Source organism: Odocoileus virginianus, chromosome 6 (assembly GCF_023699985.2).
Source record: "Odocoileus virginianus isolate 20LAN1187 ecotype Illinois chromosome 6, Ovbor_1.2, whole genome shotgun sequence".
Taxonomy (NCBI): domain Eukaryota; kingdom Metazoa; phylum Chordata; class Mammalia; order Artiodactyla; family Cervidae; genus Odocoileus; species Odocoileus virginianus.
In genome coordinates, this window is record NC_069679.1 from 39178637 (window position 1) to 39322815 (window position 144179).

Genomic DNA, 144179 nt, shown 5'->3' on the forward strand with positions numbered 1-144179 from the left:
GGGTGCCCACCCCCTGCCATATGCCCTTCTCATCAGCACCGACTCTGCTCTAGGCTCTCACTTTGCTCACTCCTGGTGGGTCGCTGCGAACAGACTAGCTGTAGGAGATACCCGGTTGCCCCGAGTTTACCAACGCCGCAGAAATGGATGCACCGCCCTCAGCGTTCCTCTATCTCTTCATCTCTTTCCTTCCCTCTTTCCTCTCCCTTTCTACCGTCATCCCTTCTTTATCAAACTCAGGTTTCAATTTCCACAGCAGTAGGGACATCAGATTTTAGGTCTGCAAACAAACTAGCTGCCTTCCCATCACTGCACAGTGTCTGGGATCCACAGGGCATTTCCTCATGTACCCTGCCGGCACAACCAAAAGAAAGGAAGGAAGGGATACGGGTAACAAAGCATTCAAACACCCTCACCCTCACGCAGGACCCGCACGCCTTAGCGGTGAGTGGTGGGCTATCAGAAGTGATGGACTGCGGAGAGGGGGGTAAATCATTAACTTGACCGATCATAGCATCCGTGTGGCTTTTAGGAAACTTCCGCTCTTACAACTGTGGTTGACATCATTCACCCCCCCCCCCCGCATCCCCACAGCCACCCTAGTAAACAACCCCTCACTCCCCCATATTTAATATTTTTACTAAGAAAAATATATTTAAAATAAGCAATAAATCTGCACTGCTATTTATCTCTTAAAGTACCTCCCCCCCTGCATCTTTTGGGTGAATCCTGAATCAGAAGGATTTAATTCCAAAAGGCTGATATGCAGGTGATTTTTTTCGGCGTGACAACCATTTGTTTATGGTGGCCATAGTGATTTGATTGGTGGAGTGGATGGCTTCCTTTAACTAAAGTAGGCTGCCTTTTCTTCCCGTGCAGACAGTTAAGAAAACCTCTCACTTCACCGCCGCCCCCAGCATTTTGGGTTCAAAGTCTTTAGCTGGTTCTCCCGAATACCCAAAGTTTGGGGGAAGTCGGTCTTCAGTTCTGTCCATTCTTCATTTATTTTTCTTTAATTGCAAAAAAAAGCTGTACATAAATAGGGTAAAATAGAGAACCGTAGAGAGTGGATCAGATCCTTCTTTTTTCTCCACATTTGTTACCCTTTTCAAAAGGACAGAGGGAGCCGCGGGCTTCCTAGGTTCCCCTCATCTTTGATAACGATTAGCAACTTAGGTTTTCCTTCGCGTCCGGATCCCCGCGACCTGTTGATGAGTGAGTCGCGGAGCGCACAGAGCTCCGCGCCAAAGTTGGTTATGTAAACTGCTTGTGTATTTCACATTATCATCGCGCTGTCTGGAGGCAATGTAGATTTTCTAAAGATCTAATGAATAAACAACCAGCAACTGCTGGCGGTGTAATTTACATTGTTAATGCCTACATGTGTATAATAAATATGCATTTGTATGTCTTCAAATAAACTCTTTTTAGTTTCTAACCTGTGGTGATTTTTTTTTTCCCCCAAGAAGACGGAGGGTGGAGGGAATCTCCTCTTTCCAAGGAATCTCACTTGTGTGGCTCTGGTTAAAAATGGCTCTGCCGTCTAGCTGAGAGTAGAGTCCCTCCTACCTGCCGAGGAAATCTCGGCTGGGTTGGGCCCTCGCACTGGACTCGACAAGGAAGGGACAATGTGCCCAGGAACTTAGCCGCGCGGTTTGGGGACAGTGGCGCTTTCTGTGGGAATAGGAGCCGGGAGAAAGGACAGCATCCACAGGATTCGGTATTCTCCCCCGAGCTATCGCCCTCCCCCAAAGATAAGTGCCAAAGACTTCTCATAGATCGCTATTTAGGTTGGGAGAGCTGGGTCTGCTGTGGCTTCGGCAACCTCAAGGAAAAGTTTCCGCCAATTTCGCTACAACCTTCCCCGACGCGCCTTTGTAGACCACTTTGCGGACAAGCCTGAGCGACAGACAGCAGGGAGAAAAGAAAGGGCGCTGATCCGGGTCGGGGTACTAGACTCTACTTCATCAGCCTCTTCCTCTAGCAGGGCAGGAACACGGACGCTCCTGGGAGCCAGTGCCTCCGAGCCGCCGGGTTTGGACGCAGCATAGCTGCTGTTTTCAGAAGTCGAACTCCCTCCCAGCGCGTCCCACGCCGCTTATTTCAGGCTGGGCGCCGACGTTTGATATCTCTCCCCTCCACCAACCAGGTGCCACTTTCTTAGCGCGCTCGAAGGCAAATGTCTCATCTTTTCCCGTCCTAGATCTGGAATACATTATTTTAATTAAGTCTATGGCGATTTACTTTCCTCTGAGATCTATTCCACGGTGCAATTAGGAACGTATTGGTGCTGGCTCATATGAATATTCAGGAGCGTGTCAATTAATTAGCAGACAGAGGAATCTCATTATGGTGCTCAAAACCCTTTTAGTGTTAAGCAGAATTAAGGGGGTATTTGGCAATGCGCTGGATTAGTGAATATTTTATTGTGCACTCATTTAACTTCATTATCATAGCACTTACACTACTCTCTGATTTTATTAATTAAATTGCTCGTTAATTTGCCCAAAAAGGATAGAAGTCTTAATGTGCCACCCAATAACTTGGACAGTAAACTTTGGCCCCGCTTGATCTTCGCTCTGGGTCAGAAGAGGACAGATGGCTGCTTGCACAGTCCGGGATGGAGGCGCGGTTCCTCTCTCCCTGCATCCGGCAGCTTCGGGGAGAGCAGGTTCTCCGGCTCCCCACACTCGGACAGCAGCCTGCATGTCTGGGGGGGAAGGCCCGCCACCGCAGAGCAACTTATTCGCTTTTTGGCTCCGGGACTGCCTTAGAAATAGTCTTCTTCTTACTCAAGCAAAAGAAAAAAGCCTTTCACCGGCTCCGGAGAGTGCGGGTGGACTGGCCACGGAGCCAATTTTCCAGGGACACAGGAAGCGTGCTGATGACCACGATCAGCGCTCCCAGGCTTCTCAGCCTCCGGCCCCTAAGGCGCGCTGTTTCCCAAAGGCTTGAGCAAAATGCACTTTGTGATGGCAACACCCGCGACGCCCCCTACAGGCCTGCAAAGCACAACACCCACACCCGTGGCTGCCTAAGGCCTCTTCTTGAGCACACTGCCCTCAACCCGGGCCACCCCTCAGGCTAGGCATCGTCTGGGTTCGCACCCATGTGCCGTTTATGCTCACCTGCACCTCCCCACCCATCCTGCCCCCAAAGGTTAGAAAGACAAATATTAAAATTACTTTCACAAAGGGAACTGCTAAAGAGATCCCAAATTAATATGCATGTAAAATTAATTAGTTGCATTTTATGACATCAAAATAAGTACCTGGGAAACAGAGCACCTTCTGGGCATTGGGAACATATGCTGGAATTAGAGTTAATTGACTAATTACATAAATTAGGCATTAATTTTGCAACACATCAAGTATAAAAGATATCTCAATTAATTGTGCATAAATTACCAGGTGAAACCGGGCGGGAGTCCGGCCAGGATCCGGGTTCCCGAACTCTCTACTATTTAGGGTCCCAAAGCTAGGCGGCGTGGCAGGCGCCCAGGTCGAGACTGGCTGGCGGTGGAGGAGAGACCGAGTCTGCGCCGGGAATCACAGCCCGCGCAGGCTGATGACTCCGGGCAATCGTTAATGTGAAGGAAACTCCCCCACTCATTAAAATCAATTACATGCAGTTAGATTGATCAGCTTTTGTCAGAAAGGAGCGAGGCAAACCCTTTTACTAACTTCCCTTCCCCAGCAAGTTCCCATCCTGCCACCCGTTTCTCCCCCATCTACCTTAGCTGGTTCTTAGCAATCTCAGGCCCTGGCCGAGTGAGTCCCACCATCCTGGTACTGTTTCTCTCGCTAAGGAGGTCAGTTTTTCTGGACTTAACGTCGGCTCTCGGCCACTTTCTATCGATCTGTTCTCTTGCTGGGCTGAACTGGACGCCAGGTTTCTCTTGGCGGTTCATATTCTTACAGGCTCACCACTACTCCTCACCCAGGAATACAACTTCAAGGAAAGATGCTAAGTGATTTGAATCTCTTCCGTTTGGAGGTGAGTGCAAATTAATCTACTAGTTGTAAAATGTAGGTAAATAACCCACTCGTTCTCCCAGAGGACTGGTCTGTGGGAGTCCTTAGCTTCCTCCCTCTCTCTGCTGGCCCCCCACCCCAGTGGTGTCTGTGACTTCTCTCCTCTCTCATGAGTGAAAGAACAGAATGGATACAGCATGAATGTTGAATTTAATTTTCCTGGGGCTCCTTTCTCCAAGGGGCGCTAGTGTGTCCAGGGGACACACTATTAATTATCCCACAAAACCCACCAAATAGAATATTTGCCCTTAAAACAGATTATTGTTGGGAAAATACTAATGATTTTGGCAGTAACTTTCCCCTATGTTTCCTACACATTTTAAGTAAACCAAAAAGAGGTGTCCTAAGGTAAAAGGGTTATTTGCGAAGAGGATCAAGTCATGCCCCTTCCGAACCCCAGTGAAACTGCAGCAAAGCTCATATGCCTTCCTTACATAAATTACACCCAATTATAACACAGTTTGATCCTGTTGATCTAATGGAATATTACTAATGGAGGGACAGATTTTTCAGCAACTTCTGAGCTGTCATCTTGTGCCCGGTGGTTTACGACAGTATCCAAAGTCACAGACCCAGCTCTCCGCCCGCCCCCCGAGATCCCCAAGTTGTAATCATTTTCTTCTTTTTGCCAAAGCAAACACAGTGAATGAAAGGAAATCCTGAGAAACACTTTATTGCCTGATTACATGTATCTTCATCAAGATGCCTGTGTGACATTTGTTAGAATATAATCCTGACTGCTGATGGGCTAAAGAAACCAGTGAATTCCTGAGTTTACAGAGACAAACATTCATCTTAATGTAGAGGTTTCCTGAGGTAGCCAGATGCTGAAGGTACTTGAGGGAGATGTTGACAAGTGGATAATTGTCAGCAGAACTAAAACAGACACTTTGTTTACAGTTGAGCATGATTAATTGAGAGTAAATAAAACAGCACTCTATAAAATCACTATCCAAGTTCAAAAAAAGCTGTATGTCTCTAGGAATAAAAGAAGTAGACTTATTGTACAAGAGCTAGTTTTGCCAGACCCTTGAAGCAGCAGCTGGCAGTGGTGTGGATCAGACATAGATATATGCTTTATTGCCTTCCAGCTGGTCTGTTTGCTTTTTTTTTTTTTTTAATCTTTTTTGCCAAATTTATAGAGCTGGATTAGAAATATTTTCTCCCTGATTAGCTGAGTTTTAATTTTCTCTTATTAGAAGAATATTCTTCCCCCCTCCATTTTCGCTTTAAAAGGTAATGCATTTAATGTGAAATAATTTTCAAAATGAGCCAGACATGATAAACTCTGATGCTGTCAAACAAGGCTGTTAAATGCCATTGTGATACTTCAGTTTGCAAGACAGCATTTCTATTCCCCATGGTTCTAATAAATTGCAGAGGCCAGACTCTAGTAAACATCTTAGGATTGTCCAACATAATAAATTTTAATGAAACAGGAAATAAGTCTTTTTTTCAAGGCACAATGTGACTTGTGTACACAAAGTATTTTGTTGGCCTCTATCCTGCTAGACTACAGGGTGACCAGGTCAATACCCTTTTAACAAACTTTCCTAATCACGTTTGTGCAGATTAGTGCTGCCTACATACCTGTCATTGACCTTGGATAGATACCTTGGATGGATTGATTTATGATAATCTATAAGCAGACATTCTATGCATTGTAATAAAATGCCCAGTGAAATTCAGAACAATAAGCCTAAAACAATTGTTTTAGATTACTGACAAGTCAGTTAAATTCAGTGCTCTTGTCCTACTGTAAGGATGGATATAGAAACACAAGGCAGGCAAATAAGGTGCAAACTGAGACTCTGTTTGGACTGCTGGGAGAGAACTTTCTCTTGGGACTTCTTGCAGTTAGAAACTGTAGGAACGTCTGAGACAAAAACAGAAGCAGAATTTGTGGAATGAAAGGATAGACAAGAGAGAGATAGAGGGGGAGTGGAGAGGAAAAGAGAAGACAAGAAGAAGGAAGGGCTAGAGGAAGAGGAAAAGAAAAAGAAAAGAGATGAAATCCTCTGTCTTCAAGTGAGCCTTCAACTTTTTGTGAATCAATACTTTTTCTTTTGTCTTAGGCCTGTTTGAGCTGTTGTGAAGGGGTCATCCCCAATGTGTGCGTTATGTGTTAGTCGCTCATTTGTGTTGGACTCTGGAACCCCATGGAATATAGCCTGCCAGGCTCCTCTGTTCATGGAATTTGCCAGGCAAGAATACTGGGATTCTTCAGGGAAGATCCCCTTCTCCAGAGATCTTCCCAACCCAGGGATTGAACTCAGGTCTCTTGCATTGCAGACAGATTGACCAATATACATTTTTTTTAAAAAGTCGTATTAATTTGATTTTTAAACTGAAGTATGTTCAATATCTTGTAATAACCTATAATGGAAAAGAATCTGAATATACATTTCCTCTTGTCATGAGGCCCACAGTAGCTTTCATGGTGAAAGTCTTGCTTATTCCTTCTATTTCTCCTAAGAGGAGCAACTCACATTGGTCCTTTACTCATGAAGGGCCACTTGGGTAGCTCTTGGGCTTTGGGTCCCAAGGAATTTCAGTTCTTTCCTTGGTGGACACTATAGCTTTGGTAATTACACACTTGGAATACTTTTCAGGGCTTCTAGAGCCTACCAGTCTTAGGATGAGTACCTAAAGTAATGTTTCTATCAGCATATCCCTAAGCCTTTAAGAAATATTAGAGGTCCTTCCTTCCTTCTTTCCATCTTTCCATCCATTCATCCTTCCTTCCATAATCATTTCTGAGGACTAATTCCATTGTAGGTCAGCTCTGATAAATTTACTTCGCTATAAATATTTCTTTCTTTTTCAAATTTTTATTTATTTGGCTATACTGGGTCTTAGCTGTGGCACATGAGATCTTCAGCCTCCTTCAGGGCCATAGAGGGTCTTCAGTTGAGGCATGTGGGATCTAGTTCCCTGACCAGGGATCAAACATGGGCCCCCTGCATTGGGAGTGTGGAGTCTTAGCCACTGAACCACCAGGGTAGTCCCTTCACTGTGAACTTCAATTGATGAAAGAAGATACATACTTAAGATTAGGCACCAACTTCTGAGATTGGAATATTTTTCATGTTGTAAATTCTTCATGATTTTGAAGTCTTTTAAAAAATAGATCCTTTCGTTTGTCCCTCACAGTAACCTGTAGAGGAATGAAAACTATGAGTGAAAGTGGCTGATAGCCACTGAGTGCTTTGTATTAGGCCATCAGTTCTGAAAGTGTAGTTATGAGGCCCTAGAGTTCTCTGAGAGCTGTACATGGGTTTCATGAGGTTCAGACAATCTTCACAGGAAAGCAAGATGTTATTTACCTTTTCTACTCTTGTCTTTTCACTCGTGTACAGTGGAGTTTTTCAGAAGCACCATAACATGATTTTTGAAATGGTTTGAATACAGAAACAGACATGAGAATCCTGTTGTCTTCTTTTAAGCGAGGCATTAAGCATATTTGCAAAACATGTAAAACACTAGCAGTCTTTTCATTTTTGTGGGGGGCGGTTTAGAAAGAATGGCTGTTTTTAAAATAAAATTCATTATTTATGCTATCATGTAATGACTTTATTATTATTGAGTTAATAAATAATATAAAATTATTCCCAGTTTTAATTTTTTTAGGTTTTGCTAACATTTTTTAAAATTCATTTTTATTAATAATTGGAGGATAAATGTTTTATAGTATTGTGTTGGCTTCCCTAGTTTTAGTTTTGTGTGTTTTCTTTAAAGATAATTTTATTTTTTATTTTTTTAAATTTTTGGCTGTGCTGGGTCTTCATTGCTGTGTGGGCTTTTCTCTAGTTGTGGAGAGCAGGGGCTACTCTATTGCATTGTGAGGGCGTCTCACTGCAGCGACTTCTCTTATGGAGCATGGACTCTAGGCATACGGGCTTAAGTAGTTGTGGCATGTGGGCTCACCTAGTTGTGGCTTCCCGGCTCTGGAGCACAGGCTCAATAGTTATGCCACGGGGCTTAGTTGCTTTGTGGCATGTGGGATCTTGCCTGATAAGGGATTGAACCCACATCTCCTGCATTGGCAGGCAGATTCTTTACCACTGAGCTACTAGGAAAGCCCTTTTAATTTTGGATGAAGTCAATGTTGTTGTTGTTATTCAGTTGGTAAGTCATGTCTGACTCTGCAACCCCATGGACTGCCGCACTCCAGGGTTCCCTATCCCTCACTATCTCCCGGACTTTGCTCAAACTCATGTCCATTGAGTCAGTGATGCTATCTAACCATTTCATCCCCTGTCGCCCTCTTCTCCCGCGCTCAATCTCTCTTAGCATCAGGATCTTTTCCAGTGAGTCGGCTGTTTGCATTACATGGCCAAAGTATTGGAATTTCAGCTTCAACCTCAATCCTTCTGATGAATATTCAGGGTTGATTTCCTATAGAATTGACTGGTTTGATCTCCTTGCTGTCTAAGGGACTCTCAAGAGTCTTATCCAACACCACAATTCAAAAGCATCAATTCTTCAGTGCTCAGTCTTCTTTATGGTCCAACTCTCACATACATACATGACTACCATAAAACCTATAACTGTGACTAGATGGACCTTTGTCAGCAAAGTGATGTCTCTGCTTTTTAATGTGCTGTATAGTTTTGTCACAGCTTTTCTTCCAAGGAGCAAGCGTTTTCTAATTTTATAAAGTCAATATCTGTGTAGATAAACTCTGATAGACAAATGCCTCAGGGGTAGGTTCTCCTTTCACCTTATTCCAGAAATAAGGAAACAAAGGTTGGGAGAGAGCTTAGGAAACCAAGAGGTTCCCCAATGTTAGGTGTGATGGGAAATTCTCTGCTTCCAGAGTTTGAGATCTGACTTCTACTTTATAATTGAAGTTGGAGTGTTCCTGTTCATTGTTGAAAATGGTAGGACCTGGAGAAGTTATATGATTTGCCTAAGCTCACCCAGTCAGAAACAGAGCTAGAGCTTTAACAGATTCTTGCCACTGTAGCCATTCAGTATACCTTTTATGGTCCATTCATTGATGTGCTAAGAAGCTGACTCTTGGTGGGGAAAAATCTTCATTTGTAGTATTCACCAATTTCTACAGTGCAAAGACTCCCACCATGACTGATATCAAGCCATAACTTGATAATAGTTGAGAGGAGATGAGCATACCCAGCTTTGGTGAACTGGTAAAAGCTGGCTCAGGTATACCACCACCTCCATCCTGTCTCCCATATCATTTTGCCCTTTTTCTTTGAAAGTATTTCTAGGTTACCTGGTGGCAACCATGGTGTGGTAAGTAATTCCCTGATCTTGAGCTCAAAAGACGTGGCTTAAAATCCCAATTCTGATACTTACCAGCAGAGTAAGCTTTGGCAAGTGACTTCATCTCTCAGACTCAGTTTCTGCTTGTAAAACAGGGGCAATAATATTGGCCCTGACTATTTCACTGTGTGTGTCTGTGTGAGTGAGTGAGTGCATGTGCATGCATCCATGTGTCTTGTACAAGAAATGCATTCGTTTATATGAAATCACTTTGTGAAATGCAAAATGTTATAGAAGTGTAAGACATGGTGACTGAGTTGACCTGTCCCTTGTTATCTGTGCCTGGTTTGTATTCTTCCTCTGGGACTTCATCACCAGGTTCTTTATCCCTGATCACAATTGATGGTTTTCATCTTGTGCTCCTATAATACTTTGTCCACACCTCTGTTTTGTCACCCATATATCAGCTTATAATTACTTTTAAGTCTGCCTGTCACCAAAAGAGTAAAATAGTTACATTCTCAGAATCTAGAGCAGTGCTGGTCAATAGAAATATAATGTAAACCACATATGTAAGTTTGAATGTTCTAGTAGCAACATTTTAAAAAGCAAAAAGAAACAGGTAAACTTAATTCACTAATGTATTTTATTTTAACCTACTATAGCAAATATAATTTCTGTGTGAGATTAATATTATATAAAAATTATTAACATAATATTCTACTTTTTTTATACTAAGTCTTTGGAATCCAGGTTTTATTTTACACTTAACAATGTATCTCAGTTCAGACTAACCACATTCCTAGTGCTCAGGAACCACACGTGGCTAGTGGCTACTGTACTGGACAACACACCTTAGTGTTAGTCTCTTTGGGTTCAAATTCCAGTTTTGCGTTTACTCAGTTTCCTTTTTGTGAAAAGGAATGAATAATGCAACCTACGCCACAGGGTTGTCGAAAGAATTAAATAAGTTAATATATACAAGTAGCATTTAGTGTAAAATATGTACACCATAAATGTTAAAAATGATAGTTTTATTTTTAGCCTACAAGATTGCTAAAGATAAAACTGCATTTTATTCATATTCTCATTTTCCCAAACCTAAAATTGTACCTGATATATGATCGGCTGTCTGTTTTGGGCAGTTGAATGATAACTGGCTTCTCCAAATGACATCAAAACTTCAAATAAAATCCTGGACTTTGTAAGCAATTGCAACACAGCATTATCTGCTGATGGTGGTGGTATTTGGGGGAAATATCATTTGCAGAAGTATGTAATAATAGTCAGCTTCTATATGACGTAATTATCATAAAATTCACCCATTTAAAAGTGTATAGTTCAGTGAACTTTGACAAATATGAGTCAATCAACATACAGAGTATTTCCAACACCTCCAGAATTTCCTTGTGCTTCTTTGCAGCCAGTTCTCTCCCCCAAGCCTTGGCAACCATTGATTTGCTTTCCATTACTATAACTTTGCCTTTTTAAAATTTTTATTTATTTTTGGCTGTGCTGGGTCCTCACTGGTGCACACAGTCTTTCTCTGGTTATGGAGAGCAGGGGCTACTCTCGAATTGCATTGCATGTTTGCATGGGCTTTTCCCTGCAGTGTTTTCTCTTGTTGCAGAGCACAGGCTCTGTGGTACCTGGGCTTCAGTGGTTGTAACACGCAGCCTCAGTGTTTGTGGTTCCCAGGCTCTAGAGCATCGTCTCAGTAACTGTGGTGCCAGGCATAGTTGCCCCAAGGCATGTGAGATCTTCCCAGACCAGGGATCCAACCCATGTCTCCTGCATTGACAGGCAGATTCTTCACCGCTGAGCCACCAGGGGAGCCACCCAGCTTTGCCTTTTTAGAATTTCATATAAATAATATCAGAAAATGTGGAGTCTCTTGTGTCTGGCTTCATTTGCTTCATTTAATGGTTAGGGATCATCTGTGTTATTGCATGTATATGGAGTTCATTCATTCTTATTGCTGAGTCATATTTCATTGTACAGATATACTGCAATTTTGTTATCCATTCTTCTGTTAGTGAATATTTGAGTTGGTTCCAGTTTTTTGCCTTTATTTTAACAGGATCTTTCACAGTGCAGAAGTTTTTTTTTTTTTTTTTTTTCATTTATTTTTATTAGTTGGAGGCTAATTCCTTTACAATATTGTAGTGGTTTTTGCCATACATTGACATGAATCAGCCATGGATTTACAAGTGTTCCCCATCCTGATCCCCCCTCCTGCCTCTCTCCCCATCCCACCCCTCTGGGTCTTCACAATGTACCAGCCCTGAGCACTTGTCTCATGCATCCAACCTGGGCTGGTGATCTGTTTCACACTTGATAGTATACTTGTTTCAATGCTCTTCTCTCAGAACATCCCCCCCTCGCCTTCTCCCACAGAGTCCAAAAGTCTGTTCTGTACATCTGTGTCTCTTTTTCTGTTTTGCATATAGGGTTATCATTACCATCTTTCTAAATTCCATATATATGTGTTAGTATACTGTATTGGTGTTTATCTTTCTGGCTTACTTCACTCTGTATAATGGGCTCCAATTTCATCCATCTCATTAGAACTGATTCAAATGTATTCTTTTTAATGGCTGAGTAAGATTCCATGGTGTATATGTATCATAGCTTCCTTATCCATTTGTCTGCTGATGGGCATCTAGGTTGCTTCCATGTCCTGGCTATTATAAACAGTGCTTCGATGAACATTGGGGTGCACGTGTCTCTTTCAGATCTGGTTTCCTTAGTGTGTATGTCCAGGAGTGGGATTGCTGGGTCATATGGCAGTTCTATTTCTAGTTTTTTAAGAAATCTCCACACTGTTCTCCATAGTGGCTGTACTAGTTTGCATTCCCACCAACAGTGTAAGAGGGTTCCCTTTTCTCCACACCCTCTCCAGCATTTATTGCTTGTAGACTTTTGGATAGCAGCCATCCTGACTGGCATGTAATAGTACCTCATTGTGGTTTTGATTTGCATTTCTCTGATAATGAGTGATGTTGAGCATCTTTTCATGTGTTTTTTAGCCATCTGTATGTCTTCCTTGGAGAAATGTCTGTTTAGTTCTTTGGCCCATTTTTTGATTGGGTCATTTATTTTTCTGGAATTGAGCTGCAGGAGTTGCTTGTATATTTTTGAGATTAATCCTTTGTCTGTTGCTTCGTTTGCTATTATTCTCTCCCAATCTGTGGGCTGTCTTTTCACCTTGCTTATAGTTTCCTTTGTTGTGCAAAAGCTTTTAAGTTTCATTAGGTCCCATTTGTTTATTTTTGCTTTTATTTCCAATATTCTGGGAGGTGGGTCATAGAGGATCCTGCTGTGATTCATGTCGGAGAGTGTTTTGCCTATGTTCTCCTCTAGGAGTTTTATAGTTTCTGGTCTTACATTTAGATCTTTAATCCATTTTGAGTTTATTTTTGTGTATGGTGTTAGAAAGTGTTCTAGTTTCATTCTTTTACAAGTGGTTGACCAGTTTTCCCAGCACCACTTGTTAAAGAGGTTGTCTTTTTTCCATTGTATATCCTTGCTGCCTTTGTCGAAGATAAGGTGTCCATAGGTACGTGGATTTATCTTTAGGCTTTCTCTTTTGTTCCATTGATCTATATTTCTGTCTTTGTGCCAGTACCACGCTGTCTTGATGACTGTGGCTTTGTAGTAGAGTCTGAAGTCAGGAAGGTTGATTCCTCCAGTTCTATTCTTCTTTCTCAAGATTGCTTTGGCTCTTTGAGGTTTTTTTGTATTTCCATACAAATTGTGAAATTATTTGTTCTAGTTCTGTGAAAAATACCGTTTGTAGATTGATAGGGATTGCATTGAATCTATACATTGCTTTGGGTAGTATACTGATTTTCACAATATTAATTTTTCCAATCCATGAACATGGTATATTTCTCCATCTGTTTGTGTTCTCTTTGGTATCTTTCATCAGTGTTTTATAGTTTTCTATATAGGTCTTTCATTTCTTTAGGTAGATATACTCCTAATTATTTTATTCTTTTTGTTGCAATGGTGAATGGTATTGTTTCCTTAATTTCTCTTTCTGTTTTCTCATTGTTAGTATATAGGAATGCAAGGGATTTCTGTGTGTTAATTTTATATCCTGCAACTTTACTATATTCATTGATTAGCTCTAGTAATTTTCTGGTAGCGTCTTTAGGGTTTTCTATGTAGAGGATCACATTGTTTAGAGCAGAAGTTTTTAATTTTAAAATGCATCTTTCCAATTTTTATTTCATGGATCATACTCTTGGTGTTGTATCTAAAAATGTAATCTGCTAAACCTAAGGTCACCTAGATCTTCTCCTGTGTTATCTTCTATAAGTTTAATAGGCTTTTATTTTACATAGGTTCATGATTCATTTTGAATTAATTTTTGTGAAAGATTTAGTGTCTGTATCTAGACTGATTTTTTTTTTTTTTTTTTTTTGCACATGGATGTCCAGTTGTTCTGGCATCATGTATTGAAAAGACTATCCTGTCTCCATTAAATTGCCTTTGGAGAAGGCTCCCTTGTCAGTGTTTATTTCTGGGCTTCCTTTTCTGTTCCACATATCTAGATCACAGAACTCCCACATTTTTTTGATTACTATAGTTTTACAATAATCTTGAGGTGTCAGGCCTTCAAATGTCATTTTTCTTTTTCAAAATTGTTTTGGCTTTCCTAGATCCTTTATGTTTCCAAATAAATTTTTAGAATTAGTCTGTCAAAATCTACAATGATCTGCTAGGATTTTGAATGAGATTTTATTGAAATATCAGTTTGGGGGAGACTTAACATCTTAACAGTATTAAATTTTCCCATCTAGAAACTTGGTGTCTCACTGTATTTTTTACATGTTCTTTAACTTTACTCGACAATATTTGGTAGCTTTCAGTGAACAGTGTCTTGCATATTTTAATAAATTTATTGCTAAGAAATTTTTGTTTTTTATTCTAAGTGATATTTAAATTTCCAGTTGTTTGTTGACAGTATATAGATAGACAATAATAGATCTATATTTACCATATAATCTGCAGTCTTGCTAAACTCATACATTATTTCTGGTTGCTTTTATATAGATTTCTTAGATTTTTCTATGTCTACCATCATGTCATCTATGAATTAAGGCAGTTTTATTTCCTCCTTTCCAATCACTATGATTTTTATTTCATTTTCTTTCCTTATTGAACCATCTAGGACCCCCAGTAAAGTGTTGAAATGTGAGAGTGAACATCCTCATTTTGTTCCTAATCTTATGGGGAAAAGACTCAACTTTTCACCATTAGGTATGATACTTGTTGTAGGTTTTTCATAGATGCTTTTTATGAAATTAAAGAGGTTCCCTTCTATTTCTAGTCTTCTGAGACTTTAAAAAAAATCATGAGTGGAGGGCTTCCCCAATAGCTCAGTGGTAAAAAAATCAGCCTGCCAATGAAGGCAACATGGGTTTGATCCCTTATCCGGGAGGATTCCATGTGCCTCAGAGCAGGTAAGCCTGTGTGGCACAACTATCGAGCCTGTGCTCTGGAACCTAGGCGCTGCAACTACTGAGCCCATGTGCCCTAGAACTTGTGCTCTGCAACAAGAGAAGCCACTACAATGAGAAGCCTGCGCACTGCAACTAGAGAGCAGCCTCCAGTTGCTGTAATTGGATAAAGCTCGTGTGCGGTAACAGACAGCCATCGCAGCAAAATTAAATAAATAAATAAAAATTATTTTAAAAAATCATGAATGAAGAGCAAACTGTATCAAATTCTTTGCATCTATGAGATGATCATACAGTTTTCCTGTCAATATGGTGAGTATACTCACTAGATCCAATTTGATGAAGGAATTTGTAGTTTTATTACCTTTTTTTTTTTTGGCTTGAGGATCAGAGTAATGATGATCTCATAAGATGATCTAGGATACAGTCCCTTCTCTTATATTTTATGGATGAGTCTGCATAGGATTAATATTTCTTCCTTAAATGCTTGATAGAATTCACCAGTGAAGCCATCTGGGTCTGGAGGGTTTTGTGTGTGTGTGGAACAGTTGCTATCTAAAATTAAAGTGTCTTTATTGGATACCATACTATTGAGGTTAATCTATAATGGGGCTTTGATAGTTTGTGTATGTAAAGAAATTTGTCATTTCACCTGAATTAACTAATTTGTTACTATAAAGCTAGTCATAATATTTCTTTGAGCAAACTCCAGGAGATGGTGAAGGACAGTGAAGTCTGGGATGCTGCAGTCTATGGGGTCTCAAAGAGTTGGACACAACTGAGCGACTGAATAACAGCAACAGTATTTCCTTATTATTTTAGTCTTCTCTCACTTTTTTTCTTGATCAGTCTGGTTAGAGGTTTATCAATTTTATTGATAGTTTCAAAGAATCAGCCTCTGGTTTCATTGATCTCTGTTGTTTCTCTGTTTTCTATTTAACTGATTTCTGCTCTGATTTCATTATTTCCTTCCTCCAGCTTCTAGTATATTTAATTCATTTAAAAATATTTTCTTTTTTTAATTGAAGGTGGAAACTTATATTATTAAACTAAGACCCTTTTTTTCCCCTAGTATAGGTGTTTAATGCTATCAGTATACTTTGAAGATTGCTTCGTTTTCATCTGTAACCTTGATATATTTTCATTTTCATTCAGTTCAAAATATTTTCACTTTCCTTGTGATTTCTTCTTTGATTCATGTGTTATTTAGAAGGGTATTATTTAACTTTTAATTATTTGGGTATTTCAAGATTTAAAAACTGATTTCTAGTTTAGTTGTCAGAAACAATACTTTATATGCTTTTAATCCTATTACATGTCTGAGACTTTTTTTTTTCCCCTTTGGTCCATGCTGCACTGCTTGTGAGATCTTAGTTCCCTTTTTAGGGATTGAATCTGAGCTCTCAGCAGAGGAAGCACCAAGTCCTAATCACTGGACTGCCCCTGGAATTCCCCACATTTACTGAGACTTTTTAATAGCATGGCATATGATTTATTCTGCTGAATGTTCCAAGTATACTTGAAATTCTGTTATTGAATGGAGTATTCCATTAGTGTCCATTAGGTCAAGCTGACAGAGAGTGTGCTTCAAGTCTTTGTATTCTTACTGTGGTTTTCTGTTTACTCATTCTATGGGCTATTGAGAGAGGAGTATTGAAGTTTCTAACTAAAATTGTGGATTTGTCTATTTTTACTTTTAGTATTTTTAGCCTTTGGTTTCATGTATTTTGAATTTCTGTTTTACTTGCATATGTTGATATATTAGTATTGTACATTCTTGATCAGTTAATCTTTTCATCTATGAAATGTCCATTTTTATCCCTTGCTTATTCCTTGTTTGAAATCTGTTATTTGATGTTAATATAGCCACATTAGCTTTATTCCGATTAGAATTAGTGTGGTACCTTTTCCCAACCTTTTGCTTTTTAAGCTATTTGTGTCATTATATTTAAAGTGGATTTCTTGTAGACAGTATATAATTGTCTTGCATTTTAATCTAATTTCACAATTGCTGCCTTTTAATTGGAGTATTTAGACCATTTACATTTATATTTATATGGCTGGACAGAAAGTTACTGTCTTGCTCTTTGCTTTTTTGGTTGTGTTTTGTTTTTCTTTGTTCCATGTGTTCATTATTCCTTTTCTCCCTCTTTATTGTCTTCTTTTTGAATGTTTTTATGCCATTCCCTTCTCCAGGGGATCTTCCCAAACCAGGGCTTGAACCCAGGTCTCCCACATTGCAGGTGGATTCTTAACCAGCTGAGCCACAAGGGAAGCCCAAGAATACTGGAGTGGGTAGCCTTTTCCTTTGCCAGCAGATCTTCCCAACCCAGGAATCGAACTGGGGTCTCCTGCATTGCATGCAGATTCTTTACCAACTGAGCTATCAGGGAAGCCCTTTTATTGTCTTCTTTTTGAATGTTTTTATGATTCCATCTTATCTCTACTATTAGCTTACTGTCTATACTATTTCTTTATTTACATCTTTTTTGTGTGTGCTTGCTTGTGAAATATAGGATTTCAATTTATCAAAGTATACTGGCAAGTATTGTATTATTTCACATGTAAAACGAACAATATACTTCTATTGCCTTTCCTCTAGTATTTTGTACTAATGTTATAATACATTTTATTTCTACATGTGCCCTGAACCCGGCAATGCATTGTTATTGTTTTTGCTTAAAACAGGCAATTATTGTCAAGGAGATTGAAAAATGAGAACAAACATCTTATGCTTACCTGAATATATACCTCATTACTCTTCATTACTTTGTGTCTATCTGGAATAATTTTCCTCCTTCTTGAAGAACTTCCTTTAACATTTGTTATAGTGCAGGTCTGCTGGTGGCAAATTCTCTCAATTCATTTTTGCCCAAGAAAATACTTACTTTAACTTAAATTTTGAGTGATGTTTTCAGTAGGTATAGAATTCTAGAGTATCAAGTTTTTTTTCTTTCAGTGTATTAAAATTTTTGTTCTATTGTCTTCTAATTTGCATGATTTCTTATGATAAGTCTATGATAGTTCTCATTTTTGCTCCTCTATGGGTTCTTTTATTTTCTCTCTGGTTGCTTTTAAGATTTCATCACTGGTTTCAGTAATTGGATTTTTGTGTGCTATGTTATGCTTTTATATGTGTGTGTTTATTCTGATTGGACTTCATTGAGCTCTTTGGATTTATGAGTTTATATTTTAGTCACATTTGGAAAAATTTTCACCATTATTCAGCAAATATTTTTTTTAATTCCTGACCCTGCTTCCTTCTGAAACTCTAGTTTTATTTTGTTAGATTGTTTGATATTATCTCACAGATCACTGATTTTTATCAGTCATTTTTTTCCCCTTAGCCTCATTTTAGATTAATATATTTAAGTTCCTGATTATTTTTTCTGTAGTGTCTAGTGTACCATTAATAATATATAGTACCTTTTCATTTCTGATGTTATGTTTCTCATGTTTAGAAGTTTCATTTGAGGTGTTGTTTTTAGCTTTTATATTGTAATTAATCATTTCTATCTTCCCTGGATCTGTTTTTATTGAAGAATTTTTATTCTGATTATGGTTATTTTTTTAATGTCAGGTAATTTTTGATAGGATGCCAGTCATTGCAAATTTTAAGTTGTTGAGTGCTGAAAGACATTTGAAAGAGTATTGGACAGAATGAAGTTATTTGAATCAGTTTGGTCCTTCTCAGTCTTGATTTTAAGCCTTATTATGACTGGTTCAGAGCAGCTTTTATATACTGTAGGGCTCTTTTAGTCCCACTACTAAGGTGTGACACTTCAGAGAGCTCAACATGATGCTCTATATATTACAGGGTTCCTCCACTTTACTTAGTGAGAAAGGAAATAATTCCTAACTCTGAGTGAGCCCCAGTAATTGTTCTGCTTACTGTTTTCCAGTAATTCTTCTCCTGTCTTCCTGAATATACCTTTACTCAGCTAAAGTCTCCAGGAGACAGACTCTTTTGCAGATTTCCAGTAATCTAGCCTGTGAAATCTAGATATCTAAAATAGCCTAGATGTTTTCCCAAACTCCAGTTTGTGTTACCTTAGTGCAAGAATGCTGCTGGACGTTGTTTAGATTCTTTCTCCTTGTGTTGTGGCCTAGAAACTGCTTTTAGACAGTATGCTGGAAGAATACTCCTCATTTGTTTTTCTGTTGCTCAAAGACCATAGTCTTCCTCTTTCTGAAACAATGATTTTTTGCAAGGATATCTAGTTGCTTAGAGTGGGAAGACAGTTCTCACGGCAGTAATTTTTTCATGGGGAAAATTGAAGTCTGTCCTTAGAATAAAATTTATTGTGAAAGAAAGAGTTTTGTTGAGTAGAATATCCACTTTTCTAGGGAGGTAATTAAAAGGTTTTGTTTTTCCATTTTGAAAAGTTACAAAGTCCTTAAGTTTAAGATCAACTGAGAGTCTCCAATTTTCAATATTCTTGGAGCAAGAAGAATATCAGTCTTTTATTTTTCTTATAGAATCTCATTTCTTGCAATACAAAATCATGTTTTAAAAATCAAGATTTATAAAGTTATTGTAAGGAAATACGTAGTATTGAAATGCTTGAAGAAAATGTCCTGTCTTCCTGCTCACTTAAACTTTTATTACATTTTTCTCTTTAGTTATCATTTGGAGTTTAAGAATTGTACAAGTGACCACTTATAAGGCCATTGATACTATTTGATCACTTAAAAATTTTTAAATGATAAACCATCAGTGATTTCATATAAAATGTTAATTAGTCTTTTATCAATATCAAAATTTAGCATATAATGAGAATACGAATATCTGTTTGTGACTAGTATCAGAATGTGTTCTTCCCACTTCAATAGAGAACATTCAATACCTCTTAGGGGTAAAATTCTATTCTTGTAAACTCTCTCTAAATAGGCTGTAAACATTTGTGATTTTCTTTTCTTGAATTAGCCTAATCCTTTGTAATAAATTGAGGTTTTATGTTTTGCAGAGCTTTTGAAGACTAACTTAAGAGTCAAGAGTTTGAGGAATGAGAAACATATTAAATTAAATGTGTTCAAATATTTCCTTCCTCTTATGTGTTAAGTACGTGGCGGAAATAATTACTTTCATTCTCTTTTACCAGAGAGAAAAACTTTTCCATATATATTTCATTAGCCCTAAATAAGAGTAAGTTTTCCTAAAATAGCTATTATATCTTATATAGCTTATACATTTGTTGACATCATAACTTGGTAATTCTTCTATTGTATTATGTATTCCTTTATTATGTCATATTTTTTTACAACCTGATAATTAAGCATGGCATCATCAGCAGAGACAATGACCATGATTATGAAATTCCAAAGCAGTTATAGGAAGGGCTGGTTAGATTCCTTATAATGCTGTGTTGGGTCTTTATTCTTTTTTGAATTTTGCTGGTCACTACCATGTTTTGGGCTGTTGAACTGCCTATGCCTTCCTGGCCTGATTTTTGCTTCTAAACTGTCAAAATAATATAATTAAATATCTATACTAAGGGCTGAACTTTGAAAAATTTGTATATTTTTAGTTTCATTTTATTTACAGGTAGTTTATGCCATGTTATAAGTGCATTTCAGGGTTTGTACATTACTTACAGGAATAACCGCAGAGTCTGCCCCTTTTATATAACTGTATATTTAACAATAAAAAGAAAATCATAATGTCATAATGCCTGTGATTCCTTTGGTGTTCTCCATTATCAGTTAGAAAATAAACTAGATTTTCTAATTCCCCAGTTCCTTGGGGACTTATTTAAAAAGCAACCTGAATTTTTACCTTCATGCAAAAACATTGCATTGTTTACAAGATGAATATTAAAATAATACAATTAGAATGAAAAGTGTTTTCCTTTGGGGTTCTCTTGAGAAAGAGAGAGAGACAGACAGACACCTTGGGATATAGCAGGGAACATATTAATATCTGCAAAGCTGATTGGTATTAATGCATTCTGCTAATCAAGTTTATTTTCTTTATTGACTGAAGTTAACATTGATCCTTTAATTTGCAAATACTACAGTTCTAAAAATTATATTTCTGAGTTGATTGCTGGTGGTTATGCTACATGGTGTCATTGTAAGCTCGCTGCAAAATAGATTATTTACACTCACTCTAGAAGAGGAAATTATCCCTAGCATATCTTTCTTGCAAAATTAGTAGAAATGCTGGTTGTTATTAAACCTGATCAGCTGGTATCACAGCAGGAGTACTTGTGAAAAAATTACTTAATATCTCTTTGTTTACAGTCTTCACTGAGGTGAATATATTTAATGTGATTATTCAACTGCTAACCAGCTCCTGATGTTAACTATTGCTGTGTAAAGAAGTTGCATTGTTAACAAAACCTGTACCACACCAAAGGTTTTTATTTTCCTTTTTCTAAGAATTATACATTGTGTATATATCTAGAAAAGAAGTCTTAATGAAGAGGTTTTGTACTGATTAAGCCCAAAGGTGTTATTACACAGAGGAAATTTGATCTTTCTTGCATCTTCAGAAAGGGTAACATTGTGTAGAACTAAAAAAGGGATTACTTAATCAGCCATTGGTTTATAAGCCAATATGGGAACAGTTCACTTTATGATTGCCTCAGTATCCCGATTGAAGAAGCAATTAAACCTTAATGGGACCACTGTGGATTTAGTAAATAGATTGAAACAGACAAATAAAAATAGTGACTAATCTACAAAATTCTATTCTATTCTTGTTATAGAAAAAAATTACTCCAAATCAGAAATGGGCAAAATATGTAAGTATAGTGTGCTTAGACATTCATGTGGTGCCTGTTGATTTCACGTGGGGTCATGCAAATGTACGAGTGGACTTTTATTTTGAGTCTCTTCAGTTGGCTCAACAGTTTAGTTTTCTAGTTATATTTATGTTTCACTGTATCCTTCAAACAGCTCCCAGAATGAATATATTTCATGTCTTGAATCATTAGACCAGTCTTGAAACTGCATTCTCTTTTTCTACATAAATATTCCTATATAACTGGTTGGCTAACAAGATCACTTGGTCATCCAGGATACCTCTCATCCAAGGTCTGTTAATTTTTCTTAGCTCTGATACATGACTTCAAACTGGAAATGAATCTTTTAAAAAATCCATTGCTCCCCAAGCATCACTCTAAGGAACAGAAAGTAGCTGGGTTGGCTATTATTTAGGGATTTGGAAAAGCAGCTTAATGATATTCATATTAGAAATGATAAACCTGGAGAGTTATAACTTCTCTCTCCAATATGTTTTTAGGCTTAAGCTTTGTTAACTCAACACTTTTTTGTTTTTTTTAATTTATTTAGCTATGCTAGACCTTCACTGCAGCTTGTGAGTGTCTTAGTTTCAGCACGTAGGATCTAATTCCCTGACCAGGGATCAAATCTGGGCCCCCCTGTGTTGGGAGCATGGAATCTTACCCACTGGACCACCAGGTAAGTCCCTCAACTCTTATTTCGATGGGAGAACTTGTGCTGTTTTGAATTGTAATTTGTAATTGAATTCTTCAATAAAAAATTATTATTAGAGCAACTCACTATTATATAATAATTTTTTAGTTACTCATATTTTTTTTCTTTGGGGATTGGAAGTGGTATATGTTTTTGTTCACACCAAATTCCTATACCCAGCACAATTTCCAACACATTGTGGGTGCTGAACAAGTCTTTGTTGGGCAGGTAAATATCAGCTTCCTCTGCCTCCTGTTGTTGCCATGCCCTTGTTATACCTGTGTAATCACATGAGCTCCAGGTGTCACACCGTTGTGCCCAACATTCTACCCTGAAAATATCATTTAAAGTCCAACCGGGAAAGAGGAGGCACTCTATTTAAATCAGAGGGAATTTACTGCAGGAACCTTTTTCACAGGTGCCAGAAGAAGCTTAAAAGGAGGATGGGGAAGGTAACCCAGAAGTTAGTAACAGCAGGAACCCACACACCGAGACTGGAGGGATAAAAGGAGGAGGTGGAAATGTCTCAGCTCAGGGCCTAGGAATGCCTAATGGAACCAGAAACCACAAAGGATACTGACTTTAAGGGGGCAGAGCAACCACTCTTGGGGAGGCACCAGAGGCAGAGAAGGGAGAAATACTCTTGCTTCTCGCTTCTTTGGGGCCTGTCATTGCTTAGTGGAAAACCCTGCAGAACAGCAGCTGACCTGGGAGCATAGGCTGCCCGTGATTCCTTCACACCCATGACTCCAAAGCATAGCAGGGAAGGATGAGGAATGAATCTAAGAACAAGAAGGCCATGATGTGATCCACTCCCAAGGGGAGTTGCTTTAGGAATAATGCCAGTTTTGTGCATTCTATCTCCCACTTACATGTCCCTCTGTGCTAGGTACTCTTTCTAGTTAACTTCTACCCCAGAAAAACTTCACAACACCTTTTCATCCTAAGAGACACCTTTCTGGAGAAACTGACAACTCAAGATTGAGCAGCTAGCCTATGTTTTATACTCTGCTTGCCCAGCCCAGTAGAGATGAATCCAGTCCAGTTGACCTTGCCTCAGAGCACATCCACCCGCCTCCCAGATCATATCAAGAGCCAGAGGGAGATCCACCCAGGTTGAGGGTGGAGAGACAGATGTGACCTTGATGACGTAGGCCAATGTCCAAGACTTTAGTGATGTGATTAAGACAGCCTCTGCATGACCACAATTCTAGGCTTATACTTTTCAATGATGACTTTTTTTCCTTTGGTCCCTCACAGTTATTTTGTGATTCATAAGTGAGAACTTAACTTGTGTTGTAAAATAAGGACAAGATAAAATTAGGATATATTATTATTATCATCATTTATAATAACTTTCACTGAGCATCTTCTTTGATCTCTATGATAATTCCATGACACTAAATCAGAATGTCTTGCCTTCAGCATTATTGACATTTTCACTTCAGTATTCTTGCCTTGAGAACCCCATGAACAGTATGAAAAACCAAAAAGATATGATACTGAAAGATGAACTCACCAGGTCAGTAGGTGCCCAATAGGCTACTGGAGAAGAGTGGAGAAATAACTCCAGAAAGATTAAAGAGACAGAGCCAAAGCGAAAACAATACCCAGTTGTGGATGTGACTGGTGATGGAAGTAAAGACCGATGCTGTGAAGAACAATATTGCATAGGAACCTGGAATGTTAGGTCCTTGATTCAAGGTAAATAAGGAGTGGTCAAACAGGAGATGGCAAGAGTGAACATTGACATTTTAGGAATCAGTGAACTAAAATGGACTGAAATGGGTGTATTTAACTCAGATGACCATTATATCTACTACTGTGGGCAAGAATCCCTTAGAAGAAATGCAGTAGCCCTCGCAGTCAACAAAAGAGTCCGAAATGAAGTATTTGGGTGCAATTTCAGAAACGACACAGTGATCTCTGTTTGTTTCCAAGGCAAGCTATTCAATACCACAGTAATCCAAGTCTATGCCCCAACCAGTAATGCTGAAGAAGCTAAAGTTGAATGGTTCTTTGAAGACCTACAAAACCTTCTAAAACTAACACCCAAAAAAGATGTCCTTTTCATCATAGGGGCCTAGAATGCAAAAGTAGGAAGTCAGGAGATACCTGGAGTAACAGGCAAGTTTCACCTTGGAGTACAAAATGAAGCAGGGCAAAGGTTAACAGAGTTTTGCCAAGAGAACACACTGGTCATAGCAAACGCCCTCTTCCAACAACACAAGAGACAACTTTATACATGGACATCACCAGATGGTCAATACCGAAATCGGATTGATTATATTCTTTGCAACCAAAGATGGAGAAGCTCTATACAGTCAGTAAAAACAAGACCAGGAGCTGACTGTGGCTTGGATCATGAACTCCTTATTGCCAAATTCATACTTCAATTAAAGAAAGTATGGAAAACTACTAGACCATTCAGGTATGACCTGTATCAAATCCCTTACGATTATACAGTGGAAGTGACAAATAGATTCAAGAGATTAGATCTGACAGAGTACCTGAAGAACTATGGACAGAGGTTCATGACATTGTATAGGAGGCAGTGATCAAGACCATCCCTGAGAGAAAGAATGCAAAAAGGCAAAATGGTTATGTGAGGAGGTCTTACAAATATCTGAGAAAAGAAGAGATGTTAAAGGCAAAGGAGAAAAAGAAAAATAGACCAATTTGATTGCAGAGTTTCAAAGAATAGCAAGGAGAGATAAGAAAGCCTCCCTCAGTGATCAGTGCAAAGAAACAAAGGAAAACAATATAATGGGAAAGACTAGAATTCTCTTCAAGAAAATTAGAGATACCAAAGGAACATTCCATACAAAGATGGGCACAATAAGGGACAGAAATGGTATGGACCTAACAGAAGCAGAAGATATTAAGAACAGGAGTCTAGAATACACAGAAGAGCTATACATAAAAGATCTTCATGACCCAGATAACCATGATGGTGTGATCACTCACCCAGAACCAGACATCCTGGAATGCGAAGTCAAGTGGGCCCGAGGAAGCATCACTACCAGCAAAGCTAGTGGAGGTGATGGAATTTCAGATGAGCTATCTCAAATCCTAAAAGATGATGCTGTGAAAGTGCTACACCCAATATGCCAGCAAATTTGGAAAACTCAGCAGTGACCATAGGACTGGAAAAGGTCAGTTTTCATTCCAATCTCAAAGAAAGGCAATGCCAAAGAATGTTCAAACTACCACACAATTGTGCTCATCTCATACACTAGCAAAGTAATGCTCAAAATTCTCTAAGCCAGGCTTCAAGAGTACATGATCCATGAACTTCCAGATATTCAAGCTGGATTTAGAAAAGACAGAGGAACCAGAGATTAAATTGCCAACATTTGTTGGATCATCGAAAAAGCAAGAGAGTTCCAGAAAACATCTACTTCTGTTTTATTGACTGTGCCAAAGCCTTTGACTGTGTACATCACAACAAACTGTGGAAAATTCTTCAAGAGATGGGAATACTAGACCACCTTACCTGCCTCCTGAGAAATCTGTATGCAGGTCAAGAAGCAACAGTTAGAACCCAACATGGAACAACAGAGTTGTTCCAGATTGGGAAAGGAGTACGTCAAGGCTGTGTATATTGTCACCCTGCTTATTTAACTTATATGCAGAGAACATCTTGTGAAATGCCAGGCTGGATGAAGCACAAGCTGGAATCAAGATTGCCAGAAGAAATGTCAATAACCTCAGATATGCAGATGACACCACCCTTATGGTAGAAAGCAAAGAAGAACTAAAGAGCCTCTTGATGAAAGTGAAAGATGAGAGTGAAAAAGCTGACTTAAAACACATGAAAAGATGCTCAACATCACTCATTATCAGAGAAATGCAAATCAAAACCACAATGAGGTACCATTACACGCCAGTCAGGATGGCTGCTATCCAAAAGTCTACAAGCAATAAATGCTGGAGAGGGTGTGGAGAAAAGGGAACCCTCTTACACTGTTGGTGGGAATGCAAATTAGTACAGCCACTATGGAAAACAGTGTGGAGATTTCTTAACAAGCTGGAAATAGAACTGCCATATGACCCAGCAATCCCACTTCTGGGCATACACACCAAGGAAACCAGATCTGAAAGAGCCACATGCACCCCAATGTTCATCGCAGCACTGTTTATAATAGCCAGGACATGGAAGCAACCCAGATGCCCATCAGCAGACAAATGGATGAGGAAGCTGTGGTACATATACACCATGGAATACTACTCAGCCATTAAAAAGAATTCATTTGAATCAGTTCTAATGAGATGGATGAAACTGGAGCCCATTATACAGAGCGAAGTAAACTCAACATTCAAAAAACAAAGATCGTGGCATCTAGTCCCATCACTTCATGGCAAATAGATAGGGAAACAAAGGAAACAGTGGCTGACTTTATTTTTTTGGGCTCCAAAATCACTGCAGTTGGTGACTGCAACCATGAAATTAAAAGACACTTGCTTCTTGGAAGAAAAGCTAAGACCAAGCTAGACAGCATATTAAAAAGCAGAGTCATTACTTTGCCAGCAAATGTCCGTCTAGTCAAAGGTATGGTTTTTCCAGTAGTCATGTATGGATGTAAGAGTTGGACTATAAAGAAAGCTGAGTGCCGAAGAATTGATGCTTTTGAACTGTGGTGTTGGAGAAGACTCTTAAGAGTCCCTTGGTCTGCAAGGAGATCAAACCCGTTCATCCTAAAGGAAATCAGTCCTGAATGTTCATTGGAAGGACTGATGCTGAAGCTGAAACTCCAATACTTTGGCCACCTGATGCAACAAACTGACTCATTGGAAAAGACCCTGATGCTGGGAAAGATTGAAGGCAGGAGGAGAAAGGGACAACAAAGGATGAGATGGTTGGATGGCATCACCAACTTGGTGGGCAAGAGTTTGAGCAGGCTCTGGGAGCTGGACAGATGGACAGGGAAACCTGGCGTGCTCAGTCCATGGGGCTGCAAAGAGTGGGACACAACTGAGGAACTGAACTAACTAATTATTATCATCGTTTTAGCATCTTTCAGTGAGCATCTGCTTTGATCTCTATGATAACTCCATGATGCTAAAGCAGAATGTCTTACCCTCAGCATTATTGCCATTTTGGGCTGGACTGTTTTTTGTTGTGGGGGTTGTCTTGTACCTCATAAAACTCTTAACATCCCTGCCTCTATCCACTAGAAACCATTAGCACTCCTTTCTCTCAACTTGTGACAACTAAAAACGTCTCCCCGATATTGCCACATGTCCCCTGGGATATGGAAATCATTCCTGATTAAGAATCACTGTGTCAAAAAACAAAAAAAAAAACAAAAGAATCACTGTGTCAGGGGTATACAATTGTTGTGATCCCATTTTACAGGTAAAGAAAATAAAAGTCAGTGATGTTAAGGGAGCATTCCAGGTTTTCCATTATCTTATATTTTAAATTAAAAGACATGTTTGTTTTTATTTATTTACTTATTTGCCTAACACGGGATCTTTTGTTGTGGCATGCAAACTCTTAGTTGCAGTATGTGGGATCTTGTTCCCTGACCAGGGGTGGGACCCAGGCGCCCAGGCATTGGGAGTGTGGAATCTTAGCCACTGGACCCCCAAGGAAGTCCCTTAAATTTTTATATAAACTTTAAGTCAAATATTAGTGGGAACTTTGGAGGATAAGGAAATTTGCTGATCTGAGTGAGTGAGTGAGTGAGTGAAGTCGCTCAGTTGTGTCTGACTCTTTACAACCCCATGGACTGTAGCCTACTAGGCTCCTCTGTCCATGGGATTTTCCAGGCAAGAATACTGGAGTGGGTTGCTGTTTCCTTCTCCAGGAGATCTTCCCGACCCAGAGATTGAACCAGGTCTCCCACATTGTAGGCAGACACTTTGCCATCTGAGCCACCAGGGAAGTTGCTGATCTGGGACAAAGTTAAAACTGAGATTCAAAAAGAAAAGGCACTAAGTGTACAATTTTGAAATCCACATCCAGGCCCTAGAAATTGAAGAGAGAATCTTGAATTTTGATAACTGAAAGGTTGTGGGATATTATCCTAATAGTTATACATTGTAACAAATTGAGAGTCAGGACTATTGGGGATAACCCTGGAATTTGCTTAGCAGGAAAAATAGCATAAGTGACTTTCCATCTGGCTTTGACTTAATGATTAAATTATTTAAATTTTTTCCTGCATTTAAAATCTTTGGTTTCTTCAAGATAAGAGCACCTTAATTCCCTTCATCACATCTGTCTGCTCATTAACGTATACGTTTTCCTCTTAATCAGCAGTTGGCTACCAGATGAAGTTTAGATAAATGGATGTCAGCTTACCTTACAGTTGTTTTATGATAGGGTTTGGATGGAAGAGTTACAGCAGATACTCGCAATAAGAAGAGGCTGCACTCCCTCTCTGTGGTTCATTGAGCCCATATGGATCAGAACAGCTGGAAGGATGGATTTGCTACCTGAGGCCACCAGTAGTGTTGCCAACCGTGACTCCCACTTGCTGACCCTTGTATAATGCATTGCAGTTGAAGGAATGGTGATCATTCCTTTCTAGTTTGTGATGGATGTGTTATTTAAAACTGATGGTCTTGTAAACCATTGGTGAGTTTCCATGTCTCACAGATGTGAACAAGCCAGATAGTCAATAAATAATGCCATGTTCTAGAGGAACATGGCATTCAGGCTAAATTGTCCTGAGAATAAGCAGGTGGGAAGGTAACTTAGACCTGGTTTGGAAAGGCTTCTAGAAAGAAAATGGTTTCTGACTGTTTCGTTATAAACAAACATGCTTCCTTAGGGTCTGTGTTTTAAGATTGCTTTATCTGAGTTGCTTGATCCCTAGGTCAGCTCCTGAGAGCACCTGCATTACCTTGAATGCTTATCTATGCCAAGCTGAGCTTGAGAGGACAAAGCTTTACTGATTTAGATATACCTACTCAGGCTGGGGTGGTGGGTCCAACTTCTTAAGAGGTGAATTGCTTTGATTGTGTAACATCCTGTGAGCCATCCATAAAGAGTTGTCTGGAAGCACTGTCATGGTTGACACCATTAAACTTTTATATATCATCTGCATAATTCCTCTGCCACTGAGTTTCTACTTCCCTAGCATTCTTCCTATTTCAACTTGGCTTTCCAAGTACCCCTGTCTCCAAGTAGAGTATAGGGCACACAAACCAATGGGAGTGCCTTAGTCATGTCCTAGTCAATATATATGTCAGGCATCTTTTTCATTATACAAATTAATAAATTGGCATCAAGCTGGAAAATTAATGAAATCAGTTAAGGAGCTTCCATATCTAGAAAGAGGTTGGATCTAGTCCTTGTATTCTGGCTATATTTATCTGTGAAGTAAAATGAAGCACCAGAGTGGTTTTAGCATTTCACCAGACATTCTTTATTTAAAATATTTATTTATTTATTTGGCTGTGTCAAGTCTTGCTGGATGCAGGATCTTGGTTGCTTCATGCAGGATCTTTCATTGCTTCATGCAGGATCTTTCATTGCAGTGCATGAACTTTCTAGTTGCAGCATGTGGGCTCCAGTGGTAGTTTTAGTGCCCGGGCTTATTTGCTCCATGGCATGTGGGAACGAAGTTAGACCTGACCTGCGTTAGAAGGTGAATTCCTAAGTGCTGAACCACTAGGGAAGTCCCATCAGACATCCTTTAACATATTTTTCTAATAGTTGTGTGGAGTTTTTTCTCTCCAAGGAGCTGCTGAATTTCCTCTAGGCAGTAACTTTTTTTTTCTTTCTTTGTTTTTTTTTTTTTTTAACTATTTTTATATATACTGTAGTACAGTACAGTATAGTACAGTGGTGGAAACATGCTTAACCTTCACTTAAAACTTATTGCTTGTTTTCTGGCTCCACTAACACTATTAATTCACCGAAGTAGAGAGATATTTGGTAAAGATGGGAAACAGTTTGTTACAAGTACACTGAAGTGCTATGGAATGATGAGTTAGTTGATTGCCAGAATTATACAGTGGTGTCACCTGTGGTAAATCCATTACTGTGTAAGCCATGATGCCTTTTTCTGAAGGAGCATTTATTGTGTGTTCTGTCTATGTGTGTGCCTTAGAGAGCCAGGTAGAGGCTACTAATATATTGGCTTTATATAAAGAAAGGAAAATTCTAAATGTATCAGGAGGGAGGGTAATTGAATAGACTGGAAATACACTTATGATCTGCACTTCCTTTGTCATATGTGACTATTGCACTTCTTCACTAAACACAGGAACTAAAACACTGAAGAGATCTGCAGAAAGGATTTTTTGGAATAATTCTGACCTAGATGCTAGAGTGGATATCTCACAGCTTTAAAATATGGGAGTGGAGAAGGCTGTTTTAAATAGGATATTCCCAATTAAAGAATAAATTACCGTTGGTTAAAATCTATATCTATCCCCAGTTTTTCTGGTTATTAATATAGGTTAATGATACAATACTGAATTTGCTTTAAGTTGCTTTGAATCTGGGGGTGTTTATGTCCTTGCTTGACTTTGAAACACTGTTTTAGTCTTTCTGGTACCTCTGAGCTGTCTTAGACAAGATGCTCACTTGTCTGTACTGCTGAAATTTCCAGGATACTTCTTGGGTACCCTCACCGTATCAGTCTCTTAGGGCTGCTCCAACAAGTTTTCACAAACTTTGTGGCTTAAAACAACAGAAATTGACTTCCTCACAGTTCTGGAGGCCAAAAGTCTGCGGTCTGTATCACTGGGCTGAAGTCTCTGTCTCAGTGGGGCAGCACTCCCTCCAGAGGCTCTAGTGGGGAATCTTTCCTTTGCCTGTCCCAGCTTCTTGTGGCTGCTGAATTTTTGGCTCATGATATGTCTTTCTATTCTGCCTCCTTGGACAGAGAGGCTCAAATCTCCCTCTGCTTCCCTCTTGTAAGGATACATATAACTGCATTTAGAGCCCACCTGTATCATCCAGGATAATCTCCTCGTGCCATGATCTTTAATCACATCAACAAAGGTTTTGTTTTGTTTTTAATTTTATTTTTGCCATATAAGGAAACATCCATAGATTCCAGGGATTAGGATGTGGATATAGAGGATTATTCAGTCTACTTGAGTTATTTATTGATTAGTATATAGCACTTTAGTTTAACAATCATTTTCCCTTAGTATTTATAAGATGTTTTCCCCATTGTCAGACATCCCATGTTACATATAAGGAGTCCAATGCCATTTTAATGATCATTCTTTAGTAAGTAATCTTGCCCCAAACACACTTGTATGTACTAGAAACTTTAAGTGTTCTCCTTCTATTGTCAAATGTCACAAATTTCTCCAGAATTTATATAAACTATGTTATGAGTCCTTCCCATATTTCTAGAAAATATGTAGCATGTCCTTTTTATCTAACCACTTAAATCTTTCTTCACTTCAGGAAAATATTCTCTTTATTATTTGTTTCCCTCCATCTTTTCTGTTAGCTCTATTTAGGACTTTTATTAGATAGATTTTTGGGTCACTAAAACTATTATCTGTGACTTAATTTTTCTTTAAACTTTTTATCCTTTTATTTTTGCTTTGCATTTTGCAAAAAAAAAAAATCCTCAACTCAAGGTTCTAGTTTTGTATATGGAACTTTAGTCATGTCATTTCTTATATTCATCACTTCTATTTGGATTAATTTTTATTTTGGTTCTTGTTTCAATTCCTAGGAACTCTGAATACTTTTAAAAAATAGTAGCCTGTTATAGTTTTATGGTTCTCTTTTCTTGAATCTCGCTGAAGATTTTAACTATGCTTTTAAAAATTCTCTACTTTTTCCTGCATGATGTTATGTTAACATAAGGATAGGTTGAGTTCATTCTGTACTATTGTAAATTCATATGATGAGAACGTCTCTGTGTCTCCCATACTTAACTACATCAAGCTCAGCCCTTTTGGGAGATGTGTTCAGCTTCAGGTGAATACAGTTGCTCGACTTCTGCAAAATACTATGAGTCTAAGATTACTCACAGAAAGAGTGTATTGAAATGGACAATTGCCAGCTTACTGAGAGCTAATCTTTCCCGTTAGGTTGTTAGCCTTATGAAAAGTGATTGCATTTTATCCAATGCTGTATCTGCACCACTTAGCTCAGTTCTGGCCATTACTGTTGCTTAATCAATATTTATTAAATAAAAGAATGAACAGATATATGATATTCCAAGTTTGGCATAGGTTATCACTTGACTTGTATTGAAGGTAGAATCTAAAGAAAATGAGGTGTTTGGGGAAGAATATTTTATTCCATACATCATCATTTATTGTCTCATATATAGTTGGATTGAAATAAAAATATAGCCAGAACCCATCTTTTATATTTTTTAATTTATTTTAAAAATGTTTAAAAGCTCACGTATAGTTGATTTATAATATTGTGTTAATTTCTGCTGTCCAGCTAAGTGATTCAGTTATACATATATACATTCTTTTTCATATTCTTTTCCATTATGATTTATCATAGGATATTGAATATAGTTTCCTGTGTTATAAAGTAGAACCTTGTTGTTTATCCATTCTATATATAATATTTTGCAGAACCCATCTATGAGACAGAACCTATCTTACAGAGGGTTTCCTGAACACTTGAGAATGGCCACAATCAATAAAGAGTACTTTCCCTGACTATCCGTTCTCCTCGCTGTAAGAAGGAGGACAGGTTACTTGAATGCCCCTCATGTTCCCATGACTTTGTTGGAGCTGTTGCTTTTTCCACCAAGACCCTTTTCCTGCCCCATCCAGCCTTCCCTGACTCCTTCAAACCACATTGCTCTCTCCATCTTGTGCTTCTGTAGGACTTGTGTGTGTATCACACTATTTAGTACTTCAGTTTTATTGAACAAATATTTATTGTCTCTGTACTTGGCTTTGAGCTAGGTTCCAAAGGTTATACAAAGATGAAAAAACTCATAGTCCTGTTTTCAAAGAACCTTCGATCTGGTAGGGAATGTGGTATATAATAAGAAGCTGTACTAAAACTCAATAGGACCAGAAGCATGGAAGTAGTAAAACAATATATATAGGAAGTTCAGGGTGAGGAGAAATGATACCTTTCTGGTGTGTAGCTTTGGCATTGGCCTTGGAAGTTGAATGGGTTTTTGTCAGAAGGTAATGGAGGAGGAAAAGAGAAGATAGGAAGAAGAGATATGTATAAAATGCTCAGTTAAACTGTAAAAGACAGAAAAAGAGTGGAATACAAAAATGAGAACCAAGTAAAAAGTGTTAGTCGCTCAGTCATATCTGACTCTTCTGTGACCCCATGGACTGTAGCCCACCAGGCTCCTCTGTCCATGGGATTTTCCAGGCAAGAATACTGGAGTGGGTTGCATTCCCTTCTCCAGGGGATCTTCCCAACCCAGGGATCAAACCTGGGTCTCCTGTATTGCAGGCTAATTCCTTACTGGCTGAGCTACCAGGGAAGCCAAGAGTGAGGATAATAAATATGATAGCTATCAATCCAAGTATACCAGTAATCACTTGGAACATCAGAAGTATAAACGCACCAATTAAAACATAGGAATCAGAGTGAATCAAAAAACAAGACCCAACTATATGTTATCTATAAGAAACCCGCTTTCATCTAAGACTCTTAAAGACTTAAAAGTAAATGGATAGGGAAATACACATGCATAGGAAGACTCTATTGTCAATATGTCAGTTCTTCTGAACTTGATCTATAGACTCAGTACAATCCAGATAAAAATCTCAGCAAGTTATTTTGTGGTTATTGACAAAGACATTATAAAACTTATATGGAGAGGCAAAAATACCAAGAATAATTGGCACTGTATTTAAGGATAAGAGCAGTTAGAGGACCAATACACCTGACTTGTAGACTTAATATAAAGTTATAGTTATTAAGGCAGTGTGGTACTAGTGAAAGAAGGGACAAGGAGATCAATGGAATAGAATAGATAGCCCACAAAGAGACTCAGATGAATATAGTCAACTGTTCACTGACAAAGGAGCAAAGCCAATATAATGAAGGAAAGATGGTTTTTACACAAATGGTGCTGAAACAATTAGACATCATGAGAAAAATTAAAAAAAAATCTGGACACAGGCCTTATACCATTAAAAAAATTATATCAAAATTGATTATAGATCTAAATGTAAAATTATAAAACACCTATAGGATAACATGGGAGAAAATCTAGATGACCTTGAGGTTGGTGATGACTTTTTAGATTAAACACCAAAGGCATTATCCATGAAAGAAAAAAAAAAATTATTAGCAATCCTGAGACTTCCCATCCAGGAACATACTTTCTCTCTCCTGTTATTTAGTTCTTCTTTAATTTCTGTCAGCAGTGTTTTGTGGTTTTTAACAAACAGATCTTACACATATTCGTTAAATTTATCTCTTAAGTATGTAATGAATGTTTTGGTGCCAGAGTAAATGGCCTATTTTTTAAAATGTCAATTTTAAATTGTTTATAGCTATTATACAGAGTGCAAATAGCTTTTTTATATTGACCATGTACTCTGTGACCTTGATAAACTCTATTGTTAGTTCTACTAACATTTTGTACTTCTAGTATTATGTGTGTAATGTTGCATAACAAACTAGCCCTAAACTTAAGTGGCTTGAAACAACATTTATCATCTTAAAAGTTTTTTGAGCCAGGAATCTGGAGGTGGTTTAGCTGCATCTTCTGGCTCTGGGTCTCTCACAAGACTAAAATCAAGGTGTTGGCCAAGGCTACCATCATCTCAAGGCTCAGATGGAGTAGAATCTGCCCATACAATGCTGAGCAGAAATGGTAAGAATAGACATCCTTGAGTTTTCACTGATCGTAAGGGTTAAGAATTCAGCTCATCACCATTAAGTGTAACATTAGCAGTAGGATTTTTTGAAGATCCCCTTTATCAGCTTAAGGTTTGATTAAACATGTTGGAAAGCTAAGTACTAAGAGTAAATTTTTTAAAAGTCATATTTTATATGAAACTAAATAAAAGCTCAGTCTTTTTTTTCCTAAAACCTATGAGGTCTGTTATGTTTAAGAATTGAAAATTTTCAGAGTTTAGAATGATAATTTAGTTCATGTACTATTTATTACTTAAAAACTCCTTGGGGACTGAGCAATACCTCATAATCAAAGGCATAATTATTTTCATAGAAAATCATGAATGCTCACTCTGTGTGGGATAAACAGAATCTTTAATAGTCTCCTGTCAGTTCAAGTCAAGTTTTCTCATTAAATGAGCTTCAATCACATCAAGTTTTGCTACCAAAGGAATACTGATAATACTGTTCATAGCTCTTTTTCTTGGATTTTAGAATTTCAGAAAAGAGATTAAGGACATATAATAATGGCAATAATAAATAGACTTCCCTGGTGGCTCAGTGGCAAAAGAATCTGCCTGCCAATGCAGGATATGCAGGTTCAATCCATGGGTCGAGAAGATCCCCCAGAGAAGGAAATGGCACCCCACTCTTAACCTGGAAGAGTTATTCCAGTTATTCTTAACCTGGAAATCCCATGGACAGAGGTCCCTAGTGGGCTACAGTCCATAGTATTGCAAAGAGTTGGGCATGACTTAACAACAATAATAAATAGAGATGAGAGGGAAAGTTTAAATGGAAGTCAAAGCATGCTAGATGCCTTGCCTTAGGAGAAGACGTTGGTAGAAAAGTAATCCTAAAGCACCCAACCTGAGAGGCAGAGTGACAGAGAAGTCTCAGTTGAAATAGACATCTGTCTTAATTGACTGAAGTTGCATTACTTTAACTTTTTAAGTTTTCAAAAGCATATGACTCTGTGAACACATTGCTAAGGCCCCTCCTTAAATCTTGGGAAAAGGTCTGTACAAGAGAGAGGCCCTGAAGCTTAGACTTCATGAACTTCTCATGGTAAATTTGACAAGGAAACAACATTGCTAAAGGGACAGTTCAGAGTCTGATTCTGTCTCCTCCATCAACAATTACCTGTACCTTCCAATAGAACCCCCCCATGTGAACTTTATTTATTTATATAAAAAGAAGACCATGCTGTACATATGATGGTAGACCTGCTTTTCTCCATTCAAAGTGTATTGAGCACAGTTTTCCCTCTATTTTATTTATAAGCTACCCAGAATTTCATCCTATGAAATTTATCTGTAATTTAAACTAACTTGTTTATGATAGTTTATTCTTATTGCAGGGAACATTTTTTATAAATGTATCTGCACACGTAATGTATTTCTGTAAGAGAAATACCTAGAAGAGATTGCTGTGTCAAAAAGAGCTTATGGTTAAAATTTTGATAGATTCCTCCAAATTGACTGTCCTTAAAGGTTTATATTCATACACTTTCTAATAAGACTATGTGAATGTCATTTTCCTTACTCCAGGCCCACGCTGGGTACGATCATTCTACATCATCTTCAACTCTGATATGATATCAGCTATCAGATACTATATCTATAATGAAGTATCATTGTTTTGATTTGCATTTATCATTTTCTAAAAGTAATTTTTATTGGACCATAGTTGCTTTATAATGTTGTATTGGTTTCTGCCGTATAGCAAAGTAAATCAGTTGTATGTTTACATATATCCCCCTTTTTGGATTTCTGTTCCCGTTTAGGTCACCACAAAGCATTTAGTAGAGTTCCTTGTGCTTTACAGTAGATTCTCATTGGTTATCTGTTTTATACATAGTGTCAATAGTGTATACACATCAGTCCCAATCTCCCGATTCATCCCACCCACTTCCCTTCCCTCTTTGTAGCCACACATTTGTTCTCTATATCTGTGTCTGTTTCTGCTTTGCAAATAAGATCATCTGTACCATTTTTCTAATTTCCACATATAAGCATTAATACATGATATTTGCTTTTCTCTTTCTGACTTACTTCATTCTATATGACCGTCTCTTGGTCCATCCACATTTCTGCAAATGGCACAATTCCATTAGTTTTCATAGTTGAATAATATTCTGTTATATATATGTACCACATCTTCTTTATTCACGCTCTGTTGATGGCCATTTAGGTTGTTCCCATGTTCTGGCTATTTTAAATAGTGCTACAGTGAACATTGGGGTGCGTGTATCTTTTTGAATTGAATTGTGGTTTTTCTTAGTGGTAGCATTGCTGGGTCATATGGTCCATTTATCATTAGTAAGACTGAGCATATCTATTTGTATTAATAGTTTTTTCCTCTGTCATTGTCTGTTTTTTCTATATGTTTCATTTTGTTTACCAAGCCTGACGTATTATTAATTGATTTGTAAAATTAATTATTGTTAACTTGTAAAAGACCTTGTTATTGCTATTACTATTTTTTCTTTGTCTTATATTTTGCAGCATTTCCCTCAGTCTTGTCAGTTCCCTTTTGGTTTCAGATAGAGCTGGTTACCATGTGTGTTTCAGGTGAAACAATTTAAGCCTTCACTTTCTCATGTACTAAAAAGGAGCAATATCAGTTATCAGTGTGATGTTAGTTTTGTGTGTCAACTTGACTGATCATAGAGTCCAGGCATTTGGTCAAAAATTATTCTGGGTGTTTTTGTGAGAGTGTTTTTAGACAAGATTAACATTTGTATGGGTAAACCAAGTAAAGCAGATTGCCGTCCCTAATGTAGGTGAAAGTGAAAGTTGCTCAGTCATGTCAGACTGTTTGTGACCCCATGGACTATACAGTATATGAAATTCTCCAGGCCAGAATACTGGAGTGGGTAGTTCCCTTCTCCAGAGGATCTTCCCAACAGAGGGATTGAACCCAGGTCTCCTTTCTTCATAGCTCAGTTGGTAAAGAATCTGCCTGCGATGCAGGAGACCCTGGTTCGATTCCTAGGTTGGGAAGATCCCCTGGAGAATGGATAGGCTACCCACTCCAGTATTCTTGGGCTTCCCCTGTGGCTCAGCTGGTAATGAATCTGCCTGCAATGTGGGAGACCTGGTTTCGATCCCTGGGTTGGGAAGATCCCCTGGAGAAGGGAAAGGCTACCCACTCCAGTATTCTGGCCTGGAGAATTCCATGGACTAAGTTTATGGGGTCGCAAAGATTCGACACAACTGAGCAACTTTCATCTTCACCTTCACTTCACCTCCCTCATTGCAGGCGGATTCTTTACTGGCGGAGCTACCAGGGAAGCCCAGTGTAGTTGGGCCTTGTCCAATTCATTGAAGACTTGTTTAGAACAAAAAGGCTGACAAAGAGGGAATCCTCCTACCTGACTGATGTGCTGAAACATTGTTTTTTTCCCCCTGACCTTCAGACCTTGACGGAAACATCAGCTTTTCTTGGATCTTAAACCTGCCGGCCTTTGGACTGGAACTTCCACCATTGGTGGTCTTGGTTCTCAGACCTTTGGACTGGGACTAGAACTACCCATCAATTCTCCTGGGTCTGCAGCTTGCCTTCTGCAGATCTTGGAACTTCTTAGCCTCCATAGTTACTTGAACCAATTCCTTACAATAAATCCTTTTATTGTACACACATATGTCCCTCCCCTCCAACTCTATTGGCTTAGTTTCTCTGGAGAACCCTCATACGGTCATCTACCTTACAGTACTATTGGGAAGACAGAAGGCAATATATGTGAAGAGTTAGCTTAATTTCTGTCACATAGTAAGTACTGAATAAATATTATGTGTAGTTAATTTTATTTGAATTATTTTTGCCATTCAGAAATTTTACAAAGTCACATATATCAATCCTTTCCTTTATGACTTTATGAAATTTTTTTTCAAAAAAAATTGTTTTCCACTGATATTTGTCAAATGCCTCTACTTTTTGTGTTCAAGAGATAATCCATCTGGAAATTTATTTTTATGTATGTTTAATTTGGAATTTAATGTTTTCCTTCAAGTGGATAGCACACTATTTATTTATTATGATCTATTCTTTCAGTGTTCTCTAAAAGCACCAATGTCAAAAAGTCCTTTAGGTTTTCAAGGGGAAAACATTTCTGTTATCAAGATTAGAGATTGTATATTTTTATATAAACAAAAGCATACTCCAAATAAGCTCTTTTATGTTTCTTGTCCTGACAACCCACAGGGAAAGAAAACATATTTTTCTTTTTTCACACAACTGCCTATGTAAAATGCAAGATGTTAAATCTGATTGGTGTCTTAAAAGCCATTTAGTAGTTAAACATAATCCAAGCAAACAAAGACAGGGGAAAGATATTGATTTTGTGTCACACAAATGTAGGTGAAACATCTAAGCCTTGAATAATGCTCCCAGGGCACTTTTCGATGTGATCAGGCAAAGCTGGAGAACACCTCGTATTTAATGATGTGAGAACTCGTTTCTCTACAAGGTCAGTGGTATGTGCTTAACCTTTAGGCGCTTGGATGGCCAGCTGCCCCACTGGTTTATGGAGTGGAGGCCGACATGATTGCGGATTTAGGGCAGTGATGACTTGATCTTGCAAGTGCTCGATACTCTTACCCAGACACGGTGAACAAATCCATCTCAGTGGCTGTAGCCTGTACTTTTCTGAGCTGTCCATGCCTATCTCTCATTTCTGACTTTCCTCCTGAGATGAAAGGAACACAGCTGCCTTTGGAAAATAGGACTTCTCTCATCATCATGAGGAAAAAAAAAAAACTTCATTTTGATTCAGCCTCTAAGATCTTAAACAGCCTCTAAAAGGCAAAAACAATATCCACATGACTCTGGATCAACACTGCTTTTTATTTCTCATTTTGGCATAAGTTTTCACTTTGTGCATTCACTGTTTTCCTGAGTTGTTCTTAGAATGCCAATCCTTTGAGATTCTGCTAGGAAGGAAAGAGGGAGGAAAATAAGGCAGGGAGGTGTTAAGCTGGCTGAGGTTAGTCATGTTTGGGGTATAGATACTCTCTTTTTGGAGACTCACAGTACACATCAGCAATTAAAATTCAGCCCCATCAGTTAAGAAATGTGCTTGATTTAAAACCTAGGATTTTTCGATTCATATTTGAACCCACAACCTATGTTTTAAAAACATGTAACATCTATTCTCTTATTTGGTAAATGCTCCTTTTTGGTATATTGCTTTAAAATTGTTGTAAAACAGAACTGTATCACTGAATATTCTTTTTTAAATATTTACTTATTTAGCTGCACTGGGTCTTAGCTGTGGCACTTGGGATCTTCAATCTTTGTTGTGGCAGGTGGGCATTTAGTTGTGGCATATGAACTCTTAGTTATGGCATATGGGATCTAGTTCCCTGACCATGAGTCAGATCCAGGCCCCCTTGCATTGGGAGCACAGAGTCTTGGCCACTGGACCATCAGAGAAGTCCCTATTGAATGCTATCATTAATTTCTATCAAAAGCCAAGAGGTGACTTCTGATGGAAGGAACAAACCAACCATAAAACATCATCAAAATATCAGGGATGATTTCCAATCTTCATATTAAAGCTCAATGTCCCACCTGTATCCTTATGCGTTTAATGCTGTCCTGTATATCTTTTGAAGAAGTTAGTCAGGCTAATGAAATATTCAACTCTGGAGCAGATGGGAACCTAACCAAGGCGTCTGAACAGCTCCTTCTTTCTCAGACAAGCAGATGAAGATCTAGATAAGCTGAGAAGGTAGGCAGAAAAAGAGATTTGTGAGGACATCTGGACACTAAATCTGCTTTCCTTCAGTTCTCTCTGGTTTGTCCTTTTCTTTATGACAGCTTAATTCTCAAACCAGAGTCCTCTGCAGTTAGGGGCCACACCCATTTACAACAATGTTGGAGATACTTTTCCTGAGAAGTGTGAAAAAACAACTTTCCCACCTCCCGAGTGGTCTAGTCTGTCTGAGATGAGACCTTTAGATTTTCCCAGGCTGGTGTCCCCAACAGAGTGACTGATGCCCAGAAGAGAAATTCATGAGCCCTAATCATCCATCTCTGACAAGCGCAACTGTTTCATAGAACAAAAAGTCTTTTTTAGTATCTAGTGATGTGATCATACTACTTTTCTTCTTTAATTTGTTGATGTCATGACTTACATTGAAAGACTTCCTGATTCTAAATTATCCTTATATTTCCAGAGTAAACCCTGTTTGGTCATAGAGCACTGTTTTCATATACTGCCAATTTCCCTTTGCCAGTACTTGATTTAAGTCTTTGCATTTAAATTCCTGACTGAGATCAGGCTACAGTTTGCTATTTTTATAACATTTCTGTCAGCTTTGGGAATTAAAGCCGTGTTGAAATCAACATGAATTAGGGCACTTTCCAACTTTTTATTATGGTCTGAGTTATTTCAAATTATAAAGGAATTATCTGTGTTCCTTCAAAATGAGATAGAACTCAGCTGTGAAACTCTTTAGTTCTGGTTCTTTTAAAAATAGATTCACAATCATTTTTATACCTTCTGTAACTGGTGGCTTTCCAGGTTGCTCAAACAGTGAAAAAATTGCCTGCCATGTAGAAGATCTGGGCTCGGTCCCTGGTTGGGAAGAGCCCCTGGAGAAGGAAATGGCAACCCACTCCAGTATACTTGCCTAGAGAATCCCATGGACAGAGGAGCCTAGTGGGCTACAGTCCATGGGGTTGCAAAGAGTTGGATATGACTGAACAACTAATATACACACACATGATGACTAGTCTATTCAAGTTTTGTCCTGTTTTGTAATTTCTTTTACAAACTTTAAAAAATAACTTTATTGAGGTATAATTTACACGTCACAAAATTCAACTGCTTTTAGTAATATGTAGTTTCAGAGTGTACAATTCTGTAATGTTTAGTAATATAGATCAACTTAAATCACGTGTATGTTTCTCAGAGATATCCATCTCCTCCAGGTTTTTACTTCCAGAGAATTGCTCGTAATATTTTCTTATAATTATACACCTCTGGAAATGTTGGCTTTCAGATGAACATGCCGCTATGAGAGAAAAAAGAAGGAAATGATGATGCCTGCTGCTGCTGCTAAGTCGCTTCAGTCGTGTCTGACTCTGTGCGACCCCATAGACGGCAGCCCACCAGGCTCCGCAGTCCCTGGGATTCTCCAGGCAAGAACACTGGAGTGGGTTGCCATTTCTCCAGAAGCAGTCAATAAACTAGGGGGGGACCATATTTACTGAAAGAGCTGAGCAATTTTTAAGCCAGGACCTATTAAGTGCAATTTTTTAATATTCCTCACAAGAAGTGTTTTCTGGCTGGTAAGAGAGCTTAAGTACTTAAGTTCCTTGGATCAGAGCTGAGACTGAGAAGTTTCAGACAAGGAAGCCAAAGCCACAATATCTGGCACTTTCTGTTTCTTAGTGGTTTTTTAATTGGCCACTTCCCTTCAGTTTAAAAGTTTTAAAATAACACAGTGTGTTTTTACTACTTTATAGGGGGAAATTTCACTGTAGGTGTAACCATTTGTCAAACACTGTTTAACACCAAGAATCCACTAAAGTGAATCTTCCACCTTAAAATCAAACTTGTATATAAAATGTGTAATACCACTAAGTTGTAGAATAATTATTCATATGGGTATGTTGCATACAATGTAGGATGAACCAAAGCAAATATGAATTTATGCCTTATTTTGAAAATCAATTTTATTGACATATAATTTACAGAGTAAAATTCATCCTTTCCAGTTATAGAGTTTAATGAGTTTTTGTAAATATGTTTAGTTTTGTTACCACCATCATAAAGATATAAAATATTTTTATCATCTCCAAATTTTTCCTCATACCTCTTTCTCGTCATTCCTCTTTCCCATCTCACAGTCCCTGGCAATCACTAATCTGATTTCTGTCTCTTAAGTTTGACCTTTTCAAGATTACTATGTAAATAGAATCATATATTATAAAAATACAGATTTAAACACTTAATTTAGGTTTTGATTTGGAATTTGAAAACTTCTGTACACCCTAAACTTTAAGAATTTAGAACTGGAGGCACTGAATCATAAATTTAATTTTTAAGAACATAATAGTACCCTCTAAATTATTGGTTATTAAAAGTATATTTTCTAAATTATTGGTTTTAAAAAATATTCTTATTTTATTCTTATAAATGTTCTTATTCTTAGAGTTGTCTCATCTGTTCTTCAGCCACATTATCTGAATTTAGAGAGGTCAAATTTAGAGAGAATAATCTTAGAAAATCAGTATGGTTGATATCCTCAGGAAAAGAAAAAACCTTGGAGGTCAATCCTAAAGAAAATCTTGATAGATTGCTTTTATCTGATTTGGAAAAACAATTTTGGAAAGAAAATAAAAGATTTTGATGAAAAAACAAATAGAAGCATATAGTATAATATCTTTTGTGCCCGGCATCACAGTATTTCTGAGATTCGTTTATGTCATTGCATGCATCAATTCTTTCCTTTTCATCACTCAATACTGTGCTGTGGTTTGGAGGTACCACATTTTGTTATCCATTCACCCTTTAAAAGGTATTTAAAGTGTTTCCAGCCTGTGGCAACTATGTGTAAAGCTGCTTTAAACAGGGTTTTGTGTGCATTTGTGTTTGCATTTCTCTTGGGCAAATACCTAGGAGTGGGATTGCTGGGTTGTGTGCTAAATGTGTGTTTAACTTTATGAAAAACCACCAACCAATATTCCAAGTGACTAACTTAGCATTTTGCATTTCCACCCATTGTGTAAGAGAGTTGGAATTTCTCCATGTCCTCACGAACCCCTTATAGTTTTAAGGCTTGTTAATGCTTGCCCATTCTGGCATGTATGTAGTGGTATCTCATTGTGTCTTAATTTGTATTTTCTAATGATTCATGCATTTATTTGTCATCACATCTTGTCTTTTGTGAGATAACTGTTCAAATTTTTGCTCATTAAAAACCTGACTTGTTTTCTTATTATTGAGTTCTAAGTGTTCTTTATATATTCTGGGTAAAATCTCTTATCAGATATTTGTTTTGCAAATATTTTTTCTCAGTCTGTAACTTGTCATTTTATCTTCATAACTGTGTCTTTAGAAGAGCAAAGTTTTTAATTTTGATAAAGCATAATTTATCAATCTTTTATCCTGTATGGTTTGTCCTTCTTGTGTTCTAACTAAGAAATCTTTACCTAAACTAAGATACTATTCTTCTAGAAGTTTTATAGTTTTAGGTTTTACATACACGTCTATGAGTCTACATGTCTATGAGTCATCTCAGGTTTGTTTTATATACAATAAGAAGGAAAGATCAAGGTTCAATTTGTGTTATTCAGTTGCATTGTTTTAGCACCGTTGTTGAAAAAACTTTCACCATTGAATTACTGTGGCTTCTTTGTTGATTATCAATTACCATATTTCTTTTCGTAGTTTCTATTCTATTCTATTCATCTACATGTCTATGCATGCATGCATGCTAAGTCGCTTCAGTTGTGTCTGGATTCATTGTGACCCTGTGGGCTGTAGACCACCAGGCTCCTCTGTCCATGGGATTCTATGGGCCAGAATACCAGAGTGGGTTGCCATTTTCTCCTCTCTGGGATCTTCTCTACCCAGGGACCGAACCTGCATCTCTTATGTCTCTTGCATTGGCAGGAGGGTTCTTTAACCACTAGCGCCACCCCCCTACATGTCTATACCTATCTCAATATTACATCACCTTCATTATTGTAGTTTTAGAGTAAGTTCTGAGATCAATTAATGCAAGTATTCCAATTCTGTTCTTTTCAAATTGTTTGGAGTATTCTCAATCCTCTATTTTTCCATATAAATTTTAGAATCAGCTTGTCAGTTTCTACCAAGAAGCCTACTGATACTTTGACTGGGATTTTGTGGATTATAAAGATCAATTTGGAGAGAATTAAGAGCTTAACAATATTGAGTCATCCAATTTATGGACACACTACAACTCTATTTAGGCATTTTTTCATTTCTCTTATTGCTGTTTAGTAGTTTCCAACATGCAGCTCTTGCATTTATATTGTGAAATTTATCCCTGTTTATTTTTAATGCTACTATAAATAGTATTTAAAAATTTTTTAAAATTTCTAATTGTTCATTGTTAGTGTATAGAAATAGTTGATTTTTGAATATTGACTTGTCTCCTGTGAGCTTACTAAGCTTACTTATTCTAATCGTTTTTTTAGTAGTATCCCAATGTTTTTTTGAACAAGTTTATATCAAAATACAATTGTGATCTTGGAAGTGGGGGCTATTTATTTTTTGTCTGATACATATGGGCAACTGATTATAGAGTGATAGATTTTTGTAAACCCTACAATGTGTATATGGATTTTGAAGCTGACTATGAAATTCCTGGAGATCAAGAAGGGAGTGGACTTCAGTCAGTAGGCTACAGAGAGGGATGGTGGGGGGAAGAATTTGGGGAACTTCCAGGAAAGATTTAAGACGCACTGGTATCTCCTGATTGTCAATATGGGACCGTATGCCTTATACTAGTGTTTTATAAATTGAGTTCTGGGATGGTCACATTCTTTTCCTTCTCAGTAAAAATTCCATGGTCAAATAAATTTGGGGAAAAAAAATTCCTCCTCTTCGAATTTTACGGTGTCTGTTAGTGTATGAAAGGCTGTGAGAAAACCTGGAATCAAGATCCATGTTTACACAGCTTTGTTTAATCCAACATTCCCCAAACTCATTTGACCACGGAACCCTTATTTAGTATAAACCCTCCTAATTATCCAAAAGCTCTTTAGCTCATGCTCTGCAGAATACACTCAGGAAAATGCTGCCATGAATAATCCTATGATCTCTTTCTCACCTTCAGTGTGAGAACAATATTCACATAAGGTTGTTAAGTAAGAAGTAGCTGATTGCTACAAAATGCTCTGAGCTATAGAATGTACTTAGAATTCTATAATGGAGAGCGGTTTATGTTTTTGATGTGTTCATTTCCTTCTGTTTTGACTTAGAAGTGATGGGCAAATATTCTCCCAACATTTGGTATGGAATTAAGCCAAGAGAATGATTCTCCCCCACACTACAGTATTGTTTGGTCTTTCCTCATGTTTTCCTTTGCTTGTACTTCTGTTTTTCTTGTTTTGCTCTGATTTGTTGTAACACTGAGCCATCAAACTGTAAAAAGGTTTTCTTCATGAGGCATTCTGCCACCTGCTTATGTGCTTTGTGTAGTGATCAGGGCAATAGGAGAAAAATAGATACTGTACATCTTTCAGAGAGAATTATTTTCTAATGATTGACAGCCTGCAATTAAACCAGCAATAAAATAAACAACATTTGAAGTTTTTAGTGTGAAGCACCTTGTATTACAATTGATCATATTTGAGACAACAGCTGATATCAGGATTTACCTAGATCCTTGATGTGAAGTTGTAGTTTTTAAGGAAAGTGCAGCTGGAAACCTGCTCCAAATTGCCTGCCTCTGTAATTAAAAGTATAAATGTTTCAAGTCGAATTCATCCTATTAGTAAGATTTTAGGAAACAAAAAGTTAATTTATTCACATTCGATATGGTCTGTAAATGCCACCATTATATGCCTTCCACTGGCCTTTGATTAGCTATGGATTAATAAAACTTTTATACCTCCTTTGTCAGCCTCATTTTGAACTCTGTTTTTGCATACTGTTACTATTAAATAAATGAATTAGTGTCCAGAAATGTGTCATGCATATTACCTAGCAGCAGGAAGCATAATACAGTGGTCAGCTCCCCAGGAGCGTTATAAATCCTAATGCGCTCGGTAACCTGCTCACGAGGACCTATTAAAAGCGTGGTGATTTAGTGGAGCTGTATTTGTGCTTAACAATGGAATTTTAGTTAATTCAAAACAATGTAAATCATCTCCAATTACAGTATTTGAATATTCACAGTTGCTTTACAAGTACACCTATGGTTGCTAAGTTAAAAAAAAAAAAACAACCACAAAATCCAGTTTTTTAAAAAAGCATTGTTACTCCACTCTTGCCTGGAGTAACATTCAGGCAGGTTTTAGTAGCTTATGTTAGAAGTAGCCCACCCTGGAGAACAGTGTTTATCCGGCACAGCTTACTATCTCGTAGCCACAGCAGTTTAGGGCATCCAAAAACGTGGCAAGCAAGGGAAGCAGCGGGAGCAGGGGGCGATGCTGTTGTACCTGAAAAGCTCAGGTGAGCGCTGTAATTGTGCTGGTGAGATGCTGTCGCTGCCTGTGTTCCTGGAGGCAGCTGCGGGCTTTTGTGCCGCTGCTGTTATCAAAGTCATTTCAGAGCCGTGTCAGTAGATTCTTGATACTAGAAGTGCTGCGGCATCCCTGTGGGTATAGCACAGACCAGAGAGGATCCTCGGGTTTGAAACAGGCTCTTTTATGCTCAAGGTCTCAGAGAGCCTTTCTGGGAAATAATGATTAGCTGTCCGGCTGGCAGCAACCATTTTTGGCGTTACAGGCCCTTGGCACTCTGTCAGAATCAGCTTGGACCTCTGCATCGGAGAGGGGACCAGCCCACTCACCCTCCTTTCCACAGTTTTTCCCAAGAGGTGACAGGAAGGGAGTTAATGAGGAATAGGGTGAACTTTATTGAAGGAGTTTATTCTGTGTCTTGTGGATCTAGCCATTTAGGGACATAGCACAACTTTTCTGGACTTCCAAAGAAATCCGGGATGAATTTAGCGCTTCTCTTTGGTGAAAAACAAAACCTGAAATGAATGCTGTTAGATATTTTTTCATAGTTTGCCAGTGGGCACAGTCCATTTTGTATACTATTGTCATTATTTGCAATTTCACCATCAGTTTTAGTCAGTGATAGGGAGGATTAACTTTGCCATCAACAAGCCTGGATTCAAAACTTGGTTCTGTCTCTTATAAGCTGGATGCCCTTGGGTGAGTTGCGTCTCCTCGCTGAACCTCAGTTTACCCATCCCAGGATATAGGCTTCTGTGCAGATGTGTTGCTTCAGGTGTAGAGTGTAGATTAAAAGAAGAGATGTACATAAAATACTCACAGGATAGTTATTGCTGTTTTTATTGCAGATTCGTAAGGTATATGATTGTGTTGTGGAAACATGGGCTGCATTAGAGGTATATGTCTGAGCAAGGTGTTTCTTGCCTTGATTTTGTGTGACAATCATAATTTTATCCTGACTTTGTTTATTCTCTCCCTCCATCCATTCATCTGTCCATCTAGCCATCCAAATGTCCATCCTCCACCCATCCAATCAGCAATACATATGTAAGGTTAAAAAAAACAAACTTAAAAGACTACCAAACAGGAAGTCTCTTCTCACCTGTTTCGCAGATCCTCTGCTCTTATCTGCAGAAATGACGACAGTTACTAACTTCCTCTTTGTCCTTCCAAAGGTATTGCCCATACAGGCACATAGAGCATACTCCAGAAGCTGCAACATCCAGAAAATTTGCAGTGTATCTTGTGAGCTTTCCATATTAGTACATCTCATCTGTCCCCATTTTCCATAATATTGGATGGTATTTTATACTGTGGGTGTATCTTTTTTAAGCTTTTAAAAAATATATTTTTTATTTATTTATTCATGGCTGCATTGGGTCTTTGTTGCTGTGCCCCAGCTTTCTCTAGTTGCTCCTCAGCATGTGGAATCTTCCTAGACCATGGATAGAACCCATGTCCCCTGCATTGGCAGGCGGATTCTTAACCACTGGACCACCAGGGAAGTCCTTATGGATGTATCTTAATTTATTTAGACAGTCCTCTGTGATGGGCTCATCAGTTGCTTTTATTTATTTATTTTTTTTTCTTCCATTTATTTTTATTTGTTGGAGGCTAATTACTTTACAACATTGCAGTGGTTTTTGTCATACATTGAAATGAATTAGCCATGGATTTACATGTATTCCCCATCCCGGTCCCCCCTCCCACCTCCCTCTCCACCCCATCCCTCTGGGTCTTCCCAGTGCACCAGGCCCTGAGCACTTGTCTCATGCATCCAACCTGGGCTGGTGATCTGTTTCACCCTAGATATACATGTTTCAATGCTGTTCTCTTGAAACATCCCGCCCTCGCCTTCTCCCACAGAGTCCACAAGTCTGTTCTATACATCTGAGTCTCTTTTTCTTTTTTTTGCATATAAGGTTATCATTACCATCTTTCTAAATTCCATATATATGTGTTAGTATACTGTAATGGTCTTTATCTTTCTGGCTTACTTCGCTCTGTATACTGGGTTCCAGTTTCACCCATCTCATTAGAACTGATTCAAATGAATTCTTTTTAATGGCTGAGTAATATTCCATGGTGTATATGTACCACAGCTTCCTCATCCATTCGTCTGCTGATGGGCATCTAGGTTGCTTCCATGACCTGGCTATTATAAACAGTGCTGCGATGAACATTGGGGTGCACGTGTCTCCTTCGGATCTGGTTTCCTCAGTGTGTATGCCTAGAAGTGGTGTTGCTGGGTCATATGGCAGATCTATTTCTAGCTTTTTAAGGAATCTCCACACTGTTTTCCATAGTGGCTGTACTAATTTGCATTCCCACCAACAGTGTAAGAGGGTTCCCTTTTCTCCACACCCTCTCCAGCATTTATTGCTTGTAGACTTTTGGATAGCAGCCATCCTGACTGGCGTGTAATGGTACCTCATTGTGGTTTTGATTTGCATTTCTCTGATAATGAGTTCATCAGTTGCTTTTAATCCTTGGCGTTTACATACAGTGCTGCAGAGAATTTCCTTCTGTGCACACCTCTGCAAACAGAGATGAATATGGCTGCAGGATATTCTTACAGCAATAGGATCAATTCCTGGAGGTGGATTTTCTGAGTCTGATTTTTGTAGAAGTTGTGAAATTGCCCTAAAAAACTGTGCACATCTACCCACCCTCCAATAATATGAGAATGCCAGTTTCCCCACACCCTTGCTGTTTTGTGTTGACTTTTAATGTAATTTAAAACCTCAATAGTATTTTGAAGCTTTGTGCAATAGTCTGACCATGTTAATTTGCATCTTTATGAATTATTGACTCTGTCCAGAACCTATATATCTACACAATAAAGTGCAGGAGTCATATGTTAAATAAGTAGAAATAAATAGAACCATATACTTTTAAAAATACAGGAACCTTTGAAGTGGTTTGATCCAGCAGAAGAAAACCAGGACTTTTGGTGCTCAAGTGACTTCTTTAAAGTCACACATTTAATGACATTTATGGCAGGTGGAGGGGGCCTTGGTTCCCCTAATTCAGGCCCATTCCTTTTTTTTTTATCATGTCACACTGTTCCCAGTGTGTGAATATCCTTATGCAACATGGACCAGACTGCTCCCCCACATGTGTAATACTAATCCTGGTCTCATTCAGAAGCAGTTGTGATGAAATGGGAAGAATGCTGAATTCAAAGTCCATGACCTATATGTTATAGCTGAGTAATATTCCCTTTTATATATATGTATCACATTTTCTTTATCCACTCATCTGTCGACAGACATTTCCTTGCTTCCAAGTCCTGGCTATTGTAAATAGCCAATGAACATGTGCTGCAATGAAAATTGGGGTACATGTGTTTTTTAGAATTGTGGTTTTCTCAGGGTATGTGCCCAGTAGTGGGGTTGCTGGGTCATATGGTAGATGACCTCCTCATATAGAAGAGGAGAGGGAGGCTCAAGAGGGAGAGGATTTATGTATAATTATGCCTGATTTGGTCAAAGCTATGGTTTTTCCAGTAGTCATATATGGATGTGAGAGCTGGACCATAAAGAAGGCTGAGCACCAAAGAATTGATGCTTTCGAACTGTGGTGCTGGAGAAGACTCTTGAGAGACCCTTGGATAGCAAGGAGATCAAACCAGTCAATCCTAAAGGAAATTAACCCTGAATATTCATTGGAAGGACTAATGCTGAAGCTGAAGCTCCATTACTTTGGCCACCTGATGCAAAGAGCTGACTCATTGGGAAAAGAACCTTATGCTAGGAAAGATTGAGGGCAAGAGGAGAAGGGGGCGACAGAGGATGGGATGGTTGGATGACATCACTGACTCAATGACATGAGTTTGAGCAGACTCAGGGAGATAGTGAAGGACAGAGAAGCCCGGCATGCTGCAGTTCATAGAATCTCAAAGAGTTGGACTCGACTAAGTGACTGAACAACAGCTACAACAATGGCTGATTTGTGTTTCTGTACAGCAGAAACCAATACACCATTGTAAAAATTAAGAAACAAACAAAAAAAATCCAGGTTCAGATCCAGCTTTGTCATGTATTGGTTATGTCTTTGGACAAGTTTCCTAACCTTTCAAGGTATCAGAATTCTCATCCATAGAACAGTGGTGGTGCTGTCTGTTCCATGATACCTGTAGGGGGTGCTTTGCTGAGTGTGCTGGCAAAAATAGATGTTCACTTTTTTATTTTCTAACTGTTCATTTGCATAAGCAATTAGTAACATTTTCATATTACATTAGAATGATTGCCAAACCATTGCTTGTACTTTTGGGTTTTTAATTCTAAAATGATATTCATCAGTTCAGTTCGGTTCAGTTGCTTAGTCATGTCCGACTCTTTGCAACCCCATGAACCACAGCACTCCAGGCCTCCCTGTCCATCACCAAATCCCGGAGTCCACCCAAACCCATTTCCATTGAGTTGGTGATGCCATCCAACCATCTCATCCTCTGTCATCCCCTTCTCCTCCTGCCCTCTATCTTTCCCAACATCAGGGTCTTTTCAAATGAGTCAGCTCTTCGCATCAGGTGGCCAAAGTATTGGAGTTTCAGCTTCAAAATCAGTCCTACCAATGAACACCCAGGACTGATCTCCTTTAGGATGGACTGGTTGGATCTCCTTGCAGTCCAAGGGACTCTCAAGAGTCTTCTCCAACACTGTAGTTCAAAAGCATCAATTCTTTGGTGCTCAGCTTCCTTTATATTCCAACTCTCACATCCATACATGACCACTGGAAAAACCATAGCCTTGAAGATGGAACTTCGTTGACAAAGTAATGTCTATGCTTTTTAATATGCTGTCTAGGTTGGTCATAACTTTCCTTGCAAGGAGTAAGCAAGCGTCTTTTAATTTCATGGCTGCAGTCACCATCTGCAGTGATTTTGGAGCCCCCCAAAATCACGTCAGCCACTGTTTCCCCATCTATTTGCCACAAAGTGATGGTACCGGATGCCATGATCTTAGTTTTCTGAATGTTAAGCTTTAAGCCAACTTTTTAACTCTCCTCCACTTTCATCAAGAGGCTCTTTAGTTCTTCACTTTCTGCCATAAGGGTGGTGTCATCTGCATATCTGAGGTTACTGATATTTCTCCCGGCAATCTTGATTCCAGCTTGTGCTTCCTCCAGCCCAGCATTTCTCATGATGTACTCTGCATATAAGTTAAATAAACAGGGTGACAATATACAGCCTTGACATACTCCTTTTCCTATTTGGAACCAGTCTGTTTTGTTCCATGTCCAGTTCTAACTGTTGCTTCCTGACTTGCATACAGGTTTCTTAAGAGGCAGGTCAGGTGATCTGGTATTCCCATCTCTTTCAGAATTTTCCCCAGTTGATTGTGATCCACACAGTCAAAGGCTTCGGCATAGTCAATAAAGCAGAAATAGATGTTTTTCTGGAACTCTCTTGCTTTTTTGATGGTCCAGTGGATGTTGGCAATTTGATCTCTTATTCCTCTGCCTTTAAAATATTTCATCAAACATAGATTAAAAAGCAAAGGCATCCATGACAAGGCACCCGTGACATCCACCTTCTTTTACTGATGGTAGTGGGGGATGTGGAAGAAGGGATACCTGATTTTCAGTATTAGTAGCAACCTATTTCTAAGATGTTCATTTTGCTTATGAATGGCCAATAGTTAGTATCCCTCATTGGCATCTCAGAGAAGGAAAATCTAGTGAATTTCCCATTGCTCCTTCATTAGGCAGTGGAGTGATAAGGAAGTAATCCCCAGTATTACCCATTCTGACTATGGGATTTGAAATAATTGTATTATTTGAAAAGTTACCCCAGCCCCACCAAATATTTAAGAACTCACATGTGAGTAGGTTATACAGCCCTGGACTTGGGCTGAAAGAGGAAGGGAGAGGTCAGTAGTAAGAAGCAAGGGTTCTAGTGAGACCACTGCCACTGGATAGCCATGTGATCACTCAATAAATCATTTATCCTTTCAGGGTTTTACTGTCTTCCTTGATAAATTGATCAGACTACTGTTGTATTGCCTTATATTCAAGGTACTCCTGATCAAGTCTAACAATACCTATGATTTATCAGCTGCAAGCTAGCCACAGGCCATCTTTGGTCTTCGATTATTATCATCATCCCTGGAATCACCCCTTCTTTACTGGTAAAGAACTGGGAACAGAGGGCAGAGATGTACTTTGTCTGAATGCACACTGTCAGTCAGTGGCAGAGGTGATGGTTGCACTCCAGGTATTTTCTTTTTTAAAAAATTATTTATTTGGCTGTGCCAGAGTTCATTACTGCATGGGCTTTTCTCTAGTTGTGGGCAAGAGTGGGGACCACTCTGTAGTTGTGGTGCACTGGCTTCTCATTGCAGCAGCTTCTCTTTTTGCGGAGCATAGGCTCTAGAGCGTTCGGTCTTCTCTAGTTGTGGCGTGTGGGCTCGGTAGTTATCCCTCTTGGGCTCTAGAGCACAGGTTCAGTAGTTGTGGCACAAGGGCTTAGTTGTCCCTCGGCATGTGGGATCTTCCAGGACCAGGGATCAAATCCATGTCTCCTCCATTGGCAAGCAGATTCTTTGCCACCATTCGACTCACCAGGGAAGCACCCCAGCCCCAACCACCCAGGTCTTTTCTGTCTCAAAGAGTGTGTGCTTAACTACAGTGTCCTGCCTCTGGGGGCCACTCTGTGGGGTAGAAAAAGCATCATGCCTGTTCTGCAATCATCTGATGCTCTCAGAGAGATGGTGGGTGGGCATTCCTGGCTGTCTCACTGTAGAGGATTGAGCGAGAGAAAGTCAGGGAAGGTGCTGTGCAGACTGTCTTTTCTTACAGAGATGAGTTTATTAATTGGGCTGTTGCAGATAGGCCGTGCTGATGTGTAGAATCTCAGACACTGCACGGTATAATAATAATGCTGCAAGAACAATTGGTTGAAAAGGAGCTATTTTGCTTAAACAATGCTAAGCAACAGTTTTTATTGTGTTTTTAATATTAATATACTGGATTTGGGGGGCTTTCCCGATGGCTCAGTAGTAAAAGAATCCGCTTGCCAGTGCAGGAGACATAAGAGACACAGGTTGGATCCCTGGGTCGGGAAGATCCCCTGGAGAAGGAAATGGCAACACACTCCGGTATTCTGGAGAATGCCATGAACAAAAGAGCCTGGCATGCTACAGACCATGAGGTCTCAAAGAGTCAGATACGACTGAGCATGCACACGCTGGAGTTTTTGGACATATCATGAACAGCCATAGGTGATTATAACTGTAAACACTGTACTGTTTTATGTTTCAGATTGCAAATGACTGTGTGCAGAAATTAATATGCATATTCACACATGTATATACATTTGCACGTTTATATACACATTCACATTAATATACATCTATCTATAACATGTACATATGTCTATACATATGTATATATAAATGAGCACACATATAAGACCTTTGGTATTTTTCTTCCTTAAACCTTTTTTATAATTCCTTAGGTAGAAAGAACAGGAATGAATGTGCTAATGCTTAAAAATAAAATGGTAGGGAGATATTAAGGTAGTAATTTGCCACCTCAAAAATTTTAAAAAAGATCAAGTTACTTTTTATTCATGAAAACAACTCATTCATTCAACAAATGCACTACTAAATTCAGTAGTTCTAGCTTACCTTTCTAATAATTCTATTTTCTAATCAGAATGTAAACTGGAAAGATGTGCAGTATCTCAAGGCTATATCATATATTTAAAATGTATTTTAAAAATTTTATTTTGTTTTTAACTGGAGGATAATTACTGCACAATATTGCAGTGGTTTCTGCCACACTCAACATGAATCAGCCATCTGTACACATACGACCCCTCCCTCTCACCTCCCTTTCCATCCCACCCCTCACAGAGTACTGGCTTTGGGTTCCCTGTGTCATACAACAAATTCCTGCTGGCCAACTATTTTACATACGGTAGTGTATATGTTTCAGTGCTACTCATCCCATCTTCTCCCTCTCCTAGTGTGTCCAAAAATCTGTTCTCTAATGCATATATATGGAATCTAAAGCATATGCTTTTAATCAAACACTTGGAAATTTGGAAAATTCATTATCTGACCTTTCACTGATAACTGCTGTTTACGTTGGTTTATTTTTTCCAGTTTTTTTCCCAGTGTATTGTGATCATCTCAACACTAGAAACTTGGTGAGGATTCAAGGAGGATGAATTGTATATCAAATGCCAAGTCAAGGGGAAATAAGGGAGAGTCCTGGAAAGAGTTGACTGAGTCTTGCTGTTGTACATGAAACAACAGGAAACCAAATGCATTAGTAAAATCTACACACAGTCATTTTTCTGTGAGAATTCTTGGTTCTTGGAAACCTAGAACATTTCAGAATCCCCATGAAACCAATAAATAATTAAGCATGACCTCTCTTCTGAGCTCCAAGCCATTAACAAGGTATCCCAACTTGTCATTTCACTTAATAGTATGTCCACTCTGAACCCTTGCTCACTGCCCTGACTCCTAACCCCAAGAAGTCCCCCAGTCTCCCATATCACTTACTGACACCTTCACCCTCCTGCTTCTTAGACCAGAAACCTAGGAGTCATTCTTGCACCCTTCCTCTTTTTCATTTCTCCATCCAATCATTTTGTCATTTCTACACCCAATTCCCTCTCAAATATGTCCACTTGCCTTCATCTCCGTGGCCACAGCTCTAGTCCTAGCCAGGGTCATGTTTTGAACCACAGAGACACTCACTCACTGACCTCCCTGCTTCATCCTTAGCTCAACCTTCAATCCATATTCATTCTTTCCCATATTCTTTTCCATTGTAGCTATTCCAAGACATTGAATACGGTTCCCTGTGCCATACAGTAGGTCCTTGTTGTGTATGTTTTGTATATAGTAGTGTATATATGTTGATCCCAAACTCCTAATTTATCCTTCCCCCCATCCCCCCTCTGGTAACCATGTATTTGTTTTCCATGTCTGTGAGTCTGTTTCTGTTTTATAAATAAGTTCATTTATATAATTTTTTAAGATCCCACCTGTAAGTGATATCATACGATATTTGTCTTTTCTCTATCTGACTTCGCTTTGCATAATAATCTCTAGGTTCATCCATGTTGCTGCAAATGGCATTATTTCATTACTTTTTGTGGCTGAGTAATAGTCTATTATATATGTATATACCACAAATGCTTTATCCATTCATCTGCTGATGGACACTTAGGTTGCTTCCATGTCTTGGCTATTGTAAATACTGATGCTATGAAGTGCATTGAGGTGCATGTATCTTTTCAAATTAGTTCTCATCTTTTCTGGATATATGCCCCAGAGTGGGATTGCTGAATCCTATGGTAACTCTATTTTTAGTGCCTTTAAAAATTTTTTTTATTGAAATATAGTTGGTTTACAATATTGTGTTAATTTCTGCTGTATAGTACAATGACTCAGTTATACATGTACTTTTTCATATTCTTTTCCACTGTGGTTTATCACAGGATGTTGAACATAGTTCCCCATGATATACAGTAGGACTTTATTATTTATCCATCCTATATATACTAGTTTGTATCTCCTGATCCCAAATTCCCAGTTCTTCCCTACCCTTCCCCTTCCTCCTTGGCAACAAGAAATCTGTTTTCTATGTCTGTGCATCTGTTTCTGTTTCATAGATATGTTAACTTGTGTCCTATTTTAGATTCCACGTGTAAATGTTATCATATGGTATTTATCTTTCTCTTTCTAGCTCAGTTCTCTTAGTATGATAATCTCTAGGTTCATCCATGTTGCTGCAAATGGCATCATTTCATTCTATTTTATGGCTGAATAATATTCCTGTGTGTGTGAGTGTGTGTAATACATCTTCTTTATCCATCCATCTGTTGATGGATCCCAAGGGTGTTTCCTATATCTTGGCTATTGTAAATAGTGCTGCTATGAACATTAGGGTGCATGTATCTTTTTGAATTCTCATATTTTCTGGATACATGCCCTGGAGTGAGATTGCTGGGTCATATGGTAACTCTATTTTTAGCTTTTGAAATAACTTCCATAATGTTTTCCATAGTGGCCCTACCTACTTACTTAACTGGCAACAGTGTAAGAGGGTTTGTTCCCTTTTCTCTTCATGCTCTCCATTTATTTGTAGAATTTTTGACGATGGCCATTCTGACAGGGGTCTTCCCAAGTGGCACCAGTGGTAAAGAACCTGCCTGCTGGTACAGGAGACCTAAGAAATGCAGGTTTGATCCCTGTGTTGGGAAGATCCCCTGGAGGATAGCATGGCAGCTCTCTCCGGTATTCTTGCCTGGAGAATCTCATGGACAGAGGGGCCTAGCAGACTATAGTCCATAGGGTCACAAAGAGTCAGACCTAACTGAAGCAACTTAGTATGCACGTATTCTGACTGGTGTAAGGTGATACCTCATTGTAGTTTGGCTTTCATTTCTCTAATAATTAGCAGTGTTGAGCATCTTTTCATGTGCCTATTGGTCATCTGTATGTCTTCTTTGGAGAAATGTTTATTTATGCCTTCTGCTCATGTTTTGATGGGTTGTTTGCTTTTATGATATTGAGCTGTATGAGCCGCCCATATATTTTGGAAATTAATCCCTTGTTGGCTGCGTTGTTTGCAAACAGTTTCTCCCATTCTGTTAGCTGTTTTTTCATCTTGTTTATGGTTTTCTTTGCTGTGCAAAAGCTTTTAAGTTTAATTAGGTCCCATTTGTATATTTTTATTTTTTCCCCATTACTCAGCTGTATCCAAAAACATATTGCTGTGATTTATGTCAGAGTGTTCTGCCTATGTTTTCCTTTGGGAGTTTTATAGTATTCTGTCTTACATTTAGGTCTTTAATGAATTTTGGGTTTATTTTTGTATATGATGTTTTTAGAGAATGTTCTAGTTTTTTCTACATGTCTAGTTCCCTCAACACCGCTTACTGAAGAAACTGTTCTTCATTGTGTTGTCTTGCCTCTTTCACTGTAGGTTAATTAACCAAATGTATGGGTTCATTTCTGGGCTTTCTATCCTGTTGCATTGATCTATGTGTCTGCTTTTGTGTCAGTACCATACATTTCTGATTATTGTAGCTTTGTAGGATAGTCTGAAGTCAGCAAGTGTGATACCTCTGGTTCCATTCTTCCTTCTCACATTGTTTTGACTCTTTGGGGGTCTTTTGAGTTTCCATACAAATTTTAAAATTATTTGTTTTAATTCTGTGAAAATGCCACTGGTAATTTGATAGAGATTGCATTGAACCTGTAGAATGCCTTAGGTATATAATAATTTTAACAATATCAATTCTTTCAACCCAAGAACATGGTATATCTTTCCATCTGTTTGTGTCATTGTTTATTTCTTCCATCAGTGCCTAAGAGTTTCCCAAGTACAAGTCTTTTGCCTCCTTAGGTATATCTATTCCTAGGTATTTTATTACTTTTGATGCAATGGTAAATCGTATTGTTTCCTTAGTTTCTTTTTCTTATATTTTGTTGTTTGTATATAGGAATGCAATAGGTTTCTGTATATTTGTATCCTGCCACTTTACCAAATTCAGTGATGAGCTCTAGTAATTTTCTGGTGACATCTTTAGGATTGTCTATTTATAGTGTGTACAGAGAAAACAATCTGTAAACAATGACAGCTTCGTATCTTCCTTTCCATTGTAATTTAACTATACTTCAATTAAAACAAACAAACAAACACAGTCCATGATCGAAAAACAATCTGACGTCTTCAGTGTGGGCTCCAAGGCCACTCACTCACTCTCCTGGCCTCCACCCCTTCTTTGATTTTATCCTCCTCACTTTTTCATTCACTTGGTTGCAGACTCACTCTCCTTTCTTTAGTTCATTGAACTTGGCAAGTCCTCTCTCCTCATGGTCTTTGCAGATGCTGCTTCTTAATACTTTAATCTCCTGCCCTGTGACCCAGCTCATTCCTATTGATGTTTTGGATGTCACTGTATATGTCTCTTGCTCAGAGACCTTCCCTGAACCTCCATTCAAAACAAAGATTCCCCTTAAACCTTCTTTTATATAATCCTGTAATAGCCTTTATAGCTGTCATGATAATTTATTATTATATACTTTTTACACAATCTTTGTACCAGGTTGTAAGTTCCCTGAGGACAGGGATTGTGTCTATCTTACTCATTGCTTCATCCCCAGAAGCATACTGCCTGGTATATAGTAGAACTCAAGTATTCATTGGTCAGATGAGTGAATGAATATTTTATTCCTTTGTTGCTTCTCTCTGGGATTAAAAAGGATTTTCACAAATATGGAAAGTAGAGGAAAGAAGTTTCCAGCCATTTTTCTCCCAAATTTTCCTCTCAGTGGGCTCTACTTGTCTTAAAGAGAGACTTGCCACTGTGTGTTATCTCTGATTGACAAATTTCCTTTGAAAACTACCACGTTCCCATCTACTTGTCTACACCAGTGCTTTTTTTCAAGGCCCACCCAATCCTACTTCCTTGCTGCCTAGTAACTTATTATATTCTTTTTTTGATCTCCGTGGCACTTATGACCTAACTCAAAACAATGATGTAGCATAAAGGACCAGCTAACCCAAAGTCTCTTAGAGATAATACATAATCCCTAAGCAATACTCCTTTAAAAGATTTTATTATTGGTTAATATACTCAGCAGGTATTTATTCAACATGTGGTATATACTAGGAACCATGCTCTACAAAGAGATACACCAGTGAACCAAAACTGACAGAGCTCCTATGATGTTCGTGGTCCAGCATTACTTGAACAACTGAAAAAAGGCAATTTTCATTTTGCCATGGCCCATTGGCACCTCCCAAGACTTACTGTGGAACCTGTACCAGACCAGGAAGACATTACATATAACTTTTATAAGGCCATGAAATATTCTAACATGTTCTTCCAAGAATATCAACAGTAGTGCCATGTAGCTTTCTAGGCTTCCGAGCTCCAATTGCTATTGGGAATATTAACCACCTGTAGCTGTTGCTTGTTCACCAGCCCATGTCCCTTGGTCTGTCTGGTTTCAGCACGACTATGACAGACGGTTTCATACACCATCGAAGGTGCTGTAGAGTTTCTGCTCAGTATTCTCTGATGAGCAGAAGGCCACTCATTCACACCCAAGTGGAATCCAAAGTGTGTGTGCACCCACGTGCACATGTGTGTTGGGGGATCAGAGCTTAGCACTCTGGAAGGTACTTCTCTGTTAGTGCGGGTCACCTGTCAGTGGGTAAATGTCTCAGCCTCCCATTTCGGATGGTACATCTCTGAGGTGTTCTTCCATGTACCTCTGAACCTCTCCAGTGGCATGGAGCCCAGTTGCCTCAGCATTTCAGCACATGGACACACCCACTGTCTCTTCTCTCTTCCCTGTCTCACCTCTCAGACTCCTTGCACTCGAGTCCTTTTCCCATGGTTTTCTTTAAAGGGCACATCCCAAAACTTTGGATTGCCCTCACATAGAGAAAACTCAGCAAAAATAACTAAATTTATGATAGTTAATTGCTTCATTATTATTTCTTCTGTTAGAAGTAAAATAATATTTCTTCTGTTAGAAGTGAAAAAAAATCAACTCAGCCAGATTTTTTGCACATCTTCTCAGTTCTGGGGAAAATAAGATATATAAGATAAATGTGATAATTATCATACTAAGTGAAGTGAGTCAGACCGACATATATGATATCACTTATATGCAGAATCTAAAAAAAAATGATACAGATGAACTCATTTAGAAAACAGACTCACAGAGTTAGAGAATGAACTTATGGTTACCAGGAGGGAAGGGTGGGGAGGAGGGATAGATTGGGAGCTTGGGGTTGACATGTACACACTGCTCTATATAGAATAAATAGCCAACAAGCTTCTGCTCAATATTCTGTAATAATAGTAACAGGGAAAAGAATTTGAAAAAGAATAGATACATGTATAACTGAATCACTCTGCTGTACACTGGAAACTAACAAAACATTTGTTAGTCAACTATGTTCAAATATTAAGTAAAAATTAAGAAATAAGGTAAATGTAGTGCCTGCTCTCAAGGAACATACCATCTATCAGAAGGATCATTTTACAGAACAAAAATTTTGGTTAAGGACCTTCATTATTCCCCTTCTCCAACCTACATGCACCTCTAAAGGAATATATGACCTTATATGTTGTTCAGTCACTCAGTCGTGTCAAGCTCTTTGTGACCCCATGAGCTGCAGCATGCTAGGCTTCCTTGTCCTTCACTATCTCCCAGAGCTTGCTCAAATTCATGTCCATTTATTCAGTGATACCATCCAACTATCTCATCTGTCGTCCCCTGTCTCCTCCTGCCCTCAGTCTTTCCCAGCATCAGGGTCTTCACCAATGATTCTGCTCTTCAAATCAGGTGGCCAAAGTATTGGAACTTCAGGTTCAGCATCAGTCCTTCAAATGAATATTCAAGGTTGACTTCCTTTAGGATTTGATCTCCTTGCAGTTCAAGGGACTCTCAGGAGACATCTTCAACACCAAGTTCAAAAGCATTAATTCTTCAGTGCTCAGTCTTCTTTATGGTCCAACTCTCACATCCATATATGACTACTGGAAAAACCATAGTTTTGACTATACACGCCTTTATAGGCAAAGTGATGTCTCTGCTTTTTATTGTGCTATCTAGGTTTGTCAGAGCTTTTCTTCCAAGGAGTAACCATTTTTTAATTTCATGACAGCAGTCACTGTCTGCAATGATTTTGGAGCCCTAGAAGATAAAGTCTGTCACTGTTTCTGTTGTTTTCCCATCTATTTGGCATGAAGTGATGGGACTGGATGCCATGATCTTAGTTTTTTGAATGTTTAGTTTTAAGCCAGCTCTTTTGCTCATCTTTCACCTTCATCAAGAGGCTCTTTAGTTCCTCTTTGCTTTCTACCATAAGGGTGGTATCATTTGCAGATCTGAGATTATTGATATTTCTCCTGGCAATCTTGATTCCAGCTTGAGCTTCATCCAGTCTGGCATTTTCCATGATGTACTCTGCATGTAAGTTAAATAAGCAAGGTGACAATATATAGCCCTTGACATACCCCTTTTCCAATTTTGAACCAGTTCATTGTTCCATGTCTGGTTCTAAATGTTGCTTCTTGACTTGCATACAGGTTTCTCGGGAGGCAGGTATATATGATTCCATGTAAAACTGTACAAATTGTACCTGATGCAAAATTTGGTGTGACCCCCATTCTCCCTTTGCTGTAGCCTAGATTCTCAATGATTCAAGTGACAAAAACTCAATCCAAAGTAGCTTGAGGCAAAAGGCAATGTATAGGCTGGAGTAGCTGGGAAGTAAAGAGGTGTGCTGGCTTCAGGCCTGGGTCTATCTCGAATCTCAATGATGCTGTCAGGGTTTTGTCTCTCTTTTGATTCTTCTGGGTTGGCTTTACTCTCAGGTCCCTTGGAATGAGAGAAAAAAAAATGCCTCCCTGCAGGTCTTAGCTTGTGTATGTGTGTGCAGTTGCTAAGTTGTGTCCAACTCTTTGTGACCTCATGGACGAGAGCCTGCCAGGCTCCTCTGTCCATTGGATCTTCCAGACAAGAATACTGGAGCAGGTTGCCATGCCCTCCTCCAGGAGATCTTCCCCACCCCAGATCGAATCCACATCTCTTATATCTCCTGCATTAGCAGACCGATTCTTTACCACTGAGCCACCTGGGAAGTCCTAGGTCTTGGCTCACCCAGTGCTTTTATCTCATAACCCAACAAAGAAGACCCCGTCTCTTTCCCAAGGTCCATATTAAAAAGCCTCTTGGAGAGTATCAGTTCTTGCTTGGATTATGTACATAGCCCTGAAACAGTCATGGTGGCTGAGGGGCTGGGGAACCCTGGCAGGACTGAGTCACAAGCCCATTCACTGGCTGGGAACAGGTGGTAAACGTCCCCCCAGAGAAACAGCAGCTCTATTACTAGGAGCAAAATAGCCACAGCAGGCTGGGACACTAAAACTAAGCATAATTCTTTAGAGATCCCCAGGCTAGGATGAATATTTTCTTCTAGGAGTAGGGTAGTGGATATCCCATCAAAGTGAGATTCTTGGTTGGAGAGCAGACGTTTATTTGGATTTACCAAAATCAAAAAGGAGACTGCCTCAATGACAGTTTCTGGGGCTCTGGTTGTTGTTTCTATGGATGCCCAGCTTAGCTGGGTCCTGCACCCCATCTGACTGGAGGGCACTTAAAGGGTGAATGGGATGTCCAAGTTTTTCTTAATAAGGTCATCCATGGCTGGAACCACTGGAGAAACTCTCCATCTGAGGAGGGCAGAAGAGGGAGCAGTAAGACCTTCATTCTTAGGCTTGTTTTAGAGATCAGGAAATACCCTCTCCTATCTTCTATTGAGTCAGGGGCAAGAGCAGCTTTCCCAACCCTACAAAATGTTGAGACATAGAGGGAAGAACTGGCAGTTCATGCCTTGTATCAGCTGCTAGAAGAGCAGCTGCGAGAAGCTTCTACCAAGGCTGTCTGCATGTAGTCTGTACATCTTCATTCTGGATGCTACTGGTTGGGAAACTTCAGGGCTTCGACAGCCTAGCAGTGGGTTGACTGCCGCAGGAGGCTGATTTCCCCACTGGCCCATCTCATAGCAATACATGTGCATCCTCAACTCCAGATGGGCCAAGCTGACGTCTCTCTTTGATCCTTGCCATGTACATTTTTGGATTGGTGGCGCCCATAACACCGGGTCCATATTCATTTTCAGACCAGAGCCTATTCCATGATCAGTAGGCAGTGATGTGTATTCTGTCAGTCTTGCACTGGCCTTTTTTCCTCATTCTAATTCTGTTGGTAGCTCTCCCTGCTGTATGTAATTACACATCCTCCTGGTGATCCAGATTTGAAGACCTCACTAGTTGAATCCTATAGTGTCAACTTCTTTTCTTTCTCTACTTTCCTCTCTCCCTTAGCTTATAATTAGCCATTTTTCTTTTTAATTTTGAAGTCCATTTATTTGAAATTCTTCAGTGAGTTAGTTCTATGGGAGTTACTCTCAGTTACAAACTGAAGACTAATTGCCCCGTGACCATTGTTGCTCTAAGATGCTCCCATCACAATCACTTCCAAATTAAGTCTCACCTCTTATTTAACACTAAGTTAAGGATTTAACATGAGCCATGATTTGTAGTAGGAAATGCAGCAGTTGTTGAACTGTGGTCACAACTATATAATTCTTTTTTCTTTCCATTTGAATTCTGGGTTACTTTTAAAATCTAGAAGCAAAACTTGTTCAATGGAGACAGCATAGATTTTGCTTTTATTGTGAACAGTTTATCAAACAAAATTAAAATTTTTTATTAATATTGCCAGTCTTACTCCCAAAAAATTTCTGAAAAATTTAAATCACCCATCTCACTCCCTGTTAACACCATTTTTAGTATTGTCTTAATGTATTTTCTTATTCAGTCAGTCTCTCTATTTGAGTAGAGGGTTGAGGAGGACAGATTTTGACTGTTGATCAGAGTGGGTTCCATGATCTCTTGTATTTTGAGCTTATGTCCAACCACTGTCACTCTGACAATAAGGTGACAAGCAGTAAGATGGAGAGAGCTAATTGTGAACGAACCTGGCAGTACAGAGATATAAAGGTGGTGGCCGCAAGAGGCTGTAAGGCAGTGGCTGGAACGAAGAGGCCATGGTTAAAGAAAGAGGAGCTGTTAAAGCAAATGACATACCAAATGGTGAACCAAGGATTGGTCCCCTTGCACACGTTATCGTCAGGATGCTTCCAACAAGGGGCTATAGAGGTACTTCTACAAGTTTGACCCAAACTTGAGTTGAAATTTGAACTTTGAGTGAAGAATACACTTTCTTTCTTCTAGCAAAATAAGCCCATATGAATTTTAAGTGTAAATTAATAACCTAAAGCCTTTTTATAAAGGGTTCTTTGGGGCCTTAGCCACATGATATAAAAAGCATCCAGTTGGCATCCCCCAAAAGGACGCGTAGGACTAAGCTCACTTGGCTGCTGCAGGGACATACCCTCTGGTTACAGCACAGACACCATCTCAAGACAGACTGGCCTTAAAAACAGTTATCAGATGCCAAGGGAAAACCAAAAGCAAATGGACTAAGGAAATGCAAGAAACGTAATTGCATCCAACTTCTCAGGTACAGGTTTTAGGTCTGACAAAAGCTGCATCTTAGCCAAGCCCCCACCCCAGGCTCTCTCCCTTGTGACCTCGCTGGCGCCAGGACAAGATAGGCATCATCTTGTCCTGTCATTACAGGACCTCCTGGGGATTCTGGCCTCTTCTTTGCTGAACTCCAAAGACTTCACTTCAACATTTCAGTTCACTTGGTCCCAAATATTCCTCTGAAGGACTCTTCTCATCCACAGGCAATTGGAGTTCTGTAATGACAGGCAAAGAAGGGTCTTATGTTCCCAGCTCAGATGCGTACCTATGGGTACCTCCCTGAGAATTTTGACTCAAGTTGGATTCCCTCCTTGGAGAAAATTAATTCAGAGGTAGAAATGGAAGCGTAATTTCCCTGACCTGCCAGCACACTCAGAGCCAATCCTCGCCCTGAAATGGATATGACTAATATAACAAATAATAAACAGAACTTCTCCCATCTGTCTGCTGACCACCTTCGGCATTACTGGAAAATGTGCTTGCCCATTTAATCGCAAAACAAAACTTTATTTCTCTATTGTAATCACGACTCTTTGGGTATAGATTATTTGGAAACTATAGAAAAGTAGAAAGAAGTGGGGAAATTTTCACCTAGAGAAATTTGACACCTAGAGAGAAATACTGTCAACATTTTGGTACATTGATTTGCAGTGTTTTTCCTCTAATATAATAGGCATGGCATATCTTATGCAATTTTAATTTAACATTGTAATATATATTTCCTCTTATTACTATAAATTTATGAATATATTTAATATAACTGTTATATTTATACAATATAATAATTAGCACACACTAATGATTAATACTATATATAGCATTACTTATATAAATCTATACTTATACATATATTTACAAATAGAAGTGTATAAATATGTTTAATATATTTACAAATATATTTAATGAATGAATAATTCATTGGATAGACAATATTTACTTAACCAGAAAGAACCAAAGTAAAGAAATGCATTTCCAGTTTTCCCTGTTATTACAAATGCTGAAACTAACACCTCTGTGCATAGACATTTTTAGGTATTAAGTTTCTATACGCTATGTTCCCAGAAGGAGAATAACTGGTTCAAAGGTTATAAACCTCTTCAGAGCTTTCATTGATCATTGCCAAAGTTTCTTGCCCTTTTTCAAGGAACAGTGTTTTGTGACAGTCTCAAGGACTCTTATTGATTCAAGGGAAAGGATATACCCCTCAGCTGATTTTTAAAAAAAAATAGAATTAAAGTTTTTTACATAATAGACGGCCCTCATGCAAAAATGCAGCCTGCTTCATTCATTCCTGAAGGCAAATTAACATCCAGCCAGTCTACCAAGGACATGCTTGTGTGATTTCAAGATTCCCCCAGTTATCTTCCAAATGTTAGAAACAGTGATTTAAAAAATTTCTCAGTGTACATTAATAATACTTTTTTTGGTAACTCTCCTACATAATTGGAGAATAGGCCTTTTCTTAAACAATCCTTTAATATGTATATAAAATATATACACAACAGATTTAAACTCAGTGAAAATGCTTGTCATTTGTCTTTTTTTATTGGAATATAATTGCTTTACATTGTTGTGTTAGTTTCTGGTTATACAATAGCATGAATTATGTATCTTGGATGAAGCAGTTTAATTTCTCCCTTTTGAACACACACACAATTTTAATTTACATTTCCTTTAGACAGGATGGGTGATGTCACCCGCTATTACTACAGATATAAAGGTTCTTCTCCCCTTTGTAATGTTATACACTGATGAATGGAAGCATAGGAATTTGCTAACAAATGACTATACCTGCTGCTTGGCACTCTTTCCCCCTCCTTCTGCCTCCCAGATAGACATTTCTTGCCTATCCAAAGCCATCTGAATTCCAAGTTCAAAGAATCTTTGTTAGATGGCCAGTTTGTTCCCAAGAGCATTAAAGCAGTTATAAAAAGAGACATATTTCATGTGTGGTGGCATCATGCCAGTCTGATACTGCAAACGTTGCTTTTGAGAATGCTTGCCAGTATGCCAGCCAAGGCACAGCAGGTGCAGGAGTGGGGGACTGTGGTTTAATGCATATTCACAATGTGTCCTAATCTCCTGTGAGGAGTACTGCATGCCCATTGGATAGTATGTGTCCCTGTTAATAGCACGGTGGGCAACTCCAAGGGAGACAAACATACTAAAATATTGTAATCAAATTCCCAGGGCATGGTTTTCCTAGCTCAGCACTTAGAGATTTCCCTTTGGAACTGTTATCCACATGAAAGTCTTCAAATCAAAAATACTGTACTAGATGAGGAAGTGGTTACAGATAGACCTGTAGGCATTCCAGAAGTGTATCTATGTTGTGTGTGTGTGTGTCCATATTTTTGTACACACTCACATGCACCACACATGAGACAGAGAAAAATAAAGCAATGCTGTGCCTACCGTCTGTGCATGCAAGCAGAAGAAATGGTCCATTCCAAGGTTAGACTTCTCTTAAAGCTCTTTTAGCTTGGGTCCTGATCATATGCGTAAATAGGCTTTTCACCAAGTGGATGACTAATTCATTCATCTTGATTGATAATTAGAACCGACAAAGAACAGATCAACACAAATCACAAGGGCAAAAACATCTGGGACTCAGTTTAATGAGAATTCCCCCAAACCTCTTTAGTGATAATTGCATTGCAAGCACCAAATAGCTTTCACAGTTGTTTTTGCAAATGATACAAATTAGCACCCCAAATCTGAAAAGTATACTGACTGGAAAAACGTTGGGGAATTTAGCAGGGTCCTCAGTAACTTGGCCAAATATATGTATTAACTTGGATACACTCTGGCAAATAAATTTGGGGCTTCTTGCTGCAAAATGTTAAGACTTCCAAATCCTACTGCTATTTGCACTTGGAACTCCCAGGTGGGCAAGTTCATCTATGAGGCAGTTTTCTCCTTTCCCCACAGAAGCCTTTACCAATCTCACACAAATACCTTGAGAATTTTAAAATTTCTGAGATGCTCAAAATCTGCCATTTAAATCTTTTTCCTTATTAGAAAATGTAGATACTACACAAACAATTTGAAGATTTTATGGGTACTTAGTTACCTTAGAAGTCAAGGAAATCTGTAATAAAATGTAACAATTACATATCTTATTAGGTCTAAACATACTTAGTGAAATAATGAGAAGAGATTTTTCAAATCTCTTGTTTTGGTGTATTTTCTTCTTCCAGCTCTTGTTTTGGTTTATTTTCTTCTTCCAGCACCTCTGTGTGAACCCAGCAAAAAGCCAAGAGTAGGTGCTCATTGTGCAAATTCTGCCAGGGGAAGTTTCAGACAAATTCATTATGCCAAGCTGGAGCAGGAAGGTTTCATTGGAAAAAAAAAAAGTTGTCATCAAATGTGGAGTGATGAAAGAATGATGCCTTTCTCACTGCATAAAATGTTCCATCTCTCCTTTTGCTTAGCCCTGTCTTCTTTTTCAAGACTTTACTGACAGCCACATACCAGGAAGGCTGGGTGTTCCAACATGAACCACATTTGCTTATACTACTCTTTTGCACTCAGCCCATTTTAACTCTACTTTTTCCTTTGTGCCTCCTATGCTTAAAAGGTGCTCAATACGTGTGTCTTACTGCAGCAGCCCCCAACCTTTTAGGCACCAAGGACTGATTTTGTGAAAGACAGTTTTTCCATGGAGGGAGGGGGGATGGTTTCAGGATGATTCTCATAAGGTGGCCACAACCTAGATCCGTCATAGGCGCAGTTCATCACAGTAGGGTTTGCACTCCTGTGAGAATCTAACGCTGCCTCTGATCTGACAGGAGGTGGAGCTGAGGTGGCAATGCCAGGGATAGAGAGCTGGGGAGTGGCGGTAAATACGGATGAAGCTCTGCTCACTTGCCTGCCGCTCACCTCTGCTATGCAGCCTGGTTCCTAACAAGCCATGACTGGTACTAGTCCATAGGCTGGGGGTTAGGGACCCCTGTGTTAACAGAACCCCACCTTTTTGAATCTCTATCCTTTGTCCAAAGCATTTCTACATGCATTTTACCCATGTGGAAAAGCTCCCAGGTCATCAAGGTGGGAGCATTTGATGGAGCAATGGGAGCATTCACTTGCTGTGAAACCACTGAACAGAAAAAATGTTGCAGCTCAGAGATATTGAATGACCTCCCCCAAAGTCATGCACCCACTAAGATGCAGTTAGAACTTCCAAGCAAGCTTCCATGGTTGCTGGAATGATACAGATTAAATCAGAATCATTTAAAAACAAAAACAAGGCTCTTCCTGTCTCTTGGACGTTTCCAGCCGTATTAATGAAAAGATTTGAGACGAATACATTTTAGGCTCCTCATCTTTTACCTCTGGGGAATTTGTAGAAAATTAAGCTCCTACTGAAACATAGTAATCAAGCCCCACTGGTGATGGTCCCGACCGCCTTGTCAGGAATAGTGAGAAATGAGTACTAAATACCCACAGTGTATATCTGCAAAACCTTCCAAGAGCCTTAGGGACTGAGTCATTTTACAGAATAGGAGCAGACAAATCACGTTGTAATTTTCAATCAATCCCCTCTCCCACAATCATAGTAATTTGCTTCAAGTGAAACTGAGTTACAGTAAAAATAATTTAGAACAATATTCAACAGGGAAAATGCCATTTAAAGGGTATATGAATATTAAAGATCGCTGGAATGGGAGGGAGGGTTTCCCTGGTGGCTCAGATGGTAAAGAATCCGCCTGCAATGTGGGAGACCTGAGTTCAATCCCTGGGTTGGGAAGATCCCCTGGAGGAGGGTGTGGCAACCCACTTCAGTATTCTTGCCTGGAGAATCCCCATGGACAGAGGACCTGCCCAGCTGCAGTCCATAGGGTCACAAAGAGTCAGACACAACTGAGCAACTAAGCGCAGTCCTGATTCTGCCCTAAAGACTCTTAAGGAGGCAGTTAGGACCTCGCATTTGTAGAGAAGTCTCTGGCTCTTTTTTTCCTTCTTCATTACCTGCTGAACCCCATATCTAATTCCTTGTTGGTCTAATGTCTTTTGGATCTAGTATATGAAGTGACTTCTGTAAGCAAGGAATAGTCATTTTAAAATCGATACGAAATTGTAAATGACAGGTTATGAAATGGACTTTAAAGTGGCTTTGTTGGAAATAATATCTCTACTAACTCTCAGTAGCCACCTGTCCCATAATAACAGAACAGGGATGGGGAGATCCTGGCCACATCAGCTGCCACTTGATTTTGTGAAGCCTGTGAATTAAGGTCGGAACCTTAAGTGGTTGAAAAAAATCAAGAGTATTTCATGACATGTGAAAATTATATGAAATCCAAATGTTAGTAGCCGTAAAGAGTTTTAGAATAGAACAAAAATCCCAAACTAGATGGAAGCATTCCTCGAGCAGTATGAAGGCTTATAGACCTGATAAATGGATACTTTACAGATAAACTCAACATTTTGTTTGGGACAACAAATGACCACACCCTTTTTCTAAGCTGGTAAACAGATTTTTTTTTCAATGTTAATGCAGTTATTCACAAACTACTTCCTTGCTCCTGCTCCTAGCCCCCTATCTCAGCATTCATTACACTGTAAAAATTGTTAACTAGGTGGCCCAGTTTGGGTATTTAATCATATTGTTGTCTTTTCCCTTCACAATTTGATACCTTATTTGTAGCACCACTTTCCTAACACAGTTTTTAATCCAAGTGAAACATTTTGGTTAGTAGCACAACTAATGGAATCCCCAAATACTCAAATAATAATTACATTAAAATGTATATATCAAGCAAAAGTGTGGAAAATTCCAAAGAGATGGCATTAATAGTGGCTCAGTAATGAGAAGCAATCTGGGGAAATACAGTCTACAAACAATTACCTTCCCACCTAGTTCCTCCTTCATTTACAATATAATGGGGATTTTATTTTGGGGGGCTTTGAAAAATTTTTTGGCCGTGCTGTGTAGCACATTGTGGGATCTTATTTCCCTGACCAGAGATGGAGCCCATACCCCCCTGCACTGGGAGCATGGAGTCTTAACCACTGAACTGCCAGAAAAGTCCCCACGGAGAGATTTTTAAATGGAAAGACTGTCTTATTCAACTGGGAATCTACTGAATTTAGCACTTTGAATGAATTTATTTGGGGGCATTTAAAGGGAATTTTTATCTTGTCAAATTCAGTGTGTTAAAAAACTAGTAAAAAGTGAAGAAATAATTTGCAGCACACAGTGTGTGCTACATCTTCAGAATTCCATGTTGTGAATATAAGTAGACATGTTTGCTTTAAGGAGTCAATTACTATATTAAAATTTGTTTCAGGAAAGGTTTAAAATATCCCTTAGTGAGCAAGGCTTGAAATATTAAAAATAACGTGAAATTAAAATCTGGACAACTGTCGATACTAGGGTTATTTGAGCCAGCTCATTTTAAAAGGGAAATGACAAATAATTCCATTTATAATCGTCTTCAAAACGTAACCACTGTATGGTGTTAGAATTGGTTAAGAAGGAGCAGGGAAGCGGGGTGTCTCTTAGTTTGGTCAATTTTGTAATTACAACAGCACATTTCCAAAACATTCCCTAGAACCTTCACAGGCCTTTCTCTTGAAAACTTAAAACTGCTGTATTTCATGACAAAATCCTGTATGTGTGGGTTTTTATTATTAACTCTAGGTTTGAATTAGAATTCCCTATCTTACAGCTTGGAGCTAAACTCTGTTTACAAAACAGTATTTACACTTGACTAATTTTGCAGATCAAACTAATTAAATCAATTAAACTGGTGATTAACCAAATGAAGGCTGATTGCAAAAATTAGTGGGTTTATTTTGGAGGACTGGAAGTAAGCTAATTACTGCAGTGATTACTTGAACCTGGAGTACTCTAAATGTGGTATAAATTGAAACCTCATAGTGAATTAGACTGGGAATTCATTACAGTTTAAAGCACTGTTAATACTATTCAGTCTGTTTCTCCTTGGGGAAAATTTCCTCTTTCTGTGTTTCATATATGATAAACAACCACTTGGGTTATGTGCTTTTTGTGGTGGAATCCAGTAAAATGGGGGACACTGAAGAAAAGGTATTTACTTTAGAATGATATTCAGCAGTGCCTTTCAAACTTGAACGTGCATTTGAATCACTTGAGGATATTCTGCAAGGAGGATTATGATTCAGTATGTTGGGGTGCAGTTGGGGGTTGAAAAAGTAACATGGGGGCATGAAGTGGGAGATGTGAGTTTATGCGCCTGTATGTATATGGGTAGATGAATACACATGACATCTAGGATTTGCCTATCAGGTTCTCAGGTGATGTTGATGCTGCAGCTTCTTGGACCACACTTTGAAACAATAAGTGCATACACTGAAATGGACATATGAACTGTCAGGCTTAGATTTGATGCTTCAGGATGCAATATGGACCAAGCTATCATTGTATTCCTTGCTGATGGCAACTGTCTCACTCTTTCTGGAGATGCCTGAGCATCATCTGATTTCAGGAATGGCCACTCCTGATGGGTCCTCATCGAGTGGTTTTTCTCATGATCTTCTCATGCCAGCTTGTTAGTAACAGTATTTATGTGCATGCATAACACACTCTACTAATTGGTTTTTAAAGCATATCATTTTAACAAAATGTGAACACAGCTGAGTGTGTGGTCTACATTTTGCTGATTTAAATATCACTGAGCTTTCAGTTCTCTGTTTTACCTTAGTTTTAGGTTTATGAGATGATATTTACAATAATAAAAGAACGACTTGAGTTCTTTTAAAGAAGCAGTTAAATCTAAGAGAGAGATGTTGGTTTTATGCAAAATTTAAAAGGAAGCAAGCAGCTTCCTTTTGCAGCCCAACTGGAGGATAGGCATGTCTTTGTTTCCAGTGTTGCATCTACTTGTGATATTGGGGGGAAAAGTTAATTTTCTCAGTTAATCAATGAACCTGTCTTGACATTTGGTTTCCTGCATGTTGTAAGTTCATAGCAAGAAACACCTTATCTCTATAGGAAACCGCACAACCTTTAGCGATGACTATTATTCATTGCCACTTGATAAGGACTGTCCCCTGTGTGCCAGGAGCTAGAGAGTGCAAACTTGAATAAATTAAGACCACAGACTGTGTTTTAATAAGGACAGAGCTCTCTGAAAGGGAAGGCACATCTGAAGAGTCTCCATCTGGTGAGAGAACAACAGTTAAATGACTATAAGAAACAGTTCTATGTTAGGAACAGATTGTTCAGGGCTTTGATAAATTGCCCCAGTGTTAATTAGAAACACTTTTGGTTGCAACTCTTGTTGAAATGCCTCTTAGATATTTTTTGTATTACAGTCTTGTGAAAATACTTGATATTTTTCCTGATGCTTGAGATATGTGCAACCTGCCTACTTCTTAGTCCCATTGTGAACTAGCATCTCATCTTGGAACCTGTGGGTGGAGATGAAGAAGATGTAGGAGATTGAGCTGAGTCTTTATAGATCCTGGGGAAAAATGGAAAATGAATGTGTTAGTTGCTCAGTTGTGTCCAATTCTTTATAACCCCATGGTCTGTAGGCCTCCAAGCTCCTCTGTCCATGGGATTCTCCAGGCAGGAATACTGGAGCAGGTAGCCATTCCTTTCTCCAGGGGATCTTCCTGACCCAGGGATCAAAGAAAGATCTTATGCATTGCAGGTAAAGATGGCTCTTTACCATCTGAGTTACTAGGGAAGCCTGTAGATCCCAGGGACATGGCTTTAAACACTAAACACTTACTTGATATAAGCTTATCTGAGTGGCATCTTTCTTGTAAAACTTAAGTGTAGTAAACAAAAACTATAGGCTGAAATTCTTAGTTGAGTAAAGTTTTTATGTTGGCAAACTTTGTAGATTTTGTCAAATTGAATTAAAAATGTTAATTGAATTAATTGAAGATGTTTGGTATAAAAATAGAAGGGTTTTCTTGTCTTATTTAACAAAGATCATCAGAATATTTCCATTAGTTACCAATTGATAGTCTAAAGAAATACTAATTATGGAAGATGGTAAAAGCAAATAATCAGTAGAGAGACTGTGTAAGGACACTTGCCTCAGTGAACTTACCAAGTTCATGCATGTTTGGATGTTGTCTACTGACCTGGAGTGGATCTAGCTCTGGGTAAAAGATGACAATAACTGAAAAAATTGCATGCACACTGGTATCCAGGTGTGACTGTACATAGTCTCCTACATACACATGCGAATTCTGATATCTGTTGTAAGATCAGGAAGTAAGTTTATTTTATAATAAATGTCAGTCTGTTTAGGCTGTTATAACAAAATACCAGAGACCGGGTGACTTACAAAAAATATGCCTTAGTTTCTCACAATTCTTGAAGCTGGAAAATCCAGATTTAGGCACCAGCAGATCCTGTGTGTGGTGAGAGCCCCCTTGCTCTTTGACGGCTGCCTTTTTATGCTGTGACTTCACGTATTGGAAGGGGCAAGGGCTTTCTCCTCCCACTTTGATCGGGGCACTAACCCCATTTGTGAGGACTCTGCTTTCCTGACCTAATCTCCTCCCGAAGGCCCCACCTCCTAATACCATCACCTTGAGGGTTTGGATTTCAACACATGAAATTGGAGGTGAAGACACAGCAAGAAGTCTAACTAGTTGCCTAGAGGTGAGACTGCACACACATATCTGCCCGGTGCATCCATCCCCTGTAGGAGAAACTAAGAGAGTCCCCATATGAGGAGCCGCTGATGTCAAAGAGACCTTCTCAGCGCTCTTAGTGCTGAGTAGGAGGTACTCGTACCTCACCAAGGAGGGCTTCCCTATGCCTTCCATGGATGGGCACTGTCCCTCCAGGATTCTTCTTTTTAAAATGTCCTATGGTTTTTCTAATCCCTTCTCTATATCCCTCTTCCTCCTAACAGAATGCAATGATATTGATTTCGTATGATTTATGGAATTATATGGAGTTGGAAATGGCAACCCATTCCAGTATTCTTGCCTGGAGAATCCCATGGACAGAGGAGCTTGGAGGCCTACGGACCATGGGGTTGTAAAGAATTGGACACAAGTGAGAGACTAACACTTTCACTTTCCTTTTCTTTTCACTTTCCTACAGTCCGTGGGGTCATGAAGAGTCACATGTGACTGAGCAACTAAGCGTATAGAATTATAACCCCATCTCTGGTCCAGCTTTAAGAAATGCATCCCAGATACCTTGACTGAATTTTGGAACTTCCTAAACCCAGGCTCCTTGTTAGGTGCCACAGCTAGTCACACATTATGTACAGACTTTGCTTTCAAGCCCTCGAAGAAGCAGTTTCCTCTTTGTCATCTCTGTGTGTGATCCCACAAGTAAAGGCACTTTTAATGATTCACATGTGAAGTCAGGGGTTGGAGAACTTTTCCCAGTGTAGTTCATTTATTTTAGTATTTTTGCCTATGCGGGTCTTCATTGCTGCTTGGCTCTTCTCTAGTTGCAGGGAGCAGAGGCTACTCTCTAGTTGCAGTGCGCCAGCTTCTCACTGCGCTGGCTTCTCTCATTGCAGAGCACAGGCTCTAAGGTGTGCAGGTTTCTGTAGATGCAGCACATGGGCTCAACAGTTGTGGCTCTCCAGTTCTAGACCATAGGCTTGGTAGTTTTGATACTCAGTCCTTGTCGCCTAGTGGCATGTGGAATCTTCCTGGACCAGGGATCAAACCCATGTCCCCTGCATTAGCAGGTGGATTCTTAACCGCTAGACCGCCAGGGAAGTCCCTGCTAGTGTAATTTTATCTTCCCTTTTCTATCTCTTATTAAAAGGGCATCACATAGCTTGTTGGAATTACGGATTTCTCTGCATATGTCTAACAGATGTTGTGGCATGAGAAGTGTCCAGTTGTGGAGATGTGATTCCCATGTCATTTTACAGAGTGCGTGTTGCCTTTGTGGAGTTACTCACCAATGTCTATTACTCTTGTCTTTCTTGCGGACATAAACTCAAGTTTATTTAGGTGTCTGCTTTTCAGGGAACGTGACCACAGTTCAAGCATAAATCCTGTTTAAGCTAACCCAAGCTTTGTAATGTCATTTTCATTGCCAGTGATTAGTTGAGAGGAAGGCATGTGGCTGAGTTCTAGCCACTACAAACCTAGTGGAAATCTGCTTTGGGCTTTCAGAAATGATGCCTTGTCTTACAAAGAGACATGAGGAAGAACTGGCCCACTTCTTCCTGCAGAAGTCATCCTGTATCTGCTGGCCCACGAAGGGAGCCAAAATGAGGGCAAAGTTGACATGTTGCTATTAGCAGAGGGAAAAGATGGAGAGGAGCTGGGTTCTTCCTTACAGCCCCGAGTTGCTGGTGGAGCTACTGCACTCAGAACTTCCTCATCAGTAATGCATTTCCTTTTTTATTAAGCCATTTGAGGTAGGATCTCTGTTAGGTTTAGCTAAAAGCAACACAAAATTTTTCTTTCTGTGTTTGTACTGGATGAGCATTGGGACTTTTAACTTTCCTACTCTATTCCATTTCTCTTTCTCAGACAACTAAGTGACTTCAGTAAATGAATCCAAGGCTTTGTAGATACACAGAACATACCAGAATTCTCTTAGTTAGAGTCAGCCAAGACGATCCTTAGCCAAGATGCATGTGGGCATGTTCAGTCATGTCCTACTCTTTGAGACCCTAGGGATTGTAGCCCATTGGGCTCCTCTGTCCATGGGGTTTTCCAGACAAGAATACTGGAGTATTGAAAAACCTTTCCCCAAAGCTTCTTGTTGATTCACAATTCCTGGGAAAACTTTTCTCGTGAAATATGAGTAGACTGAGCCACTGATCCCGTGTCAGTCCTCTGGTGCAAAAATTTCAGGCGAAGGATAAATTTATTTCAGCTAGTCACAGACTCTCACCTTTACTGCCCCAGTTTGGAATTATTTAATAAAAAGCCTATAAGATTTCAACCAAGTTATTTTTCCATACCTGTGAACTTTTGCTGGGGGTGGCATTCAAAATGTTAAGCCAACTTGCATTTGATTATATGATTATTTCAGAAAGTATACACTCAGGTATTGAGTCACTAGTATAGGCTGTTAACACAAAACAAGTAAATAACACAATGTAAATTGGAGAGAAATGGGTGTATCCATAGGTTAAAATACAAGGAAACTTGTAACCTATTAATGAAATGTACAGTAACCTACAGTGGAAGTATTTAATATTAAAGAATGAAAGATAAAGACCAATACAGTATAATAACACATATATATGGAACTTAGAAAGATGGTAACGATAACCCTATATGCAAAACAGAAAAAGAGACACAGATGTACAGAACAGACTTTTGGACTCTGTGGGAGAAGGCGAGGGTGGGATGTTTCGAGAGAACAGCATCGAAACATGTATATTATCTATGGTGAAACAGATCACCAGCCCAGGTTGGATGCATGAGACAAGTGCTCGGGCCTGGTACACTGGGAAGACCCAGAGGGATCAGGTAGAGAGGGAGGTGGGAGGGGGGATCGGGATGGGGAATACACGTAAATCCATGGCTGATTCATGTCAATGTATGACAAAATCCACTACAATATTGTAAAGTAATTAGCCTCCAACTAATAAAAATAAATGGAGAAAAAAAAAAAAAAGAATGACGTCTCCTTTAACCTGGCAGTAGGAAGGATGCTCTTCTGAGTATTCTTTGGGGATCTGATTTACATAGGATAATCAATACATTGGCCCAACTTGCAGTGAAAGGGATTAATTTATATTTTAATATTGTATGGTTTCAGGTGTGAAAAGAAGCAGAGAGAAATCCTCTTTCTTTGGGACCTTGAGGAATTCTGACGTGAGCTTTTGAAAGATTTCATGTAAGAGCTTTCCCACAGAGGTGTTCGTGAAACAGTATTGAGCACCTGATAAGAGAGAGGCATCAGGCATCCTGTAAGGTGCTGGGGAGTTTGTGAAAATGAGTCAGACTTAGATTCTGTTCCCAAGAGGAGCTTTGGTAAGACATTAACTTAAGACAGTGACAGAGAAAAAGAAAAGTGACTCCAAGATTTGGCATCTGGAGAACTGTGAGGAGAGTGATGCTGCAAAGAAAATGGAAAAACAAGGAAGGGATTCTCCTGTTAAATGAGCTTAGATTTCAGGGTGTCTAGTCTCAGCTATTGTAGGAAAGGTGTGTAGAGATGTTTCTCGTTAACTGGATATTATCACTCCATTGGAATTCCCAATTCTATGTAGTACTTTGATTCCATTTACTTTGACACATTTTCTCTGCATTAATAACAGGGCCATCCTTAACAGGCAATGCCACCTCTGCTCAATGGACATGAGTTTGAGTAAGTTCCGAGAGTTGGTGATGGACAGGGAAGCCTGGCCTGCTGCAGTCCATGGGGTCGCAAGAGAGTCAGACACGACTGAGCGACTGAACTGAACCGAACCGATCCTTAACAGGCAAGCCGTTTAGTTTGGAAAGTTCTTGTGATTACATACTGATAACATCTTAGAAGTGTGGAGGGGGTGCTTTTCAAATCAAAACTGGAAAGGAAACACCCAGCAGATCATATTGCTTGCCGTTTGTCTGGGCCAGTCCTGAACACAACATTGGGAAGTGCAGCCCAGAAGAAAGAGCACAGTCTAGGGAAGTAGAAGGGGTGAGTTCTGTTTCCGACAGTGACCCCTGAACGGGCCATTTTCTTCACTCTGTAAAGATAGATTTAGCAAGTTAACACCAAAGACTCTTTCCGTGACTTCTGTAATATCCTGGGATATTGTTCACACCATAGTTCTATATTGCCCTTGCCACTCACCTCCTCATATGTATTTAGTCACTCAGTCATGTCCAACTCTTTGCAATCCCATGGACTGTAGACCACCAGGCTCCTCTGTCCATGGAATTCTCCAGGCAAGAATACTAGACTGGGTTGCCATGCCCTCCTCCAGGGGATCTTCCCAACCCAGGGATTAAACCCATGTCTCCCACATTGTAGGTGGACTCTTTACTATCCGAGCCACCTGGGAAGCCTCCTCAGAGGTGCTTAATAAAAAATCTGTATAACTGTTTAGTGTCCTAGAGCATAGTCATTATTTTCACATTTATCCCTTTCTGAACCCAGGTTGGTGCACTATTGATGAGGGAATTTGGGTACATAAAGACTTAGTGGCTTGTACCCCAATTTTCTCATCAATAATGAGGTGTATATTAGAGCCAGGACACGCACCAGCAGAACCCAGGGCCCCTCTCTCTCCCGTTACCTAGCTCCCTCACACACACGCACAAATTCCCCACCACAACCACCCCACAGGCTTTAGACTCAGGTTGGCCCACTCTTGAGTGGACCTTTTGTGGAGGAGGGGAGGGGGAGTTGCTCACTGAGCCAGCTTGCAGGATCTTAGTCCCCAGCCAGGGATTGAACCCAGGACCACAACACTGACCGCGCTGAGTTCAAGCCACTGGATGTCCAGGAAATTCCCTTGAGTGTATTTTAATAGGGGGCTTTTATAAAGATGTTACTAGACTTTTGGATTACAAATAGAAAGCTTTTTTAAAAACTTATTCCTTTTGAAGTAATTTTCTGTTTACAGAAATGTTGCAAAGATATACCCAGCTTTTCCTAGGGTTAACATCTTACATAACCATGGTTCATTTGTCAAAACTAAGAAAGTAACGTTGGCACAGTGTTATGAACTAGTCTACAGACTTGGTTTGGATTTTACCGGTTCAAAATCTTAATGAGCAAATTATTCTGATAGTGAAGCAGCCACAGGCTTGACAAGAGAGGGAGGTCTGGTGATGAGAAAATCAGTGGCCAATTCCAAATAGTGAGGTGTGTAAACTACACACCAAACAACAGACTAAAGAGACTTTTCAGATCCTGTCTTTTATGGACAAGATACAATCACCATCCATCATTTTTTAAGTGCAACCCTTTCCTGGAAGATATTGCAGTATTATTCAAAATGTGCCAAAGTGGGCAGGAGATCCCAAGAGTAATTGTGAGTTATGAGGTCATGGGGACCTCATTGCAAACTATTTGCAAAACTTAATTGGGGTAATAAATAAACTAAGCATGTAAATTAGATTGAAGGCTACAGTGTGAATTAGAAGGCGGCCATTAGCTTGTATAGTCAAAATGCCTTCTTCCTGTTCGGAATATTTGCTGAGTTGAACTAGTAATCGAGGAAGCATTAATATCCTAAAATTTCACAATGAAAATAACTTGGAAATAAAACCATTTAATGAGGTCCTTTCTGGGCAAGATATGAACTCTATTTTTTTATAATTAGATATTTTGGCCCTTTTCAAATAGAAGATGGTCTGGCGTTCATATTTGAGTCCACTTGCCTTTCTCCCCGCACCCCAGGGTGTGGATTCATCTTAACCAGGGTTCTTCAAAGCAAATGCAGAAGAAGAAAAAGAAAGCCCAAAAGGAATGAACTAAGGAAGCCACTCGAAATTGTTAGAAACAAACAGATCTACAGGCTGAAATGGGACTGTCCCTCTCTTTCTTTTTTAAGCCAGGTGATTAAAAATAACTTCACATCTGATATTCCTTTCTCACATATCTGAAGAATGAATAAAGGGGCCTTTTGCAGGTAAATATAAATATAAAAAAGAAGAGACACCAAGCGCCCAAACACTGCATCTAATAATCCAGCCCAAGTCAAGCCTTGCAGCAGCTTTTTTTTTCTTCAAGCAGTTGATTGAATGAATACAAATGCCTCTCTGTTGTCACTTGGGATGCCACTTGATATATCCCATTTTCTAGACTCTAATTATTCCATTTGTAGACATGAATGCCATTTAGATGTGAGCTAATTCAGCATGGTAACTCAATTAGATTTGTACCGACTTGGATTTATGAAACATCAATGGGTTCTTGGTGAGACCAATGGGACTGCAGGCGATTCATCCCGAAGTCTCACCGACACAGCCTCTCAGGAGCTCAATTAAACACGCCAGCCACGAGGATGTTTTTTAGCTGGAATGTCTCACAATTAAAATAAAAGAGATTTCTGTGTTCCTCGGCACGCATGGCCCAGCAGAACAGAAAGACCTGTGATAACACAGGCTGAAGTTTTCCTTTGGGTTGTATATTATCCACATGAAAGGAGGTGCTTTTGCTCCGCTGGGCTTCAGAGCACCTGCATGGCTGCACTCTGCATGTATGGCCTCAGTGGTTGACCCATGTGGCAAAGATTGTAGAGCTTCATCACACCTCACATTCAAGGGCACTCAATAAATGTTGGTTGAACTAAATTGCTAAGTTCGTCTTAGAGCCTGTATCTGCATCTTGGTTCTGAGAGAGAGGCAGACACCGAATACCAAATTAGATTTGTAAAAATATGTGAAATCGCAAAGTAATAAAAAATGTTGCTGTCTATAGTTTTAACACGAGATGTGGCCCATGGTCAGAAGATGAGGGTGAAGATTGGAAATCAGGACTATCCCCTTGTAAAAAATACTCTTTTCAGTGAAATGATTGTACTATATGACTCAGGTTTAGGAATTCAGGCAAGGCCCTGCGTGTCACCTGCCTTGTGCCTGGCAGATTTGCCACTCAGTGTCCTCCTCACCAAGGAGATGTTTCATGATTAAAGGCTTTTTCTAGTTCTCAATGCAGGGCCCGGCACAGAGGGCAACCTTGGAAATATCGTGTGAATTAATGAAATAATGTAATAGATGTGAACTCATTTCATCAATGATGTAGAACTTCAGTAATGTCTGTTGTCATTTTCCTAAATCAAGTCATGGATAAGAGAGACAATTTCATTTGTTTTTTCCAAGACCTGGATGAAGGAAATATCATGGGGAAAGAATTTCCATCTCATTGTGTCTCCCCCTCTCAATTTAATACCCTGATGTTTATTTCTATTGTGAGATTATTAGATAGAATAGTAGTAGTAGTAATGCTTAGTTAAGTAGTGTAAATCACGTTTGCCTTGCATGTCATAAATTTCAAAATGCATATCCTGTGACGTTTTATCCTGATAACACTCTTGCAGAACAGGCATTATTACCTATTTTATAATTGACAAAACTGGTCAAGAGAGGTTGTATGAATTACTTAAGGCCACACAGCTCAATCCCAGTGAAACTGGTATTGCAACCTATCTTTTCCTGTTAAATCTTTCTCCAGTGGGATAGCAGAAAGAGCATGGGTTACATCAGAAAACTGTTACTGTTGTACTTTCTCGTTCTGTCATTTTGAATCTTCTAAGCAGTGATAGAAAGATACATTTTGCCTTATCACATGATGAATCTGAGTGGCATTCTTGAATTTGATTTGGGTAAAGGTTCCAAAATTTGATCCTTAAAACTAATCCTTGAGTGTGTCTGATGGTACTGGCATAGGAAGGCATGTGGGATCTTAGCTCCCCGACCAGAGATTGAACCTGCACCGCCTGCATTGGAAGGTGAAGTCTTAACCACTCTACCGCTAGGCAAGTCCCGGGGAAATTTATTGAAAATACTGATTTCAGAACCTTTCCCTACCTGCAAGATTCTGATTCCACACTCTCAGGTATTACTCAGAAATCTGTCCTTGTTGCAAGTACCAGATACTGGTGGTCCTAATACCATATTTTGAAAAACAAGGGCAGTGGGATGAAGACATTGCCAGCAGTTCTCAACCTTTGCTAATATCAAAATTGTCTACCAGATCAGCATTTTCAGGGAGGAGGCTGGCAAAGTACATGCTGACATTGCTCCCTGGGTGTTTCTGATGTCCCCTGAGGTGCCTCTCAGTCTTTCCTGTATAGATGAATCGGGGATTTTCTTAAGCCGCAGGTTCTGATTTGGCAGGGTTAAGGTAGGGCCTGAAATTCTGCATGTCTAACCCGGTCTCCGGTGCTACTGCTGCTGCTTCTGGTCATGGGCCGCACTTTCAGCAGCGAGACACTGAAGGCTGCGAACCACCTGGTATTCTGTTTGCATATTTTAAGATTGTGCCCTTCCGCATGCACAGCGAGCATAAAAGGACCCTGTTTCTAATAGGATCTGTGTTTGCTAATATTTCTCACTTTGTCCTGGGCTATGCAGAGTTCATCTTCAAAAGGCTCAGAGAGATCACAGTCTAGTTCCTAAAGATATTGGTGCACACATCTCCACATTTTCCACTTAACTAAACTTCCAGGCTTTGGGTCTTATTTAGACTCCGGAAAAACAAAGGAAAGTGATCAGGATCCTTTAGAGAGCTCACCCTCAGGGTGACCAACTGTCCTGATTTGCCCAGAACTGTCCTGGTTCAAGCACTGGAAGTGTGACCCTAGCAGCCACACTTTCTGGAGGAAAGAAGACTGATAATACCAATAGCTTTAACAAAAGTTCGCAAGTACAGGTAGGAAACCAGCTAATTCAGCCTGAGGGCTCAGGAAAAGACAGGTTAGAGAGGGCCTCTTGGAGGCTTCACCGGGTTGGGGGCTGAAGATGAAAGAGGAGGGGGCACTGAAGGGAAGGATTATGCAGAAGTACAGAGATACATGGGGAGGCGGAAGTCCCCTAGCTTCTCAGAGCCCTCGTCTGTTCTGAATGTCTTAATTCGATATAGTGAAAAATTCTTCCTGCTGCATAAAGCTCTTTGGGGAAAGAAGAAGGCCCCATCCTGCAGCTATGGGAACATTCTTCTTTTCTCATAGTCAGTTCTTTTGTTATTTTAGCAAATGAATAATTTTCATGATTCATTCATGGATATTTTTCTCTGGCCATATTTCTTGGCCTGGTTTTGGTTTATTCATCCATTCTTCAAGTATTTATCCTATTCTTCTTGTGTACCAGAACAGTTCTAAGCACTTCCAGTGTATCAGCAAGCAAACACCCCTGCCCTCAGGGAACATGCGTTCTAGAACAGAAAATAGACAATAAGCAGTAAGAATTTTAAAAGTAAATTATGTCTGCTGGCAGGTCAAAAAGATACCAGCAGGTAGAAATAATTAAGAGTATAACTTTGTACAGGCTGTCAGGAAAAACCTTTCTGATTCTATGATATTGAGCAGAGGGCTTAAGGAAGTGGGGGAATGACCATGCAGGTGTCTGGGGGAGGATGTTTTAGGCTGAAGGAATTGCAGTGCAAAGGTCCTGCGGGCACTTGACATTTGCAAGGACCAATAAGGAGACGACTGGATTCAGAGTGGAGTAAATGAGGCAGCTGAGTGCAGGAGGAAGAGAGATTGAGAGGTGGATACTTGGGGACCAGGATAAGGAGTGACACTGAGTGAGATGGGGGCCCTGTTGGAGGGGATCTGGGCAGAGGAGGAACATGAACTAACATATTTTTAAAGCATCACTTTGCTTTTAGTGAGAAGTGACTATGGGGTAAGGGTACAAGTAGGGAGATTGGGGATGAAGCTACCCCAGGCAAGAGATGATGATGACTCTGTCAAAGGTGGACTCAGGGCAGCGGTAAGACAGGGCTCTCTGTGTCCACTGATTCCCCTCACAGTCACTCCCTTCAGTGGTCCAGGGAACTTCTCCAACCACCTGTGTGGTCTAGGTGGATCTCTCCACCCACTTGGTTCCTCCCTTGCATCATTTATAAAACGATGCCAGACAGTAATATCTGCCCAACCACTCTTACAAGGTACTTTTGAGAATTAAATGCGATCACAGCATAGAACAGGACAGAAACACAGATAAGTCAGAACCCACCAGTGATGGCTCATCTGACAGGGCAGAAAAGGTGGGCTTCTGTCTTGTCACTGTTCCAGATAATTCATGAAGGGGGATGCTGAATGAAAAGGTGAAACCTCAAATCACAGATCAAGAGGAGACATATATGAACATCTGGTCAAACCCCATTTCTCTTAGATCAGGTCATAATATGCAGAGATAAAGGTGGCTTTCCCAGGCAACTCAGTAAGGTCAGAATACTAGTTCTGAGTCTTCTCCCAAGCTGCCCATTCAAATGTGGTGACAAATGTCCCTACCTTGAAAGCAAATCAATGCACAATTACTCTCAAAGGAGAAGGAAGAGCAGGGCCTCAGCTCCGGGGCTACAGCAGCTTTTAAGAACATCATCCCATTAGATCCTCCCAACCTTTCCTTGAGGTTTTGAATTCCCCTCTTTTACAAGTAAGGAAACGGAGGCTCAGAAAGATAAGCTCAGTTACCCTAAGTCACATGGCCAGCAGGTGCCAGGAAAGAATTCCAGCTCTTCTAGTTCCTAAGCTGGTACTCCTTCCCCTGCATTTAATGAAAACCTCTGGAGAGGGCAGGATTGGTTTAATTTAGGGAGGTGTTATCTCAATTTTTCTAATTACTCTCCCCAAATCCCTGCAGCAAGGGATTCAAAGGAACGCTTTTGATTTGTGAGTGTCGTCTAGTGCTCATTAAAATTTCTGAGCTTTTACGTTGGAAGTTTCAACAGGCTTACTGGCAGACTTTTGAAGTGTTGAGTGTAAATTTTAAATCTAAAAAACACTGTCAAGCTAACTGTGCTGACATATTTTGAGACAGTGGTTGGAAGAGTTTCGTAAGTGGGTGCTTTGCAGAGAGACTCACACTGAGGCTCACTCGCTACAGTTTTCTGAGCTTTAAGAGGAAAGAGCCAGCAAGCATGAGATCAGGAAGGTGCTGAAACTGGTGCAGGATCATAGGCAGAGCTGCTGTTGATGAGCACCTTAGAGACTTGTATTGCTGTACGCGTGGGATATGTGACATGTTGCTTGGTGTTAACTTTTAATCGATGTATTTTTTTTTAATGTATTCTTTTGAATCAAGAGCTGGAGGAAGGTTTTAAGAGGCAAAAGCTTCTATCTGAACACAAACACAGGGTAAAGTCACCAAAGCTTGGGATATCAGCATATTCTCTGGAGCTAGTTAATCATGGCTGAGTTTGATGGAGACTGAATGGGCCAGGTGAACAAAGGTTCCTTCCACTCCTGATTTCCCCTGGCAGCAGGCACGGAGGCCTGGGAGCTATTGGCTTTCCTATACCAAAGCCCTTGGCAGGATGTTGGTACCATGGACCCAGAGCTCTGGTCCTCTCCAGCCCCCATCACGGCCATGTCATCACCACTGAGCTTTCACACTGTTTCTGATTTAACCCCTGAGTCTGTGGGATGAAAATCCCATCATGACTAGAGCTGAAGTCTTCCCAGTCCCCTCTCCCTAGAGACTGGGCCATCTCCCCGCCCCCATTTCTGGTCCCTCAGATCTTACCAGGTCCCTCCACACTGCCACCTTCTGGTGGTACAGAGTCCACTCCGTGCCTCGATTGGAGGAGTATAATGCTTGCTTAGACTGTGCTAGCCCTTTGCAATGTGGGGGCTGACTGCAACCTAAACAAGGTTATCCCCTTCACTCATGACAAATAGATGGGGAAACAATAGAAACAGAGAGACTTTACTCTTGGGGGCTCTGAAATCACTGCAAATGGTGACCATAGCCATGAAATTAAAAGGCACTTGCTCCTTGGAAGAAAAGCTATGACCAACCTAGACAGCATATTAAGACATTACTTTGCCAACAAAGGTCCATCTAGTCAAAACTATGGGTTTTCCAGTAGTCGTGTATGGATGTGAGAGTTGGACTATAAAGAAAGCTGAGTGCCAAAGAATTGATGCTTTTGAACAGTGGCGTTGGAGAAGACCCTTCAGAGGCCCTTGGACTGCAAGGAGATCCAACCAGTCCATCCTAAAGGAAATCAGTCCTGAATATCCATTGGAGGGACTGATGCTGAAACCGAAACTACAGTACTTTGGCCACTTGATGTGAAAAACTGACTCATTGGAAAAGACCCTGATGCTGGGAAAGATTGAAGGCAGGAAGAGAAAGGGATGACAGAGGATGAGATAGTTGGATGGCATCCCCGACTCAATGGACAAGTTCCAGAGTTGGTGATGGATAGGGAGGCCTGGCGTGCTGCGGTCCATAGGGTTGCAAAGAGTTGGACATGACTGAGCAACTGAACTGAGCTGATCCTCTTCACTCACTCATCCTTCCAGTGGCTACCTGAGGTTCCATTAAGGCTCATGGCTTAAGCTGTGTTAATTAAGGCAGTCAAGAATATTGGTAGTAATTATGATAATTGCCGTTTATTGGATGAAGATTTTATAGCTAGATCTGGGTTTCAGTCCCTATTCTGATATTTACTCGGTATGTGACCTTAAACAAGTTAAACTTTACCTTTCTGATTCTTATTTTCTCATGTATAAAATAGAGGTCATAAGGTGTACTGTGCTTGAGTCACTCAGTCCTGTCCGACTCTTTGCGACCCTATGGAGTGTAGTCCGCCCGGCTCCTCTGTCCATGGGGATTCTCCCGGCAAGAGTACTGGAGTGGGTTGCCATGCCCTCCTCCAAGGGATCTTCCCAACTCAGGGATCAAATCCAGGTCTCCTGCATTGCTGGCAGATTCTTTATTGTCTGAGCCACGAGGGAAACCCAGAGGTCATAATAGTGCTTATCTTACCATTAATGTATTGAGTGACTCCATGCATGAGTTACAGTTTAGTTTTAAGTAAGACAGGGCACGCAAAGTACTTTGCAAAATACCCAGTACAGAAGCACTCAGTTAGTGCTGGCTGTGACTCTGTGGTCAGAGTATGTACAATCATTAACCACCCAATAGTAGTATGTGCTGAGTGATCTTCCAGGGGCTTGATGTCCATTGTGTTATTAATTCTGAAAACAAGGAAAATGTGCAAGGAAAGCAACATCAGACCCATTTTCCAGATGCAGAAGCTGAAACTTAGAGCTTCTAAGTAATGTCTCAAAGTTACACACTTGGGAAATAGGTAAATGGCTGGAGTTTGAGCCCTGGTGAGTTGGATTCCAAGTCTGAGCTCTTTTGTCTTGAGGTGTGGATGGCAATGAAGCTCTTGAATGACAGCTCACTGTGGCAATAGAAGGGTTGATAGTCATGTCCTCTGTGATTATTGCCTCATAAGTGGAACAGATTGTGAGTGTTGCAAACAATAAATACTTCAGGAGTACAGAGGAAGAGATGATTGTTGAGGCAGGCTTATTAACAAAAAGCTTTATGAGGAAAATTTTCGTTTAGTTTCTTTAACCTTTTTTTTCCTGCTTATCAAGCAATACATGTGCACTATATAAAACTTCAAAGACTTATTTCACTCCTAGCTTGATTTCACTGTCCTACTTTTTTCTTTATTTCTAACTCTTCTCACTGCCCTGTATATTGACAGCATAACTGAAGTTAAAAATTTTCAGTAAAATCATCTGGTAATATCTACTGGGATTACAGCAGCACACACCCTTTGACCCAGCAATGCTGCTTCTGAAACAATTTTTTAGAAACAAAACACCAATATGTGACGATATATATGTAAGTATGGACATATTTCTTGTAGTGTTGCTTACAGCCACCAAACAAATTAACAACTAGACAAATGCCTTTAGTCTGTCAGTAAGGGGATACTTGATAAACTATGACTCATTAATTCTAGAGACCTCAGGGTGGCTATTTTAAAGGCTGGATTTGATTTTTCTATAATGACTTGAATAAAACTGGCTTAGAATCTTAACAGTTTAGATTTGGAAGCCAAATCTACTTAAACAGATGATAAAGTAATATAAGAAGTAAAAGTTTATGTTTGTATTTGATCAGAAAAAGACATTTGCTGAATTGGGAAATTGGGACTGACATATGTACACTACTATGTAGAAAACAAACTAATGAGAAGCTACTCTATGGCACAGGAAACTCAGGGCTTTGTGGTGACCTAAATGGGAAGGAAATCTAAGAAAGATAGGATATATGCATATGTATAATGGATTCATTTTACTGTACAGCAGAAACTAATGCAATATTGTAAAGCCACTGTATTCTAATAAAAACTTGTTTTTAAAAATGACATTTGCACAAGCACAGTACAGACACATGACTTACCAGCATGTTGTCTGACATGGATTCAGGGGCTTTGTACGTTATGAACTGAATATAACCTAACAGTATCAGGGCAAGAAAGTCTGGTGGTCTCTTGGGCAGATCTAGAGCATTTAAAAGAGAAGGAAATAATTCTGTTCTTCTCTAGGCTGACTATATCTAGAGAATCACATTCACTTTAAAACGAGTATATTCACCTAGGCAGTAAGGTTGAAATCATGTCATTGGAGAAATATCTGAAAAAAACTAGTTTTTTATCCTGAAGGAGAGCAGACTCGAGGACACACTGTAATTGTCTCCAAATTTCATGCTATGTGAACCATCAGACCTTTTCTCTGGAGCCTCAAAGCTAAAACCAATTTCTGTGGATGGAATCCAGTAGGAGCTGGGGGTTAGCTCAATGTAAGGAAGACATTTTTCATTATCAGAGTTGGTCAAAAGTAGTAAAATTGCTTGTCCTGAAGATTCCAGTCTGCTGTTTCATCTTTACAGGGGTTGAAGGAACCTGATGGGAATAGTGAGAAAGGAATCAGGTGTTTGATGAGAGCAATGTGGTGCCTAATACCACATCCCAGCCCATCTACAGCCCCAATCAGAGAATAGCCAAGCTTGTCACCTCATCCTAAAATCTGGTTTTCAGTTGTGAGTGATTTGGAGAGGCAGTGTAAAACCATGCTGTAAACTCCAGCTGTGGAGTTGAACAGACCCAGGTCGAAACCCTGCCTCCCTTCCTTACCTGTGTCTCTGACTTGGGCAAATGACTAACCTCTCCCAATCTGTGGATCTGTAAACTGAGAAAACTATTATCTCAACTAGTCCTTACATCACAGCTCTTTGGGGAAGAAAGCAATACTATTTCTATTTTATAGATCCACAAACAGATTTGGAGAGGTTAGTAATTTTTTATTGTAGGTACACATGATTGCTGCTTCAGTCGCTAAGTCACGTCTAACTCTCTTTGTGACCCCTTGGACTGTAGCCTGCCAGGCTCCTCTGTCCATGGAATTTCCCAGGCAAGAATACTGGAGTGGGTTGCCATTTCCTTCTCTAAGGGATCTTTCCGACCCAGGGATTGACTGGCCCTGAGCCACCTGGGAAGCCCATATACACATGGTGGCACACAAAGTTTTCAGTAGGTATTTTAAGTTAAATTACGTGAATAATTCTTGTCTTTCTTATTATTTAGAGTCATTTTAAAATAATTTTTTTAATTTAAAAAATGTTTGGCCATGCTGAACAGTATGTGGGATCTTAGTTCCCTGACCGGAGATCAAACCTATGCCCCTGCTGTGGAAACATGGAGTCTTAACCACAGGACCACCAGAAAAGTCCCCTGTAGATTCATTTTTAATAGAGGAAAGCAGGAGGGTTTTCTGATTAATATTTGAAAGAACTATACATTTCTCTGATTTAGAATATCATATTTCCTAAGATTTCTAAGGTTCATAAATACCATATTATTCAGTTCACTTACGTATGTTTGGTTGTTTTCCAGGTAAATCTATGCCAGAAAAAACAAAACAAAACAAAACACTGAATCTGGAGTCATTGGATCCAAATCCAAGAGGCCTGGCTGTCATGTCTTGAGCAGGTAACTCTATAGAGTCTTGGTCTCCTCCTTCATAAAGTAAGAAGAAACACTTGTATACCACCTAATTCATGCATACACTTCTATGGAAGAATAAATAGTAGAACACAGGTAGAAGTGCTTTTCTAATTATAAAATACTTGTCAATCAGGAACTATTATTGTTGTCATGACTTATAAAATGGGCAAGGGGCATGATTTCCCTGGCCCCAAAATCTCGGACTAGCAAAGGCAGGACCATCCTGAAAATGTAATCCTAAACCTTTTGGGGTACAAGAGTACGTTTGCAAAAGAAAAGGAGATACCATTCCCTATAAAGGTCAGCCTTGTCAGCTCTCCAGAAAATCTTTTGTAACCATGATTTACCTTTCCAGGTAGAAGAAGTAGAAAAGGTAAAGAAGAAGAAGTAGGAAATGCTTTGAGTGTGACAAAGTGTTTGCCCAATGCCTTTCTTAAGAGTACCTTTTCCTATTTATGTATCTGCTTGCTTAGTTAGTTCTAACAGATTAACATTCTTAGTTGCTAATTATGAAAGCAGAGAAGGGTGCACTTGAAAAAGGAGGGCTGGGTCAAAGCAGACTAAAAACGTGCTTAAGGATTCAAAGACCTTTAGCACTGGATGGGGTTGATGAGCTTCTCTGGTCGTGCTGGTGGGAAAGAAATCTGCCTGCAATGCAGGAGACCTGGGTTCGATCCCTGGGTTGGGAAGGTTCCCCAGAGAAGGAAATGGCAACCCACTCCAGTATTTTTGCCTGAAGGATTCCATGGACGGGGGGCCTGCTTACACCAACGGGAACAATCCAGTAAAGATGTAAAATAACTGGCCCATAACTGTATGATTGAAGGAACAGCACTGACAATGCTCTCCTAAGGTTTGTGCTTTGGGGTTTTGTTTTGATTTTCTAAGAAAAAAGTAAGGTAAAGAGGAGAAAGAAGGGGGAAAGGAAAGAATATATAGTTTAACTGAAAGGAAAGCATTTCTGTTCCTCATCCCTTACAGAAGAACCTGGAACATTCATGAATGTTTGAGAAATGCTTGATTTTTTTTTTTTGTTCTTTTTTTTTCCCCATTTATTTTTATTAGTTGGAGGCTAATTACTTTACAACATTGCAGTGGTTTTTGTCATATATTGAAATGAATTAGCCATGGATTTACATGTATTCCCCATCCCGGTAAAAATGCTTGATTTTTAATAGAGGATAAAGCTTTTCTCCAAGAAAATCAAACATCAACATCATCTTCACTTTTTAGACTCTGTTCTAAAGGGGGATAAATAGTAAAAATTTTTTAAAGTTTCATGATATAAAATATTTTTTACAATTCCATTCCCAACAGTGGAGAGTTGGAGCAATGCAAGTGTTCAACCAATTAGAGGATATTTGAGTAAACCATGACTTAGCCTATCAAACGTATAACCACTGCAAGTGGTATTACTGAGATGATGAATAAGATCAGCAAATGCTTTTGTCACAGTGAAGCAAGAAGGAGGACAGCACTGTATGGATGGCATTGATCAAAGAGAGGATTCAGAGTAGGAATCAACTGTATTGGAGGAAGGAAAGAGATATATAGGTCAGTAGATATAAAATGAATTAAGTTAAGAAACTTATGAAAAGGTGTGAATTTCCACAGCACTTTAGGGAGAGACAGACAAATCAAGGAGACGTGAGCAAAGTTGGAATAATTTGTACACTTTTGACTCCAGGAGTGAGGAGGCCAAGAACATCATGGGAGGTTGCAAAGTAGGGTTCTGGCTTCAATATCAGCTATCCTGGGGCTGATGAATGGGGATTAACATGTACCCACTACCAGATATAGAATAGGTAACTAATGAGAACCTACTGTATAGCACAGGGGGGTCTACTCAGTGATCTGTGTGTGTGTGTGTGTGTGTGTGTGACCTAAATAGGAAATCCAAAAATGAGGGGATATGTGTATGCATATAGCTGATTCGTTTTGCTATGCGGTAGATATTAACACAATGTTATAAGGCAACTATACTCAATAAAAATTGATTAAAAAAAAATATCAGCTACACTGAGCACTCCCTTTGCCCGGTGGCTTTGACAATGAGGCACCTTCCTTATGGTACGAAATTCCATGTGTAAATGTGAGAGGGATGTGAGAGGCACAGACATCAGCATCTTGACAGACAATTTTCTAGCTGTGAAAAGAATGTATCCATATGTGCCAGGAGACTGCAGATTTGTTGTTTCTCCCTTGGCTTTATTGCATTCAATCCAATTTTTTTCCCTCCACACAGTCACTGGGACATACTGATAGAACTGTTGCCTGGAAGGCATGTTCTATATAAGCTACCTTCCATATTAGCTGGCTGGGATTGTAGCAAGCAGGCCAAAAACCAGGAGTCAACAGTTACTGTGTATATTCACAGTATTATCATCAAAAACATGTATACATGGGAAAAAGTCAGAGAACAAATACACTCTGATACCAAAAGCAATTGCTTTTGGATGACGTCAGTGGGGTGAAATATTTTTTCCTTCTTTTGACACAGCTGTGAGTTTTCCAGAGTTCCTTTAATGTAAGAATGCAACTATTGTAATTTATAAAGTGTTAAGGATAACAAGCATAAGACTAGAGGGAAGCACCATTTGGTGGAGAAAATTTTCCTTCATTTTTAGTTTTAATATTTTCCTCATTAATAAAGTGACATATGCTTATTGTAGAAAATTCCTGGTACTAATATCACCTCTAGCTTCATTTAACTGTACTTATATGTTTATTTTTCCTGGAACCAGTCAGAAATCCTCTTTAGAAACAGAAGGGATATCAATTCCTCAATCTCCCATTCTTTTCTTTTTTAGTTATTTTATTGGATTTTTAAAATAATATCAAGGAGAATAAAGAAAATATTAACAATTTTCCCCACTCACAGATATTCAGTGTTAACAAATAATTTGTGTCCTACCACTCTTTCTCTGTTCTCACACAAGAATATGTTTTTTTTCCAATTTGAAAATGATACTACACTAAAAGTATTATTCTCTTAACAATACCCATTCAAGAGATGAGGCACAGAGATGAAGTAATGTGTCCATGGTCACACAGCTATTGAGGGGAAGAGCTAGGATTTGAACCTAGAAAGGTGACTCTGGATCTGAGCTCTATTTTTTTTGGCAGCTCCGTGGCTTGCAGGATCTGAGTTCCCCAACCAGGGCTCAAAAAGGTGCTCCCTGCAATAGAAGTGTGAAGTCCTAACCACCAGGAAATTCCTGGATCTAAGCTCTTAACCTCTGCAAATGATTGTCTTTGACAGAAGAGAAGAAGGCAGAGAACTGATCTAAGGGAGCTGGTCGATGTTTCAGGGACAAGAGGATGAAAAGGAGCATGTAGCCTGTGGTGATTTTCCCTCTTCATTCTGAATCCCAGCATTTCTTCCTGACTTCAGACATCCTCTCTGTGAAGACTTGTCTCGCCCTGAAGAGGTGCAGCCACTGGACTGCAGGCTCCGAATCTCCTATGTTGGCCATATCATAAACGCTCAGGAGATGGTGGTGGTTGGCCAGCTGCTTTGGGAGTATATAATCTACCTGTCCATTCCTAGCAAGCATCCATGCATTTTGAGTTAAAATCGTTACTTGTTGTCTGCTTTCACATCAAACAGCTTCTGGTTCTTGGATTAATGAGGAAAGATGTCAACATTGTAGCCTACGAACACTCTTGGATTCAGGCTCACCATCATGACAGATAATTTTATAACCATGGAAAAAATGTATATATGTGCCAACTGACTTGGGACATTTAGTGGTTCTTTTAATTAAAACTCAGACAGGAATTTTAAATTTGTTACTGCATAACCACTGATGATGTCAATGAATGTTTCATTCTGAATTGATCCTAACTTGTAGGAAATTGCTGTTTATCATGTACACATCACTCTCTTCCTCACCTTTTCCCACCTTCATTCCACTTTCACACATCTGCTTTTATCTTATTACCGTGGCCTCTTAAAAAAAGAAAAAGAAGAAAGAAACATTTTGTCCATTAATTACTGTGTTACTATGAGATGTATATTGAAATTCTAATGTTCATGTTTATGAAATAATCATGGAATTGCTGTATGTCATATGAATTCAATTTTGAGTCTACAATATCTGAGCAGTGCCAAGTGTGCCCTGCAGTATACAAGGAACTGGGGATACAAATACTGTACAGTCCTTCTCCTGTAGGAAAAGGGAAAATAGATTACCTATAGCCCAGAGGGCAAAGTGTAACAGAAGGATGGGCACACTACAGAGGAAGCACAGAAAAAGTAGTGACAAGAGAAGAAATGTAAAGGAAGCCTTTATGGAAGAAGTAGTTGTTTATTTGGGTTTTGAAGTATGAATAGGAGTTTGACAGGTGGTTGAGTAGAAAAAGAAAGTCACTCAAGTCAAAGGGAACCACATTTGCAAAAGCACAGAGGTAAGAAATTATATATATTTCTGCCATTTATTGATCATGGACTATGTGGACAGATGAAGAAAGGGTACAAATAAGAATGAATTGGATTCATGGTTTTGAAATTTTATTTACACCCACTTCAGTATTCTTGCCTGGAGAATCCCGTGGACAGAGAAGCATGGCAGGCTATGGTCCATAGAGTTGCAAAGAGTTGGACATGACTGAAGCGACTTAGCACTCCACTTGCTACATACCAGATACTATTGTTTTACTAATACTTTTCTAATCCTCATGACAATTTAGACAAACCACTGGACTGCAGAATTGAAATAAAGCCTCACCCTGAAATCCTAGATGATTGGTCAAGAAAAAAAATGACAAATGTGGTATTATAGAAACAGACTCAAGAACGTTGAAATCCATATGTAAATCTCCTCCAACAATAAGTCCTTATGCCTCACAAGGAGATCGGGCTTGATCCTGAGCTAGAGAAAAGGGATTGCTATGTACAATTACGGTGTACCTGAACCTTTCCACACAGATGTCCTGTAACTCTCAACATCATCCCGTGAGGCACATGGTGGTCTTCCCATTTACACACGAGGCTTGGAGAGGTCAAAGAAGTTATTCAAGTCACACAGCAAAGAGAGTGAGGGGGCTGGAATTTATCCAACTCAGAATCTGTTTCTCCATCGCATGTCTTCCTAGAAAAGGGCCAGCGAGAGCCAGACACCAGGAACTTGCATTGCCTCAAACTACCCCACCCTGGTATGGCTACAGGTAAGGTCGCTGTTTGCGGTGATTTCTTGGACAATCTGCTAAGGAGTGTGGAGAAAACAGGTGGGAGAAAAGGCTTTCTCTTGGGGGCACTTGACATTTAAGATAGGTATCTGATGATGCTCATTAAATACTTACTGAAGCCATGTGCCCTTCCTTCCTTCCTTTCCCATCACAACATGGACCTTTCACTGGAGATAATTTATGACATACTGCCTCATCCCCCTTCCCCCGACCAAGTCCTGAAAGATACCAGAGTAACTGAAATTAAGCCATTCTAGGAAAATAGGGATGCATGGTCATCAGAGTCTTAATAGCTGTCATTTTACAGGACTGAAGCTCAAGAACATTGGAATCCATATCCACCAGGTAGGTTTTTGTTTTCATTTTTTTTCTTAGAGTTCCTTTTATTGTACCTTTGTGATTAAACAGCTCAAACATACATAATATTTTCCCCTCACAATTCCACCTCCCTTTTCCATATCCTCCTCTTCCTCTTCAACCCTTCTCCTTCTACTAACTCACCTCTCTAGTACTGCCTTATCTCTCTTTGTTACAGAAAAAAGGGAACTGGTACATTAACTCACACAAAGGTTTTGGTGACCAGAGCTGTCTTTATATCTGCCAATCCCTTTCAAGGTATATAGTCTGCATTTTGAAAAAAGAAAAGAAGTCGTTGAGATAGTGTTCTTTATGTCAAAGGAGTGACTCCAATGGCAAACTTTCTGACAGTCTTCCTTGGGAGGACGAACGATGATAAAGATCACTGGCATTTTGTGATGGTCTTTCATGAGCTTGGCACAGAGTTAGGCACTTGCTTATGTGACTCATTCTCACAAAACAACCTGCCGAGGTGACATGAGCATTCTCATTCAGAAAAGGAAATCACAGTTCAGAGAGGTGATGTTATTAAAGCTTCTCACGAAGGCCAAGGGGGACTAGAACCTGGCTGTGTCTGGTTTCCAAGTCCTAACCCTCTCTGGCACTCTGGTCACATCCTCACAAGGAGAGGATGGGGTCTTTCTGGTCAGCAGGGCTCCTTGGTATTGGATGGTTCCCTCCATCTACTAGACCTGGGACAGATATAGCATGCACACAGCAACGAATTGAAAAAAGACAGGACTCTGCATGTTCCTCCAGAACAGAACAAGTACCCCGGAGTTTAACCCATGAACCTGGTTGCTTCTGTGCCTTCACTTTGCCCAGTCTGGAGGTCTTACTGCCATTCAGGTAAGATTTCTCACATAGAAAGTTTCCTGAAATGAATGAATTAAAAAGCAAGACCAGTGACCCAGACCCTATTGTGACATCTTTACACTGACCCGTGCCTGTAAACTATTTCATGGTGAGTGGTCTTTTCCAATTGCCTTCAGGTGTTAGTTTAAGCGAGTAGATTAAAAAAGAAAAGTTGAAAAGATTTTTAAGATTTAGCAAAATGGAGCAATTGATACACACCAGGTCCAGTAATGATGCCCTACAAACCTGTCAGTTTGTAGTAATGTGACAAGAGTAGCTGAGGGAAATCCTTGCCCCATGGTTGATGGTCATAGACTTGGTCCACTTTGATGAGTCACCTAGTTTGAATTATTAGACAAACGAAATGTTTGCCCTGGTCCAGAATTTCCAAAGACCCCTGCAGGATAAAATGATCCCTTTGCTATAAGTATTTAATTTTATAATATGCATAATGGTCTGGTGAAGCTTCTTGTTCTGAACTTATCAGAGTTTTAAACAAATGTCTTGATCTGTTTAAATTTAATGATTAATATTATCCAGTTAAATATTGTCGATCTTTTTTGTCATTGCTAAACTTGCCTACAGATGGGGACTTTCTCATTAGAAATGCAGATGCCTAAATACTGCTTTGAAAACAGAAGGGGGAAAAAGCATGTCTACAATAAATATTGCAGCCAATTAGGTCTCATCATAGTAATTTCTCTGGCTTTGTAATGTTTGTTTACTGAATTTTGTAGGGAAATTGTTGCCATTTCTGATCTCCAGACTCATAAAACCTTCATCCTTATGTTTTCTTGGAATGGAAGTTATAATGATAAGAAACATTTTCTTCCTTATCAGATCGCATCTCAGTTATGAGTTAGACATTTGCCGATCCAGACCCAAACAGTAAATCTGTACACATTCAAAGAAAACTCTCATACATTTCCTAAAAACCCACACATTAATATTGCTTACTTTTCAGCGGGGGTAAATGGGGGTCTTAGAGACCTCTTCAGAACAGGCTGGAGTTAAATAATATTGCGTGTTTTTCATTTTACTGTGATGAATGCAAAGCTATTAAATAACCTTTTAAAGAGTTGGTGTAATTATCTGTAAACAGTAATGTTACAAAAAAAAAAAGGTCAAGTTGTCCTGCCATTAGATGTTTATGGATATAAACTGGATTTATGTTTCCATAAAACAGGCACCGACTAACTAGATTAATTCTCCACAAACTAAACCAACTGTAGTAATATTTAGACACAATAAAATGATACCAATTAAAACAATTTTATTTTTTGTGTCATATTGATTAACGGCGCACTAAAATTAACCAGAGACCTTAAACTCCGAATGGTTGGCAAAAGTCATCCACAGCTCAATATTATTACCAACAAGAAGAGCAGTTAAGTGAGATGGCTGTGCAATAGTATGAATATTTAATTAATAATTAGTCATGTAATTTCTCCTCAGGAATTATTATCCCTCAAACTGGTTTGTGAATTTAATTATTAGCAGCCTTTTTGTTTCCATGTCCCCTCATTACTGTCAGGATTGATGTAACATAAACTTCATTAAAAATTAAAGCAAGAGTCTTAATTACAAGGCTACCCTGACTGAAGTTAGAATTAGCCAAGTCAGTGATGTGCAAATGAGTGCATTATTTAAGAAACATGCTGGAAGTAGTTATGCTAATGTGGGAGGTTCGCAGTAGCAGACCTTTTCACTTGCAGTTGCATATTCATTAAATGCACTATGCAAATTTAATGTAGCAGTCTTAGTAATGCGTTGTTAATTTATTCAGATTTATTGAGTACGACTTGTAAAAAAAAAGTACAAATTTAATTACTCTATCTAGTAGGGATGGTATTAGGAGATAGCAGAGGTTTAAAATGTGTTGGTCTGGATTACTACAGTTTGATGGAAGATGTGGTATCAGAGGACACAGTTTTGATAACTGGGCTTGAAAGAATATTTGATTTACTTATGGAATGATCTAAGAAATCACTAAAATGGCACATGTTCCTTCCCAATAGGAAAGTAAAAAAGTCTCGGTTGTATTAACTTAAGAGCTAAAGCAGTGCTGAGTCCACAGCCTAATGGTCGTAATGACTCTACAGAGACCAGTAAAGGTTATGGATGGAGATCCGTGTGAAGCAAACTGTCTTTGTGGAAAGTTCATTGATGGTTGGCTGCACCTCCGTGGTGCACCCGATGAAACCACAGGAATCCTGGCATCCTCTGCAGCAGAAATGCCCTGGCACCTAGCACATCAGTACTACCTTCTCAGGTGGGTGGACACCTGGCTCCACTTTCAAGAGATTCCAAGCCCAGGCCCCAGGGGAGAAAGCACGTCCTTTCAAAGATGTACATAACTCCTACTGGCGCCAGTCATCAGGGCCTCCACACTTAACAGATGGATGTGCTGGGACTCCTCTTCCCGCATCTGTGCTCACCTGATTCTCTGGAAAACCCTACAGTGAAAGTTTTCTCATCCCCATTTTATAATTTCCAGTCTCAGCCTCGGTTTTCTTATCTGTAAAATGGTGAGGAGGGAGGTGGGAGGGGACACATGTATACCTATGGCTGATTCATATTGATATATAGCAAAAACCATCACAATATTGTGAAGTAATTATCCTCCAATTAAAATAAATTAATTTTTAAGAAATGGGGATGAGAAAACTTTCACTGGTTTGGCATCCATTGAAAGTGGAAGAGCTGGGATTCCAATCTAGACCTGCGTTGCTCCCAAGCCTAACTGCCCTGCTTTCCCCTTTGCCTTCACTGTCCTCCTCTTCCTCCTAACTTCCTCCCTCTCTTCTCCCTTTGTCCCTCTCTGCTTCTCCTCCCACTCTTCTGTCCTCCCTTAATGTCTTTCCTTTCACTCTTAGATAGATGGATAGATAGCTAATAGATACACAGATAGACATAGATGTGTGTAGGTGTGTAGATATAATTTAAAACCTGAAAATAACCGGACTATTTCTCTAAAATGCTACAAACATGCAAGTTAAATTGGAACATAACTGTTAAAGTTCAACAAAGCATCCCCTGACAACCGTGTTAAGAACAAACTTGGAACCCTCTCTTTGACTCAGGTTTAGAGACCACTATGCCCATAACTGCTGGCAGCTTAGTTGACTTAGAACTCCCCACCCATCTTTTAACATTTTTAACAGTTTCTTGGCCTTGATAATAACAAAAATTGAGTCTGGTACCTTTTTAATGCTATTAATATTTTATCTTTGTTAGAGGGCTTCTGCTTCAGACTGATAAATCTTTTGGAGAAAAATCAATACATACTTTACTGAGCTCCAGTAATAAACAGGCCAAGTGATTCCTAACCATGCGGAGGGCCTAGTTCGCAGCACAAAGATGGAATACCATCTTTGGAGGCATTCCAAGCTCTCTGATATATTCAAACAGTCTGACCTATACCTACTGATCTTCTCCTGACAGAGAAAGAAGCTGAGCACCTCACCTTAAGATAAGTGCATGAATTTATCACAGGCTGAAAGTTAGTGTCTATAGAAAGATTTTTCTGAATAATTCATTAGTAAGTATCCAAAAAATTAGATAGCAAAGCAAATGTTCTGGGTCTCATCTATGAATCTTTTCATCTTATGTCCCACATCTGAAGGCAAATCAGTCAGATCCCAGCCACCCACTTCCTGGCTGCTGTCCATTGCTCTATTTAATACATCCCATTCTGCCTTGGTTCATGCTAAACTTGTGTGTGTGTGTGTGTGTGTGTGTGTGTGTGTGTGTGTGGTTCTTCCACTGAATTGCAAACTTCTGGGAATCAAGAACTGATCTCATTTGTCTTTGGTTAGTGGCAGCAGTGTGCTGGTAGATGCTGAAAACAAGCTTCCAAAAAAAAAAAAAAAAATGAATAAGCCCTGATTGGTAGCATTTGTCAGTTTCCTTGGTAAATGCTCTCACCAAGTTGATGTCAACCTATCTACGTGAAGTCTCTTAATGCAAAATCAGGAAGAGAAAAGCAGTTACACACCATAATATAGGACATCTACTACCACACAGACACGATAGATGTCAATAAACACAAGAGTGTGTTGTTGTTGCTTGGTCCCCAAGTCATGTCTGACTCTTTGAGACCTCATGGACTGCAGCACACCAGGCTCTTCTGTCCTTCACTGTCTCCTAGAGTTTGCTCATGTCATGCCCATTGAGTCAGTGATGCTATCCAACCATCTCATCCTTTAGCACCCATTCTCCTTTTGCCTTCAATCTTTCCCCGCATCAGGGTCTTTTCCAATGAGTCAGCTCGTCATATTAGGTAGCCAAAGTATTGGAGATTCAGCTTCATCAGTCCTTCCAGTGAATATTCAGGGTTGGTTTCCTTTAGGATTGATTGGTTTGATCTCCTTGCTGTCTCAGGGACTCTCAAGAGGTCTTCTCCAGTACCACAGTTTGAAAGCATCCATTATTTGATGCCCAGCCTTCTAATGGGCTTCTCTGGTAGTTCAGCTGGTAAAGAATCCACCTGCAATACAGGAGACCCCAGTTCAATTTCTGGGTCAGGAAGATCCCCTGGAGAAGGGAAACACCACCCACTCCAGTATTCTTGGGCTTCCCTTGTGGCTCAGATGGTAAAGAATCCACCTGCAATGCCGGAGACCTAGGTTTGATCCCTGGGTTGGGAAGATCTCTTGGAGGAGGACATGGCAGCCCACTCCAGTATTCCTGCCTGGAGAATCCCATGGACAGAGGAGCTACAGTCCATGGGGTTGCAAAGAGTCAGACACGACTGAGCAACCAAGCACAGCACAGCACATCTTTGTGGGTTAACTCTCACATCCATATGAGACTCCTGGAAAAACTATAGCTTTGACAATATAGACCTTTGTTGGTCAAGTGGTGTCTCTGCTTTTTAATACAATGTCTAGGGTTGTCATAGCTTTCCTTCCAAGGAGCAAGCATCTTAATTTCATGGCTGAAGTCACTGTCCTCAGTGATTTTGGAGCTCAAGAAAGGAAAATCTGTCACTGCTTCCACTTTTCCCCCTTCTATTTGCCATGAAGTAATGAGACCAGATGCCATAATCTTAGTTTTTTGAATGTTGAGTTTCAAGCCAGCTTTTTCATTCTCCTTTTTACCCGTATCAAGAGGCTCTTGAGTTCCTCTTCATTTTCTGCCATTAGAGTGGTATCACCTGTATTTCTGAGGTTATTGATATTTCTCCCTGCAATCTTGATTCCAGATTGTGACTCATCCAGCCTGGCATTTTGCCTGATGTACACTTCATAGAAGTTAAATAAGCAGGGTGACAATATACAGTCTTGTTTTATTCCTTTCCCAGTTTTGAACCAGTCAGTTGTTTCATGTTCAGTTCAAACTATTGCTTCTTGACCTAGATGTTCTGGAATTCCTTTGCTTTCTCCATGAGCCAATGGATGTTGGTAATTTGATCTCTTGTTCCTCTACCTCTTCAAACTCCAGCTTGTACATCTGGAAGCGATTGGTTCAGGTACTGTTGAAGCTTAGCTTGAAGGATTTGGAGCATAATCTTACTAGCATGTGAAATGAGTGAGTTGTACAGCAGTTTGAACATTCTTTAGCATTGCCCTTTTCCTGGGATTAGAATGAAAGCTGAACTTTTCTGGTCCTGTGGCCACTGTTGAGTTTTCCAAATTTGCTAATATATTTAATGCAGCACTTTAAGAGCATCATCTTTAAGGATCTTAAGTAGTTTAGCTGGAATTCTGTCACCTCTACTAGCTTTGTTCATAGTAATGCTTCCTAAAACCTATCAAGAGTATAGATAACACAAAAATACCATAGAATAAACAGGAAGTCATGTGTTTTGTACATTTATACTTTTGTTCAACAGTTAGAACTGGACATGGAAAAACAAACTGGTTCCAAAACAGGAAAGGAGTATGTCAAGGCTGTATATTGTCACCCTGCTTATTTAACTTATATGCAAAGTACATCATGGGAAACACAGCACTGGATGAAGCACAAGCTGGCATCAAGATTGCAGGGAGAAATATCAATAACCTCAGATATGCAGATGACACCACCCTTATGGCAGAAAGTGAAGAAGAACTAAAGAGCCTCTTGGTGAAAGTGAAAGAGGAGAATGAAAAAGTTGACTTAAAACTGAACGTTCAGAAAACTAAGATCATGACATCTGGTCCCATCACTTCATGGCAAATAGATGGGGAAACAGTGGAAACAGTGACAGACTTTATATTGGGGGGGGGGCTCTAAAATACTGCAGATAGTGACTGCAACCATGGAATTAAAAGACACTTGCTCCTTGGAAGAAAAGTTATGACCCAACCTAGACAGTTTGTTAAAAAGCATAGACATTACTTTGCCAACAAAGATCCATCTAGTCAAAGCTATGGTTTTTCCAGTAGTCATGTATGGATGTGAGAGTTGGACTATAAAGAAAGCTGAGCACTGAAGAATTGATGCTTTTGAACTGTGGTGGGGGAGAAGACTCTTGAGAGTCCCTTGCCCTGCAAGGAGATCCAAGCAGTCCATCCTAAAGGAAATCAGTCCTGACCACTCATTGGAAGGACTGATGCTGAAGCTGAAACTCTGATACTTTGGCCACCTGATGGGAAGAACTGACTCATTTGAAAAGACCCTGATGCTGGGAAAGATTGAAGGTGGGAGGAGAAGGTGATGACAGAGGATGAGATGGTTGGATGGCATCACTGACTCAATGGACATGAGTCTGAGTAAGCTCTGGGATTTGGTGATGGACAGGGAGGCCTGGCATGCTACAGTCCGTGGGGTCGCAAAGAGTCGGACACGACTGAATGACTGAACTGAACCTTTGCTTTTAATGTAACTTATTTAATTGCACATTTATATGATTTTTTAATAATGTCTGTGTCCGACAATCAGCTCACAAAACTCTAAAATTCAGTTAATTGGCCCCAGGTCACCAGTGGTTACTAGGAAGAAAAACATTTGCTGTTAAAAACACCACCACAACCAAAAGTGAAAGATCTGGATATGTTTCTCCTACTCAAGTGGTGCTTTTCTTCTATTTCTATGGGGGGAGGGAACCTCACCCCAAAAGAAGAATCCAAGTTGGCTCCTGCTAAGAAAGCATCTGTAATTTTACAACATCTACTAGGATTTTGCTGCAAATGGTTGGCACCTATCAAGTTTCTTTTAATGATAGCAGAGATGTGGGCACATCTGCGCTTGGATATATGGGACAATCAAGTGGAGGGAATCTATGATAAGTTATTTAATATCCAGAAAAAAAATGAATTGTTCTGACATCATGTACACCAGGTGCAATGCTCAGTGCTGTGGACACAAAGATAAAGCAGACTGGAAGTCTCCTGGTCTGCGGATCAAGAGCAGATTCCCTTCGGAAGGCATAGTTAAGAAGTCCAGATAGGAACTTCCCTGGGGGTCCAGTGGTTACAAATCCACCTTCTAATGCAGGGGTGAGGGTTCCATGCCTGGTCAAGGAACTAAGATCCCACATGCCAGGGGAGGCAGGGGCAACTAAGCCTGCATGCCACAACTAGAGAAGCCTGTGTGTCACCATTACTGAGCTCTCTTGTTACAATGAATACCTAGCACAGTCAAAAAAAAAAAAAAGTCTCAACAAGAGAAGGGGAAGGGTTGAGGCGAAGGCCTGGTTCTGAGCCTAAAAAGAGCTTGGTTTGCTCACTGAACAGAAAGAAGTCCAGTGGCTGGTGTGCAGTTGCAGTGGGTTGGGAAAGGGGTGTGAGATGAAACTGGTGGGTGTTGGCAGGAGCCACGAGATGCAGTACCTGTGGTCTGCACCTGTGTTGAGGATTTGAAACAATTGGAAGTGACTTTCTGAGGTACTCTGAGGTTATCCCTCATGATAACAAACACTGTGTGACCTTGCCTGTTAGGCAGTAAACTTCTGGAGGACAGGACCAGGTGTCCAAAGGTCTAGTACAGGGTCTAGTCCATCTTAGAGACAAAAGGAAGTGAATGGATGGATACATGTTTGCCCTCACCCCATTACAGGTTAAGGTCTGGGGTTCAGGCTTGAACTGACTTAGAGGAGGTACTTCTGACTGAGCCAAACCTGAGAGCTGCTGGAGAGGCTCAGTCTTGATGATGAGGGACCAGCCCAGCCATGAAGAGACACTTTCTCCTGGATCTTTGCTTTCGGGACCTCTGGGAGCTCTTTAAGGTCAGTGGCTTTGATCCAAGTCCTCATAGGAGCATGTGTCACTGTGCCAGGTTCAGATGGGTCCTGGACTGCAACAGTGAGCCCTGCTGCCCAGGTGGGAGTGGGCGCCCCTGCAGCTTGGAGCTCAGGCTGCCTTCTCTGCTTCACCCGTCCCCACAGATGTGTGTGGTATGGTTTCGGGGGTGGCTTAAGGCTCCCGTGCCTGTCTCTATCACTTGGCTCTTGGACCTACTGCTGAAGGCTGAAGCTGTACCTTTGAGAACTAAGGATGCTGACTCCTCTGGACTGTAAATTCCCTAAGTAGGAGAAATAAGGAAAAAGGAACACTTCACATTTATTGATCCCTGCCTCTGTGACAGGCACTATGCTAGATGTTTTATATGCTTTATTTCATCTGTTCTTCAGAACACCACCATGAAACAGATGCTTTTGTCATTCCCATTGGACAGAGAAGAACCTTGAAGTATCAAAAGGTCAAATGACTCATCTGAAAACTGTAAAGTTGGTAAGTGATCGAGCAAGTGTTTTGGATGTAAAGCCCATGTATTCAAAGCCAGGTCTGTCTGACATTGTGCTGCCATTTAATTTTGGCCCTGAAAGAGGGATAAGAGGACACTTTTATTCAGCATTCTCAAATTTCCCCTGAGGAACTGGATCATGTTGGGGTGCTTGTTATTCATGGTGCTTTCTAGGTCTATTCTGTGGGGTTTAGGAATGCTTGAGTCTGGGATGGGGTCCTGGAGTTTATATTTAACAAGGTGATTGTTTCCAAGGAAGTTTGGGAAACATCAGTGGGCAGGAATGACCTGTGTGCACTTTGCTCAAGACTGAAGCCTATAAAGATATTGGCCCATATACCTATCTCTCCAGAAATGGAGAACTGGCTTTAATCTACCTGGAAACATTAAGTAAACATGGATCCAGGAAACTAATTTATTTATCAAAGTCATGTTGTTGCTGTTGTGGTTTAATCACTAAGTCGTGTCCAACTCTTTGTGACCCCATGGATTGCAGAACGCCAGGCTTCCCTGTCCTTCAGAATCTTCCAGTGTCTGCTCAAACTCATGTTCACTGAGTCATTGATGCCATCCAACCATCTCATCCTCTGTTGCTCCTTTCTCCTCCCCTCAGTTTCCCAGCATCAGGGTCTTTTCCAATGAGTCAGCTCTTTGCATCAGGTGGCCAAAGTATTGGAGCTTCAGCTTCAGCATCAGTCCTTCCAATAAATATTTAGGGTTGATTTCCTTTAGGATTGACTGGTTTGATCTCCTTGCTGTCCAAGGGACTCTCAAGAGTCTTCTCCAGCACCACAGTTTGAAAGCCTTAATTCTTCAGCACTCAACCTTCTTTATGGTACAACTCTCACATCCACATGACTACTGGAAAAACTTTAGCTTTGATTATACGAATCTTTGTCAGCAAAGTGATGTCTCTGCTTTTTAATATGCTGTCTGGGTTTGTCGTAGCTTTTCTTCCAAGGAGCAAGCATCTTTTAAATTCAAGGCTGAAGTCACTGTCTGCAATGATTTTGGAGCCCAAGAAAATAAAATCTGTCACTGAAGGTGAAATCTGTCACTGAGCAGAGTGAAAAGCTGGCTTAAAACTCAGCATTCAAAAAACTAAGATCATGGCATCTGGTCCCATCACTTCATGGCAAATAGATGGGGGAAAATGACAGTGAAAGACTTTATTTTCTTTATTGAAGTCATATGTGCACTCAGAAGTTGGGAGAAAAAACAATCATTAGGAGACAAATCACTGGTAAGTTGCGTAGCGGGAATATCTGGGGACAGATGGTCTGCAAAGCAGCTAACACATTGATCTCAGATGGGTTCTTCACAGTTTCTGAGCCTTGGTTTTCCCATCGATAAAATGGTGAGCATACTATCACCATGATGAAAGTGTGAAGATTCAGTGAGAGCTGGCCTGGGACAACGCATAGGCGAGTGTCAATTCTGGCCGCACATTGCCCTGGTTCATGTCTCAGCCGTGCACTTCCTCTCTCTGTGGACCTTTGGGCAAGTTGCTTAACTTCTCTTTACCTCAATTTCCTCTTGTGTAAATGGGAATAGAAATAGGACCTACTCACAGAAGTGTTGTAAAGACTTATTGAAAGTACTTAGCACAGTACTAGGTGGAGCACAGTTATTCTGATAACATCCTCTAGATTTTTGTCAGGTTGCTTGACGCATGGTTGGTCTTAATGGATATGGTTTTCCTTGAACCTCAGTGCCAGGTTGAGCACATGATCCTTCTACCCATTGACTCTATTCCAAAGTGAGAAGTGTGCTTGGCTTTTCAGTAATGATTAGAGGAGAAAAAGCAGAGGCCACCCAGTGGCTCAGCAGTAAAGACTCTGCCTACAGTGCAGAAGATGCAGGACACATGGGTTCAATCCTAGTGTCAGGAAGATTCCTGGAAAAGGGGAAAAGTATTCTTGGCTGGAGAATCCCATGGACAGAGGAACCTGGTGGTCTATACCCCATGGGGTCGCAAAGAGTTGGACATGACTGAAGTGACTGAGCGTGCACCCAAAGAGGATTGTTTCAACTGTTGACTCATTTTACTCTTGAAGCTGAAGTAGAGGGAATGTCCATTCCTCCAGATGAAGTTGGTGAAACAGACACCCCTGGTTGTCATCACTGTGGAGCAAGTCAATCCTCTTTTCTGAGCTTACCTCCACTTAGAAAAGGGTTTTTCCACCTATGAACTCCTATGAGTCAATGAAAATAGTCCTTGAACCTAACCTTCAAATATTGATTGCTTTGCTGGAAATTCAGGGGCTGGGGAGAAATCACCAGTGAGAGTGGGTCATTATAATTTTCACCTCCTCTCAAGTAATCTTTTTCTTTAAGATCCCTCAGTCATACAGATTTTCAGATACACATAACTTTGCTTAGCTTGTCATCCTGAAATGATGGGCTTAATCATAAATTCTAATTGGAATAGGATCCACCTCAATTTATTCCTAATGCTTCAGAAAAGCAGAACTGTTTCTAGGAATACATTGAGATGGATTCTATTCCAATTAACAGTTTGACTCAGTTAAAATGTTGTTAACCCACTGCTGCCCTCTGATAACCATCTAGTTCATAGGTGGCAAGTTGCTGACCACGCCAGAGCTAACAAGGAGATTATATCTACCTAAATGTAATCAGCACTTTGAGTGGGTGGACTCAGTTCTGGCTTCTCCACCCCAATCCTGCTCTCACCTTAGCAGTTTGAAGGCACTGTCAGTTAGCTTGCTTTAAGCGGTGATTGAATTGGACTACTTTCTGAAAATTAGAAGTATAATGTTTTCATAATTTAGACAAACTTACTACTATCAGTCAGGATTCTAGAGAAGGAGAACCAGTAGGATGTATATATACACAGAGGGTGATTTATTTTAAAAAATTGACTCATGCGATTTGTAGATGCTGGCAAATCTAAAATGTGTAATTTAGGCCAGCAGGCTGGAAACGCAGACAGGAGTTCTGTGTTGTAATCTTGAGGCAGAATTCCTTCTTCTCCAGGAAACCTCAGTTTTTGCTCTTAGAGTCTTCACTTGATTGGATGAGGCCCACACATATTATGGAGGGTAATCCCCTTTACTTAAAGCCAATTGGTTGTAAACGTTAATGATAACTACAAAATACCTTCATGGCAGCATCTAGGCTAGTTTTTGAAGAATTGAGTACCATAGCCAGTCAAGTTGACATACAAATACATGAAATATTGATCGAAATTGATGTGTGTGGAAGCCATTGTTTGTGATGTTGGCATCTTTAATAAGACGACACGTTCGCATATCTATATTACATTCTGTTTATTAAGGGATTCTCATTTCAGGATATCATGCTGGGCTTATACTTTTGTGATTCAAGCTCATACAAAATATTGGAAATTAGTTTGTGATCTTACTTAGTCCTCTGGCAAAAGCTCTATAAAGCAATAAACCATCACTGCCGATCTTGCAATAGTGATTCGGGGGCTTATCATGAATGATCCTCAAACAGGAGTCATTCATGAGATAGTATATTATTAGAATAATTCTGATTCAAAAATTGAACACAGTGAATTGTATTTGATAAATAAAGATAAGGCCAAAAATTATTAGAGATTACAAGCTTTCTATACTATGTATTTATTTAGTATGTTTTAAATTAGGGTTTTTTTTTAATTCATGGATCACCTATATAAATAAATGTTGTATATTAATAATTGTTGAATTTAAATTTATGGTTTCTTGAATTTTTTTTTTTATATCATGTGTTAGTTATCAGGTAACAGAGAATTTTTTGTGTATATATATTATGTATGTATATATATATTGACTCTCAATTCTTTCTTATTACAATTTAGTATAGTTTTCTGTGTATACAGTAGGTCTCTGTTGTTTTTTTCTATATATTAGTGTGTATGATGTTGACCCAAACCCTGAAGTTTATCCTTCCCCACCTTTCCCTATCTGACCTTAACTTTTTTGGATGCTGTGGCAACTTCAAACTATGTGACTATATCGTGTTGCACATGTTTGTTTATACTTTTTAGATTCACTATAGCATATTCAGTAAGAAATTGCTTTCTCTGTTTGACTTACTTCATTAGTGATAAACTTAGCTCTCCAGGTTGTGTAATGTATCATTCATTCTTTTTTATGATGAGTAATGTTCCCTGTAGCACTTTCCCAACGGTTTCAGTGGGTAAGATCCACTTAGGCAGAATGCAGGAAGATTCCTGGAAAAGGGGAAAAGTATTCTTGGCTGGAGAATCCCATGGACAGAGGAGCCTGGTGGGCTATACCCCATGGGGTCGCACAGAGTTGGACATGACTGAAATGACTGAGCATGCACCCAAAGAGGATTGTTTCAACTGTTGACTCATTTTACTCTTGAAGCTGAAGTAGAGGGAATGTCCATTCCTCCAGATGAAGTTGGTGAAACAGACACCCCTGGTTGTCATCACTGTGGAGCAAATCAATCCTCTTCTCTGAGCTTACCTCCACTTAGAAAAGGGTTTTTCCACCTATGAACTCCTATGAGTCAATGAAAATAGTCCTTGAACCTAACCTTCAAATATTGATTGCTTTGCTGGAAATTCAGGGGCTGGGGAGAAATCACCAGTGAGAGTGGGTCATTACAATTTTCACCTCCTCTCAAGTAATCTTTTTCTTTAAGATCCCTCAGTCATACAGATTTTCAGATACACATAACTTTGCTTAGCTTGTCATCCTGAAATGATGGGCTTAATCATAAATTCTAATTGGAATAGGATCCACCTCAATTTATTCCTAATGCTTCAGAAAAGCAGAACTGTTTCTAGGAATACATTGAGATGGATTCTATTCCAATTAACAGTTTGACTCGGTTAAAATGTTGTTAACCCACTGCTGTCCTCTGATAACCATCTAGTTCATAGGTGGCAAGTTGCTGGCCATGCCAGAGCTAAGAAGGAGATTATATCTACCTAAATGTGATCAGAACTTTGAGTGGGTGAACTCAGTTCTGCCTTCTCCACCCCAGTCCTGCTTTCATCTTAGCAGTTTGAAGGCACTGTCAGTTAGCTTGCTTTAAGCTATGATTGAATTGGGCTACTTTCTGAAAATTAGAAGTATAATGTTTTCATAATTTAGACAAATTCACTACTATCAGTCAGGATTCTAGAGAAGGAGAACCAGTAGGATGTATATATACACAGAGGGTGATTTATTTTAAAAAATTGACTCATGTGATTTGTAGATGCTGGCAAATCTAAAATGTGTAATTTAGGCCAGCAGGCTGGAAACACAGACAGGAGTTCTGTGTAGTAATCTTGAGGCAGAATTCCTTCTTCTCCAGGAAACCTCAGTTTTTGCTCTTAGAGTCTTCACTTGATTGGATGAGGCCCACCCATATTATGGAGGGTAATCCCCTTTACTTAAAGCCAAATTGATTGTAAATGTTAATGATAACTGCAAAATACCTTCATGGCAGCATCTAGGCTAGTTTTTGAAGAATTGAGTACCACAGCCAGTCAAGTTGACATACAAATATGAACCATCTTAGATTCCATGAATTACATTTACAATCCCCCAGAGTACTGTGGAGACGGGTGTAAAGAAAGACAGCAGACACAAGGCATTGTATCTCAGGATCACCCAGTGTTACCCAACACAGAGGGCTCAGTTTTTATGTTAGCTGCCCCTTTCCATGCCACACACTTCACCTCAGGTCTCCAGATATGTTTTCCCAAGATGGGAGTCAGGATGTTTTGTTGGGCAAAAGAAGGGCCACTTCTCTTTGATGGTCCAGTAATGTATGGTTCATAGTCATTCCTAAGCTCACAGATGCTAAAGGAAGGAAGAGTAGACACCAGCTACACATTTCTATAAACCGGTAGGTAAATATTCATGATTGAATACCCAGCCTGGCAGGCACACTTGGGATATTCCAACCAAAATAGAGCTTCAGAATTTTCATTCCCACTGGGCAAACAGGAAAATGAGATGATGCGAAATTGATGTGTGTGGAAAGCACAGTGATTGGGCATTTACATCTATTTAATTAAGGAACACGTTGTAACCTCTATTTACTTCTGTTTAATTAAGGGATTGCTCATTTCAGAGGAGATATCATGCTGAGCCTTCTACTACTTTTGTGATTCAAAGCTCAACTAAGAATATATGGGAATTAGTTTGGTGATCTTAGCTTAGTCCCTAATGGCAAAAGCTTCCTATTACAAAGCCAATAAACCACACTGCCAGACTTGCAAAAAGTGAGTCGGGGGGCTTATCAAGAAAATGATCTCTCCAAAACACAGGAGGTCATTCATGAGAATGTATATTATTCTAGAATAATTCTGATCAAAAATTAGAACCACAGTGAATTCGTATTTGAGTAGAAAAAGAAAGAGCCAGAAAAATTATTAGAGATACAAGGCTTCTAACTTATGTGAACTTTATTTAGTATGTTTTAAAATTAGGGTGTTTTTAATAAATTCACTGGATCACCTTATTAAATAAATGTGCTGTATAATTAATAAATTAGGGTATTTAAAATTTAGGGTGATTTATAATGTGTTAGTTTCAGGTACACAGAGAAGTTTTTTGTGTATATATATGTATGTATGTATATATATATTCTTTCTCAGATTCTTTTCCCTTATTACAAAATATTGGGTATAGTTTTCTGTGCTATACAGTAGGTCTCTGTTGTTTATTTTCTATATATTAGTGTGTATATGTTGACCCCAAACTCCTAATTTATCCTTCCCCACCTTTCCCCTTTGCTAACTATAAGTATTTTCTACGTCTGTGACTATTTCTGTTTTGCACATGTTTGTTTATATATATTTTTAGATTCTATGTATAAGCAATATCATAATGATATTTGTCTTTCTCTGTTTGACTTACTTCAGTTAGTATGATAAACTCTAGCTCCATCCATGTTGCTGTAAATGGTATCATTTCATTCTTTTTTATGACTGAGTAATGTCCCACTGTGAGCACTTTCCCAACGGCTCAGTGGGTAAAGGATCCACCTTTAGTGCAGAAGACGCAGGAGATGCAGGTTCGATCCCTGGACTGGGAAAATCCCCTGGAGGAGAAAATGGCAACCCACTCCAGTGTTCTTGCCTGGAAAATCCCATTGTGTATGTGTGTGTATATCTATCTATCTCTATATATACACACACATATGTGCATATGTGCTTTGCTTAGTCGCTCAGTCATGTCCGACTCTTTGCGACCCCATGGACTGCAGCTTGCCAGGCTCCTCTGTCCATGGGGATTCTCCAGGCCAGAATACTGGAATGGGTTGCCATGCCCTCCTCCAGGGGATCTTCCCAACCTGGGACTGAACCCAGGTCTTCCACACTGTAGTTGAGCTCTTTACAGCCTGAGCCACCATGGAAGCCCATATGTATATGTGTGTATATATGTACATATATATACATATACACACCATATTCTCTGATGATGGACATTTATGTTGCTTCCATGTCTTGGCTATTATAAATAGTACTGCTGTGAACCTAGGGGTGCATGTGTCTTTTCAAATCATGGTTTTTCCTGGACATATATATGCCCAGTAGTGGGATTGTTGGATCATATGGTAACTCTGTTTTTAGTTTTTTAAGGAACATCCACACTGTTCTCCATAGTGGCTACACCAATTTACATTCCCATCAACAGTATAGAACAGTTCCTTTTTCTCCACACCTTCTCCAGCATTTATTATTTGTAAACAGAAATTTATTTAGAATATTGACAAAACAGTTGTTTCTGCCTGGGCAGACTGGAAAGAGTAAGAAGGAGAACAGAAAGTGAGGGGATATGTTTTTCTCTATACATGATATTTCACATCTTACCCAGGTGTTGATTATATTTTTCTCCTTGAAGGAGATATTTCAAAACTAAGGTGATTCATTCTTTCATCTGACATTTTATTATCCTTTTTCCTTTGCTACAGGAAATGCCCCTAGAGTAACTCTATTCTTTTTAAGTTCTGTGAGTCACAGTTAATTTTAAGCACAAGAGGAGAATGGAAGAAGTGCTATTCTAGAAAGAATTAGAAAAAAAATGGCCAGTAATTCTAACAGTGTGGAATGGGGAGAGAAATGTTTGAAGTCTACACCCAAATTTCCAGCCCCTGATCATCCAGCTAGATCCTCTGTCCCTATTGACATCACCATTTAACTTATACCTGCACGTGCTGTATACTTAGTTACTCAGTCGTGTCTGACTCTTTGCAACCCCATGGACTGTAGCCCACCAGGCTTCTCGGTCCATGAGGATTCTCCAGGCAAGAATACTGGAGTGGGCTGCCATGCCCTCCTCCAAGGGATCTTCCCAACCCAGGGATCAAACCCAGGTCTCCCACATTGCAGGCGGATTCTTTACTGTCTGAGCTACCAAGGAAGCCCAAGAATACTGGAGTGGGTAGCCTCTCCCTTCTCCAGGGGATCTTCCTGATCCAGGAATTGAACCAGGATCGCCTGCATTGCAGGTGGATTCTTCACCGGCTGAGGTACCAGGGGAGTCCAAGAATACTGGAGTGGGTAGCCTCTCCCTTCTCCAGGGGAACTTCCTGATCCAGGAATTGAACCAGGATCGCCTGCATTGCAGGAGAGGAAATTCTGCCTTGACTCCTCTAGGGCAAGGGCCACACCCTGTGCCCGTGTGACAACCACCCAACACCTCCCCAGGGCATTATATATCATGAGTGCCGAATTAATATAGAAAGGATGAGTGGAGGCTCTGCTCCTGTAAAGTTGCTCCGTTTTTTCTTAAATTCACTGTGCATTCCTCTGACACTCCCTGGAATCCCTCCTTTTCTCTTATTTCCCTGTAGCCAAGCCTAGTATTTTGTCGAGGCCTGGAACAAGTCCCTCCAATTCCACGACATTTTTCAGACTTACTTGGCCTTAGCAAGGAAGCCTGCCTCCCCTGATGAATGATTTCCTAGTTGGTAAGAAGCATAGGGTGCTTAGCAGTTTTTGTTTTTATCTATGTCCTGTCTTCTCAACCAGATTCTGACTTTGTATGTGACCTGATTCCAAATACTCCACGCTGCACACCCTAACCAGTGCGCAACACCCCACCGCTCCTGGCATGATGCCTCCGCATATCATGGGCTCTCAGTTAGTTAGTGTCTGTAGCTGGTAATGGATTTGATGGCTCTCGGACAAGCTGCATCATAAGCTCCTCAAGGAAAAGGGCCAAACCTGTCTTGTTCAACATTGGATTCCTCATACCTACCTATTATGGGAGCTGTTCAAAGGAAATAATTTTTTATTACTCCAGACATTTTACAAAGAATGTTACAGGAATAGTTGAATAAATTTATGTTTGAAATGCAGTGCTAAATCTAAAATCATATCTTGAATGCACATTAGTTACTGGTTACCTTGGCATTTGAGGAAATAACTTTCTCTTCCCTAAAGAAGGACCAAATTTAAGTAAATACTTAGTGTCTCAAAACTGAAGTTGTAATTCAACAAACATATTTGGGGGGGATTCCCTCGTGGTTCAGTGGTTAGGACTCCATGTTTCTAATGCTAGAGGCCTGGGTTTGATCCCTGGTTGGGAAACTAATATCCCACAAGACAGTGTGGCACCCCCCACCAAAGGAGAAGCTTTCTGATGTGTACCTACTACCTCAAGATACTAGGCTAGACAAGACAGGAAGGAAGAGGTGACTGACACTTGTCCTTACCCTAGAAGAAGTTTAAGTCTAGCCACAGAGTTTGTCAAGGAAGCCAGCAAATGTTATGAGATAGAATTGTAACACATCGTAAGGAAAAAGCAAAGAAATGTGGGAGGAAAAAAACATACAAAGAAAGATCAGGGAAGATTTGACAGATGTGGTGACCATTAGGAAGGTGGAGTTCCAATGCACAGAAATAAAGGAAAAAGGCCTTCCAGACAAAGTGGGGAAACACAGTATTTGCATGAAGGGTACAAAAGGTTATGACATGCTTAGAAAAGAGCAAGTGGTTCAGGGAGCACAGCAGAAAAAATGTTGGAATTGAATTGGGAAATTTAGGCTGTGGTCAGATTATAGTCTTGCTTGCCATGGTAGGGTGACTAGAGAATATCTTGCAGGCAGGGGAAACCCTTATGAATACCAAAATATTCTGCTCGCATCAAAACTTTTAGCTCTCCTGTCCTCAGCTGAAAAAATGATAATGCTATTCTGTTTGCAGAAGTGGAGATTTGCTCATGAGTCTAAATCACAGGGTGAATTATTTTTCTTTTAAAAACTTGAAACTACTTTTTTACATTTTACTTTATTTTCTATTTGACTATGCCACTTAGCCTGTGGGATCTCAGTTCCTCAATCAGGGATCGAACCCATGGCCACTGCGTCAGAAACTCAGTCTTAACCACTGGACCCCCAGGGAATTTCAAGGGTGAATTCTTAATCAGCATTCAACCCTGTCCTATCCGTAGCTTTAAGGGGTTCAAACTGTCAGTAGAATCTTGGAGTTCTACAGAAGTCTGCCTAGATTCCACGGGAGTATTTTTTTCGAATGGTATAAATCTCTAGCTCTTTCTGTGAAGGCACAGATTTCCTTATTGGTTATAGTTTAGGGTGGTGAGAGACCGTTGTTTTTATTTTTAACTCCTTTCTAATCAGCTGCCATTAACAGTGGTGTACAGTCAGTCACTGGTTACTGTATGCTGCTATAGGAAGGTTATAGTCATGAGGAAAACAAAGAGGTTTAAGTCTGTTATGGACTTTCTAGAGCCTCGTAAGAGTCCACCAATTAGACCTTTTAGTCTTAGGCAGTGTTGCAGAAACTGTCAGCTGTTCATCTAAGTCCATTCTTCCCTTCTTCCATATCACAATTGTAGTCAGTCTTAGCTATACTACATTTCCCAGCCTCCCTTGCACTTAGGTTGGTCATGTGACATTCTTCTTGCCAATAAAATGGGAACTGGATGCCATTTCTCTATCTAGGCTTTAGGTAAGCCTCCTCCAGGTTCTTTCCCTACCCCTCTAGCTGAAACCTGGACGTGGTTTAGACCCATTTTCATGCAGATAATGACAGTCCTTGACTTTGCTTAATGGCTAAACTATTATTATTTGGTCCTGTTTGATTGTTTTCCTTTCTTTCTGCACCTTTTCACTTCTCTGATTGAATGTATTCTTTAATTAAAGTTTTTCTACAGACAAAAGGTCATCAGAGGACAGGTTGTGGGGGATGGGGAGTGCTGTTCTGGGGAGACCTCGTAAGGGTCCTGCTTCATTTCATTTCTTCAGACAAGCTGGATGTTATCATACCACCTTATCTTTACTCAAACTCGTCTCTCTGCCTGATACGCCCTTCCAGTTCCCCTCTCTTTTCCATAATGATATTCTGCTCATCTCTAAAGCCCAGCTCAAGGGTGACCACTTCTGAGAAGATGCCCCTGGTCTTCTCCCCTTTCCCGCTCCCCTCCATCCCCCTCGCACTAGGTGTGAAGTGCTGGGGGATCATCTTTCATAGCATATTTTGGTTGGTTGTTCTTCCATGCTAGATTGACCATGAACTACTTGGGCAAGGACAAGGTCTTATTTGTCTCCATCCTTTGTTCTTGGTCCACACCTGACATGGAGCAAGCTGCCCATAAATAGTTGTTGAATTAAGTGAATACCTTTTCCCAGGTCTGACATGCTCCCTGTCCCCAAGGGAATGGAGCCAGTTGGGTGAAGGGCGGGGTGGCCCTGATGGCAGCCCCCTCTGTGTAATTATCCCCTTACAGTGAATAATGGGGCTTCAGCTCTGTGTCTGATTGTTTGATGAAGATGAAACTATTTAATCAGGTTTGGTTGCTCATCTCATCATCTTGCTGCCTCACACCCCTTCTGACGAGTTCATTAACTGGAAGAAAAATTGATGACCTCGTTAGTTCTGCACGTTGGTTCACTTAGAACAAATTGGAGCTTTAGAATGTTGTTCAACTCTGACCCATGGTGGGACAAGGTATCTGCTCAGGAATGTTTAGATACACTGTGCCCTTGATGCCTTTGTGTCATGGGTTGTCCAGGAAACTTCTGTTTGAAATAGTGTCTTTTCTGATGGAAACTTAGGTTTCCTCTCATCCTGCTCAGTGAGAAAGTTACCACTCTTTCACAGTACCCAGGGTAAGCTCACCTTCTCTCCATCCCCACCTTGAATTTTTTTCTTCTCTGCCACCCAGGGACATCTTACCATCCTCCAAGCCTAGTTTACTTCCTTCCCCCCACCCCACCCCGATGCAGGAAACATTCACTGTATCCCAAGGTCCTAACTCGGGTGAATCTAAAAGCAGAACATGTTGGGATCTCAGGGAAAGTGTTACTGACCAGGGTTCTTGGCCTCCTCGATCAATAGAAATTGACTAGAGGTCAGACAAGAAATCTAGGCAAGGCTTCACTGGGGCCCCTGCTGCAACAGGGGGAGCAAGAACAAACTACATGTTCCCTTGCTGGCTTACTCTTTGAGGGGTGGTGGTTTAGTCACTAAATTGTGTCCAACTCTTGCAACCCATGGACTGTAACCCAACAGGCTCCTTCTGTCCATAAGATTTCCAGGCAAGAAATCTTGAGTGGGTTGCCATTTCCTTCTTCAGGGGATCTTCCCCAACCGAGGGATTGAACCCGGGTCTCTTGCACTGCATGCAGATTCTTTACCAATTGAGCTACCAGGGAAGCCCAGATTCTTTACCAGATTCTTTACCAACTGAGCTACCAGGGAAGCCCAAATCTCTGAGGGGGCAGTGAGCTTATTTCTTACCTGGGGTGACAGTAAGGGTGTGTTCAGGGGTTGGACCAGAAGGGTGGGAAGGGTGGCTTAGGTGTTTTGACTACCCCTCTGGTGGTGTTGAGTACAGGGGGCATGCTCAGTACTCTGCTTTTGCTCCCAACACCCAGTTTTGCTTTCAGCTGTTCAGAGGCAGCAGTTGGGTTTCTTGATATCTATATAGCTTTTGGGTCCAGAGTTTGCCCCAAGTACCCACGCACTCATTTATTTTTAGTCCCCTATTGTTTCTTTGTATTTTGTTGCTGAAGGAGAGATGTGACCAGATACAAACATTGCAGCACTGCAACAAAGGATCCCAGGTCCCAGCCTGTCTCAAAAGGACCAGGAGAGGAGAAATAAATCAGGACCACAGGCAAGACCTGGAGAAACGCGCTTGGGAAGCGGGTCTGCTGGTGGCTGCAAACCTAGCTGAGGATGTGAAGCACTGCATCTGCAAGAGTGGAAGGTTTGGCCGGTTCTGATGCTGTCTAGGGCACCCATTTTGGCAAGTAGAGTAGAGTGACTAGAGTAACCAGAGTGGTGGGTGTTCCTGAGAGTCAGGGGCAGGGTAAAGGATTGAGGTGCAAGTGGATGCTATTCTCTGTCATCCTCAAATTTCCTCTTTTCCCCCTCTAACTTCACCCTATTTGCCTGACAAACTCCTATTCAGTTTTCAAAAGTCAGCTTTTTCCAGAAAGCCTTTCCTGCTGTCCTGTCTGATGATGTTGATCACTCCTGTCTCTGTTAGCTCTCCATCTGGAACACATTTTTAAAGCTGTATTTGTCATGGTGTTGTGATTATTGAAAGTAGGTTTCTTTCACTTTGCAAGACCTCTTGAGAGAACAGATTTCTCCTGTATTCTGGAGCCTGGCATGGGCCCAGTGGAGCTGCAAAGCTCCTGTGGAAGCTCACTTTTCTGATGGAGTGATATATAATTAAGAAATCTGAAGCTGAAGGCCAGTCTGATAGCCTGGACTGGTGCTGTATTTTTTAAATTAACTTATTTATTTGGCTGTGCTGGGTCCTAGTTGCAGCACACAGGATCTTTAGTTGCAGCATGTGGGGTCCAGTTCCTTGACCAGAGATTGAATCTGGGCCCCCTGAATTGGGAGCACAGTCTTAGCCGCTGGACCACCAGGGAAGTCCCACTATATCTTTTTAAAATGTTGACTGGGGTTAAATGTTTTTTTCCACTGGTCGTTGATACTTTTTCAGCTGTGTCTTTCCACTGAGTGACTCTGTTTATACTGGATGAGTTATTCAGTAGCTTATTCTTTTTCATGTTTTCCATTTAAAATCATGGCTATAGCTTCATGTACTGCAGCACACAGACATATGGTTTGTTGCTAGGCTAAACTCAGACATCTGTTCAAGGCCAGCCTAGGGCTGGTGTCCTAGGGCCCTTCTTGTCTGGGGCAGAATGTCAGACAGATCATTTGTTCATAAGAAGGAAAACCCCACTCCTGCTAAAGTCAATAAAGCAGACAGTGCAGGGAGGTCTCCCAGACATTCTGTGGGACAGCTCTGGGGACACACCTGTTGAAAGGATTCATTCACATGCCACCCCTGCGTGTGGCTGCTTGCTTCTATCCCTTTCACTGTCCCAATGTCTGAATTCCTGGATGGAGGCTACATCTGTATATTGGCACATCCTGGTTTGAGAATCTCTCCTGGAACCAAAAGTAGAGTTTCACAGTAGAAGAGTTACCTCTTCTGGAGGCTGTGTTCAATAAAGGTTAACCTGTAAGAAAAACTGGAAACTTCTCTACTTGCAAAGGGAAGCTCATTTAGAAGCCACAACTTTAGAAGTAAATAAAAAGAAAGGCGCTGGGACCAAGAGGAAGTAGACTAAGACCATCTAGGAGAACGGGGGCTTGGCAAAATCTAGGATGAATCTAGAGGACAGTAACAGGAAACAGAAATGGTTTCCCTTTGCAAAGTGCTCTTTACAGACGCAGTCCTATACATCAGCTGCCCAGTGAGTTCCCAAGGTTGGAGCTGAATCTAGTTCAAATTGTATTCCTTCATATTCCTGATTACACTCAATACAAATCAGGGGTCTGGCAGACATCCGACAGATGAATACATTTGGTCCTTCTTGCTGGTGAAGGAAACAGAGGCTTGTTGTAGGTAACCGATATACCCAGGATCCACCATATTGCAAATGATGATAGTAGAACTCAATTCTAGGACTTTGGTCTCCTGGCAAAGTGATCTTTCCATGATTCCATAAAGAAATGTGAACTATCCTTAAAGATCACGGAGTGGAGGAAAATGTGATGGTGCTAAGAGGGAGCAATTGTGATGGATACTGTTTTGACAAGATGTCCTTTAACTTAATGTCACCCCTTACATGGTCCACTTAGAACCTGAATTGTAAAGTTTTACAGTAAGTACCTTGTTGTCTTTTTTATGGGGAGGGGCACCCTAAAATATCTGTAAAGTGAAGGTGGGAGCTTAGATTCATTGAAAGAAATCTGCCATCCACCCTCCTCTGGGCTTGTTACAAGGATGCCTCTTCAACACTTAATGCCAAAGAGTGACATCTGGTTGCATAGCTTTCCAGGGATTTCAGGGACTTTGTTCAGAGCCAATTAAACCCACCTGTTCTATCTCCCCCACAGGAACTAGAAAGACAAAAAGGGTTAATGTGCTTTTCTAAAGCAGTGCTCCCCCAGCACTTATTAAATGCTCCCCCTCACCTCTTCCCTGACTCCCTCTGTTAATGTTAACTAGGCAGCAGTGGCTTGATGTTGACTGAGAGGACTCAGGATTCCATTTTTGACAAGCTGACGAGTGGAGGAAGTTCATATATTATATGCCTGGAAGCAAGAGCTTTTTCTCTAATTTGTTATACTGGTTCTTATCCATAGCTTTGTCTTTTTTGTTCTTTTTTTCTGAAGCATATGTATGTTCCAGGACAAAGGTAGCGGCCTGAAGCACCTTTCCATCTTGCTTGGGCAGCAGTGTTTTTAATGAGCCACTCTCTTGGAGTAAGGACTGTGCATTGCTGGGTGTCCTGACCTTATTTCCCTTCTGCCCTCTTGAATGTTCATTCACATAACCTGAAGAGAGTCTGCACCATGGACAGGTGCTTTTGATAGAGCACAACCCCCCGGCTATGTATGCACTGTGTTCTCTGCCACCCTGAGCATCCATTTCCTGAAAACAACCTTGAGAATTTAGCTTTCATGGTGTTTCCCTCTGGGCTGTTTTGTGACCTAGCCTGTCACCAGAGAGGATTTGGGACCACAAAAGCTGTTGCTCCTAGGGTGTAGTGAGTTGTTGCTCTGCAGGAGAGGTTTAAACTGAGCTGTCAAAACTTCCTGAGACCCTCTTAAGAAATAGTACTGGAGGCAGAAAGCCACCAAGATCAGAGGCTGCTGCAGGAGCCAGGTGCTTTCCCAGAGTCCCAGTCTGATTGGTTTGGTTAATTGCTCTTGTCTCCATGGCATCTCATGGAGGTGCCCACAGTTGGACCACTCTTGTATCCTGTTCCCATCTCTCGTCCAGTCAGTGGCTACCACTGGGCAAGGCAGAGCCCAGCACTGCCTCTCTGTTCAGGGAGCTGAGGACCGGGCATTCCTTCAGCACATGATGATAAGCAGGAAAGACCCCCTGAATGTCATGATCAGAACAGACAGTCAGTGAGGAGAGGGGTGGGGCTGATAAAGATGGCAATTCTGTTTGCTAGTGGAAGCCATATAAGGTCTGAAACTTGAGTGAACACAGCCGGCTCATAATTTAATTCTTTCTGCTGCCACCAAACAGCTATGGAATGCCCCCTCTCTTTCACATGTCCATTGTGAGTATTTTTTGTGCTTCCTGACCCCCTCAAGGCTGACTTTTCTGATCATTTAAACTAAATCTTATATGAGTACTAATTGGGTGAGGAATCACCCCTCCCCTCCCCAACTTTCAGTCCATGTGTTGAAATAGAGTTGGTCCTATTCTCATTTCCAACTGGATAGTCTCATCCTCTTGGATATGGTGATTGGTTCAAAACTGGTCACATGGCCCAAGCCTGACCATTAAGAAACTGCTTTGCTACTTTTGCCTTCCTTACATTTAGAGAAAGAGAATCTGTCTCTGAAATTGTGGACTCTTAAGGTCCACGAAGAGACTTCCTTGGCGGTCCAATGGTTAAGACTTCCGCTTCCAATGCAGGTTTGATCCCTGATTGGGCAATTAAGATCCTCCCTGCCACTTGGTCAAAAAAATAAAACATTAAAAAAAAAAAAAAAACAGAAGCAATATTGGAACAAATTCAATAAAGACTATAAAAATGGTCCACAACAAGAAAAATCTTTAAAAAAAGGATCCATAAAAATGTGGAACCACTGGGGCCATTTTTGCCACCATTTGGGCCCAATGGCAAGAGCCACCAAGAATGAGAAACCTTGTCCTGATGAAATCATTGAGCCCCTGGATTTAGCCAAGCAGAAAGACGTGTGTATCTCTGGGCATCTCAATGATATGAAGACATCTCTACCTTGCTACCCCACTTCACCAATTTCGTGCCTAAAGTCAGTTTCAATGAGTTTCTGCCATTTAGACCATAAGAGTTCTGAGTGATGCAACAGTGTTACCAGGGGCAGAAACTGGGGGCCAGAAGGAAGAGATTTGTCTCCTGCTCAGCCCCTTCTTAGAAGAGGAATCTGTGATTCCAGAGGCCCACTGGAAATCTCAGTCCTGGAGAATGAGTTCTGGGATTAGCATCTGGGAAGCAGGGGCTCAGGAAACTCACCTCCCTGCCAGGTTCAGGGATTAAGTCAGAGGCACTGCCCAGCCTCCTGGAGAAGAGTCCACTCTTCAGATGCACCACCTTGGCTTCCCTGTGTTTAGGCTCTGAGAGCCCTGGCCCCACTGTCTCGTACTGGACTGTGCCCTACCCTGGAACTGGCGTGATGAGGGGGCTCTGGGCTGTGCTCCACGCAGGAGTGTCTTTGTCCTCAGAGTGGACTGCAGGCAGTTAATATTAAGTGAGGGAGAAACACTGCCTCTTCTCTCCTTCTCCTTCGACATCTCGGTTTTCCTGGTCTTAGGAATGGTGAGATCTAGTGAAGGTGGGAGGCAAGGGGTGAAGCCAAAGAGACTCCTAAGCCAGCTCAACCTCCAGCTCATGATTCCGCTGTCTTCTTCTGTCCTCATAAGTCCTTCTTACCTGTCCCACTCTGCTCCTCAATATGTCACCAGTGCAGCTGCCTGCATGCCCAGGATGCCGCCAGCATCTGGGCCAGGACACCACTTTCTGATGCTCCCAAGACAGGGGATGGGGTTGCTCCTCTCCCAACTCTGTGCTGTTCTTTGTCTCCCAGGTCCCCACAGAGACTCAGAGCCTCTAACCTGCCAGGAAGGAGCACCCTCCACGCCTGGCCCTGCCTCTCCCCTGTAGAGCTGAAAGCCAGACCCAGGGGAGTGGGGATGGGTAGCGCACCATCGCCCTAAAAGTCCCGTCTTTCTCCTTGATGTATGCTGCGCCACGTACACAAACAGCTCATGTAAATAAACAGCCAGAGTCCAGCTCTCAGGCTGGAATCGGGTAGCCTAGGCTGCTCCATCTTTCCAAGAAAACCCTAACCCCAAGAAACCTAGGAGCTCCAAGAAAGTACTTACTTTTAGTAAGGATAGAATCTGGCTTTCCAGATATTCAAGTTCCTTTATAAGAAAGTTGCTTGTTGTTCACTTATTAGCAAAGGGGTCTTTTCTACATTGAGGCAGGTTTTCTTTTAGAGTGGTGAGCTAATTTCTCTCTCCACTAAACAATGATTTCCTGCTCGTGCTCTCGCTATTGCTTACAGACACTATTAACATCCCACAGGAAGTGGTGTTTGCACACTGCTCCTTGATTAACGAATCCCCGGGGATGAACCTTCTTTACAGGACGTTAGGGCTGTGCTGGAAATCCCTCCATAAATCATGCAGCTGGGCTACCCATGCTGGCAGCCATGTGCCAGCATCCCTTGGTGCACATCTCTGTTTGGCACCGCCGTGCTGAAGGTAAGGGCACAAGAGTTGTTAGTCTGTGAAGTTGCTCCTGTTTCATTTCTGTGTCATTTTATCTCCCCTTGGTTGGAAGGATGCTCACTCTCATTCCTCTTTCTTTCTTCCTCTTCTCTCTTCCCTTTCCTCCCTCTTTCCCCTAATCATTTGGTCCCCATTGCATTCCTTACAAACAGTGAAAAATAAACCCATTTACACTAAAGATTTAATTAAACCAAACATTTGCATTTTAAACTGTACCGTAGAAAAATAGGATTCTCTTACTTCTGTTAAAGGAATCCCAGTCACCAGGTCAATTTCAGCAGGCAGATAGAAAGATGTGGAAGGAATTGAGTCCCTTGAATAACATGAAGTCTAGTCAGCTGGCTATGAATGCGGATCATGAAAATGTAAACCTTTGCCACAGTCACTAGGTGGGACCAGGAGGGCTGGCTCAAGGCCTCTTCCCTTCTGAGCTTTGTTCCTTGTCCAGTGGAGGAAATTCAACCCCAGCAACAGGTTTCGTGGGGCTTGGTGCTTATATAATCTGAGGTATAGGGTGGGAGGTCTTACAAAAACACAAAACTACAGATGCAAAACTGGATATGAATGTGTGTATTTACTTAGAATGATAATAGAAAGCAGAATAAGTGATAAAATGCTATATAAGCATCACAAAATGATATACAGAAAAATAACATTAATTAGGCCCAATATTATCTGCTTGGCATATTTCTATAAAATTTTTAAAACATTTCCCCCAAATATTTTCTAGCTACAAATACTTCTATTATCTTCTCAAATGACAATTTTTCAATATTTTCTATAGAGAAAATCAAAGATTTCCTTTAATATGGTTGACCAAAAAAAAAAAAAAAAATGTCACTTGCTGACCAATTGGGAAATCTTTTTTTTTTTTTTCAGTTTCATGAATTGGTGTTAATCATGTCAAATGCATTTTTAGGATTGTTTTTATTTTTTTATTTGTTTTTTTTTTTTATTGTAGTGTTTTTTGCCATACATTGACATGAATCAGCCATGGATTTACATGTGTTCCCCATCCCAATTCCCCCTCCCGCCTCCCTCCCCATCCCATCCCTCTGGGTCTTCCCAGTGCACCAGCCCTGAGCACTTGTCTCATGCATCCAACCTGGGCTGGTGATCTGTTTCACCCTTGATAGTATACTTGTTTCAGTGCTGTTCTCTCTGAACATCCCACCCTCGCCTTCTCCCACAGAGTCTAAAAGTCTGTTCTGTACATCTGTGTCTCTTTTTCTGTTTTGCATATAGGGTTATTTTTAAATTCTATATATATGTGTTAGTATACTGTAATGGTCTTTATCTTTCTGGCTTACTTCACTCTGTATAATGGGCTCCAGTTTCATCCATCTCATTAGAACTGATTCAAATGAATTCTTTTTAATGGCTGAGTAATATTCCATGGTGTATATGTACCACAGCTTCCTTATCCATTCGTCTGCTGATGGGCATCTAGGTTGCTTCCATGTCCTGGCTATTATAAACAGTGCTGCGATGAACATTGGGTACACAGATCTGGTCTCTTTCAGATCTGGTTTCCTCGGTGTGTGGATTGTTTTTAAATTAGGGGAAAACCTCTCTCAGTTTCTTTCATTTGAGACATGTAAACCTTTAGAACATTTCAAGTTTTATTGTGCAAGGACTAATCTTAAATACTTTTTGAAATGATCAATTTATCATGCATTAACCATTTCATCGCCAAAGTCCTCAGTATGGGCACATGGTATATGAATTTTGTGTTATCTTCATTGATGTTGTATTTTGTAGAGAGGCATAAAATATTTAACTTGATTCAATCTTTTCTGTGAAAATGGGTAAAGCGTATAACTTAGAAGCACCAGCTTTGTAGTATTGCCAGAGGTTTCTGTCTTTAACACAATAACGCTTTTATATGCCAAGTCAGGAAATTCTTACCAAAATTTTAGAACATATATAGTGATTATGTCCCTGGAGTTACTGAATTTATTGTTGACAAGAAATGCAACCCCTGTTCTGATGAGGTGATGATGAGAACTAGATCCTATTCTTAGAATTTTTCACATAAGATGATTGAATCAAACAATGTTCCAAAGGACTGCTTTCTGGCTGTATACATTTCAGAATGCGTTTCCCCTCCCTTACCCATATGTGTCTATATCAGGTGGCAGAGGACCCATCACGTGGCTCTACCATCTCTTGCCCTGCATCTTATAAGCCAGCAGTGTACAGATGTTGTATTTTTTTTATAACAAAAATAGGAGAGTTTTAAAAAGAGCAAGATTTCTCAATATGTTTCAATTTTAATTGTGTGTTTATAAGTTCTTTAGTAGCTTGTAATTTTTCTTTCATAAGGTCTTAATGTTGTAGGTTGGCCTTTTGGTCTATCATATGTGTAGATTTGAATATTTTGATAAGTTTGTTGTACTTTGGCTTGAGAAATTCCTGCAATTTGGCAAGAGACCTTTTGTATAGGTCAGGATTTGGGCCAAAATAGTTTGGAAATGATAATATTAGACCCAGTGCTGAGGGTCCAGAAAATCTTTTACCATTAATTTTGATATTTATATTTGGTCGGACATATTTAAATAACAATGATGTCCATAAGGATTGTTTTTGATCTGTATTACCAAATCTGCCTCTCCGTACATTAGTAGAGGAGTTAATAGAAGTGTAAGGCAAAAGAAGTAATTGAGCAATTTTGTCCCCCCTATTGAATTGCCATAGAATCTGAGCTGACATCATAATTTGAATTTTTCTTTATAATTTGAATCAATTATTCTAGGGTGAACAGTAATTTTTTTAGAAGCCAAATTAGATCAGCCCTGTAAAAGCCTGAAGTTTTGTGGGGGCAGGGGTCCAAAAACTCCAGTAGGTACTCTAGAAGGGACTGTTTAAGGGTAAAGGAAAAAGTCAGTTAGGGCTGGTATATTAATGGCACCACTGCTGGACATTGAGGGTTTGAGGGAAAGATAGAATTTGTCTCTGGTTTTTGATTACAGTATGGGAAATAGCAGCTTCTAGTCTAGCTTAAAAATTAAGGTAAGTTTTCATTAGGTTCCAACAAAGAGACTTTTGGAGTTGTGACTGTTGGCAGAAGAGAAGCATTTGGAGCACCCAGGGCAGGGCTAGCAAGAACATTTTGAGATATTTTGTATTGTTTTAATTGAGCCTTTTGTAAAGTTTAATCATTTAATTTATATGTATATAATAAGTGTTTTATTTCACTTATTTCACACATTTCACAATGACCAATCATAGCTATAGCAATTATTTCTTTCACTATAATCAATCATATTTTATACAAGCCTATGTTCCACTTCCTTTTGTTGTAGCTATAGGAAATTTACAATTCAGTAAGACTTTACGTTCTGTAACTTGCATAAATTGTAAATTATATACTTGTCTTAACTCCTCTATTTCCTTAAAAAATGACTCCCTTTTGATTCTTTGATCTCGACATAATCTATGGCTACCAATAAATCTCCAGTGGCCCTGGGAAGAAGGTCCCAAGGCTAGACTTGCTTCCCAGTTACTTACTAAATTTCTCTAGTGATCTAAACGATTTATTGGATGGCTGATTTTTGGCATTACAGGATTAATAACTATTTGCACCATTGCTGCCATCACTAGCGTTACTTTACAAACCTCAATTCAAACACATAATTTTATCCAAAATTGGACTAAAGATGCTCATACTATGTGGGCCACTCAGGCTCAAATAGATGAGGATATTCAAAAAGAAATACAGGAACTGAGAACAGCCATCAAATGGGTTGGAGATCAATGAACAGATGATGCTAAAATGTGATTGAAATTCTACTCAATTTCATGTTACTCCTGTTCATTTCTGTAATAGTGGCTACAACTGGAAACAAATCAAGTTTCATTTTTAAAACATATATGATAATGCCTTTCTAAATGTACAGTTATTACAAAAAAGATATATGTGAAACATTTTCTAATAATCTGCCCTCTTCCACTAGTATGTGAACTTTAGCTAAACAATTGGCTGATTAATTATCTGGGCTAGACCCACGTAGATGGTTTCAAAGTCTTACTCATAGCATTAGATCTAGAACCATAATTTTGGTGATTGTCATAACAATTATATTTGTTGTCTACCGTTGCCTTCATACAAAGATTGTCAAAACTAAACAAACTCTGATGGTCAGAACTCTTCTTACAAATATTATAAATAAATAAGGGGGAACTGTCAGGGAATGTTTGACGGGAGGATTCCTACGCGCTGTCTCTCATGAGTCCTCTGTCCCTCTTCAAGCGGAACAGCACGCTGCTCCCAGGGACTGAGGTCATTGTGTGAGGCAGGCTTGGGTCTCCTTTAGTAAACATTCTCTTTAGGACAAAACTGCTTAGTCTCGTTCCCCTTTCTTGAGATATGGATTGTCTCCTGACCTTGTGACTAACATTACCCCTTGTTCCCTTGGTAACGGTTGCTGTACGTTTGGTTTTCTGATCTCTATCATTCCCGAAAGAAGTTTCTTGTACCACAGCCTATATATACTCATAGAAAAATCACTAAAGCACCTTTGCTCCATCAGAGCTTAGGTCCCCAGGTCTTTTTTGTTTCTCTCTCTCTTTCTGTCTTTTACTTTCTTATCGTTTACTCCGTACCACCAGGTTACGGTCCATTAAAGGACCCCAACATATAGGTGTGTCCCTGGAGGACATAACCGTAGCAGGACTATAAGCAATACTGGTATAACTGTGCATGGAAGAGACCTTGAACTACCTAAAAATAATCCACCAAACCCAATCAAAATGGATCCTCAATTCAACTTCCCCTTAGCTAGATCCCCAAGATGCTCATGACCACTTGATGCCACGTGACAATGAAGGTCAGTAAGAAAGAGGAGAAATCAGGTTAGGAAGAGTGTCTTAAAGTACTTGTTAATCAACTGCGGCTAAGTTAGCTTACTTGTGCAAATTTTACAAACACATATGACCAAGTGAATAAATTTCAAGAGCCCCTCACAGGATCTTAGAAGGGCTTTTGCAAGACAGTGGTTTGCTGTGCTGTGCTTAATCACCCAGTCGTGTCCAACTCTTTACAACCCCATGGACTGTAGCCCACCAGGTTCCTCTGTCCATGGGATTCTCCAGGCAAGAATACTGGAGTGGGTTGCTACGTCCTCCTCCAGGGGATCTTCCCAGCCTAGGGATCGAACCCAGGTCTCCCACATTGCAGGAAGATTCTTTACTGTCTGAATCAGTAGGGAAGACAGGGTGCTGAAACTTAATTACTGTGAACTTCACAGATAATCTGTTTTGCTTATGAATTGCAAGATATGAGTAAACCAGTGAGTCTCTTTCACCACCCACTTTTCTTGATGTGGAAAGACCTGCACTAACATAAGCTTCCTCTAGACTGCCCGTCTAGACCTGAACTTTCTCCACTGCTCTCAGCCTTCTTAGCCCAGGCACCCTGACTTCAACTCAGCACTGTTTTTCTTTCCACTCTGGTATTCCTCTAAGAATACCAGGTATAATTTTTTATTATGCTGCTTGTTTTTGTTTTCATGGGTCATCTGTGACTTTTTTTTACAGAGCAAACACCATTTTATATCTGCCTGTCTCGTCTGTATTCTGCCTATGTTAGTTCTGATTCTCAGTTGGAACTTCTAACCAACAGCTTCCCCAGAATGCATCTTCTCTGGTTTATGTCTGCATTACTCTGCTGGGGTTTGTAAGTGCTCTTGGCTCTGATGCTAGAGACCTCTGCTTTGCTGTTACCCTGTAGGGTGGTTGTCTGGTTTTGGTTTACTCTGTCTCTGATTGGATGATTGGTGCAGTGAACTCATCAGGACTCTTTCAGCTGCAAAGGGTAGGCATCCCAACTCAACACAGCTTAAGCAAAATGAAGGGGAAATTTTTTGGTTCGTGTAACTGGTTTGTCCAAGATTAGTTCTGATTTCAAGCACAGTCGAATCCCAGGGCATATACAATGTGGTCTTCTTTCTCTTTATCTCTTTATCTCCTGCTCTACTTCTCTCTGTGTTGGCTTTTTTCTCTTCTGTAAATGGGCAGTGAGGTACCTGGCTGCTAGCTGCTCCAGGCTTATATTATCATAGCTTATGATGTAAGAGGCAAGACATAGTGTTTCTTTCATGGTATATACTGTTCGATCCCATGGAACGACTCTTATTGACTCTGCCTTGGTCCCATGCCCTTCTCTCGCACGAATCATTGTACACCAGATACCGGGAGCCAAGTCCTGCCTCAGGACTTGGGCACCACAGTTGGCACCTGCTCTTCAAATACCATCATTGGAGGAGGGAGAGTTCCTCAAATGGACAAAGAGGCATCCTAAGTAAGTTGGACATGTATCCCTTACTCATAGGTACAGCTGAGTATTATTGACAAATGGAAATGTTTTTCAATGAAATTGACATGGCCTCTTCCTTGCTTCCCTAAAGCTGCAATTTTAATTCTTTCAGTGTGAAAGTCACTTAAGATTAGCCAGGCATATGGCATCTTTGATATCCTATTATTCTCTTACATTTCGACTAGGTCTGTATTGTATGTCAGTTTTCCAGGAAACAGATTCTGAGATTTATGTGCAGAATGGAGAGTGGAGGAGGAAGGATTGGGCAAAGGAAAACCGAACTGCAGCATAGCTGAAACAAGGTTTTAGGAGTTTGGGAACTCAGATGGCCTTTCAGAGTTGTCCAAAGTGAGGTCAGGGAGGTCCGGACTTTTTATCCTCCTCTGAGCAGCCAGCCGCAGAAGGGAGGCTGGGCCCAGTGGCTGGTCTGTGACTGAAGGCAGGACCTGGAGAGAACTCAGATGTGAGCCATCAGTATCCAGGCCTCCCAGCAGCTGGCAGAGTGAAGGGGAATGTGAGGTGCTGAAGGGGAGTGTGAGTGGTACTCTACCACATCCACTTGAGTGGCTTCTAATATTTAAATATTAGAATTCTAGATAAGAAAACTGTGGTACATATACACAATGGAATATTACTCAGCCATTAAAAAGAATACATTTGAATCAGTTCTAATGAAGTGGATGAAACTGGAACCTATTATACAGAGTGAAGTAAGCCAGAAAGAACAATACCAATTCAGTATACTAATGCATATATATGTAATTTAGAAGGATGGTAACAATAACCCTGTATGTGAGACAGCAAAAGAGACACAGATGTGTTGAACAGTCTTTTGGACTCTGTGGGAGAGGGCGAGGGTGGGATGATATAGGAGAATGGCATTGAAACATGTAAATTATCATATGTGAAATGAATCTCCAGTCCAGGTTCAATGTGTGATACAGGGTGCTCGGGGCTGGTGCACTGGGATAACCTAGAGGGATGGGATGGGGAGGGAGGTAGGAAGGGGGTTCAGGATGTGAACACATGTACACCCATGGCAGATTCAAGTCAATGTATGGCAAAACCAATACAATGTTGTAAAGTATAATTAATTAATTAATTAAAAAGCAAATAAATAAATATTAGAATTCTAATATTTAATTCTAATAATTCTAATAAATTATAATATTTCTAATATTAATATTAATTATAATATTTAAATATTAAATGCCAAGTGTGGGACCCATATACCCTTATATATATTATCACTTGATATTTTTCTCTGTAATCAGAATTTGAGTCATTTGCTTTAGACTATATTTTAAACTGTTTTTTCCAATGTGAAACATTCTTTACTGTTTCAAAAAACCTGATATAAATCCAGATTCTGATGTGTTCTTTGGAATCACTATAAACATGACTTGAAGATATAGAACAGACTTATGCTGAGGGCTGTGGCCATGCGGTGGAAGTGGAACCCCTGCTGGTCCAAGGGAGAGCTCACTGTCTGGTAATGCCTCTAATCTTAGGCTCTTTCAGACCAGGGCTACCAAGGACGCTGCTCTGGAGACACCACCACCTTTGCGCTCTTGCCTCCCGCGTGTCCAAACCCCCAAAAGCCTAGACCCTGGTCAGTTATAGTTGGCAGGTGTGATAAATCCTACTTAGCGTCTGCCTGAATCAGTTTGGATAGCAGTAACAGAATGTCATAGACTGGGTTGCTCAAACAGTAAACGTTTATTTCCCACAGTTCTGGAGGCTGGACATGTGAGATCAGGGTGACAACGTAAGGGCCCTCTTCCTGGTTTATAGATGGCTGCTTTCTTGTGTCTTCACACGGAGGGAAGGGAGAGGTTGGGGGAGCGAGAGAGGGGTGAGAGCACCGGTTCCAAGGGGTCTCAACTCCCATAACCTCATCCAGACCCACTCAGTTACCCCTCAAAGGCCCCATCTTCAAACACCACCACATTGGAAACTCAGGCTTCAATGCATGAATCTGGGGGACACACACATTCAGTGCGTAGCAGCACCCCTGGTTTAAACCTTAGGCTATCTGTACTCACAAGTCATCTTTCTTAACCTCTTCAGCTACATCTCCTAGTTTTAGACCTCGTTTGTGAACTATGCCCTATTCCCACTTTTAGAATAAGAAGACTTTGAACCCACTCCCATAGGTTCAGTCCTAGCATTTGCTTAATCTGCAGGCCTACATGGACATGCAGGTAGCATCACCCCTTATCTAGGGGGATTTCTCTATCAAAGCTTCTCATTGGTCACATAACTACCCATTTGAGCTGAGCTGTAAATGGGTTTAAAGCAGAACATATAAATGGCACCCCATCGGGTGCCAGATGGGGGTAGGAAGCTGAATTTTGTCTCAGCTCTTAAAAATTTGAACCAATATTCAACAATCTGGAGATTTTGCCCACAATAAAAATCCAGATTTCCCTTCTCATTAGAATAACAACAGCAGCTCACATGATCCAGCATTGGAAGTAAGCATTTCTATATGGCAACACTTGGCTCAAAGCTGAGAATGTCACCATGGGTCCCACCACTCACTTCACATCTGCTCCCTCCTCTCATTTGTGTTCCCGGCCTGCATTCTGTAGCTGATACCCATAGATGATAGCATTGGTACTTATCATCCAGTGCAAGTTACTGACAGTAAAAAAGGACCAGAAGCATGATGCAGCCGGGACTGAGATGAAGAAGAAAATCAAACCCAGAGTTTTCAATAACCTCTCATTTCCTGATTCAGAGAAATTAGGTTCTCCTCCTTTATTGCTTTTACAGGCCAAATGACATTTCACCTGTAGAATACATTGTTGTTTTTGGACAGAGACGATCCAAAATAAATTGATGGCAACCTCTGCAACTTCATCTGTTGCTGAAGAGGAAACTCAGAAAAGTTTGGAAAACTATGTGGCATGTCCATCCTCCTGGGTCATGGATGCTGCCAAGTCAGAGTGTGAGATACCCAATCAGAGAGAAGAGTCTTTTGTTTGACATGAGAAACAGCATTCCCACTTCCCCTGCCTTAAAAACTTTCCTCCACGGAAAGGCATGCCTATGGAAACTCATGGCAGTCTGTCCCAGGTAGACATTTGCTTATTTCAAGGCTGACAGAGGATGACGAGAACATAGAAGGAAAGGAATAAAAGATTAACTACCCCAGACTGATGGATGAATGGGTTTTCATGGTAAAATATGAGAATAATTACTTGGTTTACACTCAGCCCTACCAATTTTAGAAACTAAAATACCTTCATCCATATCTTCTAGTTTAAGAATGCTTAATGGTTTCCTGCTTTTAAAAATAAAAGGTTTAAACTAAAGAAGCATGTTTTGTTGTGGTGGGGGCGTGTCTTCTTTGCACGGCTGGGAATGGAGAGGCTGATTCATTTACAGACTTCATTATTCTGAGTACTCCGTTCAGAGGTTGCTTCCATCTCGCTCCCCCACCCTCCACCCCATGCCTTCCCATTGGCACATTACTTCCTGTAACATATACATTTTTTAATGTAATGGGTGCATTAGTCTATTATAGCTTTTCCATAGCTAGAATGGGCCAGAGTGGTGATAGTTTATCAGGAAAGCAGCTCAAGGGTAGGACTTCATAGATATTGCGGCAGCACCTTAATCAGGAAATCCAGAGGACCATTGGTGATGGGAGAGGAGAGGGAAGGACATTTGGATCACCAGAGAATTTCTTCCCCTGGGTCTCCTGACTCAGAAACATTAAAAAATCTAATGCAGCTTTATTCTCCATCCTCCTTTAAGCCTTAAACGTCTGCCTTTTGGGCATGGACTGTAATAGACTAGGGCTTTAGGACCAGTCTCTCTGAGAAGCAGCCGGTGTTCAAGAAGGGCCCTTGACACCATTCTGACTTAATGCTAGACACATCTGCAGCTACTTGGACAAAATTGACATTGTCTGGAGTGCAAAGCAATCGCCTAGCGCAGCATTAGGGAGCATTTACTCTTGAGCCGTGCTACCAGACAGCAAATCTTGACCTTTAGGAGTTCAGAGATTAGATTTCGTTGCTGCAGGCGTTGAAGATATTGTTAGGAATTTGTTGCTATTCAAAGCAGATTTCAGGGGTTACCTATGGGTTTAATTCATCGCATCAATCATTTTTTGGAAGGTTCTTTTAAAGCCAAGATAGCTTCAAATAAAAACTAGGATTACTTTTACATTGATTGTCAGTAGTTGGTGAGGAGCAAAGGGGGAACACTCTTGAGATGCTGTTAAAGTTTTTGTATTTGTTCCTTGGCTGGCAGGCATTCTCTGGTATTGGAGAGAAAAGGCAGGTTTCTTCAATAGGCATATGAGGCCATTGCTGCTGGAATAGGCATGGAAATGTGAGGAAGGATTTGACTACCCTCTGGGTGTAGATTTCTCAAGCCCTTTATCACATTCAGTGCACAGATCTTCCACAGGTTATCTCAAAGTGCATCGTTTAAAACAAGACCTGTTTAAGCCAATACGAGTTAAATGGCTTATTTTGTTGAGCTAACTCATATAGGTACCTCATCTCCTTCCCAATCTGTGTGTGGGTGTGTATCTGTGTGTGCACACAGGGTCTGTGCTCTGTGTGTGTGTGTGTGTGCATATAGGTGGCCTGTCTTACCTGGAGGTTAGTTTCCCACCTCCCTCAGCCCTTATAATGCAAGAGGTATAGAGAAAAGATTTCTGAGGGTCTCTGGAAAAGAAGTACCATATAGTGACTGAACTCAAGCCACATGCTTCCATTCTTTCAGACGACTTTCATCTGATTTGTATTGACTTTTATTTACCATGCAATTCCTGTTAAGCTCCTTCACTCAGCTCCCAATCCATCGTCAATTAAACACCTCAAGGAGACTTGATCTTCACAGCCTCTCTTCACCTCTCCAAATTTGCTTCTTATTTCTTAAAGAGGGAGTTTGTACTGGATAATCCTATAGCACTGGTTTTATTGCAACTAGGTGATAAGGATCACTTTTTAAGGCAGAGGCAATAGCAGCAAAAGAAAAAATCTAGAGCCTAGGAAGGGAGGGGGTCCAAGCATTAGGTAGGTAAAGAGCTGTCACCCTCACGGCAGGATAGTGGGGACCTGAGACATCAATGGAAATGACATGCAGGTCAGTCTGTTCAGTTAAGAAGTCAGGATAGAGGACTTCCCTAGCAGTCCAGTGGTTAAGACTTCACCTTTTGGTGCAGGGGGTGGTGGGTGGATTTGATCCCTAGGCAGGGAGCTAAGATCCCACATGCCTCACAGCAAAAAGACCAAAACATAAAACAGAAGCAATATTATAACAAATTTAATAAAGACTTTAAAATGACCCTCATCAAAAAAATTCCTTAAAAGAAAAAGTCAGGATATAAGGAAAATATAGGAAATTTATCTTAAATTGTCACCATTTAAAAGTTCCATTGCTGGAAAGAGGAAGCTTTATTGTCAAGATAATTCATGAATCTTTGAAGCAAGTTGTTGCTTGACTCTGCTGAAGACATGAGACTCTTTTATGGCAGGCGTGTTTCAGGTGGGCCATGCAGCTTGTTGTTGTCATTCAACATTGTGTCTTTGTGGCCCTCTGCACAACTTTGATAGGAAAATGAAAAGAAACCCAATGCTTTTCTCCTCCATTCAAGGGAAGGATGCAGTTGCCAAGCCTTTCTCCCTGTCATTTGCAGAAGATTTCAATGTGTCAGGCATAGCACTCCATGAGGGAGGCATTGCTACCCCGAGACAGAAAGAAAACTGAGGATCACAACGTTAAATAACACAGCCACAGAAGCACATGACTGGGGTTTAGACTTCCTCAACCTCTTGAAAGGTGCTTGCTGGCACCGCCAGACCAACGAGGGCTTCCCACATGGGTGAGTAAACTGAGGAACATGCACTAAGTGGTCTTGAACAAATTGTCAAGGATGATGACCTGAATGAATGTTTTGTTCTCAGTCCGCTGGCCTTCTACTACACCATGCTTTCACTGTTCTGTATGGATCACATGTGTATTAAGGGCCACTGTGAATTCATAATTTGCCAAGTATAAATACATGTACATAAATGTGCATTATAAAGAGTGGTTACATTTTTTATTGGAGAATATCTGCTTTACACTGCTGTGTTAGTTTCTACTATACAACAGAGTGAATCAGCCACACGTATATGTACATCCCCTCTTTTTGGATTTCCTTCCCATTTAGGTCACCTCAGAGCACTGAGTAGGGTTCCCTGTGCTACACAGTAGGTTCTCATTAGTTATCTATTTTATACATAGTGTCAGCGGTGTATCCATGGCAATCCCAATCTCCCAATTCATCCCACCCATCTTTCCCATACAGTTTGTGCTCTTTATCTGTTTGTCTGTTTCTGCTTTGCAAATGATATCACAAAGAGTCATTCGGTTCAGTTCAGTCGCTCAGTTGTGTCCAACTCTTTGCAACCCCATGAATTGCAGCAGGCCAGGACTCCCTGTCCATCACCAACTCCCGGAGTTTACACAAACGCATGCCCATCGAGTCGGTGATGCCATCCAGCCATCTCATCCTCTGTCGTCCCCTTCTCCTCCTGCCCCCAATCCTTCCCAGCATCAGGGTCTTTTCCAATGAGTCAACTCTTCGCACGAGGTGGCCACAGTATTGGAGTTTCAGCTTCAGCATCAGTCCTTCCAATGAACACCCAGGACTGGTTCTTAGTCCACTAGAATTGTAATGTTGTGCTGTGTGGAGGAAGGAAGGGGGGAAAGAAGGGAGGGAGGGAGATGAAGAGGGAAGGAGAGAAGGGAAGTGGGGAGGAAAGCTTTTTAAAAGGCTGTAACAACAGGCATCTGTGGCCCCTGCTCTGTGGGGCAGGCTGGGAGGGCAGGACGCAGCCCCAGTCCCTCCTGTGTGCGCCTGTCTGCCACGAAGACAGTGAGAAACAGAGATGGCAGCTTCCTCAGGCACGTGCTTCAGACTCAGAGAACTCAAAACACGAAGGCGTTTGTGGCTGTGCTCTCATGGTCACCGCGTGATCGCCCGCAGGCGCTCACGGTTCCCTCCCCTCGCCTCCCGCCTCCCCTCCCTGACCCGCGCTCACCCCATAGGTGGAGAAGGAGCGGAGGGCTGACTGCAGACACCTGGCTGGGGTGACACCTGGAGGCGCCGTGGGCCGAGGAAGGGGCCGGACCTGAGAACTGACTTCACCTGTCCGCGATGCTGGCCACACGAGAGTCTAGTCCTGAGCTCCGAGGCCTGATAAGGCGAGACACGGTGGGTGAAAGGCAGCGCCTGCGGTGGCTACTCATCCTCAGGAGGACTTTTCTCGAAGCAGATCATGGCATCAGTCCCTCGGCTCCCATGGGGTACAGGCTTGGGAAGAGCACCGTCTTCAGAGTTTCTCCAGGTTATAGCTCACTCTGACTCACCAGCTGTGGGCTGTGAGTCACCCAGCATGACCGTGTCCCAGTTTCCTCGACCATAGATCAGAGGGGAATTCAAGGCAAGCACCTCTTGTTACAGGGGTATGAATTCATGTAAATACAGTGTATGCATGTGCTTAAAATATCAGACATATATCAGAGACTCCCTAAAGTTGCGTCAGTGTTCCCTGCGCCTGGAGTGTACGTTAGAGTGGGGATTAAAACCACATGGGTGGGCTGTTAAAGGTTTTGTCTGATCTGAGAGTCTCTGATTTTGTGAGTTGATGAAATTGTGGGGTTTCTTTTGTTGGGGTGGGGGCATTAGGGGAGACATGGTGATAAGATAAACAGCTCCAAGGGAAAAGCTGATACTTTGAATAACGGTTTATGGAATTCTCACTGGCTTGTGAAGGGAGTAGGCTATGATTCTCTAAAATGGTGACTACGGGTTGGCTGGGGAGGCCTTACCAAATTCTTGGGAATCTCCTTAGTATCTCCCGAAAAGCCCAGATAAATATGCGGTCTAAGCACAAATTGTCTGCTGTGGAAATTCAATTCCAACACAACCTGCACACCACAGTCCCTAAGCCCCTCCCATGTAGAAAACGGGGAGCCACCTTGCCGTGTAACTCGGTGAACTTGGTCAGTGTGAAGGGGAAGATAAAAACATAGATTTTGTTCTAGTCTTGCCGGCAGAAAATGATTCTTTGGTTGAGAGTCAGGTATGAAGAAGCTGCAGTCCATTTTTATGAAGTCTGTGTACTGTTCCATTCATGCCCGTAGTCAGCTCACATCTCCACAGGAGAAGCAGGTTCTTAGAACATATTGTGTGGGATAGGATGCGGAGAACCCAGGGATTTGTATCCTTTCCATGGACTACTGATCCCAGAGCAAGGGTCAGCCATCTTTGCAAAACGGTCAACTATCAAACTACTTTTATTTGACATTAGATTTATTCTTTCATCCATTTACTTAATCAGGCTGTGTTTATTGAGATGCTTGGTAAGCCCTGGAAATAGAATATTGATTCGCAGAGTCCCTGCCCTTTAGGGGTTTGGAGTCTCAGTTATGTTTAATTGGTTCGCAGTGCTGTTCAGTTTAGTCGCTCAGTCGTGTCCGACTCTTTGCGACCCCATGGACTGCAGCACGCCAGGCCTCCCTGTCCATCACCAACTCCCGGAGCTTACTCAAACTCATGTCCATTGAGTCGGTAATGCCATCCAACCATCTCATCCTCTGTCATCCCCTTCTCCTCCTGCCTTCAATCTTTCCCAGCATGAGAGTTTTTTTCAATGAGTCAGTTCTTTGCATCAGGTGGCCAAAGTATTGGAGTTTTGGCTTCAACATCAGTCCTTCCAATGAATATTCAGGACTGATTTCCTCTAGGATGGACTGGTTTAATCTCCTTGCTGTCCAAGGGACTTTCAAGAGTCTCCTCCAACACCACAGTTCGAAAGCATCAATTCTTCGGTGCTCAGCTTTCTTTATAGTTCAACTCTCACATCCATACATGACTACTGGAAAAACCATAGCTTTGACTAGACAGACCTTTGTTGGCAAAGTAAAGTCTCTGCTTTTTAATATGTTGTCTAGGTTGGTCATAACTTTCCTTCCAAGGAGTAAGCATCTTTTCATTTCATGGCTGCAGTCACCATCTGCAGTGATTTTGGAGCCCCAAAAAATAAAATCAGCCACTGTTTCCCCATCTATTTGCCATAAAGTGATGGGACTGGATGCCATGATCTTAGTTTTCTGAATGTTGAGTTTTAAGCCAACTTTTTCACTTTCATTAAGAGGCCCTTTAGGTTTTTGCTTTCTGCCATCTGCATATCTGAGGTTATTGATATTTCTCCTGGTAATCTTGATTCCAGATTGTGCTTCATCCAGCCCAGCATTTCTCATGATGTACTCTGCATATAAGTTAAATAAGCAGGGGGACAACATACAGCCTTGATGTACTCCTTTCCCAATTTGGAACCAGTTTGTAGTGCTGTATAGGTCTACTGTATCCTTCTATTTCCTTGTCTGTTCATTCTATTAATTTTTGAGAGTTTGATATTGAAACTCCAACTAAAAATCTTTACTTAAAACTAATTATATAGTGGAACTATATATAACTTTGTTCTGTATTTTCCAAGTCTGTAAATGTGTTATCATATTTTTATAATTTAAAAACAACAAAAAAAGAGTTGCCCTGGAACTCAGGGTCATAGGGTATGGTCTGCCCAGCCATGGTGGGCTGTCACAACATTGTCATCAGGCTGAGGGGAAAGTCTGGCTCTCCTGGCCATGGTGTTGTAACATCCTGGATCTCTGCTAACCCAGGGTCCCTCTGCAGAGGCAGGAGGGTGGGATTGCGCTCTCAGTGCATCAGAGGGAGAGAAGAACAGGTGTAAATCCTTTGCAAGGCTTCATAAACTTCTACAAGGTAGTTCTGAAATAAACAAGCCCAGCAAATGATACAGAATCTACGAATGAATTAGACTTGCACTGTTCCTTTCTCTGTTTCCTATGTTTGTGTGCTAGTTTTTAAGGTATATTTTCTACCCATTATCCTTAGTTAAAACAATTTGGCTTCCTTCTTTCTCTCCCCACTCTATCCTGAATAGTATTTTCCATTTAAAATTTTCCATTTTTATCCTGCAATCTTTCAGTATCTTGTTCTCATCTAAGCTCAGTAGTGTCAGTACAAAAATTTCCAATCTCATCCCAAGCTTGGTCTTCAACTTCAGGGTCTCCCTTGGGAGAGACTGTCACAGTCTTGGGATAAGACATGGAAAAAGAAGGAAAGAGTGCAGTGTGATGACAACAATAACCACAACCCAGGTCCCTATTCCAGAAATCCTGAGAGTCTGACTACACAAGATTTTTCTGAAGTTTTGTAGAAAACTCCCTGGCCAGCAAAACCAGGCCTGAACTGACGTGAACCTATTTATAGTTTTGTATTTATCCTACTTAGTATGAATATTCATACATTTCATTAAAGAAATATTAATGTGTTTAATTATGAGATGCTGCTGCATACCCTGTTGGGGTGTTATGTAATTTATGGAAAATGCCTCATATTAATTTTCTAAAATTCAAAAAATTCTGAATTCTTAAACACATTGGTTTCATGGATTTCTTTTAAAGTTGTGGAACTATTTTTTTTTTTTTTTCAGTTTTTGTGATCTTTATCTTTCATAAAGACAATTTTTCTGTAATTTTCTTGAGAGTACAAAGCAGAAGCTTTTATAAAACTCTCTTTACTTTTTAACCACATGTACTTTCTCCTGCAACACCCCAAATTAGCTTTTATTTCATGTGTACTATGCTTAGCACCTTGGGTTTTTTAATTTTAAAAAAGTTCCTGTGTATTTTCATATATATGTATATTTAGCAGCTTTATTGAGGCGTGATTTATAGATCATGGAATTCACCTGTTTTGAGTCTGCAGTTCACGGACTTCCAGTAAATTACAGATTGTGTGACCATCATCACAGTCTAACTGTAAACCATTTCTACCACCCCCAAAAGAATCCTCTTGTCCTTTTGTCATCAATCCCCTTTACAACCCCAGAGATAATCATGAATGTACTCTGTTTCTATTTTTGAGACCAGGCTACACGATAGCCACGGTGCACACAGTCTTCCTGGGGAAACCGAGGCTTGACTAACTAGTAAAGGAGTAACCTGGAATTTGATGCAGGTCCTCCTGACTCCAGAGTTCATGAGCTTTCCAAGGTCGGTTAGGGGAGGCCAAGAGTGGCCTCTCACTGGACGGGATCAAAGATGATGGTAGCCCAGGCATGGATGGGGTGGGGGGGGAGGGAGGGAGAGAGAGAGAGAGAGAGAGAGAGAGAGAGAGAGAGAGAGAGAGAGAGTGACCCCAGGGGGTCGTGAACTGGGTGACCTTTCAGCTCCTGAGACTTCTGGGTCTCCAAGAGTCTGAAAATCCATAAAATGCCTCCAACTAAGCCAGGGACTTACTTTAATGAATAGATAAGAATGATGTGTCATGAACAGACTAATTGCATATAAAAGGAACGCTTCTGAAGTGCACACTGTGTTCCCTTAAGCACTTTAAACGCCCCCCAGAGATGATGTTTGCAGCCACAATTTGCATTATCAATGAAGAGGCAGTTTGCCGAGCAAAGGGGAGCATCTGCTTTGCTCTCATTCAAATCACCACACATTCCAACATATTGATGTCCAAATTAATGAAAACTTGGATAGATTTATTCTCACAGCTTTTTAAATTTGAAGTTGATACTTCTGATGTAAATGTTCTGGTGTGCTGGTATCACAGCTACATAAGAGTGGTTAATAGGATGAAATACCCCATACTGTTATTGAGGAAACATCTATTATGTGTTTATGTTTATTATTATTATTACTAGCTTCCTCTCTGTCCATTAAGAGAAATCCATTCTCAAAGTCCACCAAGTTGGATCCACCCTCCTCTTGGAGGGTGATACCCCTTTCTGTACACAGACTGTTACTTGCTCCTCCCATCCTCCCCAAATTTCAGGGACCATGTCTTCTTTCTGTATCCTCATTCCAAGCAAAATTCAGGCCTAGGAAGACTTAGGATCTAGCATTTATCCCTTGGTATGGTATTTAGGTCACTAAAATCCCCAAATAGAGATTCCAATTTCCAGGGGTTTTAAACCCTGTGACAGTTTTGGAGTAAAAAAGAATTTGACCCCTGATAGTTCAGGCCACAGATGAGTTTTGCAACTCCCTGGGTGCTTCTGAAATTTTATTGCATATTGTTAAAAGATAAACTGAAGCATATTAAAAAAATTTCAAGAATTTATTTGGGCAAAAATCGATTTGAATTGGGCAGTATCCAATCTAGCAGATAGTTTTATAGGCAGAAGAGAGCAGGAACAAGGAAGTTATACTAGGCAAAAGAGTAGGTTGATGATTGCAAAGTCACTTTCGTTTAGGGAGTGGCAGGGGTCTGTAGATTGCCTAACAAGTGTTGGTCAGGTGATTCCTGATTGACTCATGTAAGACATTTCTGGGAGAACTGAAACCATATTCATTCTTGGTTTTGTGACATGGGGCTTATCGTAAGAACTCCATTTGGGGCCTGTTATCTTGTTTTTGACAATCTCCCTTTTGATCAGACTCCTGGCCTGAATGAGAGATGTGATTGAAATGTAAGGCATTAGTGCTATTCCCAGCTTCTGCTCTAAACTTCTTGGTGTTTCTGCTGATGCTCTGTGTGATATTCACAGATCACGGTGTTGGGTTTATGTTCTCTAAGTCAGTCATTCTCTTCATTCCTTTTCTGACATTCTGGTCTTAGGGAGATCCTTTGCTTGGTGGTTAGCAGCTGTGAAGATGCACTTGAAGGTTTTGAGAGAATACAGCACACCAGGGAGACCACTATGATTATTATAAACAGGGTAATTCCCATTGTCTAGAGTGCACTTTGGAGCCATGGTCCTCATGACTCAAGCCAATCAGGATCAAATAAGTCAATGAAGTATTCCTGCTGAAGGAGTCATTTTCCTAAGCCAGCTGGCTTGTTTAGTGATCTTCTGTATCTGAACCTCATTTTCCCCCAAAGTGTCAATCCAAGTGCCACAGATGGTTTTGGTCAGAGCACAAATACCTCTTTGTTCTGCTAAAAGATAATCAGAGGCTACCGTGGTACCAAGAACACTTTTCTCCAGAGAGTCAAGGGAGTTTTGTTGGTCAGCTATTCCTTAAGCAGCAGATTTGGCAGTATCTTCAAAAGTTAAGGAGACAGTGCTAACCATGGCTTCATTTGCACAAAGTCCCAGCCAGGGCAGTAGAGATCTATCAGCGAAGGTTTTATTTAAGAACCCAAATGGGTTCTTTATTTAAGAACCCAACTCTTATGTTGAGCCCCATGTCACCAAACCAAGACTGAATTAAAGTCATTTAGAGGTTCATTTTGAATCATGAATGCCTCCCAATAATTTCCATTGGAGTAGTAGCTCAGGATTGGAAAGGTGACTGCTACAGAGGCCAGAACAATGGAAGATTCTTTGGACTGCACAGGTAGTTTTATTCAGGCTCCCTATACCTTGTGTCCCTTTCTTTGTATGCAGCCCGGATGCCAGGTCTCCTG

At 40.3% G+C, this 144179-nt stretch overlaps 1 long non-coding RNA gene across 1 annotated transcript; it reads left to right on the plus strand.

Annotated features, from left to right (window-relative positions):
* The first annotated feature begins 39327 nt into the window (after positions 1-39327).
* LOC139035629 (uncharacterized) lies at positions 39328-98265 on the plus strand. Its single transcript, XR_011488259.1, has 4 exons — positions 39328-39414; positions 75087-75232; positions 90482-90577; positions 93855-98265. It is a non-coding gene; the product is annotated as an uncharacterized lncRNA (long non-coding RNA).
* The last annotated feature ends 45914 nt before the right edge of the window (positions 98266-144179 follow it).